Source organism: Phyllostomus discolor, chromosome 8 (assembly GCF_004126475.2).
Source record: "Phyllostomus discolor isolate MPI-MPIP mPhyDis1 chromosome 8, mPhyDis1.pri.v3, whole genome shotgun sequence".
In the NCBI taxonomy this organism is placed as follows: domain Eukaryota; kingdom Metazoa; phylum Chordata; class Mammalia; order Chiroptera; family Phyllostomidae; genus Phyllostomus; species Phyllostomus discolor.
This window is the reverse complement of record NC_040910.2, coordinates 5809462-5953640: the sequence shown is the minus strand read 5'-3', so window position 1 is coordinate 5953640 and position 144179 is coordinate 5809462. Positions and strand designations below refer to the sequence as shown.

General features: G+C 40.8%; 2 protein-coding genes and 1 long non-coding RNA gene across 16 annotated transcripts; 1 reads left to right on the top strand and 2 right to left on the bottom strand.

Annotated features, from left to right (window-relative positions):
• Positions 1–19713: 19713 nt before the first annotated feature.
• Positions 19714–37613, bottom strand: LOC118501914. The gene is made up of 4 exons (XR_004904567.1): positions 37464–37613; positions 32850–32956; positions 32083–32250; positions 19714–21548 (listed from the first exon to the last, which is right to left on the bottom strand). It is a non-coding gene; the product is annotated as an uncharacterized LOC118501914 (long non-coding RNA).
• A 449-nt stretch (positions 37614–38062) lies between these two features.
• Positions 38063–51778, top strand: PGRMC2 (progesterone receptor membrane component 2). The gene is made up of 3 exons (XM_028520783.2): positions 38063–38512; positions 48777–48932; positions 50120–51778. The coding sequence occupies exons 1-3, from the start codon at positions 38095–38097 to the stop codon at positions 50215–50217; spliced, it is 672 nt and encodes a 223-aa protein (XP_028376584.1). The 5' UTR covers positions 38063–38094; the 3' UTR covers positions 50218–51778.
• Positions 51779–72003: 20225 nt separating this feature from the next.
• On the bottom strand, positions 72004–141563 carry LARP1B (La ribonucleoprotein 1B). 14 transcript variants are annotated; one of them, XM_028519588.2, is made up of 20 exons: positions 140614–141561; positions 131799–131857; positions 131128–131187; positions 129335–129509; positions 126697–126837; positions 125774–125917; positions 125362–125527; positions 122648–122792; positions 119972–120146; positions 112026–112198; positions 108869–109234; positions 89966–90046; positions 88957–89080; positions 81333–81502; positions 80783–80889; positions 79361–79521; positions 78823–78967; positions 75689–75798; positions 75000–75127; positions 72004–73433 (listed from the first exon to the last, which is right to left on the bottom strand). In XM_028519588.2, the coding sequence occupies exons 1-20, from the start codon at positions 141152–141154 to the stop codon at positions 73197–73199; spliced, it is 3408 nt and encodes a 1135-aa protein (XP_028375389.2). In that variant the 5' UTR covers positions 141155–141561; the 3' UTR covers positions 72004–73196. The 14 variants fall into 14 exon arrangements, 11 of the variants coding, with proteins under 11 accessions (XP_028375389.2, XP_035887696.1, XP_035887695.1 ...); XM_036031803.1 differs by having other exon boundaries at positions 79361–79518; XM_036031802.1 differs by having other exon boundaries at positions 81333–81499.
• Between the last annotated feature and the right edge of the window lie 2616 nt (positions 141564–144179).

The window sequence follows — 144179 nt, the reverse complement described above, 5'->3', positions numbered from 1 at the left end:
CTTCAAGTCGCATATGAAGACTATGGGATGAGAATAGCTTTAGGCATCTTACAACAACTCTGGAAGCTAGAAGTTAAAGAAGTAATGGCTTCAAAATCAGAAGGAAATTATCTCCAATCTAGAATTTTACACCCAGCCAAACTATTAGTGCAAGATGAAGGTAAGATGAAAAGCATCTTCAGACATGCATGCAAGGTCTCAAGAAAATGACTTCTCACACACCCTTTTCCAGGAAGCACAAGATTGTGTCCCACTAAAATGGACAAGTACCAGGAGTATTTTTAGAAAAAGTAAGACATGAGGTCCTTTCTTAACAAAGAAGCCCACACAGAGGAGAGTAAAGTGAATCCCCAGACAGAAGAAAAAGGGTGATGCCAGGCTGACAGCTGTGTTAACTCTGCTGTTGTGGGCTGAGAGCAAATATAAATAACATGAATACAAATGGGTGTGGCTGTTGCCACGCAATTGGTTTATAAAAATAGGCAGCAGGCTGCATTTGGCACATGAGCCATAGTTTGCTGACCCCTGATAAAAGCACAGAGAAAACTCAACAAATTTACAAACATAGAAGTTATACATTCCAAGGAAAACAACAGGTTGTGTAGAGAAGTAAATGTTATTATGGCTCAGATAAATGAGAGTAACATTTACATAATCATAATAATGTAACTACTGGATACTGATGCTACTAAAATAACTATATATCAATGAAATAAGTATATTAGGAGAATGGAAGAAAGGGAAATATGCAAATATGTGATCGGTGCAGGGGAGAAGAGTGAAAGAAAGTTAAGTCCTCATATTTCATAATAGGAAACAACATCTAAAATGAAAAGTATCCAGAAGTAGCCAAGATGATGAACCCCTCAGTCCCAGCTGAGGCCAAACCTTGCAGAGCACATGAAACAAGAGAGTGGGAATGAAGTGATGAAACACCAGTGTGCCGAGCCATGGTGGCCCAAGAGATGTTAAAGTTGTTACTCAAGATCTCATTTAGCAATGCTCACATGGGGAACTCCAAGAAAGAAGAGACTGACACACAAAAAAAGCTCTAATACTGTTCTCTCATCCACACAGTGGGGCAGAGAGATCTGATTCCTAAAAAAGAGTTCATCTGCTAAGAAGGACACAGACGCTGAGACCAAGGCCACTCGAAAGAGAACCCTGGTGGTACACATCCGGTGCTGGTTCTGGTGGAATATTACAGAGAGAGGCAAAACATCCCATAAATACCAGCTCATAAAGGCTCAGTACTTGAGACCAGATTTAGGGCAAATGCACCCGATCAGACTGGATGATAAAGGACTCTGGGTTCAGGAGAGACTTTCCCAGGCCGCAAGGAGCAAGAGCAACAGGATCCTGACCCAGATCCTTCTCTCTGCCACACAAGTTGTGACTTCTTATCACCTTGTTCGTGGGGTCAGAACCCTTGGAGAGCCCCTACAATCATCTTTTGACAATCTAGGTTCAGTTGCTCCAAAAATTACTTTCGACACCCTCATAAACTCTCAAGGTGAGGAATCCTACTAGCTATTGTTATACTGAAATATATAATAAAATAGCATCTTAAAATATCAACCTTTGTGGCTCCTTTTTATATTCCATACTTACTTGGACCCTGTCCTAGTCCCTCTAAGGCACAGACATTGCCTCATAGAGAATTAGGACAGTTACAGCCAACACGAAGAAAAAAAAGGCACGGGGTTTATGTCATAATAATGGGTTGCAGAGAGAACAGGGAAAGGCAAATTGCCTTTTCTCCCTCCACTGGGTTAACTGAGGATCTCTTGGGCTGGGGCTGAGAGGAAAATGGTGGTGGGTGGCTTTTTTAGACAAAGCAGAGGAATGAACCTGGGGGAACTACGTGGTAACTAACACCAGGAAACAGCAGGGGAGCTGAGTCGGTGCTCACCAGCCGGGCAACACCAGGTCCATGAAGACGACATTGCTGGCCAAGGTAAGGGGCTGTGGGGTAAGAGTGCCGTTGACGAAAGCCCACATACAACCTCTGAAGCATCTAAGAGCTGGACGCCCGCTCATGCCCAAAGATTTCCCAAATCCCATGCGGACCGCTGCTAGAGGACATTCCAGGACAGTCGTAAGTCCATGATACCCAGAGCGCAGTGGGCCACAAAAGGAGGGCTGTTGGCAGCATGCGAATACAAATAGGACGAAGTAGTGAGGTCACAGACACTTGGACTGCGTAGGCTTTATTTGACTACGGCGTTACCCACACAGGCACTCTTTGAGGCACTCTTTAAGGAATTCAGTCTTAATGAGACTTATTTTCATCTATTTATTTTAAAAGTTCCTGCCACGTGTGTGAAAATATGCATTCCCCAAGTTTCCACTTCCCTATGTGAAATATATCAAGAGGTAAATGAGTCCCCTAAGAAACAAGCTGCGAATTTGGAAATCTTGGTTAGTCTCTGATGTGAATGAAGGGTTCATTAACAAGAGTTCCCAGTGGAGCTCCATAAATGCCCAGATTAAACAGTTACTAATCCCGACAGTGATCCAAGCATCTTAACACCACCAAAGGAAAAAAAAAAAAAAAGTGTAATACTTCCCTTTGGGTATTGGTACATCTAAATATTTATGGGCTGTTCTCATTTTTAAAAGTGTATTTTTTTTATGAAGTTACACCATTGCATTTTTAAGCAAAGGTTAAAAGTTTTACTCGGGCTTTGCATTTCTGTTCAATCTTTACCTATAATTTATAGCCAGCAATTACACTGTCAACTTAAAGCTATGATGTCCTTGTTAAACACCACCATCCAAATTTAACAAATATGTAGAAATATGAGGTCAACAATTCTATACGTATTTATTTAGGAATTTTACCAGAGCGGAAAAATGATGCAGTAACCTTTTCAAAACAGGACAGGCAAAGATCTGTCGATAAATCGACTGAATCAGGGATGTGAAAGCTCAGACTTTTTCTAACAGCAAGCAGGAGGTGCCACCTACCAAGACACCTGCTAACTCTTTGATGTTTATGATAGGTCTGTATGTCCATGCGGCATTAAGTAAGAAAGATGGTTCCTGCTGATGGACTAGAGTTGAAAGGGCCAACACTGCCACTGGGTCCTGGAGTATTGTCGCTCAGGGGGAAGTACAGTGGCAGTGTAAGCATGTGGGTTATAGACACCAACTGTAGGGCAGCCAGGCTGATTTGTGTCTAAGGCAGCTCCCAGTGAATGTATGGGTACCTTTTACACCCTTACCAAACTAGCTGTTTGAAACACAGCAGCTGAGCTGTCTGACTGACATAGGCTAAGTTATCAAATGTTAACAAATGAGGAAGAGTTGCTGCCATGATAGCAACCTACGGAGCAGTCGAAATGTCAGCAAAGGCTTAAAGCAGGTGCCGGGTGGACACTGGAACACAGGGTAAGTGCTCGGAAGGAAGCTGAATGGAAGCCATGATGAGGAAGAGATGATATTTTCTTCAGTGCCCTAAAGGCCTGGAAAGGAATTACAGACTCCAGGGCTGGAAAGGATCTCAGAGATCACCTAACCTGAGTTTCTTTTTTAACAAATGAAGACAGTGAGACCCATGAAAGTTGTTACATGCCCACTGTCACGTGAGTTTTCTTTGATTTCTGTTTAGAGTCTTCCCACTATACTATTCTGGATTCCTCTACTTAAGTTCCTCAAAGACAGGGACTTTAAACCATCCCCGAGTTCCATAATCCTCCCTAAGGAGGGACTTCATGGTGTGAATTCTGGCCCCTTAGGCGTCCTCCCTGCAAGTCAACCCTTTTCCTCCAGCGTCCACACACCACATAGAGCACATGCATACTAATGTAACATGTTTCTCTTCGTGACTTCATGGAGGAGGTAAGTTAGTAGCAAGGTCCACCCTCAGATCCAAAGGTCCACCACCCTCAGGTCCACCAAAGATGAAGGAGGAGTCATGGAAGCATCACTCTCTGGGGAGGCTCAAGTTCACTCCTGGAGGGAGATGAAGGGCTAATGCAATGCACACGCCACAAAACAAATCTGCCCAATGAGGTCTGCTGGTGGGCGGAAAAGCCCACACTGTATGGCTGGTAAATATTCGCACTGAGTCTCGGTGCACAAATATCAACACAGGAATTAACCTGAGAAAGCCATGCAGGTACCTTCATCTCCTTTTGGGTGACTTACATGCCCTTCATTCTTTCAGCAAATATTTACTAAGCACCTACTCTGTGCCAAGCACTGATTTAGACTCTGAGGACACAGAGGTGGAAAAGCCATTAGTCATTCACAGACGGAGTCATGGTCCTTCTGACCACTTCCTCCCCAGCCTCTCTATTATCCAGCCTCCTGTGTCCTTCCAGGCATCCCTCATCTCTTTCCCGCTTTATGTTTGCTTCCAGAGCCCGCACATTGGCCCAGGCCCTCATCATCTCAGGCCTAAACCAGTGTTTGAACTGCTCTCCAACCCTCTTTCAATCTAAAATGTACAGAGTATAGTTTCAAAACTCCTGGTTTTTTCCAATTAGTTCATTCTCAAAAGCTTCATATGGCTACACACAGCCTACCGCAAATCCCCAAATCCATGTCTCCAAGTTCTAGCTCCAACTCTCCTGTCCAAACTTAATCAGTAGGAATCCTATTCAGAAGCAATTTTAAACTGTATTAATGTTTTTGATCAACTTTTCTATAAGTTTACACAAAAAGAAAAAAAGATTTATGAGACAAGCAGTTCTTTCACTTAGGTGGGTTAAGTTCCTAGAAAGGTTATTTTAAATCAGCATAAAGGAAACAGACCTTAATTTTCTCATAGAAACAATGTTATAAGTATTTTCACTCTTGACTAGGAAGCTGATGCCCAATATTTTTACTGCAGGTCAAGACAGTAGGAACAATGTTGTAAACTAAAACAATGTCAACAGAATTTTCTTTAGAAACAGCAATACTTCTAACCAGGCACCTACTGAGCACCCTTTTGTAGAACCCACAATCACCATCTATTACCAACTATAAGTTAACCTCCCGGTACAGTGTAAAATATAAAGATTTCTTGTGTGTGTGCATGTGAGCAATCAAGGTAATGCAATCATAAGAAGGCATTTAATATGATATGCTATCAGAACTTACACAATTTTCTTTGCCTACTTGATAACTTCCGCTTTATTTTCACTGCAGTGAAGCAGAAGGCAAGAGGCACAGAATTGTCCTTCCCCAAGGACACAGAATTTAGGAGCATCCCCTTGGATCAATTCTGAGAGCATCTTTAAGACAGACCTAGAGCTACCTGTGACTTTTTCAGTGATGCTGATACAAAGATACCTAAATCATTGGTACCCCTGTTTCTCTCTCTCTCTCTAAAGAAAACTTTTGTTGTAGTAAGCTTAAAAGCTTCAGCATTTGAGATTGAATTACAGGTCTTTGTGTTTTTGAAAACTTTCTTGAGTGGTACTATCACTAGCACAACCATGTTAAAATAATTAAAAGTGAGCCTCTCAAACTCTCATATTTTAATCTCTCACCAATTCTTACTTCATAGTGTTAAAAAGAACCAAAGTATGGTAGGCAAAGGTGAGTCTAAGAACTCAGCACTAAGTTTTATTTGAACCAAGTGAAACAAGTCTCTCCACTTTGGTCACAGCTGGGCTATTGGCTTATAGTTATGGAAGGTGTTATGGCCAGCCTCCCACATGTAATCAGTCATTTAGGTGGACTTTTTTGTAGATAGATTATGTCCTCAGGTCAGTGGCTAATTTTTCCAACAAACATGAAATTGCTCAAAACAAAGTTTTTGCTACGGTGTATATCAAAAACCTTTAAAGTGTGTGTGCCTGTTCATCAGTAATAGACTCAGGAATTTTACTTGCGGTAATTTTTTTCCTAAGGAAATAAGCATCAAGTATGCAAAGATGTATCGATAAAAATGTTCTTCACAACATGGTTTATAACAATGGAAAGGGAAAGAATCTAAGTATTCATGAACGAGCAAAGAATCCATAAATAAGGATGTGTCCAGGCAATGCAATACTGTCTTATGACTAGGTTCCATCCAGAAAGCAGAGGCCAAGGGCTTACATGTAAATAGTTTATTCTGAGAGGTGACCCCAGGGAACAGTAGTGAAGGACAGGAGGAAAGGAACAGGAAGAAGGAAAACCCAGTACGAGAGTGTATTGTCAAACCAGAAACTAAGGGAAACCAGAGCGTGGTCGGACCGGGGGCCTCTGAGGAACCATGTAGCATGTGCCCCTCGGAATAGCCTACGTGACGGAATCAGGGAGCGTTTGTCCACTGGCTCTCACCACCAGTTGGTCAAGGGCTTTCCCAAGGGGACTAACATCCTCACATTTCCTCGTCTGCCCACGCTCAAGTCCTAAGTGGGTCCCCACGGGTGCCCCATATGGGGTGTGAGAAGCCCCAGGGCAGACACTGAACCGTAGATGGTGCAGCTACAGCAGGTACATGTAAGGTAACACCTGTGCGATGGCTGGAGTAAACTGGGGCTGGGAGGGTGTGAGGTGTGAGAGCTAGAGGTGACTACACCGTGTGCCACAAAAGCGATGATGTAGTTGTATTTACTGACATGGGAGATGCCTGCCATTGGTAAGGGCATAACGAAGTCACTATAGCAAGTTACAAAGTGCTATATATAGTACGATCCCATTCCTTTTAGTTAGTTAGCTTTAGTTTCTACTAACAGAGTCCCTGGAGGTAGCTTTTAGAGAGAAGAGGGTGGCCGAGTGGAAGAATCAATGGAGCAATGAAAGAAACAGGGGTCTCGGAGGAGCCATGGTGAAACACAGGCGGCCCTCCAGGAGCCGGGAAGCCACCGAACACAGAGACGACTGGGGTACTGAGCTCTCCCTTCAGCTCCCTCCCTCCCTCATGGCCTAGTTCCGATCTTCTCTCACTCTTGACTGGCTCCCTCGCCCCATCCTGTGTGTCTCTGAATCTCTGCTGCCTCGTACAGGACACGGTTCCTGCTTCTTCGCAGCCTTTATGTTCCACCACGACTGTGCAGGTTGTTTGCGGCCGAAGCCCACTCTGGTTGGCAGGTGAATATGCGGTATCATTTGGTAAATATGTTTAATGTCAATTGTGTATACGCACTCACACCTATACAAGTGCGCGCAAACACATAAGCACTATGCATTTGTGGAGAGGGGCCAAGGCGGGGAAGGAAACAAGAGACAAAATCCCTGGAAGGAGGGAGAACCCAGCCAGAGCCGGTGGAGGACGCCGTCACTGCACACACAAGTGTGCAGTTCATGTATACACTAGCGATGCACACTCACAGGGATCTCCTGCAGCCCAGCGCCAGAAATAGCTTTCTCGTCCTAGTCTATACGCAGAGCGTGGTTAGTAAAAGGAAGGGAGTGTTGCACGAAATGTGTGCTCTCCATCCCCAGCCAACGTGTGTTTCCCCCGACAAAGGCGAGAAACCAGCTCATTAATATATCTCTCCACGGTATATCAAAGCAGTCAGGTGCTCAGACCCTCAGGTTAGACACATGAGAGCTGGGAAACACAAAGCCTTCACAACAGTGTCATCTTTAAGAAATCTGAAGAACAACATTCATATTCATCTCTATGCCCTAGCACACAGTGAATATTAGAAAACATTCTGTCACAATGTCAAGTATTTTAAATTAAATATCACTTATAGCTGATATCTGATAACCATTTTGGGCCCCTATATTCATCATGAATTTTCTTGAAGGAACCACCTTCCCGCCAATGTCAAGCCATGTGGTTGGAATGGCTTGCTCCCACACTTCAGTCTAGTGTGAGCCATCACGGGACTAAGTTCGTCAGCAGATTCGATCCTCTAACCCCAAGTACTTGATTTGAGGACGGGCACATGGCCCGGGTCAGCCACTGAGAACCAGCCTGCGGCTCTTGTTCATGTGCCGGGGGTGAGAGGTCTCCTCCTCCCCCACAGACCTGCAGTCTTGGCAGCGTGAAGTCTCGGGAGGCTGCAGCCTTCTGTCTGCTGTGAGGGGAATGCTGTCTAAGGAGGGAGCCTGTGTGGGAAGAGAAAGAAGGGGGGGGGGGGGCCGGCCCTGGAGGTGGTCCTGAGCACCTGTGTCAGGCAACAGTTAAGTCCCTACCTGCCTTGCCAGTTTTAAAGGCAGTAAACCCCCCTTTTTATTAAATCTACTTGGACTGAGCTTTCTTCACTTTCAACCAAAGAAATTTAACTGATACACTGGTTGTAACATATAGATGCTGACTTGCTTCTATGATTTCTTCCAGGAATAAATATGGAACAGACCCAGTCAGAAATAAAAGTTACCAGTATTCTGTAAGGGGACCTTCTTACCTAGTTTTGAACACTCTTCACCCCTAAATCTTGAGTTTAATTAATTAAACTGGATCTTTACAATATTGCTGTTTATTTATAAAAAGACTGTACATATGATTCTTAATTTCAGAACAGACTGTTGAGAATGATAACCTACCTTATGGAATGAGAACTATAAACAAAAAAAAAATGAGAACTATAAAAAAATTAACTAAATTTGGCTACCACAACCGTCTCTATTTTTGTCCAGATGTCTCTTTTCCTTTCATCGTTCAAGCCAATCCTCTGCCTTTTTCAGAGTAGGTATAGGATAGCACGTTACTTTCGGGTAGCGGGGCCCTGGTTCATACCCACTGCAGTTATTTGCAGCTCTTTCTACATTGCCTCCAAATTCTTTTTAAAATTTCAAGTCCTTATTAATAACACTCCTAAAAAGGTCTCACCAGGCCTTCCTTGTACTTCAAACAATTTTTAGCTCCACGGTTCTTCCCAATTTAAAAACAAAATGAATTTCACAAACAGAATTGAAATGTCAAATTTTACTACCATCTGGATTTAAAGACTGCAAGAAAAACTAGGTTTGGGTTGTTTTATTTTTGTAGCCAAAGTGAATGTATTACAGTACGTTTGTTTTCGGACCATTTACCTCTCTATCCTGCATTTCACTCTGGGCGAATAAGGTGTGCAAGTGAAAAAAAGGAGACCATCCAGGAAATTCTAAGAGGGAGCCTATAAAACTCAGTAGTTGCATTTGATATAATGGAAGAAAAATCTTCCCACTCCTCTTCATCACCGTCACGAAGATAAACCAATCTGCTCACTGCACTGAATTTAGAGCCGTGAATGTGAGTTAACAACTTGGCTCTTCTCCTCTGGGGGCTTACAATCTGATCTATGTACAGACATAAAGCATGTACAGGCAACTTAACAAAGTCTTTACGGTCCATCCATTTAAAGCGCCGTGCAGCTCCAATGCCTGCAGGGGAGCAGAAAGAACGGCAGCCCGAGAGACATGAGGTGGGAGAGAGCTGACGGATTCGCAGTGAGGGAGGTGAGTTTAAGTTGCTCCTGCCATGGGCACCAAAGACATCACTTCACAGGAGAGCCCAGGGCGATGACACATGTCAAAGGCAGCTGAGTGATTCCTCACCCTGGAAAAGCCTCTACAGAGTGCACCGTGGGATTTTCTGGAGAGCCCCTGAAAAGCTGCTCAAGGACTAACCACCGAATTTTAGAGATATGGAAACCAAGACCTACTCTGCCTAAAGGCAAATGAGGGGTGAAAGAGAAGGTCTTCCATTTGAGAGGGACGGCCAGGTCCCAGTTAGAGGAAGAGGGAAGCAAATACTCAGAGAACAGCGTGAGACGCAGGAGGGTCTGCTGATGGCCGACCAGGGGTTCCAGAGAGTACAGTGTGGGGGGGGGGGGGGGCGGTTGAAATGACAGGGAAGCAAAGGAAGTGGAGTCAGACTAGGGAAGGCAGGAAGCTGTGCTGAGATGAGCAGCACATGATGATGATCTGGGAGGTTCCAACTTCTTATGCTGACTGAGGTTTACCTGGCATCTGGGTGTGCTGAGAGGAATCTTGGGAAGTTGGAGAAGTGACCAGTGTCATCCAGAGTATTTAGCTGGGAGGCCTGGGGTCATTCTTTGCTCCTGGACCTCCCCAGGAGTGTCTGGGCCTTGGCAGTGGGAGCAGGCTTCCTTAGAGAACAGCTCGCCAGTAAGCAGAGCAGTGGTGGCTGGGGGAGAAGCTGCTCACTGGGAGCACCTGGGTCTTTCCCTCCACTGCAGGGTGGTCACAGCCCGAGCACCTGGGACTGCTGGTGCTCCCAAAGGTGGGAGGCACAGACCAAAGGAACATAGTCTGTCTCAGGGCAGATGTTCCGTGCCAATAGGAATACGAGGCCAGGTGAGGAGTTGGAGCCACTAGACTCTCTTCTTCTGGGGAGATGAAGGAGAGTGCAATCGTTTTCTAGTCACCCGGAATTTTAGCCTTTAACCAACAAGTTTCCTTTGCTGCATTTTATTTTTCCCCCTTTATCCTGACGTGTGTCTCTTTGGACTCCAAAAATGGCCTTTTCTTCCTTGACCATCATTCTAATAAGTGATATAAGATATGTATAATTGACCTGCCTTCATGCAACATTTCCAAGAAACTCCAATGATATTTGAGACTTCAGATAACAACTGCTCCCTTACCATCCTTTCTTCTCACTCCCATCAAAAAAAAAAAAAAAACCAAAAACAGGAAGACAAAGACACAGGACAGATAGTTAAATGATAGATAGAAGATAGAAAGGCTAGAAAGACTTACAGACGGATGGGTAGATGGATGTTGATAATAGATAAACGAGGAAAAGGAAGGGGAGGGAGGAGAAAGGAAAGGAAGAGAAGAGAGCAGCAAGAGGTGAGACTAGAAGCAGGGAGGGGAGGGGAGAAAAGACAGGTGAAATCTAAGTAACCCTTTGATGGCTGAACAAATGTGTACGTATTCTTTGGACTAATCTAGCCTTACAATCTCATGAAAAGGATAATCTTATTTAGAAATCTAATCAGCAAGCCCTGGCTGGCATAGCTCAGTGGATTGAGCGTGGGCTGGGAACCAAAGTGTCCCAGGTTCGATTCCCAGTCAGGGTACATGCCTGGGTTGCAGGCCATAAACCCCAGCAACCACACATTGATGTTTCTCTCTCTCTCTCTCTTTCTCACTCCCTTCGCTCTCTAAAAATAAATAAATAAAATCTTTAAAAAAAAAAAAGAAATCTAATCAGCAAAATTAAAGCTACCTTCCTAATGACAGCTTCCAGACAAATGCAGATCTGAAGGAGGAGAGGCCTCAAGAAGGTTAGGAGGCCACTCAGGAATGGTCTTCCTAACCTCTGAATTAGAACTGATTTTACAGTCCCCAGGGTAAAAGAATCAGTTCGGAGGCAAAGCCAGAGCTCTAGTCCAAAAACTTGCTGTAAATAGAACCTGAGCCCTGCTCTGGCCAGGAACACTGGAAGCTTCAACCAGGGCTAATCTCTCCCTAACAATGAGGATCTAGCATTGTCTCTCACGGAGGGTCGGCTCCAGAAGGAAGTCAAGAGCAGAGTTTATAGGGCCTACAGAATCCTCATTCAAAATCCTCACAGTGAGTTTTCTCCCTCAGTGGTCCACGAGACTTTCCCTATTCTGCATTTAAACAAGCACTGTGGTTTGGTTCTTGGTTACAGGACCTACAGGGCATTCCAGAGACTCAGATGAGGAGGCAGGCATAGCCTAGACCATACGTACTCCACCTGTGATGTACATATGAACTCCCCAAGGAAGAGCTCCCAGCACCCAACCCTCAGAGTCAATGACTTCAAATCCCTTACCTCACTGCATCCTGGTGTCCAGTCTCTGAGGAAGATGTTGTTTTCATTCCCATTTTACAAGTGAAGAAACTGAAGCTGAAGCAGGTTAAGTAGCTTCACCAAGTCAGTCCTTGATACATGGTAAGGTTGGTCTTACATGCAAGGCATTCAGTGCCAGCTCTTGTGCTGTACCAACTCCATGAACACCACCCTGTCCACTTAAAGGAGTGTTCTGCAATTCAAAAAAAAAAAAGGACTAATTTTAAAAGTTGACTTCTCTGCACTTTTGAAAGATGGCATGGCAGTTCCCCAAGCAAGTAGGAACTTGTTTTTTTTTTTTAAATTCTATAGCATTTCAAAGAAAGTAAAATTATCCAAAAAAGTGTGAGAATTATTCCTCCAGGGCACATATCTGTTTATATTGCTATGACAACTTTTAAAACAATGTTGATGCATGGTGACATCTGTTTCATTTAAAAAGAGAGGAAGAAAGAGAACTCTCCTGACCTTTTCAGGTTCATCATTTGATCAGTCAATCCAAAGTAAGTATTGTAGGCATTACTGTACAACTGCTCCATTCTGTAATCCATAATATTTATATGGTATGACACCCTTGAGCTATATTTACTTAGGGTAGTTAGCTTTAGGACCACTTTACGACACACAGAGACCTGTAATCTAGCCAGTAGCCCAATTAGGGTTGTTCAGAACTGCGTGTCCCCTCCAGCCTCCTCTTAAATATTTGTTTCTGTTATCCCTCCCCCTCTCCTCCCACCTACCCCCGACATTTTCATTCTCGTCCAAATGGACTTTCACTATTGACCATCTTATTTCACTTAATCTACTTATTTAATATGACTTCTAGATCTCCCTCCTAATGTGAAAGAGCAGTTTTATACTTTCTTCACACATCTCTCAGACTGATTATCCTATATTCCAAAACTTTTATATAATAACCTGTTCTCATTGCAGGGAAAGACCATCTGATTTCCCCACTGTCTGCATCCCTCCACACGGCTGTTCGTAGACCTGAAGGATCCTCCCCAATTGCTTTAGAGCCAGACTACATGTCCTCCTCCACACCCAGTCCGTCCTCCACCAATGTCTTTGGATCTTCCTCTGCGCTTGGAATTCTCCATCACTTCTGGGAAGATCCACACCTATTGATAACCCTGACCCTGGCCTCCCTCCCCTTTAATCCCAGAAAACTCCATCTTTACTCCATCTCAGTCTCTTTGTAATACAGTTAAACTTCAGCTTTAAAAAAAAAAGTCTTATCTACTGCCCCATTTCTAAGATCTTAATCTGAAATTCAGTTCATCCTATAGGACCAGAATCTGCCATCTCCCCAACTTTCCCATTCTTTCATCCCACTGCCGTTGACCTTCATAACAGCCCACAATCCTATAACCTATCTCAGTTCAGCTTGATTTGCTTCCCAATCCAGCCTGCTCCAAGGGTCAGATAATTCACCACCTCCCTAGAATCTCCTGCACCTTGGTCTCCTACCCTTCCTACTTTGTTGACCACTGTCTCCCTTTCCTCATTTACCAAATTATTTCTGCCCAGTACCTCCATTGTTTCACCCACGTATCCTTAATTCCATGAAATCTGGCTTCTACACACATTGCTATGCTGATGCTATAATACTTTCTCTCCATATTTCTGTAATTCATCTAACCAACTCACAACCAAACTAAGACTTTGGCTCATTTTTCAGTTCCTTGCTTGTGCAGTATTTGACACTGTTGGCTGGATAAATGTTTCTTCCTTATAGTTCTAGCTCTCTCTCCTCTTCTGAGACATGATGCTATACTGATTTTCTTCTTTCCTTTCCCTGCATCATACCTGTCTTCTTCTGGGCCTTTCTCTTCCTCCCCTAACTCTTCAAAGCTTAGTATTTCCCAAGATTGTATCTTCATCTTATTTTCACCCTGTATATTTTTTTTTACCTATGGATCTAAACTATCTCTCATTTCCTCATGCAGTAAGACTTTAAGTTTGAAGACAGATCTGACCCAACTTGTGCCATTTACTAGGACAGGATTTGGCACATAGTAGGTCCTCCATAGGTGATGAGATAAATGAACATGAGCAAACCAATCAACTTCTCTAGGCTTCAGTTTCATAGTGCTGTTATGTGGACTGAATACTACTATAACATAAAAAGACACTTACATGTTATAGGGAGCAATAAATAACAAGGAGACAGTATAAAAAACAGTTACCTTATCCCCTATTTCCTGTGCAAATGCCCCCCAAACCAGTATCTGTAAGCTGCACTCACCCCACAACCCTAGACCCAAATGTGCACATCTCCTTTGACAGCCAGTTAGCCCCGACCTGAACAGTTTGCAATTGCCCCCATCTTCCATCCCAAACCAGTCCCTTTGCCTCTCTTGCCTATTTCTGTGATAACACTACCATTTTACCAGTCACTGTGGCGCCAAACCACAGAAATCACCTTTCACTTCTTTTTTAATCCCCTTCCTACATCCTACTACTTGGTCAGAGATGACTTCCGGAATGTCTGTCCATCAGCATTCCCTGCACTCCCACGGCCAAGCCTCCTGTGCCGATCAGCACCGGCTCTCGCCCAAAGCCCTGCAAGAGCTCCTTTAGAGGTCCGTACGCCATCAGCCTCTCCCCACTTCAGTTCTGCAAGGCTCATCTTCCTAAAATCATCCCTGATCATGACACATCCCTGTTCAGCAGCTGGTAATAGATCCCACGTGCTTGCTGAGTGGAGCAGACTCCCCAGCCTGGCCATTGGAGCCCTGCGCATATGACCAAACTTGCCACTACATGTTTCTTAGTGCACTTTTCCTCATGCCCACGTTTGCTTATGCACATCCGTTGGCCTGCAGAGCTTGCACCCCCAACCACAGCTGCTGGAATCTGACCGGCAGTTGAGGTCCTGCTCAGATATTTTGGAAAGTCTTCCCTGGTCCTCTGAGTTGCAGTTGATTGTTCTTTCTCTAGTACTTCACCAACAGTTGTATTTTTATGGCTCTTATTTTATTCTATTGTAATTAAAGCCTTCTCTACTATGTAATAGCGCTTCAAAAACAGGATCGTGTCTTAATTTTTATGTCCCCAAAAAACCTAATAACATTTTCTGCACATAAAAGATCATCTGTAAGTATCTGTTAAATTCATTGTGTATCTTGAAGAAATCTCACACTGGAATTTAGTGTTTTTGAGACTGCTCATTATAATCATTTGTCTATGTAGGCAAAATGTAGCTTTCAAAGCATCTTGGTGACACATCTCTTCGGAACTGACAGAAAGGCCTCAGGAGACAGATATTTATCATAGTTGTGAAATGTCTCCCCACCCCTCTTTGGCTTCCTCCTCAAATCATAGTGATGGCTGAGCTGATGGATGAAATGATCAACTTAGAAAAAAATGACTGTTGTAAACTTCTTTCCTGGTTAAAAAAAACACACACACACACAAGAAAATACTTCTCTCCCTGAAGAGCCTAGTATATGAGAGATTAAAATGTGTCAATTCAGAAAGAACAATGGCAGGAATAATTTGTCGAGGCTTCAAAATGCTTTGTAAAACCCACCATGGACTTTCAACCCATGGAGTTAGAATGTCCCAGGAGGTACATGGTACAAAAAAAAAGGACTTTGGACTTATTCCAGGTCAACCATACACAGTATATGAGACACTGTCAAAGTCACCCCTGCTTTTGGCCTCACTTTCTCTGTCTATAAAATAAGGAAGCGTTCAAAATGCAAAATGATGGGACACATCAAGAAATGCTGGAAGCAACTAAAAGAGCAATCAAAGGCCAAAGCTAGCACAATTTGAGCAATTAGATAAACAACAAAATATTGGATTATAACCCAGAGTATCAAATAAATATCCATGATTCCATACTGATGAAAATAAATGGTTAAATGTATACATGAGAAGACACCAATCTCCATTTCAGAAGAATTCCAAGTAATTTATGTAGATACTCTCCTCTCCAGTAGGTAGAACTTAACTTTCTACCATCCTACACCCTTTAGAGTAGGGTGGGCATAGTGACCAGCTTCCAAAGAGTAGAGTATGGAGGAGGAGAAAGAAGTAACTTCACAGTGGAAAAACTGGAATACCCTAATCAGGTGATCAAGGTTCGCATCAACATGATGAGTTATGTTGATAGCATGTAACCTTAATATGATGTAATGAAAATGGCACTATGCCTCTGTCTTCCTCCCCCACACCCGTGACCTCTGTCTAACCATGAGAAAAACATTGAGGAAGTCCAAATTGAGAGACATTCTGTAAAAAACCTGACTAGGACGTTGAACACAGTCAAAGTCACCAAGGACAAGCAAAGTCTGTAGAGCTGTCACACACCAGAGGCGGCTCGGGAGGAAGACACTGTGACTGAATGTAACATGCTGTCATAGGTAGGATCCCAGAACACAGAAAAGGACATTAGAGAAAAACTGGTGACATCTCAATAAAGTATTTAGTTTAATTAATAATAATGTACCAATGTTTATTTCTAACTTTTAACAACTGTACATAGTGATGCAGGATGTTGACAACAGGGGAAGCTGGGTAAAGAATATATGTGAGCTCTCTGTACTATCTTTGCAACTTTTCTGGAAATCTAAAACTATTATAAAATTGTAAAAATATCTTTAAAATAGACTAGTTCATGTTCTAAGGAAAGTCCCACTGTGAAGAATTACGTGGTTTCATCCTTTTCAAAAACAACACTTAAAAAATAATAGATTTTTAAAAATGTATTTTATATTTTCCGAACAGGCTAGTGACATCTGTCTGGACACCCCTTCCCAGTATAGCTGTGATTGAGTTGTACCGTAACATTTGATTGACCTACTTAGAGTTTTGGTTCTTCCCGCCGTTCATTAAACTTACAAACTAAATTAATGGTTGTTCTTACATGTCTTGGCAGAACAAATTAATACTATCTGAACAAATTAATGATTTTGGCTCCTAAGTCTCATGCTGTTGGCAGCTTATACTTTCAGTTTCTAAAGCCAGTACACAGGGGAACCTTTAGGTAGGAATCTGTTCTCCTCTCAATACACGTGGACTCATCCTATTGAGTGTTAGAAGAATGCCCCAGAGGAAGCACAGACCTCATTATACCTCCGTGGCAAAGCAAGGAGAAGCTGGCCCAGTGCCCTAGTGAGAGACTTCGATGGAAACGTGAAACACACATCCAAACTGTAAGGAAACATCCCATTCACTCAATACTGTTCTTAATACCTGAGCTAAGACTACAGAAATGATAGACACTGAAGGGTTTCCACTCTTACTTCATGGGCAAAACAGCAAAATGCTGTTAAACAGGAGGTGAAGAGATGTTAAACAGATGAAACTAAGTCCTTGAAATATGCAACTGGGTATTCAATTAGCACACTGGAAGCAGTGAGTAGTAAGTGTAAACACACATGTCATGAATAAACACTGATAACGTGCCTCCCATTGATTGCCTCTTCCGGGCCCAGCAGAGGATGCAGAAATGATTAAGATACAGTCTATATCCTCAAGGCACTTGCTGTCTGGTAAGCAGAATAAGGGAAGTACACCACAAGCTGCAAGCACAAAGAAGTTAACACGTGCCCCCAAGAAAATACAAAGTGCTACTGGAGGTTAAAGAGGAAGATGCTGAATCTAGTTAAGGATAGGGAAGAAGATAACATTTTGAGATAGGCTTCAATTGTGGTACCAACTAAACCGGTTCCAGTGGGGATATTGTACAGTCAAAGGGACAGCCTCGGCAAAAACACCTGTTTCCTGTTTATCGAGGATGTAAATAAGCCTTGGGAAATGTGGCTTTAAAAAGGAACACACACACACACCAAGCTGCATCAGGGAGAGAGTAAGTAAGGTCAGGAGCATGACCTTTACGTGCTCTTGACGCACCGCTCCTCAGACTGCTTATCATTTGGGAGGGGGCACAGGAACTGTACTGTGGAGACACCAGACAGTTCTTCAATCAGCGGTCAGCATTAACAAGATCAATGAGGAGCAGGTGGACATCATGTGGCTCCAGATGTTATCCCCTGAGAAGGACATGCGCTTTCTTTTGTAGTTTTCTAGCCAGGCATTTAGTCATGAGGAGATCTGAATCAAATCATGAGGAAACATCATACAGACCCAAACAGACGAATATGATATAAAATAACTGACCTGTGTTCTTCATATATGTCAATGTCATAAAAGACAAAGAAAAACAGACATCTTCCAGATTGATTAAAGAAAACCAAAGAGACCACATGAAACACAATATATGATCTTGGACAGGACCTTGACGTGGAGAAATGCTACAATAGGACAATATTGGGACAACGGACAGAACTGGCATATAGGCTAAATATGGATTGTTTATTTTTAAAAGTATTACATTCATGTAAAATTTCCTGAATTTAATAATTCCATGGTGTTACTTAAGAGACTATCCCTATTTTAGAAATAATGCACTGAAGAATTAGGAAGTAAATGGGCATGATATATGCCCCCTACTCTCAAATGACTCAGGAAAAAATACGTGTGTATGGAAAGAGAGAAAGCAAATGATAAAACAAATGTGGCAACATGTTGAAAATTGGTGGCAAGTAAAGGATAAATAAGGTCAGAGTGAGTTCTTAGAATCATTCTTGAAACTTTTCTATAGTTTAAAATTATTTCAAAATAAAAATATTTTTCAATAAAACCCTATAAAACATGAAAATTGAAATTATTTTTATGCATAAAATTTTATAACCCAGTTCTACTAAGGTATAAATATTTTTGCATAGCTGCAAATCACTTTTATGTAGTACTAGGAATTTTAGGATCTTCTTTTTCACTTAATATTGTCTTATTTAAGTATTTCCATGTGTCAGTTTGGTCATATAGCAATCATTTTTAGTAACCATATAGTTCTCTCCCACATAATCATTCTTCTATTATTGGACACTTCTGTTATTTCCAATTTTCACAATTACAGTATCAGTGCTATGAACATATCTATAAAAATTACTTTATTTCCTTTTGGGAATACTTCCTAGGGGTTTTAGGATAATTCTGTATATAACAAGATCTAGAAAGGGGACCATAATGTGTTAGATGTGGAAATTATATGCATTAAGATTCACTTGTACCAGAGAATATTCCCCATACTTGTAAATATGGAGTTGGTTTGAAAATTGTTCATCAGCACATGGGTACCACTGCTGGACGGCAGCTCTCAGAGAGACAGACACTCACACATACACACCATTCACCGAGCGCAAGCAGCAGACCGAGTGGGGAGAGAGAAGGGTGTGCAAGGAGCCGAACTGACAGACTATTGCTGTGTTGGTTCACCGCCCACTTAGCTGGCATGCTTTTCTAGTGAACACAGAGCACAGCAGACTGCAATTGTTCATGCTCAGGTGCACTGGTTTTAGTAAACATGTCTTACTCTTACAGAAGTTCCAAAATTTTAATATAGAAACTACTTGGTTGAAGGAAAAACAAGACATGGACTTTGATATAAATGTGCTGGGGAGCTTGGGCATCAAAGGACTGAAGAATACTTTTGTATGTAATGATAATTATGTAGGGCTAAAGACCAACTTGAGTGAATGATTATAAACAAGGAATACCGATTAGCAATTCCAGTAATTAGGAACTGGTTTGTAAAAGATAGGAAGAGTGTGGGACTTTGTGAAAACCCTATTTGTATCTTGAAAGAAGTATCCACTCCCTAAGGTATGTCTTAGCTGAGAACCGTAAAATGTGTGGATGCATATAAAATGTAAACACTTGAATCCTTACGTTAGTAAGGATCAGTAAGGCACACAAATGAACAAAAGCAACGAGTTCAAAAAGATGCCTAGAACAAGGAAATGTTCAGGGGTCATGGAAATGATCTGCATCTTGGGTTTGAAATCAGTTACAAGTGTACAGTCATTTGTTGAAACTCTCAAACTGTTCCCTTAAGATCTGTACGTTTTACTCCACATGAGGAGTAAACATGCATGTCTCAAAACATGCAGTAGAAAGTACCCAAAACTGGGCACCAGCAGACCTGCTCTGTCACAAACCAGCTCTGCGAGAAGTCACTCAGCCACACCAAGGGGACACCAAGGGGATCTGAACACCGAGGAGATCTTGTTAAATGACCTCTAGGTTCCCCACTACCTTTAAGATTCTAATGGAAGAAAAATTTTAAAGTAGCTGTGAATTTACGGAAATTAATAACTTGACTTAGGACTTTGGCAATTTTAGACTTGGACACAATTTCAACTGCATTAAGTAATTCGTGAACACATTATCATTATACATAGAAATTCAAGTGATACACATAAGGCAAAAGTTCTCTTTGGCTCCCTTCCCATAATCCTAGAGGAGACCTGTCCTGCCAGGTGGCAGACCACTCTTCTAGGCCCCTGTTTGGTGTTTGCTGGGGAGGCAGTATGGCCCTGTAACTAAGCGTGAAGACGGGGGAGTAACGCTGCCCGAGGTCCCCAGCCCAGTAGCACAGCTAGCCAGTGTAGAACCCTGGGGAAGTCACCCCAAACACCTTCAGTTCAGTTTCTCCATCTCAGGACAGCCACAAAAAGGGCAACCATTCATGAGGCTGCTGTGAGAACTAGAAACAAAATACATGTAAAACACTCAGAACAGAGACTAGCACCCAGAAAGCATCAGTTATTACTGATAAACTTTTCCCTATTCCATAATAACATATCTGTATTTGTTTCTTCCAATTCAGTTGAAGAATGAGTCATTTCAAACACTCTAACACAAAGGAGTCACTCAAAGCACTACACTAAATTAAAGGCCCTCAGGAAAACAAGTCTTTTGGAATGTTTAAATCATTGATCTTGAGCCAAAGGGGTTCTTCAGTATCATCTCATACACCTCGGAGATGAGGGAAATCAGGCCCATCACATTTCTGTTGCCAACACTTCAGATTTTTATTTAATGTGGGAAGTATAAATGTGTGGAGATGGGGTGGAAAATAAAATGCCAGACAGCCACGTCCAACCTTGTCTCTGTAGGTCTGTCCCATCACCAAGCAGTCACAATACCCAAGGACCCAAGGATGAGCAGGAAGCAGACCGTGTCACCACACAGCTTGATGAGTGACTAATTTGTATCTAGGCTTAGGGGCAAGGGTATGCGGTGCTTGCTCTGTTATTCTTTTGCATTTACGCTGTAAAAGATTTTTATTTCCTAATGCAGAATCCTCTAATGAAGGGGGGAAAAAAGCCCGCCTGGATGTGGATTTGCATATTATTTTGGTGATACAGACTAAACTTTCAACTGACACGAGGCACCATAAAGTGCCACATTTTCTCCCAATCAATTTTTCACCTTTACATGGTGATAAGAGCTCGTGCCAAAGGTTCTTGGGTCTGTCTACGTGAAAGGGCTGTAACCCACACCCACTTAGTCCACAAGTCAACAGCCTTGAAGAAAGACAATGTGAGGACCCCAACTGTGTGTGGGTTTGTGCAGCTCCCGGCTCTGCTGGGGTGGGCCCTCGCTGACAGGGGATGCATTTGCTGCCCTGGCAACCCACTCTGCAGAAAGTGCACTCAAGTAACACCCTGCAGGAGGCCAAGGAGATGAGGAGGGTGGGGAGAAAGGCCAGGACTTGCCCTTTAACCAGACCAAAGCATATTTCCCTGGCCTTCTTGGCTGAACACGTTTCTAAGATCAACAGCTAACCTCAGGTAGCAGAGTGAACTATGGCCCTGGGGGTGTGATTTAAAGGTCCCTCTGCCCCAAATTTCCCCTCACTGTGCTTTAAAAGTGCCTGGTATCCAGTATTACAGACTACTTCTTTAGCCTAACAAGCGCTGTCTTAAAATGTAAATGTCCTTGGGATAGTCTGTGAATGCAGTGAGTCTTCAAGCAGTCTGCCACTGCCGTGTGAGTTTATTTCATCCACTCCCTTCTTTCCGCCAGCTGGCTGAAGTCATCAAATCTAGAAGATAAGAGTCACTGGGTTATGATTTACTGCTGTTATTCTTTTTTATCTTTGACACAAGAGAACTACTTAAAAGGGAGGGCAAGATGACTTTGGAGCACGCGGCCCCGCTGTGGAAGGGGGGGCGGGGCAGAGGGGCAGAGAATGTGGCAGCAGGAGGACAGCCCCGAGGGGAGGGGAGGGGAGGGGAGGGATCCAGGAAGTGAGTGTTAACCCAAAATAAGGCCCATTATTTCCCAACTCTGGGACTGCTTACCTCAGGGAATACTACTCCGGATCTGGGAATTGACCGAGAGTTGCACAAACTCTGCTTGTCTTTCAAATTAAAAGCACTAGGATTAATCAGGGAGTGCTTTTGCAGTGTGTAAACCGAATTAAAAATAATCCAATAACCACATAAAAAATTAAGGAAAAATTCTAAACACACATTCGCATCCACACCTACACACCCTCTGATGGACACAGTTTCAGGGAGGACCAGAACTCCAAAGCTGCGAGTGACTCAGAGAAAAGAACCCCATCTCTGTATCTCTCCCTCTCTGCGGAGGCAGACTGAAGGCTGTGGTTGTCTTCTGTATGGCAGCTTGGGCTGGGGCTGGGGGGGCAGGGGGGGAGCTCTTCCCACCCAGGTCCGCTCCCCTGCCCTGTGCTACCTTCAGAGAGCCGCACTCGGAATGAGAGAAGCCCAGAGGACCGGCACAGCTGTGGGTCTCCGAGGATGGAGTCGCTGACCACCCCTCTTCAAAAGCGGCCCGCCAATGTGTGAGTCAGCAGCCATAAACTGGCTTCAGACAAACTACTGTTTGCCAAATCTGCGTAGATGGTAAACATGAGCAGGGTGTCTGTTGAAACCAAACCATCCCTCAGAATTCTAATTCAATAGGTCTGGAAAAAGTCCAGGAAATTATGTTTTTCATCAGCATTTCAGATAATTTCTGTAATCAGGCAAGTTTTACAAACACCAAGGTGAGAAATCTGCAGTTTCAGAAGGAAAACTAGGAAGAGGGAGAGTCCCGAGGCAGCTGCTGCTCTCCCCCGAGTCTGGGAAAGCGTGCTGCTGTCCCTTTCGGAGGATACGGTAGATGATTACCTCAGGCTGGGCCGCTGCCTATCTCGAGCCGGGAACTTTCCATGATGTCAACAGAACACAGTACGTGAAGATAAGGAAGGAATCGTTTAGCTCCTGTGTAAAGGCTTATTAATACCCATGAACTCACTACATGCAGTGAAAATCTGGTGCCATGCAGCTGTTCTCCCATGTGCTGGCGGTCAAGTCACAGCTCCCCCTGCCCGCCCCCGCCACACGCACACCAAAAAATCCCAACACTAGAATGGTCGGCCACGGTTCTGAGATGCTTGACTAAAGCTGCTTCAGGCAGCAGGTCAAAATGCGGGCCCCACCACGAGCTAGTACCAGGTGCAGTCGTCACAGGGAATACAGCTCCTCCTCACAGGATCTCCCCAAGGCAGAAGTGCCTTAGGAGCCCCACCCCGCAGCTTCCTAGGTCCTGAGCCGAGGCCCAGGAGAGAACATGGTAACATAAAAACAACCGTTATCTGGAACGGTAGAATTACAAGCCAAATTTTAAAATTTATTTTATTTATTTCCTTTTACTGATATTTTAATATGGACATGATAAATAAAGAAATTTACAATTCTTAATGCGTTATTTGTTATCCACCCATCACTATTTTGTGGAAAAGCAAATTAAAATATTCCTTAATGACAATTGAGTCAGTTTACTAATTACTTCTGTTAATGAAGATATTATACTCCATCAACATATTTCTTTGTCATAAACTTCATTTTCAGACAGAAATAAGAGGCACTGAGAGTCTTATCCCAGTATCAGAACAAGTACTTTAGACAGTATGAAAACAGAATTAAATGTTTATTAAAATAGCACTGAACATTCTGAAAAACATAAGTTATGCAACAGCAGTCTCCAAGGCAGAGAGAAGAGAGCGGCTGAAGTCCAGGTGAGGGTGAAGGAGAGAGGAGTGGACGGGACCCATGGCGCGGGAACGCACTGTGTACAGCGGCCAAGGGCTTTGCTGCCACCTTCACTGCCTGAGCCTGGGGTGCTCGGCCCCAGGCCCCTTCTCCGTGGACAGCAGGGCTCCTCTTCAGAAATTTACAGCCGGGACATCCCATCTGGGCCTCCTGATCCTTTCACACTTAGATTAAGGTAGAATGGGGACAAAGAGGACCCCAGGCTCTGAAAAGGAGAGTCTGGGGCCCGTGAATGAGGGGGAACCACTGGTATCTGAGTGGGGGGCTAGAGACCTGCCCTGTGACAGTGGGGAGAACCATGGCCAAGAGAGGTGAATGTCAGAGAGAGGGGCAGTGCGGACCCCAGGGAGAAACTAGGAAGACCTGCGGCCTTGCACTGCTCACAGACACGAGATGCCGCTGCCTGCGGGGCCTCCGTGAGGCCGCTCTCAGGCAGGCAGGCCTGCAGAGCTCACACACCCCGTCTGGCACCCTCCTGCGGGCTTTCCGGTTCTGGTTCCCGTCACAGCGGACTGGAGGGCCTCTGCTCCAGAGGATCTGTTGAAGGAGATGTGGCCGTGCAGGAGGAGGACAGGAGCTTGAGTGAAGGCCAAAGGGAAAACTGAACTCACCTCTCCCAGAGTTTACAAACATGATTTTGAAATTTATACTAAAATACAAGGTGGTTTATTGAGTCGTTCTTACTGGACTTTCCAAGAGAGGGCAAGAATCTTAGATGACAGCTTTTCTGATTAATATTTTCACTAAAAATAATTAAGTTGGAATCAATATGAAAATTCTCTTTGTATATTTTGGTTTGATGTTTGATGTTCTCTTTATTTGGAGAATAATGGTTAAGTTTTACCTTCATATTTAAAGAAGAAAAGAAGACAATAGAAGAAATCTATTTTCATTCTAGAGCTTACTCTTAATCAAGAGTCAGTCGGATTCTTCCAAACTCTCATCCAGAACATGTCCTTCAGTTTTAAAGGAGATGCTTGACAGCTACAGTAAGGTTGTTCCATGACATCATGACACCTTAGCTCAAATATCACCTCCCTGGTTGTATTTCCCTATAGTTGCCTCAGTACTGTAAGCAGCAATTTTAGGGATAGAGGCATTGTAGGAGAGACTAGGAAGGCTAGACAAGTGGTTAATATTTGAGGAGATAAGGAGAATCTATACAAAGTCCATGAACTTGAAGTCCATTCTATCTGAAGATGTAGACTGCTTTATTGTTGTTATATATCATAAAATAATAGCTCTCCTGTACTGAGTATTTATGTTGTTCTAAATCTGTGTAAGTGATGGGCTCATCCCATCCCTGTGAACTTCAGAGTATCTCACATTTAAGGAAACAAAGGCCTAGAGAAATTAGATCAAGGCCCAAGGCCACAGAGCTACTAAGCAGTGGAGCCAGGGTTTGGATGTCCCTGGCTCCCAAGCCTGTTTGCTCAGCTACCAACCCTTCCCCATCAGTGGGATAGACTACATGTTCCGGATTCAACCCTTCCAAGAGTCCTTCCTGGCCAGTGCCTCCAGCCTACGTCCTCCATTCTGAACTGCATCCTAGCCTTTGTGTTTTCAGAGCTCTTTATCAGTTGTCTCCCAAAAGGGGCTGCACATTCCTTGAAGACAAGTCCATGGCTCATTTACCTTTATAGTACCTACAAAGGAGACTGACAGAGTGAGAGCTTATGGGACATTGAAAGAAAAGACATCCAGGGAAGATGCCAGAATTAAATATTTATTATTATCATGTAGATTATATTGTTTTCATTTTATATAATTGACATTATTATAATTATTCTGTTATAATACAATATTGATAGTTGATATAGATGAGTCGATTCTATTTTCAACTAATTCTGCTAGAGCTTTTTGGCTATAGTCGGCAACTACAACATTTAAGATATCAACAGTGGCCAAATGAATGAAAGAAGGGGAAATATACATTATATATTAAGTAAAGTAGAAACAAAGGCTAGTTGCTGGTTAAGGATGAAGGCCACGCGGTAAATAGCCACGAATACTTTGAGAGCTCCCGTTTTCATAGTTTATGCTATTGTCACATGCTTTGCTCAGATCCTACTGAAGGGGAGGGTTTTTATCACCTCCTCTTCCAGATCCACCATTAAACCTGGCTTTCTCTTTTGAAAGTACTCTTAACTCGTAATTGCAGGGAGTTCCTCACTCAACACGACCTACAGGAAATGTGTGCTAGCAGAGACCTCACTAGGAGCCAGAACTTAGAAGCTCAGCTCCCAAGCAGAGGAGCATAATGATGAACCTTGGCCCTACAACTACTAGCTTTGATCTTAAACAAGTAACTTACCTTCTCTAACTCTCAGTTTCCTCATAAGTAAATGGAGATAAAACAGCTCTTAGTGCCTAAGGTTGTTAGGAAGATCTGGTGAGATAAGTAAGGTATGCAAAGCACTTTCCAGATTACCTGGCATAGAGTAAGTGCTCAGTAAACATCAGCTACATGTAGTTGTTTGAGCTAGGGGGCTGCTGAGTGACAGCAGCTGTGTGCCACACAACAGAACTGGCGTGTGGGCCAACTTCAGCACAGGTGCCAACCGTGGAGAACCTTGATCCTCAACCCAGCCCTGCAGTAACATGTCAGGGGAGCCGTATGGTGTAGACAGCCTGGATGCGTGCAACCTGGGAGAGCTGCTCAGCCTCATGCCTCCTCATGTGTGAAGTGGTGATAATAACAGTCCGTACACTACTGTGAGAATTGAGTGAGGCTGGGCAAATTAGATGTTTTTATTTCTGGCCACCTCAGCCTTCACTTGCTATGCAATACCTCTGTGCTGAAGCAAACAGGGAAGTGCCATTCTACATGGTCACTGAGGGAAGTTTAAAGATATCTTCCTACATTTTTTCAAATCATCTGAGAAATACTTTACACTGTATATTTGTTGAGGAAGTTGGAGACCAACATGTCAATAAGCCCATTTTACTTTTTAAACTATTATTAAAGTAAATAAAAAAAGGTCTTATGCAGTATGTGACAATTGGCAAGAATTTACAGTCCTCCTATAAAAGTCTGGTTCTCCTGCCCCTAGGTGTTCCAAAGCTTGGGGGTCAGGGGGCGGGCATAGTGGAGAATCTGCCTGTCTCAGAACTGTTTTGCCAAGTAAAAATGGCCAAAGAAGTGTTTACAACTCTCACCTGAATATCCCTACTGAAGAAAAATAGTGAAAATGGTTATAAGGACTTTAAATAAAACTTTCACTACTTGCAAAGGAAATGGTACAATCTACACACTAAACTGTGTTGTATAGTTTTAGGATTAAGTCATGTCAAGTGAGGAAGCGTCCAAGATCAAGCTGGAACACACACCTCCCACTGGTGATCTGCTGTCCCCAGTAAAACGCTGTCGTGAAAACCAATCTGGGGCAAAGTGAGGTCCTGGCTGCAGGCACCTTCCCCGCTCCCTCCCCCAAACACCCACAGCAGGGCTGTGCTGGGCCTGTCTGCACTGCAGGGCTTTGCTGGTCACAAGTCACTACCTCGCTGTCTCCTCTCTCTGTGTCTCTCTCCCTTCTGTGTCTCTGCCTCTGTCTGTGTCTCTTTCTCTGTCTCTCTCTGCACGACTGTTGGATTTTAAGCTAGATTCAGGAGGATTCTTGGGAATCCTAAATTCTAGTTCCTCTGAGAATGCATGTTGTCTACCACCCAAATTCACTATGTGTCAGAAAGGGTTTTCAGGAACTACTATAAAGGACACATGGACAAAACCAGGGGGGAGGGTGGAAGCAAGGGAGGGAGGTGAGTGTGGACAGAGTTGGGGGAGGGGTGGGGAGAAAATACGGACAACTGTAATTGAACAACAATAAAATCATTTAAATTAAATAAATAAAGGAAAGAAAAAAAAAAGAAAGGCACTGCTTTGGCAGCTTGTGAGCAGTCTGTGTGTAAGGTGAGTTGAGGGTGCTCAACCCAGTCCCACACAACTGAGGTCCAGGTCACAGGTCACCTGTACTGGTGACAGCTCAGGGCTCAGAGTGTCCCCATGAGGCTTGCGGTATGGCAAGACAAGCCAGGACAGGGAGACCCAGGACCCTGGGAACAGACAGAGCCCAGGAGCAGAGCTGGTGAGGGAGGAGGGTCTCAGAACAAGCGACTGGTTTGGTGGGTTCACAGGAGGCGAAAGGAAGAAGAGCCAGGAGGGGGCCAGCTGAGGCTTGGTCAGAGGACAGGGAAAGACCACCTAGCCAGTGAAGTAAGCCACATCATATCCTTTCAAGAATTTGTGGTGGTTTGGATAAACAAATACACAGACATACTAAAAATTAAAATTGTATGTGGGAGTTTAGAAATTATAAGATTGGGTATCTAGTCTCACATTTACCCTTACAAATTGTGTGACCTCAGGCAAATCCCTTCCGCCTCACGCAGCATACAGGCAGCTCTGAGCAGAGACAACGCCTGCCGTGCCTGTCGCACCGGACTGTAAGGACTTGAGGAAAGGACAGGTGTGAAAGCGGTTCATGGAGACTTGACTACCAACTCTAGAACTGTGACACAGGCTCCTTTCCTCCTTTGTGGCCCTCCGGGGGGAAGCTCTTCCACCCTGGAGAGAGGTGGGCAAGCACCCGGGCAGGAAAGGATCAGGATCTGTGCAGTTTTTACAATGGAAGCCCCTTCCTGCCATATTCCAGTCTGCTGCTGTGTCTCCCACACCCACAAACACACACTGAGAGTCATACCTGTGGTCCGACAGTATTTTCAATTATTCCATCATCCATAAGATATTTGATTATTGTAAGTTGAAACTGGAAGCCTGGAGAACACACGTCCCACAGATGTGCTCTTGGGCCTACAGTGTGGCCTATACAGGGTATTTCTCCCCCCAAAAGTTTATTTATTATATATATATATATATATATATATATATATATATATATACTCTCCACTTTTAATTTTTTAAAAGTCAGCAAATTTACATAAAAAATTTAGTTTTCTAGCTTCTCTTGAAAAGTCAAAAGACCTAGCAACACCAGATCCAAATCCTCCTGCAGCAATACTCCCTGCAGGGAGCATCGGAATCACAGGGAGAGACTGCCAAAACAAAGGCTGCAGAACCCCATACCCAAGGTTTCTGATTCAGTGGGTCTGGGATGGGCTGAAAATCTTCATCTCCAACAAGTTTTTAGGTGATTCTGGTGCTGCTGGTCCAGGGACCACACTTTGCTAGATCGCTGCATGGCTGCTCCTGTCAGATAGGGGTGCACACTCCATTTGCCACAAACTCCCCCACCTCTGCCTCCTACTGTCAGTGACACAGTATCTGTTGTCATTTATCACACTTACTTTGCTGTTTTCTTACACGTGCAAAGCCACTGAATGTGCCTGGTCTCCTAGATATTTGAGTTGGCAACCTCTGCTACTTGAGGGAAAGAGCTCTACCTTCCTTTTTCACTCCCTTTCCCTCTGCCCCACCTCTGTCTCCCAGGGCATACACACCCACCATCCCACACACTATCTTACACATAGCATCCAAATATTTTAGCTGACTTGAATTCCTGCATAAAATCCGATCCCTTCAGGGCCTGCGCTGGAAGGGCAGCAATGCTTTTAAGTTAGGAGCTGGTTTAATCCTCCTTCCCCTTGTCTATGAATCCAGATTAAGAGCAGGTCCCTGCTGCCTTAAAGGTCAACTGGGAAACAAAGAAGAGGCTGATCATTGCACAGGGTCAGGTATAAATTCTCCTGAAACCCACTTCTGCCTAGCTTCTGAGCCCCCAAATCCCCTAAAATTAGTTACCACCTAGGAATACTAATCAATGGACAATGAACAAACTGCCTTCACTAATTGGTCTTGTGACTATCTGTCTGAGGGCAGGGCACAGGCCTGGTTGGCAACTCCAGGTCCCTTCCAACTTTCTTTTCGATGAGCCCAGTAATGAAGACTTGGAACAAATTCTGTACATATTTTGAAACCACCCAAATGCAGGCCAGACTCTTCTCCCTAGTGTCCACCCCCACCCATGCATGCTCTATGTTGGATCCTTGGTCCTAAGCCATGGTTTGTGTAAAATGAACTAAAATTTAATTTCCACTGAGAGTTTAAGTGTTTCTCTCTTCAATAATGAAACATGGGCAGTTTATTCCAGAGACTCTGTAAAGGATTCTAGTCTTTAAAGCCAAAAAAGTTAATCCTTCTTTTATGGGCTGACAGCAAATGAAAAAAGGTTGTTTTGCCAAGAGGAGTACCAAGATAATTTGTGAAGGCCTGACATCATTGAAATATTCTTGAAAGGTGACCAAAAAGGAAGAAACTTCTAAATTAACTGTTAGAAGCCGACCTGCACTGTCAAAAAGTGGCCTCAGAGCTACACTTTCGCTTGCATTCTATGGAAAAGGGCCCTGAGGCTTAGAACAACCTCCTCAGAATTACACACCATCAAAGACAGTCAAACTCACTCTCAAGCCCACAAGCTCCCATTATCAATTTATCTTCACCATCCACAGTTCTTGTACCAAGAGCAAATCTCCCCTCTAAACTGCCTTGGAAAAGCTTAAGAACTCAGAGGCTGACGATGACCCAAAACTCAAAACATAAAATAGAAGAACCCATGGTGATTCTCCTTAAAACCAGAGCAAAGACAGGCAAACACACTTTCATAAGTGACAAGTGACACCCAGGCCAGGAAGGCTTTGCTTGAATGTAGGAACAAGTCCCAAGAAAGAAGAGTCCTGGGAAGGAGACTGGGAAGTGGCAGCAAAGGCAAAAGTGCCTTAGACAAAGTTACCAGTGCCCATCAGACACCCTCCAAGGACAGTAGTGGCTAGCTGACCAATCCTTAATGAAGAGAGTTGCCTGAAACCTGTTAATTTGAGGAAACCCAAACGCCATGAAGGAAAAAAAAAAAGCCAACAATTAAGCATTTGGCTCTGGTTGGGGTGGCTCAGTGGACTGAGTGCTGGCCTGCGAACCAAAAGGTTGCCAGTTTGATTTATGGTCAGGGCATATGCCTGGGTTGTGGGCCAGGCCCCCCAGTTGGCGGCAGGCCAGAGGCAACTGATTGATGTTTCTCTTCTTCTCTTTCTCCCTCCCTTTCTCTCTCTCTCTCAAAAAATTAATAAATAAAAATAAATAAATAAAATCTTTTTAAAAATTAAGCATTTCTATAAAGGATGCCTTACAGAAATCAGAAGGTGAATGAACATTTGAACATATCCAAAAACAGGGCTAACATTACTACTACAATAAACACCTCGCCTGTAAAATAAGCAAAGACAAAACCCAACAGAAAAAAATAAACAGGAGTGGAAATGATTAGACAAATCATGGAAAAGGAAATGCAAATATCTCTAAAATGTACAGAAAAGTTCTCAACCTCACCCGTACTCAGGAAACATGCAAATTAAATCAAAGTGTACTGTTTTTACTAACACAGTGCCAACTCCCCCGCCCCCAAATATCAGTATCACGAGGACTAGTGAGAGCATAGGGAAACAGATACTGTCCCACATTTCTTGATGTGGAAGATTGCCACATAACCCTTGGAACATAGCCTGGCCATGTATAATAAAATAAATATGGCCTCTGATCTCAAATCCCACTTTGGAGAATTACTGAAGCCTTTTAAGTAGTGGCAAAAAATAAAAAATAAAAAGCCTCCACATTCATCAATAGGAGAATGTCTGAATACATTTTGGACACCCAAATGAATATTATACAGTTATTTAAAAGGCCAAAAATCACCTTATTTTGGGAGATAGTAAAAGGCAGCAGCTAGCAGCATCAACTGGAGAGCCACATTGCCCAATTCAAACTGCTGCTCCGCAATCATTAGCAGTGCGGCCTTTGGCAAATCTATCACATCTCAGTCCCTCGTCCACCCAATGGCGCTAACAGTACCTACCTCATCTGGTACTAGTGCGGTAAACGAGATAGAGCATGTGCCTGGCATCTAGCAGGTACTAGAATGATATCCATGACATTGTTCGGGAGGAAGAAGGGGAGAACTGTACTCATGGCACAGCACAGATCTAGTTTAGTTAAGAGAATACATATTTTAAAGCACACTGTGTATGTATGTGTGTGGTGCTAGGAGGAAAGGAGAAATTTTTAACTTTTTCTTTGTGCATCTCTGTGTTGTTAGACTTGTTGCAAAGAACATGTACTACTTTCGTAGTTTGAAAGAACAATCCAATAACAATGTTTGGAAGTGGGGTGGGTGAGGGTGCTAGCAGGAGTCCGGAATAGAAAATATACTTTTGAAATTTATGTGGGGAAGTAGAATGGAAATACGAATTCAAAGAGAAAAAAGAATAAGGTAAAATTTCTTTAAAAGTTGATGATGGTGAGTATTCAATTTCTGTGGGATTTAATTTCACGAAACGCATGTTTAAGTGGCACAGCCCTTTTTACTGTAAAATACTCATATTTATATTATGCCAGAAATCTTTTGCAACTAAATTCAAGACAAAAAAAAATTGTGTTAATTTAGAAATTATTTGGGGAAGGTATATCAGCAAAAATGTATGAAGACTATTGCCTAAATTCTTTCAGCTTACCCTCTGAGATCAGCTTCGGATATGGTATCCCTCGTGGGTAAGAAGTCAGGAGTCAGTTAAGGTTGTCCTGCTCCCCTCTTCATAAGGCCATTTCTCGAACACTGATTTCACCTCTTTTGGGGGATCTCCAGGGGCCACTGGAAAAGCAGATTTTGCTCGCAGAATGCCCTGAATGAGTCAGAACAACACACCAATTAAATCAGCTCTAATGCTATTTGGAACCCAAGGCTATATGTAACACAACTTGTCCCACTGCTATGTCAAATTATGTCCCACTGCCTTATTCAATATAGTCAGAAGTTCTAAAAGAAGAGCAAATGATAACATAAAAATCAAGAGCTAAAAAGACGGCCTCAATTTGATCACGAACCCTCCCAACATGACTTTTTCAGGGAGAAATGAAAAGTTCGGAGATCAAATTATCTCGTTATAAATTACAGCCTGACATAATCAGCTCCAACACGTGTTAAAGTCCAAAATTATTAATGTCCAACATTGAACTCTCTTGTTCGTGTGACTTACAGTTCAAATAAGAGGTTTTGTCACTCCCTGGCAGTGAACTCAGCTCCTGAAACTGAAGCTCCCCTTGCCCAGGAAAATCCCTGTCTTTCAGGCTGATCCCAGGCCCCCCAGGCATGGGCAGGCAGGCCCCTGTGAAACTGGCGGCATGAAGCAGCAGAGCAGAAAGCACACTTTCTGTGGGTGGCCTGGCTCCCATGAGAACGGAGATAGGAAGGAAGAAAGTAGGTTGTGGGTGCCGAACTTACACATTAGGGAACTTGCTAGCAGTGCTGGAATAGAGGATCAGTGTCATGTTAGCGGCACCCGCTCCGTACTTCAAGAAACATCTGACGTGGGAAAGAAGTGTTTCCCCCTAGAACAGGATTACAAGAAACAGCCTCTAGTATTTGAGAAATATTGAGTTCAAACTTCTGAGCTAGATTTGTTGAAAGATTCATAAGTGAATCAGAGCTGGATGCTACCTACCAACCAACCACCAACATTTGTAACGTATCCATATCCGTGAAGGTGACATACTTTAGGGTTTTTGTTACAGCAGTGCTTTACACCTGCTACCAATTTTTGTACTACTGTAGATCAGGCTTCGTTTGCCACCAAACAACCCCAAATATCTCAACGACTTAGAACGGCATAGACATATTTCTCATTCGTGCTGCCATGTGTGTTAGCCGAGGGCTCTTTTCCACTTTGCCCCGACTCCAGGGGCATAGCTGATGGAAGGAGCCACCATTTCAGACATAGTTGGTATGATAAAGAGGGCCACAAATATTCTTTGTCACTCTTCTCCCTAGTTTTCATCAAGGGGTAGAGTTTACGTCCCCACCTCTGGAAGGGGAAAGGCTCAGCCATTCCAGCAACCCAGTTGAGCCTCCACATTACTCCAGCCCCAGACAATACCTAGCTGGAACCACATGAGAGACCCCAAGCAAAACTAGGCGACTGCCCATAAGCCCATTCAACCTATAAAACCATCAGGGATAAATAAATGGTTACTGTTTTAAGTTACTAAGATTTGGGGTGCTTTATTATATAGCAATAGATAACTAAAACGTTCCATCTTGTGTCAAAAGGAGACACTGAGAAATTGCACACGAGTTCTTAAAACTTTTGCTTGGGAGTGACCCAGATCACTTCTATTTCATTGGCCATGCTGAGTTCAGAGGAAGAGGGGAATGGAAGTCGACTATGTGTGTGGGAAAGCAAATGAAAATATTTGGTGACTAGCATTTATATTTCCCAGAGAGAGGGCATGGCTAGAGAGGTGTATCTTCCATAAAGATAAGTAAATCACTGAGTAGATGAAATCTCAAGGGAAAATGAGTAACAAGAGGAGAAAAGAACGTAGATGACAAGAGATGCTCATAGATGACCTCCTGACAAGGAAGGATGGATCTAAGGAGGAAAGGGAAGGTGGAAGAGTCAGGAGGCCAAAGAACTTATATGTATAACCCATGGACATGAACTGTGGGGCGGGGGTGAAAACTGGAGGGTCAGGGGGGCAGTGCAGGGGGGAGGGGAAGAAAGGGAGAAAAAAACTGGGACAATTATAACAGCATAATCAATAAAATATACTTTAAAAATAAAAAACATATACTTTCTTTAAAAAAATCTACAGAGGCAAAAGGAGCAATCAGGATCCAAAGAAGAGCATAAAAAGCTAAAATTGGTGGTACAGGCAAGGAATGCATAGAAATTCAAAGAGATCAGTGTGGGCTGGTGTAGTCACAGGCATGGGGCAGAGGTAGTATTAGAGAAGGAACTGGAAGGTAACAGAATTTGGCTTGTTGAAGAGAGAAGGGTGCCCTCAGCCAGGACACAGCGTGAGAAAATTCTTGGAATGGGGAATGAACTCAGCAGTTGAGGGGAACAGGACTAGGTATTGTAAAGGGAAACGTACCACTGCAGTAGAGGGTATGTCAGGAGTAACAGAAAACATGGATTAGCTTTGCTGCGGCAGGACAGGCCAGGGAAGCCGGTTGTGGATTTATGGAGGCCTTTGAGTGCCCACTGAGATTTCTGACTTCTTTCCTTTAAATAGGCAAGCATCACTGGAGACAGGTGTCTGAGTAAAGGAAATCGGCATATAGGACTAGTTCCTTCATGTGGGAACGAAGGAGGGAAAGACAGAGTAGGCCACCAGCCAGCCAGTTACTGCAGTAGTCAAAGGAATACCCTACTGCAAGAGATCAGATCAGGGACCTTAGAAGGAGAGTAAGTTGCTCAGAGGACAAAAAGAATAAAAAATAAAAAAGGAAGGGCTCTAAGTGTGGAGAAGCTGAGATATTTATTTAATCTCAGGGTGTAAAAGAAAACATCTTTTATTCCCATGGCAGACAGTATCAGTTACCTACCCAATGTTCTCCACCCTGCTTACTTCCTTGAAAACAGAAGTTCAGTACTGCTCAGTTACTCTCTTCCCTCAAAACTATCAGGGAAAAGAAACCTACACACTCATAATTCAGCTCCAAGGTAAATTTTGTTTGGTTTAAGCCTGCCAGTGGTTCTCAACCAGTATCAGCTCTATAGGGAGTGTGCATAGGGTGGAGCAGAAGAGGGTTTTTTGTTTGTTTGTTTGTTTTTGGTGTCACAATGCCTGGAGTGCACCACTGATATGTAGTGGAAAGGAACCAACAATGCTAAAGGTTGGGTAATGCACCCCAAAGTCCTCCATGAAAACTGCTAAAAGCTGCGTAAACACTAACTAGTCAGGGCAGTCCCATGCTGTCAGTTACTGTTTGATGGAATAGCTAGCTATTAACCCAGTTCTGGTCAGTAAGATACAAGGAGTGGCCTGCTACCGGGGGGGGGGGGGGGGGGGGGGGGGGACACCAAGAAAAACCAGAATTATCTTCTGGAGGGTGGACCCCTCGTAGTATTTCCTTGCTAGGTGAGTGTTCTAGGAACCCATCTCAATCAGTGGACCAGCTGTTGTTGCTGACAGGTTGTGCTCAGCTTCACTGAAGTTTTTAAAGATTTTTTTGAAGGTCATCATTTCATGATGGGTGACTCACAAACGCACCGGCCTATATCACCCCGAGTGTTCAGCAGTTTTTGACAAAACACAGCATGGCCTCCGTGCCCCACCCTCCCTATTGACCCGATCTCACCCTGACTTTTTTTTAGTTTCCCCAATGAAAAGAGTCCTCAAAGGGAAATGTTTTGCCAATGTGGAAGAGATGAAACAAACAAACAAAAGACAGATGCACCAAAAGGCATCAAAATCGACAAATTCGAAACTGTTTTGAGTGGTGGAAAGTCTCAATAGGTTTGTTGCAGTAATTGGAGAGTACGTTGAAGGTGACTGAGGTTTAAACATGTAAGAACACAATTTTTAATAAATAAATTCTGGGTTTTGCCCCCCCCACCCCCAATATAAGCCTCTGGGGTGGTTTCCGCTGGTTGATGTTGTCCCAACTGTATGACACCTTGAACTGCTACAGCCATCTCCTCCCCAAAACCAGTTCCTTCCCAATCTCCCTGTTTCCATCACTGGCACCACCATTTCTTGTTATCAAGTCCTAAGGCAGGCTTGACTTCTAACCCTTCACTTTAGGATGACCCCTCATTCAGATTTGCCTGGGAGAGCAATGTGCTCTTACTCCTGTTCTCCCACTGTAATTAATACTTACACTTTGAAAAGTATTACTGATTGGAGGAGATTATACGGTCACTTACGTATCTCCAACTAAAAGCAGTCCACTCTGCCACAAGAAAATACCTCTAAAGCAAGAAGCAGCGAGCTATGGCCTGTGGGCTGTTTTTGTATCTCCAAGGAGGGTAAAAATGTTTTTACATTTTTAAATGGTTGAAAAAAAATCAGTAGAATGCTACTGCTTGATACCCCAAATTATATCCACTTAAAATTTCTGGGTCCATCAACCAGGTTTCACTGGAACCCAGCCACGCTGACTCCTCCAGGGCTGCTTCCTCACTAGGAGACAGACCTGACTCGTCAGTACTTAGCACGACTCACGTTCGGCCCTGTATCAACAGCTCGCGGACCCCTGCTGCAACGCCATCACTGAGTTCTGATTTCCCTCACCTGTTGCACGAACACTACTACTGACTGGTTCCCATTCCTCCCCCCACGCCACTCAGAGCTCTGGTCCCGTCCTTCGCGCTTTCATTACCCTCAGTGGCTCCTGCAAAACCGCCCACGGACGGTGCACACCCATCCCTCCTACTCCAGCAGGCTGCAGCGCGTTCCCAGACGGCGCTCCTCCTCTCTACGCAAACGCCCACCGCGCGGTCTTCGTCCCTCTAACAGCCCTCGCCGGCGCCTTCCGTGCGCCCCCACTGCTTGCCCGGGTCTCCCCTCCACCCCGTCGGGGCGTCAGGTTAAGGAAAACTGTTATTGTTATTGCCTTGGTACACCTTCGTGCACCCACCACGCCGGAAGTGCACGGCAGGGAGTTGCGGGGGGCCGGGGCTGGTGTGCGGTGGGTGACTCCGCGACACCCAGAACGCACGCCTGGGCCGGAGCCACCCGGCAAACCAGTGCCTGAGCTGAGGGGCCCTTAATGAGGCTTCGGAGGGGACCTTTAGGCCGAAATCTTAAGGGCTTAACAGGACAAAACTCCAGCAGCACCACTTCACCCCACGCACGCTCCCGACACCTGAGAGAAAATTCTACAGCGGGCTGGACCCAAACCACCAGGGAGTGACTGCGCAGTGCCAGCGCTGACAGCGCGTGCCTTTCGGGGGTCCCAACCGCCCCGGCGCGGACTCCGTGCACTCTCCCCGCGTCAGGGAGACCGTCTGGTCGCCAGCACTTCTGGGCAGCAGCTTTGTGTGCGCGCCCACGTTCCTGGCTTCCGGACAGGCGCGACGGAGCCCGGGGGGAGAGAGCCAGCCCTCACCAGTTTGTGCGAGCAGATAAACTGTCGCGGCGGCCCACATGCCACCAGCCGGCGCCCTCAGAAAGGTGCCCAGCCACGCCCCACCTCCGCCCGCAGCTTCAGAACACGTGAAGCTCCTGGGCGGAGCGACGGCAACTAGGCGGGAGTTTGCGGACGCGTACCTAAAGGCTGGGAAGGGAAGCAATTCCGGCGCGCACGCGCACACCGAGGGGACTGGGCGAGCGTGCCTCCGAAAGGGGATACGGGAAAAAGCGGAGCGCGTGGCGCTCGGAGACCTGCGCACGCGCCGTGGTCTCGCCCCGCCCATGCGCGCGCGCGGCCGGCGCAGGATTTTTTTTTTTTTCTTCAGTCCCGCCCCGCACTTCTACAGAAGCGAGCCAGGGCACGAAATGAGAGCGGGGAAGTGTGGGGCGAGGTGGGCGGGGCGTCGCTCCAGAGCGCGGCCAGCAAAAAAGGGGAGCGGAGGGAGATCCTAGACAACGTTACCCCGTCAACACCCAATCCGGAGCCAGCATGACCCCGCCCCCTTCCCTCACGTTATTGGCTGGGAGGCCCCGAGATGGGAGGGGCTGGCCGTGGGGTTGGGGAGGGCAGGGGGCGGGGACGAGGAGGAAGGTGCTGGCGGGCCGTGATGGCGGCTGGTGATGGGGACGTGAAGCTAGGCACCCTGGGGAGTGGCAGTGAGAGCAGTAGCGACGGCAGCAGCGGGAGCCCGGGCAGCGCGGGAGCTACAGCAGAAGGGGGAGGCTGGGTGGCAGCGGCGTTGGCGCTTCTGACGGGAGGCGGGGAGATGTTGCTGAACGTGGCGCTGGTGGCGCTGGTGCTGCTGGGGGCCTACCGGCTGTGGGTGCGCTGGGGGCGACGGGGTCTGGGCGCTGGGGCAGGGTCGGGCGAGGAGAGCCCCGCCGCCGCTCTGCCGCGGATGAAGAAGCGCGACTTCAGTTTGGAGCAGCTGCGCCAATACGACGGGTCCCGCACCCCGCGCATCCTGCTCGCGGTCAATGGGAAAGTCTTCGACGTGACCAAAGGCAGCAAGTTCTACGGCCCTGGTAAGGAGGAGCTGGAAGGGGAGGGGAAGGTCACCCCCCTGCAGCTCGAGTGCTACTCCTTTTTGATGAAGAGGTCTCTGGGCCCCGGGTTAGTTGGCTCAGCCTTCTCGGAGTGTGGACCTCTGTGCCTTGGCTGCGGCACCCGGGACTGTCCGCCCCGCACACACCCCCAGCCGCGGGCACCTCCGACTTACCCCCTAAAGTCGGGGGCCGGGCCCAATGTCGCCTCAGGAAACAGGTCTCAGCTTTCATCTTCATCCCATCCCATTTCTCGCAAAAGGAATTTTTCAAAATCCTTTTGGTTGTCGTCAGTCAGTCTGGCCCCTCCAGCTTCTCGGAGCTGTCTCATTCCTGAGATGGGTGGGGGCAGGGGAGGTTTCTAAAGGAGGGACCTCAGGTTCTAGGCCCTGTATTTCAGTTTCCCTTTCTTTACTCTTTTTGCCACCGATCTCCCTTTTCCCACTACTACTCCCCGTAAGGCCACGTTTTAATACACGTAGTTCCAAGACCCAACCCTGTAGTCTGAAGTCTGGGCATATAAGCAACATCTCTGACTTTTTTTTTAAACCAGTTTTTGTATGGAGATGCTTTCCAAGATTAACAATGTATGTGGGATGGGGACAGACCAGAATGCAGATGTTGAGAAAGACTAGCAAGGGTATTCGCCCCGAGTTTTGGGGGTGGAGCTCATATACTCAGCAGGCATGTCAGCCTAGTCTGGTCTCTCTTTTTCTAGTAGGAAGGCAGGTATTCAAATACACGTGTATAGTGACTTACTGTGTTTTCACAGAAGAGAAGACACTTAAATAAATTCATACTCCCAGGCAGTTCTTCAAGTTAAACATATTTAGAGCTTTGCTTTCAGAGAACTGGGTGTGCAGGGTCGTTGGTGCAGAAGCCCCTTTTACTGTGTAGTTACAGCACACATTTCCGATCATGCTCATAAAGGTTCAGCTCAGACTCATGGGTCCTGTTGGTGTACCATAAAATCGAGCGATATTGTACATCCTGGTTGTGTAGTAATTAATTCTAAGCTTTAAAAAAGTGACTCCAATAAAAAATAAGTAATGAAATTAGAGACCTAGAGTGAGTTCTTCAGAAAGGGTACGTCCAAACCTTGGAGTCAAGGGTTGGCGGCCAGTCTTCAAGACAAGTTGGTTTCCTCTTTGATTCAGCCTGTTGGTGCAGGAGGTTCACTGACACTTGCACATATGTATACTTACGATTTTAGTGCTTGGTGGCTGGAAAATAGTTTACAAGTGCTCTGGTGTGTTGTTAATTAGAATAGAGATACAAAATTTGAGGTTTTATGTATTGAACAATTTCTTAATTACTTGTGTTTTTGTGTGTGCACTCGTGTGTCTACATTCAGCCTTGATCTTTGATGGCTTATAAAGTATTTTGCTTCTTGTTATATGAATGGGAAAAACAGATGGTTTGTGTCAGCTGAAATGGTTAATACGTTCTCGTTTACGTAAGAGCATGTGAGACAATAGGGCCAAAGTACAGTATTTAGTCGTACAGACCAAATTAAATATAGTAAAAATCTTTTAGTAAGGACTTATACAGTATGTTTGTACCTAAAAATTTTTCCCTGTTGATATTAAAATGTGTGTTCAGTGATTAGAAACTTAGATTTTTTAATATAGAGCTTACCCAACCAAAAGGTCTGCCTTTGTAGCCCCTGTCTAAACTGACAGTGAAGCAAACAAAGTTCTAGTGCAAAGAAGCGTATTTGTTCACATGTTATGCCTTGCCACTATCTGAAAATAGCCAATCATCATAGACACCGTTTGGCAGCTTCTAGTGGCAAATGTTCTGCCACAGAAATTAAAAATTAAGATAAGAGTCATAGGTGTAATGTAGATAGCCTTTGTGTGGCTTCAGCAGCGAGGGGACTCCTCAGATAACAATGGAGAAGTCAGTTTAAGTTAGCCTCCACTAATTCCCGGGTCCCGATGGACAGTCTAGAGCGACAGTCGGTTATTTTATTCTAGGTATTTATTGATCGGCAACCTAATAGAGCTGTTCAGAGTATTTTGTTATTGAAAGGAACTGTAAAGGTAGGTAGAGCACCTTATGGGCTTGGAATACGTAAAAGCTGTAGCACTTTGCAAAAGTCTTGAAGGCAAATTTCTGGCTGTGAAACAGATGTAGGTTCAGTTTTTGTTTTAATTTTTATTTTTATTCTCAAATCAATTAAGCAGTTCTGCAGCAGAATAGTTGAGAAGTAGTACTTATTTGAGAATCTTAGTAGCTTGAAAGAATGAGCTAAGGGCACCAAAACACCTGTGTAGTTTCTATGCTGAGCCAATACCTACTTCCAGTTTACAATAATGGTTTTAGAGTTAAAGACTGTTTTCTGAGGATGTTTTTTCTATGTTAAAGGTACTTTTTTGGATCATTTTTAAAGTTTGAGATCTTAAAAAAAAATTAAACACTGACAATTTAGTGAATAAGGACGTTGGCAAACGGTTGACATTAATTACATTTGTTAATATTAAATTTAGTAACAGTTCATGCACTTGGTCGGCACGTGAGGAAAGCTGTCATGTGAGAACCAGTAAATGTGGGAAGAGAAAGGACACCAGATTTGTTAAGCACGTACTGTTCGATACACCAGACCCATGAACTTGACATCTGCACAGTGCCTCAGTGAGGTTAGGAGGTATTCCTGTCCTCCCGATGGGGGGCGGGGGGTCTGAAGCTTTGGTAAATCGGCCTGGTTCGCACAGACATGCACTCAAATCCAGATGTATTTGACCACAAAGTCTATTTACACTACTTCAGGTAAACTGTGTTTTGGGACAAACTTGCAGAGAATCTGTCTTACTGTTGTTTTTTCATACCCTCTACTGGTTCCCATAGGAATTTAAAGCCTCCGAAGAAACACACTTTCATGGCTTAATGTTGTTCTGAACTGTATGGTAGCCACACGCCTTCTAAATTAATTAGATTAGAATATTGTGAATCGAGTTATTCGGTCATACTAGCCAATTTCAGGTGCTCAGTAGCCACATGGCTGCCATATTGAACAGCGCACACTCTCGGGTATTCCCATTTCTGAAGATGTTCTCACTTTACAAATGTGGAAATACACTCAGAGAGGTTTTGCCCAAAGTCACCTATTTAGTAAGTGGCGAAGCTGGAAATCAAACCCACTGTAACTGGCTTTATAAGCTGTCCCTTCACATTCTATCACAACATAATTTCACAGATTTCCAGGGTCCATAGATTCAGAAGATTCAAACAGATAATTTTAAATAATTTGATTTAATATTACTGCAATGGAACGGTACTACAGACTTTTTATTCTTTAGGATGGCAAAAGATCATACACAATTTACCTTCCTCATTGTTTATCCCATGTTTCTGAAATGTATATATATTACTTCCCCCTAATTCTATGTAGAGTCTTTTGATATATATCAAAGATGTATTTTCTTCAACTTTAAAATTTTTTTTTAATTGACTGATTTCAGTAAGAGAAACATTGATTTGCTGTTCTACTTATTTATACACACATTGGTTGATTCTTGTATGTGCCCTGACTAGGGATCAAACCCACACCTTGGCATACAGACAACACTCTAACCAAGTAAGCTGCCCGGCTAGGGCTCGACTTAACTTTTAAATTACACTGGAAAGAAAAATAAGTCACACATGAGAAGTACCTGATGAGACTTCTAATACTTGAGAGGTTGGCGAAAGGAATACATGTTCCTTTCAAGTGTTTTTCTTTTTCTTTTTTTGAACTTTATCTTCAATATGTTCACTTAGAGTTTGCAAAATTGCAGTCGAAGCAAGACTTGTACCACACAGACCAGGCCCAAGCTGACCTACTCCTTCGGGGGTGTCCCATCGGCACTCCCCAGCTCGCATCCCAGCTTCTTGCTTTGCAGCCATCTGGGTCTGTTTTTAAGGCTTAATACCCATTCACATCCATCGCCTACCAGTAAGATAAAAGGATCAGCTTTGTTTTCTGATGAATTTTAATAGTCTGCTCCAATGTATACTAGTTTTTTCTATAATACCTACTTGGTTGGCTCCTCTGAATGTAAAGTCATTCTATTGTTTTTAATCTTTGAGGGAATTATATTTGTGTTAAATACTGTCACAAATTATAACAGGATAGTTTAAAGCATGCATGGAGGCACAAGATGTTACTAAAGCTGGAGGAAAAGAGTAGATTTAGTAACATCTGGAGTTAGCCACTCACATGCTTTCAGCAGTGCTCTGTGTGTAAGATAGCACACTCCTTGCCACTCCCACACCCATGACAGACATCACTGTACTCTTAGGTCCTGCATCTCGCCTCAGGATTTTTAACATAGGATCTCAGATCCATTTGTAAATACTAAGAAGGAGTTGCCTGGATTGCATTACAGTGCTGCTTCCTGGTTTTCAGATTTGGCTTTGGCCATTGTTTGATTAGTATTACCTCTGTATTTCTTTTTCGTCATTTTACTTTCAGCTAATCTGTGTTATGTTTTATTTTTCCCTTATAAATAGCCAATAGCTAGATTTTTTTTCCCCATTGGATCTATTATCAACTCTATGTCTTCTAACACCTTGTCATTACTCGTTATTGAAATTTATTTCTACCATCTTATTTACTAATTTCTTTGTCATACGTTTCCTTGCCTTTTTCCCACTCCCCCCGCCCCCTTCTTGGATTGATGTTTTTAAATTCCTTTTACTTTTTCTCCCATACTGATTTGGATATATTCTATTTCTGTTCTTTTGGTGATTTCCTTAACTTTTTGCTAGAGACACTATTTCTTTCTTTTTTTTTACTTTATTTATTTTTAGAGAGAGTGGAAGGGAGAAAGAAAGGCAGAGAAACATCAGTCTGTGAGAGAAACACTGATGGGGATACATCACTTGGTTGCCTCTCACACACTCTCAACCAGGGACCTGGCCCACAACCCGGGTGTATACCCAATGGGGAATGGAACCGGTGACCTTTTGGTCCTCAGGCTGGTGCTCAATTTGGTTCGCTGTGCTGCACCAGCCAGGGCAACGTGGTGTTCTTTCTTCACTGCTGTTTCTTGCATCTTCTTCCATTGTTCAGGGATCAGTTTTCAGTTTAGAGAGGTACATCCTAGAGTATTTTTCATTGGTAGAAGAAAAATTCTGAATCTGTCTTCCCTCAGTCAGAAATAATAGTATAGGTTTAAGATATAAAATTGTAGGTGGTTATTGTACCTAAAATCTTCAGTGGTATTATGCTCCTGTCTTCTACTGTAAGTCCTCTTTCAGTTTGTTTTTCATTCTTTGGATTAGTATTTTTTTTCCCTTTGGTTGCACAGCAGGTCCTCAAATAACTGATTTGTTCAGCGTTGTTTTGTTATAGCATCAATGAGGAAAAATATGGATTCCCAGCTCGGGCCACTCTGCAGAGTTTGCACATTCGTGCCCACAAGGGTTTTCTCTGGGGACTTGCTTTCCTTCCACATCCCAGAGATGTGCACGTTAGGTGAACTGGGGTGCCTGCACTGTCCTGGCCTGAGAGAGCACAGGTGTTGAGTTGGCCCCGCGATGGACGGGCGTCCTGTCCAGAGTGGGTCCCTTCTCGCACGGAGCTGCCGGGATACGCTCTGACCAACCTCACCCCTCAACTGCAGTACACGGGTTGAAAAGAATTCTGCTTTTTATTCATCTTTCCTCAATTGTGTCTATGTAGCTCACATTTATTTCAAGCTTATTACAAGTCATTTGAGGCTTTATTTAGACGTTTGGTGAGTTTTTGTGACCAGAAATACGCCATAGGAACTTAACATCTTGCTTATTTATGTCAGTTAGCTTATGGTAAAATTGGTTTTGTCGTTCATCATTTAGCTTAACTGCAGTTTCCAAGGATCTATCAAGAACATGTAAGTGAGGACGGCTATAGTTGAGACTTTTTCCCTTTGCTTTTGGAGTTCTGCTCTTTTACTAGGATTTGTCCAGGCAGGGGTTTTATTTCTTTTTTTTTTTTTTTTTCTTAACCTGTTCCAGACTCTACTAAAATGTGAAGATGTGTGCCATTCATTTATTTTAGAAAATGTGAACCCCATTATTTCTTCAATTATTGCCTCTCCCATTCTCTGTCTCCTTTCTCTGGGGCTCAGATACACATTAGCTTTTCGTTCTGTCCATCATGTCCCTTCATCTTTCCTTACGTTCCAACTCCGAATTTCATAATCATTTTAAGTAATTCGTTATCGTATTCTTGGGATGCTGGTTCTCCTACCCATTAGATGTACTCACTCCTCCACGGTGGTTTGTTTCTTCGTGTCGTTTATAGTTTTCATTGCAAACTCACCCTCGGCAATTACTGTCTTCTTGTTTGCTGGGGTCTTTGCTGTGGTGTTGCATGAGCCTTGGCTTGTGGACGTCTAACTGTAGAGTGATCTGGGGTGTATTTCAAAACAGGGCCTAGTGGCAAACAAACAAAACACGATTTTTTTATTAGGTAATACATGTTTAAGATACAGAATACTTAAAACAATAGTGAAATATAAGTCTCCTTCCCACAACCTACCACAGTCCTCCACAGTCCCCTCCCTGCCGGCAAGGAACCAGTCTGAGTATTGTTCCAGAGCTTTCTCTGCAAGTGCAAGCATGTGGATGTGCACTTTTCTCCCCCACACTAATTGTAGCTACTATGCAAACCTTTAATGTCTTGAGACTCTTTCATTCTTGTGAATATATCCATAATATTCTATTGTGTGAATATGTAATAACTTAACAGCCTACTATTAATGAACATTTAAATTGTTTCTAGTTTGTTATTCCATGGCACTACTATAGATATTCTGGTAAATGTCATTTTACACATGTGAGTAAAATTATAATTATCTATAAAATAAATGCCAAGAAGTAGGATTACTAAGTTATAGGGTATGTACTCATACATCTTTAGTTTGGGTACTTTTTTCTAAATTCCCCTCCAAGAGAAGTTGGGTCAATTTACACTTCCATGAAAATGCCTGTTTTTCATACTCTTGACAAAACTGTGATGTTAAACTTCTTGGTCTTTGTCAGTTTGAGAGGTTTACATTTCTTTTTCTTAGGTTGGACATCTTCAAAAATCTGTCATTTATGTTTTCTTTCCTGCAAATAGCTGTTTGTTGATTCTTTGCCACAGTTTTTAAATCATGATATTGGTCTTTTCTTACAGATTTTTGGTGTTCCTTAAAAAAATAAATCAACCTTTGCTGCAAATGTTTTTATGAATTATTTGCCTTTTTAGTTTATGTTGTTTTATAAACCACACAAATATTTTTAGTTTTACATATTCAAATTTATCTTCATTTTATGGCTGTTGTGTTTTGTATCATACTTAAAAACTTTTGCACTGAACTTTACTTTTTTCTTTCTCCAACACTATTATTAAATTCCAATAGATAATAATTAAGTCTAAGCCATTTTTTTCACCCTAGAATTCTCATTCTACATGAGCTGTGTAAACTGTTATTACCGACATACTGGGATCGTGAACATAAAGTGTGTCACAGCAGGGAGCAGTGGAATGGGGAGGTGTTGCTGACTTCTCAGTGTGCTTCTGGTTGTGTTATGAACGCAGAGAAATGGACTTTAATTAGACCTCGAATCCTACTTCTCTGATCAGCCCATCCGATTCCAACTCTAGTTCTTAATCTTAGTGCTACGTTCTTTACGGTCTTACAGGGAAGAGTAAAACTTACCAAAAACACCTTTTCAGAAGTTAAATGCTTCTGGAAGGAAATTTCAAACTTGTGGAGAAGATAGCTTAATATTGTTTGGAGAGTGGGGAAATAAGTTAATCACCAAATCACTCTTTTCTGTTCAGGAGTTAGCAAAACATTTTATATATAGAATTAGGCTTAAATTAGTAAATGTTGATTCACATCCATTCTTACTGAGTTAGCCATCTAAAAAACATGTCTTACGAAGTTTTGTTTTTACATCCGCTCATTGTTGAGGCCTCCCTAGGGAAGCTGGCAGAGAATTTTACTAGAGAAGGTGCTGGTATATATTAATTTGCTCAAAGATGGAGGGGTTTCTGATCACTGTTTTTATAATGCTCATCTTTTCTTTTCTTTTTACGATTTAGATGTACTTTATGGTTTATACTCTGAAGCACCCTAAGTAGCCTGGATTGTAGGCCAGGGAGGTAAATACAAAAACAAAATGCTAAGAAAAGCTGTTGGTGTCTATAGCTTTTTTTTCTTCATTCTCTTCCATTTTGAATTATGGAATGATTAAATAAATTCAGTAACCAAATGATAATTGTGATGGTCACCTAATATTAAGTAGCCATATGGAAGATACATAAGAATGGGAAAAGCAGGATAAAAAATACAGTACTGTACTGGAAGCATCACCTTTTGTTTTCTTATTAATGTAGCAATACCTAATACTACTACTTTTAAAATTTATTGCTAATGCCACTTCTGGTTGCACGCACTGAACTTTTCAGACAGTGAAGTTCTTACATTTGGTGAACATTATGGTGCAGTGCTTTCTGTAATTCAAGTTAATGTTCATAAATGTTTAGAATTTTGTCTGTTTAAAATTTTGAATTCCACTTTCAAAGGTACAAATGCTGTCTGACCCATAACCTTTAGTTTCCTAAATGTTTCTAATATGAATATGGGTATAATCATCATTCTAACTTAAAAATCAAGGAATTTCCAGTTTTTTCTACTTGTTTACTTCGCTTTAGAAAATACTTTATTCAGTTAACTAGACAGTAGCTTTCTTACTGACCACTTGTTACTCAAATAAGCCAATAATTGTGGTTTAAAAATTTTCTCTGAATTATCTTTGTCATGTATGGACGACTTTCAGACTCAGGAAATATTTTTCCTTTTTAAAAATTATGTATCTATTTTAGAATTCTTAAAACATTTTAAACAGAAAAATTTTACATGTTCTGCAGGCTAAGATAAAGACAGAATTACCTCTTAAAGGGTTAAAAATCATTTTTTCAGTAGCCAGACCTCACCAGTTACATGAAGTAAAGACTCTCCCTCTACTCCCCAGAGACATCGCCACTGTTCAGTGTTTGGTCTGTGTTCTTCCTGGTGATTTTCATGCACATATAGAGTGTAACATGTACATACATGTATAGTCTTTAATTCAAAGTGAATCATCATATATATGTATATTTGTGTGTATGTGTATACATACTCTTGTGAATTGCTTTTTCCCGTTAATATAGACTTCTATGTCTGTGCATATAGTTACCTCATTCTCTTTGATAGCTGTATACTAATCCATTAAATTAACATACTATAATTTATTTAACCAATTTCTTGATATAAAAAATTAGGTTTCAGTTTTATTTATTAGTATTTGTTTTCAGCAACTGAAGTGTCTCTTTAACCTATATTTAGGTGGAGATTTTGGTTACCATAAGTGAATCTGTTTAAAGGGTCAAAATCTAGTTTCTCTTTGTTTGGAATTGCAGCTAATTCACCTGGAAGAAACTAAGTACGTTCCCACCTCATAGGAACATAGGTACGGGGCTAGGCCCCAAGGGGAGGGGCGGGTGAGACAGGCACTGCTCTCCAGGACGGGCTGTGGAGGGGCTCACCCTGTCGCTCGGGAACAGTTCCTTATCGCCAAGCTGCTTCCCCGAAGTGGTGACAAATGAACACCATTACATTCTTTAATGGCTTTTCTTCGTTTATATAGATAATTGTGAGTATACTGTGGTAATCAGGTGGCATTTATTTTGAAAATGGGTCATATGCCTGATCGAACCTTTATTCAGCAGAGGTTTGCCGGCCATCACCTGGCTGGGCACTGGAGCAGCAGTCGCGGGGACTACGAAGATGGTCCGGTGTCTGCCCCTGAGGAAGTGCGTGCCGCCTGCCCTGGGCGGGAGGAGAAGACGGTGTGGGCCCACGGCCCACCGAGTCTTTACACGGCGCCAACAGTGGCTGTCCTGCCAGTGAGGCATCATTTGGGAGCAAACTGACTTCCATACCTAACAGCCCAAATGTCCTCTTCTCCCTAATACCTCCCAGTCTTCATCTTTGACCACAAGTCTTGGGGCATCTGAAATAATTCAAATTCAGGGTTTAAATTTTCAGTGAAAACCTTTACTTTGGTCAAAAAGGCAGATTTCCAAAACATGTTTCCTCATTACCCAATCTGGTGTCTGCACATGTTTTGAAAGTAAGGCTGTGTAACATATATGAATCATTATGACATTTCTTTTATTTGGCTTTTGCCTTTGAGACAATCTAACATATCGTTAGGTAATCGAAATCATTTCTCCCCCCCCCAGCGGGTCCATACGGAATATTTGCTGGTAGGGACGCCTCCAGAGGACTGGCGACTTTCTGCCTAGATAAAGATGCACTGAAAGACGAGTACGATGATCTCTCGGATCTGAATGCTGTACAGATGGAAAGTGTCCGAGAATGGGAAATGCAGTTTAAAGGTACCTTGATTTTGTTGGGTTCTTTGGAGATGCTAAATTTATGGTCAAGGAAAGAGAGTGCTATTTCACATTCTTTATGAGCCCACGGATGCTGTATGTTTTCATTGCCATCATTATTTGATATAGCAATATGATTGTTACATGGGATTCATAAAATCCATATTTAAAAATTGACTTTGTTACAAACTGTAAGTCCAAGAAAAATGGTGACACCTTTACTGGTATAAGTTTTGTTTATTAAGGTGTAGTTTTTTTAAAAAATACAGGCTTATAACTGAACTGATTACTACTAATGTGATAGTATAGTTGTAACTTATTCTAAATGATTTTATTGATCTTACCTTTGAACTGTAAGGAAAAAATATTTCTCTTTATTATACCCTCGTGACATCAGTTACTACCACCTGTGTGACACTCGGGACCTGTGTGGCCTATGCATGCCTTCTGGCTTCTTGGCGGTTGTACTGGTCCTACAGTGAAACGCAGTCCTCCTGTCTTCTCTTGGTTTGTCAGGTTCAGTTAACCTAGGTTAAACTCCTGACCAAGAGATAACTGAAGGTGTATCAACTTGGAAAGAACAGTGTTCTACATTAAACACCTGGTGACATAAAAACAGACAATGTTAGAGATCTAAGAAGACAATTCGATAGAGGAAAGAATACCACATTTTACTTCATCCCTGTTCTATGTAAAGCTCAATATATTTATAGATTTTTAAATAACTTAAAAATGCCCTATGTGGCCAGTTTGTTTCTTTGGTGATAATACTTTTGGCTATTAAGATTTAAGGAACTATTCTGAGACTCCAACAGTATACAGCAGAGACCAGTTTTGGATTACATCTCCAGACCTAACCCCACCTGGGATAAGTACCTCTGAGAAGGGTCTTGGACATTTCATATAGTTTTTAAAAAGATGTCTAAGAGATTCCGATGGTGTGTCCTTGGTTAATAAGTGGCAGTATGGAACCGTCTCTTGCAAAGCACATTCCCAGGCTTTGTAAGTTCCCTAATCCTGTTTTCTTCTGTTCACGCTTTACACGAGTACACAGACCAGCAAAGGTGAGCAGGGGGAAACATTTAGCTCGCTCTGTATGATCCCAGGGGAGGCAGATGCCCCCCCTGCTGTATAATGGAATAGTGAAACAAATTTGATCACTACTGATTTTCCTTTGATGTGTCTTTCAGAAAAGTATGATTATGTAGGCAGACTGCTAAAACCAGGAGAAGAACCGTCAGAGTATACAGATGAAGAAGATACCAAGGATCACAATAAACAGGATTGAACTTTGTAAACAACCAAAGTCAGGGGCCTTCAGAACTGCAATTCTTACTCCTTTTCACAGAATGTCCAGCGTCTTTGGGTTTGGTTCACCTGCTGCAAAAAAGCACTCAACAGACTGTGTACAAGCTAAACAAGTCTAAGAAGATTTGAATACTAGACATCATTTATGCTGCCAAACTCATTTGTTGCAGTTGTTTGTAATGTCTGGTCAATGTGGGGCTTCATCATCCTGAAAAGGAGGAGACAGGGATTTTTTTTGTTTTAAAAGAGCAAGAAAGTTACGAGGTTACTTTTTCTTTTAGGAAAAAAGAAATCAAAGACAACCAGATGTATTTGTGTACAAATCTCAGAAACAGCAAGGGATTCCCGTTCCCTGTGCTGTGCTTCTGTTTCAGTATTGAGGGAAGGAAGAAATTGGGGCAGAAGAGGCAGGGTGCCCATCAATTTGAGTAGTTTAGGCTACTGAAACATTAAAATGTGAATCCCAAAACTTTTCGTGTTGGGTTTTATCAGGGAAAAGGGAAAAAACAAACTTTATTTCTAAGAAATCTTTGGATATTAGGAGACGGGACTTCAAGTGGATTTAAGTAACCCCAACAGTAACATCATTTGCAATAGTTTTCATCCCGTCCCCTCCACTAGATCAAATCAATATTAATTGTGCCTTATTTCACTTACATAGACTTGAATTGTTTTTAGGGAAAGCCCATATTTGAGTTCAGAAGTCACTACAAGCAGCATCGAGACCGAAGATGGAATATTCTGTTGACCGTGAAACCTTGATTGTCATTCTGTGTATATAGAATGTAAAAGGAACATTCAGTGTTACTGCCACATATGTCATTGTACACGAACTCAATTAGCATTGTAATGGCCAAACGCATTCCCCCATGCTTTTCTCTTTTCAAAAAAAACAAAAAACTGAAAACCAAATCAACAACTCTATCCCCCAACAGCTGCCTAATTTGAGGAGTCTGACCCTCACAGCTCACTAGTGTGGGTGCATGGAGCCGCAGTGCGAATGTTGCGTGGGTGTGTGTGAATGTGTGAGAGCGCCTCGGAAGGGACACTGCAGACACTGTACATACCAGTACCATTTTAATAAAGCATGTATGATAAACCAAACTGAGCCGAGTTGCACTTTCTATACAAACGGGAAGCCAGTGCATTATGATTTGGCAGTCAGGATTGTGCACTTGACTCCCGATAAGGAAGACCTTGGAAACGAAAAAGCAGGCACTGACTGGTTAACCAAGTTGTACACGTTGTACCACGTTCCCTGTAACTTTAGGAAGAAATTCCACTTTGTGGAACGCTCTAAGAGATCTGAGATTACTCAGGTAAGAATTGACATATAAAAAGGTGCATATTTTTACTTTATATTTTTGATGCCAACTGGTTATACAAGTAATAGCACTCCAGGTAGTAGTTACTGGACACAGAAGAGTAAAGGATATTATACCAATGGGTATTAAATTCTATCGTTGGGGGGAAAAAAACGTATATGTTGGTTACCCGATTTGATCATGACTATTTGGTTCTTAGTTGAGGACAAGTTATACCAAGAAAGACATTCTATTTGGTAAGTCATCAGTTAAGTCTCCTGCTTTATGAGATTACATGCAGAAGCCATCAAAGAAGGGACAACTTGTAACTGGAATAATAAGATATGTGCACTACAGCAGGTCCTCAAATAACATTTCATTTAATGTCATCTCATGATAAGAATGAGGAGATGCCGTAGGATCTTAACTCTTGTGGTAAAATAGGCTTCATTCTATGTTACTTAAAGTTGCAGAACCTAGCAACAATGTTAAGTGAGGATTTGTTGTACTGCATTCTATTATAGTCAGTCTCGGAATATTTTAAAGAAAGTGAACTTAAGCCAAATCTTAGCTGAAGACTGTAAACATGAGAGAGAGTAAATGCTCTGTGTGTTTTTATGTAAAGTGTTTTCTAAACACATTTGTTAAACATGTCCTCTGTATTAAATTAAGATATATATATTCATATATATATATATTCATATATATATATATATATTCATATATATATATATATGAATGAATCATTTGAGCCTAAAGTTCAGACATACACTCGTGGGTACAGAAACTCTAAATATTCCTACAGTAGAAATTATGTAGTATGTTAAGAAAAATGAGTCATTTTGTATTTTGGACTTGAAATAAACCGTGTTCTGTAGACAATTCCTCATTTTCAGTTGAGTGTTTCTCCTTCTCAGGCAGTATGCTGGGCAGGCGATGAGGCAGGGCGTGGTGCTGGGGTGGTGCAGCTGCTGGAGTTTTCCCCCTTAGCCACTATTCACTCCTGCCTGATTATCTGAATGACTGGGGGAGCTAAATATAAAACCTTGGTCCCCAGTCCAAACCTACCACCTGCTGAGGGAGAACTGAAAGAGAATGGATCTCAGACTTCATTTGCAAGAAGTGCCTTGGGTAATTCTTAGGATCAGGCATGTTTGAGAAACACCACATCAACCTTTTCAAATTATATTGTCCGTCTCTGTCATCTGCTTGAAAGAGAAATAGAAATGGAACTTATTCTTGGATAATTTTGGTTTGATTCCCTGTTATTTCATTTTGTACCATTCCTTAAACTTCCTGAGTTAAAAATCAGTTTCACATAGCAATCTAATGTGATTATTAAAAGTAAATTTGTATTCAGATATTTATATTTTGGTAGCATCTCTGAGTTGGCATATTTCCCAAATAAAATCTACACTGTTGTACTGTACTTGTAGATTTCTTTCTACAAGGAAATGTACCCATTCAGATACAGATCAAGTTTTTAAAACCTTGACAGGTGTTCAGGCTACTTATGTTTTCCTTACAATAATTCTACATGCCTTTTTTTACGAATCTGCATAATCTGATATGATACCTACTTGTATTCAAAACCTAGAAAGCTAAAATTCATTTATTGAGCTCATACTGGAGGAAACTGTTCTCTAGAAAATTTGACATTGAATCAGACTCCCCTTATCCAAGTATTCCATTTCCCTCTTGGTAACTGAACAGCACAAGGAATTGCCGGAGGTGCATGCCGTCGTTATGTTAACAATGTGTAATCTTACAGAGCGCAGTTACGGGTCAGAGTAAACTGGTAATACCACAACAAGGGATTCAGAAAATTTTTAAGTTGCTTTGAGCAGACTGGAAATAGGAGTTACAGAACATTGTAGTGATGGGTTTTTTTTCTCTAATGAATTACAAGCAAATACTCCAAGATAGCTTTTGAGTATATGTTTCATTAAGGGCAGCTACCAATTTGGTAGGAGACAATAACCACGGATTATGATGTATTTGTTGGGGCAAGAGAGTTCAAATAGACCGCCCAACCTCTCTTTACTATTTTTAGAGAAGACTGTCACCCCCTGGCAATGTCCGAAAAGCCTGTGTCTCCTCACCACGTGTCCGTGAGTCAGACATCAGGACGCTGGGCCAGATTTCAGCGTCGAGTGTGTTCTGCCGTCACTAGTGACAGAGAACGTTGGGCTGCCTGCGACCGCTCCGCTCGAGAGAGCACTTGAAGTGCTGTGAACACTGGTTTGATCTCCAGAGGTTTTCTTCTGTCTTGCTGTATCTGCATAGAACTATACCAAATCATCAAGTCTGATATAAGACTGGTAAACATTTGCATGATTTTAATGGCTACATAGTATTCTCAAATACCGTATTTTGCTGTGTACAGTGCATGCTTTTTTTGCCCAAAAATTTAGAGAGAGAGAGAAACATCAATGTGCGGTTGCTGGGGGTCATGGCCTGCAACCCAGGCATGTGCCCTCACTGGGAATCGAACCTGCGACACTTTGGTTCACAGCCTGCGCTCAATCCACTGAGCTACGCCAGCCAGGGCTACTTTTTTGCCCAAATTTTTAAAAGGAAAAAAGGATGTGCATTATACATGGGCAATACTAATTCTATATATGTTTTTAATTCTTTTATTTATGCTTACACATTAAAAGCATAACTCTAGAAAACAGTCACGATATCTGTATGCAAAATAATACCCTGGACTATGATAATCAGCTTTGTTTCTAAATATAAGCAAATAAAAAATTGAATTAAAAAATTAAAACCAAAGATTTTTCTCCTGAAAGCTTGGGCCAAAAACATGGGTGCATATTATACACGGAGCACATTATACACGGCAAAGTACGGTATCATTTTTAGTGAAAATGCAGGAAATTCCATATAGGGTATGGTACCAATTTGGTTTGAAGGAAATTGGGAGAAAGCAAAGTTTGGAAAATAACAATTTAAAAACTAAAATAACTATGTTTTTGCCTAGTTATAAAAGTAATATATGCTCAGTGTACACAAGGATTAAGTAAGAATCAAAAATGAAGAGAAGCAATGTTAACTTCCTACATCTCCATTCCCTTTCTATGTATACAGGGCCACAGTGTATTCTCCAAGGCTTGAGACTTGAGCTTTCCACCCAGTCACGCTGGACATCTCTACCTGGAACCTCAAAATGAACGCATGTTACCCCCAGATTTACTCCTGCTCTTGACACTCGGTCAGAGAGCTACAGGTAGGTCTTCCTACCTCCATGCTGTTGCCGTCAAATTCACAGTTCCTGTTGGCAATATCAAACATAACTTTGACCTACTTAAAAGCCTTGAGTGGCTCCTTACTTCCTGAAGACTCAATACAAGGTGTAGGTCCTCTTCTCACTTCCCACTGTGATTATCTGCTGCGTAAAACTTGCACTGTCCAGAATGTACCCCTAGCTCCATTCTGCAGTCTGGATGTAACTCTTCTCCACATCTTCCCAAGTTCACTGCCCTCTGAGAAATCTGCTCAGTTCCAGAGACCCAGGCTCCCGGTGATTCCGGGCCCCCATCCATCATGTAGCAGCTCCTGTTTGCAGTTTCACGGACTTTCCTGTGTTGTGTTGTAATCATCTGTTTCTCTCATAAGCCGGGACCAGAGCCCACTCATTATTGTAGCCCAGTGTTTTTCCTAAGCTAGGTACAGTGCTAGGTACCTAGTATTTGCACATTTTTTTTTTGTAAAATGAGGGATAGACTAACACTGATAGCTTCGAAACGGGGGCCCCAAGGAAACCCCAAGGACTGAGATGATAGCCGGGGAGCCACACAAGAGCAGCTTTTGTTTGTATTGGGTGTGCAAGTAAGAATTTGAAGGGTTTTAAAAATATAATTAACATTTATGTTGAATCATTACTGCTCAGGTAAAGAATTTCTCTGCAACCTAGAACTTCAGCCCACATTTTATGATGTGAAAGGACTCAAGTGTTTCTTAAATTAAACCATTTCAAGGGATTAACAGGGTTTGTGCTACCAGAAAAAACAGTGCTGGAAAGCCACTGGGCTACGTGATTCCCAGTACCCTGTCAGTTTGTGAGTACAACTCAAGGGTAGAACTGTGCCATCCCCTATGTACGTAGCCACACCATACGACTGCCAAGTGTAGAACTGTCTTCCTGACACACCTGGGTGACGTGCGGCCCTGACCCGTGTGCCTGTCTCGTTGAAATTGTTTTGCAGCACCTGGTGTCAGGAAAGGAACAAGGGAGTAAAGGAGAGGAAGGACCCCCAACTTTTTTTCTCATCAATGCCACTGAAATCCCACGCAGGGTGGCGCCCTCCCACTGTGTCCCCCACCCTCCACCCCCCACCACCCTCTTCCAGTCTGTTCCTGTGGTAACTTAGAAAAAGAGAAGCTGAAGTGAGAAGCAAGTTTAAGTTGGATCTTGCCAAACTGCAATGTAATCAAAGCACAGTGGGAAAAGTCCGACAGCTGCACCTGCCTGGGAAGAAATGCCTTACTTGGGGGGCGAGGAGCAGGGGGAAAGACCTTTGCCATCACAACCGTGCTACTGAGTTGGCCAAAAAGTTTGCTACGTCTTTTTCCGTATACTGGCTCTAGTAGTGCTTAGTTGTCTTTAACTTCATTCAAAACAATTTTATTAGACTGCATTGTGACAGCTGCCATATCAGCATGCATTTAAAAAAAAACATCACCCAGCTGGCGTAGCTCAGTGGATTGAGCTCGGGCTGAGAACCAAAGCATCACAGGTTTGATTCCCAGTCAGGGCACATGCCTGGGTTGCAGGCCACGGCCCCCAGCAACCACACATTGATGCTTCTCTCTTTCTTCCTCTCTTCCCTCTCTAAAATTAAATAAATAAATAAATCTTTTAAAAAGTGTCATCATTCACTAAAGTAGAGAAATGTGACATATTTAGTACAAATTCAAATAGAGATTGCTACAAAAAGTGCTTTAAAAATAAATTTTAAAAACATCAAAATTAGTGATTTTTTTTGTGCAAGCCATTTTGGAATTGAAGATGGAGGAAGATACACAACATTTTCAGCATATTATACTTTATTATGTCACAAGAGGTAAAAATTACTGACGTGCAAAAAAGATTTGTGAAGTGTATGGAGAAGGTGCTGTGACTGATCAAACGGGTCAGAAGTGGTTTGCAAACTTTCTTGGTACTACTGACATTTTGGCCAAATAACTCTTTGCTGTGGGGCTGTCTTATGTATTGAAAGATGTTTAGCAGCACCCTGGCATCTACCCACTAGAACCCAATAGCAGGAGGTAGCCAACATACTAAAAATACCCAAATCAATAAAGTTATGGGTGAAAATGAAAAATGTGTCTTTTATTTTACGGAGAAAACCATATGGACTTTTTGGCCAACCCAATAAAAGAGAAAAGCAAGACATGAGGAATTAATCGCCTTTCTTATGGGAGAAATATAGGCGCAAACATTTTAATTCTTCCTGTGTCTGAACTGCAGAAGGCTGAGCAGAAGACCGAAGACTGAGGTTTCCCCAAAAGAAGCGATTCCACCTCGAGACGGCAGCGTGGAGCCGCTGCCTGTTTCCGGCCCGCCGGCTGGCCCTGTCCATTCGGGCCCGGACTGCCACACCAGCTTTTACCTGGATTTCCAGATGGCCAGTCTTATAAATTCCAGATTTGTCCGTGCCTACAACTGTGCGAGCAATTCTGGAAATATCCCCACACTGTCTATCCTTCCCAAGAGTTAGATCTAGCTTCAGAAATTTGCATCTATCTATATCCCTATCCATGTTTATGTTCAAAGATTTAGGGCTACCTAATCTGTGGGTCTGTGTCTCTGGAGAACCCTCATATACTGCTATTTCCCAGCTGTTAGTACATGTGTGATATTAGTTGTACTCCATTTTTATAATTAAATAAAAAACTCTTGTCTTCATTCAGTACTTAATACTTGATCTGATATAGCCACCTGGGCTTCAGTGTCTGAACTCTGACATTTCAGCCAGGAAAGGTAATACTTTTACCAGTACGCCTCCCACTGTCCCAGATAAAATCTGAGATATCTTTTCATCTACTCTCTGAAATAACATTTCATCAGCGGTCATGAGACTGCCCAGGAGGGGAGACGGACCCAGCCCTCCTGCTTGCAAGGATTCCAAACCCAATGTACAATTAGTAGTTTTATTCAAAATCACTTCAGTTGAACCCACCACTGGCTTTTAAAATACTGTTTAGATTGTAAAGTTAACAGGAACAGCATAAAATCACTCTCTTTGGGTGAAAGACAACCCTCAAATATTGTAGCTCATGTATGAACTGACCCTGCCCAGCAACAGCCGTGATTTTCAGTTTAGGGTGCATCTTCCTGACCTTTTTAGGTATTGACTTTCATATAGCTGTACGTATGGAAATAGTGCGGTGTTAAGTTCCGGAATCTGTACACAAACTTCTAAATCCTAGCTCTGTGACTTCAGGCAAGAGACTCAACTTGTCAGTGCCCCAGTGCTCAAATTTGTAAGAGATAATAGTACCCAACTCATTGGGTTGTTTTCAGCATCAAATGGGTTCATTTCTGCAAAGCACTTAAAACAGTGCCTGGTACATAGCAAATAACTATAAAGTATTAGCTCTTATCATTTCCCCTCCCCTTTTTTAAAAAAACAAATGGCATGCTACTGTGTTATTTTGCAAACTTCTTTAACTCATTCATGTACTTTGGAATCATTTCCAGAATATTACAAATAAAATCTACCTTTTACAAACTGTTTCATTTTCCATACAATGATTTCAAGCAGCTCCTTAGCACTTACAATAGCTACATCTACCCAAGTAATTCCTCGTTTCCTATATGATTCATTGAACTAAAGTATGGCGTGGGGGGGGGGGCAGTGCTTGATGAATAAAAAGCAGAGAAATATCTGTCCAGATGTCTTCACCTGCCTCATGCTCTTGAATGAACTGAAGCTGAGCTTGTGTTTAAAGACAGAGGGAGAGGAATAACTGGCCTGGATGAAGGTGATGTTTACACGGCAGATCTGCTTCCTTTTGAAGTTCCCTTTGCAGTGCACCTTGTCCTTTGGACCCAGAAAGGATTAGGGCTGCTGCCCAGAGCACGAGGTAAAAGGACATCTGCAGGCGGAAGGCGGGTGCACGAGGAGGGTGCTGCTCTGCCCGGCCTCACCCTCAGGCTGCTCCCGAAGCGGGCGCACAGCACAGCACTCGACAGGGAGGGCCTGGCCAGCAGCAGGCGGTCGTCAAACGCTTTGTGATCGAATGCATGGATTAACTGTGCTTCCCACAGTAGGGCAAAACGTAGTCCACTCAAAAAAGGTGGGGGAAGGGTTTCTATGTTATCAACATCTGTTTATGTCTCCATTCCCTCCCTTAGATCTTCCCCCTGTTGCATGAGCTCTTAGGAGTAGAAATGGAATCTGTGTATCTAGCCCTAGCCACTATCTGCTTGTAAATATGAAGGAATGAAGAATGTAGCTAAATGAGGTCTGTCTTAAAGCAACACTTCCTCCTCAGGTTAGCTCCAGAAATAAGCAACCAAGGATGCTCTGAAGGCACATGGCCTCCAGCTGCCTCCGGGGCCACACCACCTTTAGGAGGTTTGGTGAGATCTCGTCAGCTTGCAGAACTTTGAGGGACTGGAGACCAAGGCAGATGTGCTTGGGGCAGTGGGGCATCCTGCCATCCACCGAGCTGGGAAGTACTCACCCAGATGGTCTCTGAGCTGATGCAATGGTGTTCCAGAGGTCACAGGAGAAAAGTTGATGGCAACTGTCTCTGAAAGAGCCAGGGCCTTGTTTCTGTTTATGTGGGAAAGGTTTTCACAACAATCCACCTTCCCAAGAAGTGTACGCACAGCTTGCCTGGTCAGGCCCCCGTGGGAGACAGAGGCCGAGCTGCGGTCGGGCGGGGAACACGTTTGCACTCTGAAGGAATGAGAACATCACCGTCAGCGCACTCACCAGGGTGCTCAGAAAATGCCAAACACACGGTGCCTTACAAGCAAGTATGAGAGAAACCCCAGGTCCTGGGGGGAGTTTTCAGATGGATCCCACGACTAAACGGATGGTGCGTTTCTTCCTCCCTGTGTAGCTAGTAAAGGACAAGGGTGGAGCGAATGTTCCAGCGGGCCCCGCAGGGAGACTGAACTTTTCATTTTTACAGACGGCACTATAAACGTCAGCGAAGTCAGGCCGAAAATGGAAACAGTGTGCTCACTATCAGATGGCTGCTTCCTCTGCCGATGACACCTTGCAGTGCTCACGACAGTTCACCTCTGTTGGCACAAAGGAAGTCAGCAGCATACCACGGGACCCAACGCCGTCCCATCCTCCAGATCCGAGTTCCCAGAGAATCCCAGGGGAGACAGGGCTGACCTGTTAGGGCAAAGCGAGGCATCTCCAAGACAGCAAAGGGGACAAGAGCGTTTTTTGAAATGAATTCTTTCCCTGCCTTCACTCCGAAGAGCATAGACTTATACTTCTCTGGTGAGATCACACAAACTACGTGTATTAATAACTCCGAAGTCTTAGGCATTGATCCTTCAGAGGTTACAAGCTCCTCGACCTTGCCCCATTTCATTCCGCACGAAGCATTTAAAAGGAGGGCATTCACAAGGCTCCTCTACACCGGCTTCCTTTCTGCACATTAGTGCACGGTCAGCAGGACCTCCCTCGCAGTTAAGTTCAGCAGATGCCTTCCGCTGAAACGCATCATGTACCCTGCACTTCACGTAAAGAAGGGATCATTTCAAAGATGTCTTCCCCACTTAGGACTTAGGTCAGTTGTGGCCCTGGGAAATCATGCTCTTTATATGCCTCATCGTACAAAGCAGGGCCTAAGTGTAGGGGGCTCTAAAACGAGTTTCTTACCTGGGTATCCACCAGGATGTCCAAGCAGCCACTGACTTGCTGGAAAGAGTCAGGCAGACCTCCTCTGCAGAAGCTCTTCGTTTGTAGCAGCCCTCGCAAGGACGTGAAAACCTTGCTCAACACCGTCTCTCTGCGGCCACATGGAGCAGGTGCATACTCAGACCACGCACTCAGGAATACAGCATACAGAAATGCTTCCCTTTCCTCGTAACCCAGCTCGATCTCCACTTTGAACCTGCAGTTCCCTTGACAAGGGATGTAAAATGGCCCCCGATTCTTGTAGCTCTAGCTCCTCACATCGAGAGGCGAACTCTGTTTCCCCATCTCTCGAATCTGCTGGCCCTGGGGCTTGCTTTGGCCAACGCGGTATCCTAGAGGTGCCATGTGACTGCCGATCCAGGCATCAACAGGCCTTGGAGCCTTTGTTCTTGTCCCCTTGGAAACCTCCCTCTGTCGCGTGAGGCAGACTGGGACAAAAGGCTTGTGGAGAGACAGGCCTGGCCATCCTGTCTGAGGCACATAAGTGAGGCCATCGTGGATGGTCCAGCCCAGGCAGCCCCAGCTAAGCCCTGCCCAGTGCTCACCCACAGAAACCGTAAACAAACGAAGGGTGGTCGTGGCATCCGGTCGGGTAGTGAAGGGATGTAAGGAAACCCCGTCAGGGTGTCATATTGGAACTAGCACTTTGTATGGAGGCCAGAACCAGGATTCCAGTTCCAACTCGGCCCGGAAAAGCAGTGATCCTTCACATGGACCCCGCCCCCCCGGGACTCAGTTCACTAGTTTGCACTGATCTGTGAAATGAAGCCTAGACCCCTGCCCTGCAGACCTCAGCGAGTGGCAATGCATGTGGCAGTCCAGCCAATGCCTGGTGTACAGGGAAGCAGTTACTGCCCGCATGACTGCTGCCATCCACTCGCCAGAGCTGTGAAACTGACCGGTCAGCTCCTGGAAAGCTGTTAGGTTGGGTTTTCTGGACATAAAAGTTCCGATACCCCCAGGGTGATCAGCAAGGGTTTGTCTCGTTTCAGTGGACAGCTCTTTAACCCACCACGTTTCACGTCGACGACCACGAGGAAGCTGTGCTCAGCCACAGACTCGGCTGCAGTCCGTGTACTCACTCATACAGGCGAGCGGGGGGACCCCAGGGGAGACGGAACTCCCGGGCATCTGGGAAAGCGCTCATTCTATCCGCTGAACAGGAAAGGAAACACACACTATTGCTTATTCACTCACAAGAGTGCCTTCGGCGGGTGAAATAGCAAGGGCCACTCAGAACAGGGGCCTTTTAAAAAACACAAAACAAACAAAAACAGCAAAGCCCTCCCCCTGAGCTGCCGGTGCACTCGGAAGCAGCTGCCAGGACCCCGGCAACAGCAAGTCGTCTGGGCCCTGACCAGACTCACACACGGTCCGCAGAAGGTAGGAAGAACTCGCCTCATCTCTGCATGTTAACTAAGGAGGACAGATGGCCCTGTGATTATCCAACCATATGTAGGTCAAGACTGAATGAATTAATAAGCAGCTTAATTCTCAGCCGCCTCCAGGAGCTCACGGAGCACCTGTGAGCAAACAGTTGCCGCAGGATCCCGGGAAACGCGGGACGGCAGCGGGGAGAGAGAGTACATCTTCCCCGTGGCACACGGGGTTCCGCGGCCTGGGAAGGAACAGGCCGGTCTCTGGCGCACACCATCTTTCTGTGCTGGGTTTGAGGTGTCCGAACGAGCCAAAGGGTGTCTTGGTTTTCCCCACGTAAACTGTACACCTGTAACCCACAGGGTCTCTCAGCCTCTGATTCTCCTGCACTCGCTCTCACGCAAGCTAAGCTTTTCCTTCATGATCGTGTTAGGGCTGGTAAGCCAAGACAGTAGAGCCTCCAGCCGTAAGGAAAAATGTAACAAGACAGGTAACACATGCTGGAGACCAAAGGAGGGGCTGGAGAACAAGTTCTGAAAGGCCCGAGGAGCAAGGGCTGCCGGAGGCAGAGCTTGCTCAGGGCCTGCAAAGGCAAACAGCAAGCACTGGGCAGGCGCCCAGGAAAACCATGAGTGAACGGCAGCAAGCTGCGCGAGGCATGCCAAGGGACGGTGATCGAGCCAGTATGACCGGGTGACGACAGGGAATTGGGAGAGCCCAGCAGAGAGCCCTGGGGGCTGCAGTGCTAGGTCCCTCCGGGAGAGACCAGTCTTTCCTCTTCCCAGCATGCCTGCTGAGTCCACAAACAGAAACTAAAACAAGCGCACCCCGTGCTGGGAAAGTGGTTTCCTCCCTCCTCTCTGCTCTCCACTCTTCCCCTGCTGTGCGAGTGACCCACTAGTGAGACCCGCCCCGCGGGACACCTGAGCTACCCTCCCCAGCCCCTCCCCCCCTTCCTCTACCCAGGCCCAACTCCCCGTAGACCTGAGCACTTTTCCCTCTTCATCGCTACTTCCTCTTCTCAGGGGCGAGCCATTTGTCACGGAGGAGAGGCCTGCATTTGTCCAGCTGTCTGTGGATGGGCAAGGTCAGTGTCCTGAGCAAAGGGCTGAGTGTTAAACCCAGCAGTCAGATCCCGCGTTACTGGGAGTAATACAGATTTTGCCCTCTTCCAACTCCTGAGTATATGGGAGTTGGTCTGCAGCACTGAAGGGCAGGAAAGGAGCATAATTTCTTATTTCCTGCTTAAAATCCAAACATTGAGCTGTTCTATGGTTTGTGTTTACAGCAAAAACAAAGGGGTGTTAAGATCAGTTAACAGCCCTGGCCAAGTGTGGCTCAGCTGACTGGAGCCTCATCCTGTAGACCAAAAGATCGTGGGTTCAATTCCTGGTTAGGGCACATACACAGGTTGTGGGTTTGATCCCCGGTGGAGATACATACAAGGCGGCAGCCAATCGGTGTTCTCTCTCTCTCCCTTCCCCCCCCTTCCCCCCCCCAAAGCAATGAAAACAGTATCTTTGGGTGAGAATTTAAAAAAAAAAGATACATCCTGATTTGTCAGCCTTGTAAAGCTTGGGAACTTTTTAAAAACACTTTTAAAAAATATACACAAAGCACAAAATCTCAAAAGGAATAGGGCGAAAAGTCTTCCACCCATCTAACCCTCCATTTACCCAGTGCTCCCCTGGGCAACATGATCCCTTTCTCATTTATCCTTCTATAATTTCTCTGTATATAAGCAGATAATATGTACTTTTAAATCAAAACATAGAATTCTAGACACAATACTGTATGCCTTGCTTTTTTCATTTATCATGTCTTGGAAATTATTCTTTCAAGAATATCCCATTATCCCACATCAACCATTAAGTTGCCATATTTCACAGAATCCCATTTTACGGCCATACTAGAACCATCTGTCAGGGACATTCAAGCTGTTTCCAATCTTAGTCTATCAAAAATGCTTTCACGGCAATACTAGTATGTACATCTTTGCACACATGTACAAAGACTATATTTATTTGTAGGGTAAATTCCTAGAAGTGACACTTCTAGGTTGGATAGTAAGCACACTTAAAATTTTGAAAGCTATTTCTAAATTTTCAGTCATAGAACTTCTGTACCAGTTTAAACTCCCAAGAACCACGGCTAACATTTTTCAAAATGCTGTTCTCGGACTTTCTCGGATCCCTTCCTAAATGCAACGACTTGCGTGTAAATCTGAATTTTAAGGTAGCTAATGAAGTAATGGAAAGTCAGGTGACACCAGGTCCCGTTTTAACCGCATCTGCCCCGTTCACCAGGCATGTGTTTTGCAATTCCACGGCCATCTCCGGCTTCCTTCTGTGCCAGGCACGGCCACGGCCATTCATCTGGTGACTCAGTAGGTGCACACGGTACTCAGAGGTATCATGTTAGGCAGGAAACTGCCATACGTAATGTCTTGAATTCTCTGAAGAGGTTTAAACGAATTACAAAGGAGACAAACGCTGGTGGCAGCTGACCTAGTTCACTCCCTGGCATCACTCTGGAGCTACTTAAAATAGAAGTCATGCGGAGCACAAGGAGGGAGGTTCATAAGGTGCATGCTATTTACGGTCCGTACAACATAATTACACCAACTTAAAAGCAATCTTTGGAGTAACTTTAAAATCTGAAAGCTATTTTAAGTGCATGGTTGACTAGAATATCAATGTAAGTTCAAGTATTCCTCTGCGTCCTCCTTATTTTTCCTTCAACACGGCCTTCCACCCTCCCTGGCGTTCTCCCAGGCAAGGCCCCTCCCCATGCCAGGGTGCCACGTGACAGAGCCCCTTCCTTTGGTCCACGCCTCGTGTTCTAACATCGTTCCTTCTCCTCAAATAAAGTTCATTCCTCTCCATACCTAACTTTTCAGGACGAATCCATTTTCACCCGATGGGCTGATTTTTTCCCTTTCTAGAAGTCCTTAAGTTTTTAATAGTAAAAATGGAGTTATGCCAGATAGCAATTTACATGCATTTTAAATACGGTAGTAGATTTAGGACCCACGGATTAACCTAAGTTGCCCAGTTCGGGCGAGTTAGCTAGACCCGGAATTGGGACGCAGAGCCACTTAACTCCGAAGTCTGCACTCTCCTCCCTCCCACTGGTCTTCAGATATTTTTGCTTGAGACCCCATAAACTGACTTCCATAAACTACGTATGCCTCGTGTTTTAAGCTGACATTTAAAAATTTTCACTCTATTAGTTGCGAGTCATAATTTCCAGTGTATTATAAACACTGACACTTATAAAATTATAAATATTAACGTCACTTTTAAAGTGCATCCAGTAAAACTCAAATATAACACTTAAATCCATGTTTTAAAATGTCTGAGCAAGCTTTTCCTTTACATTTAGAAAACGTACACGTTCCCCTTTTCTCCTTGAACTCCTATTTCCATTCCATTTTGTTCAGGTTTTTATCCTAATACATTTTAATGTTTGAAAGTCTTACTGAACACCAAATATTTATCTCCAACAAAAATATGTAATTTAAATTTTTACTTACTGTCCTCTAACCATAAGTAGTTGTAATTGATTTTTTTCTTCTGGATTGAGTTATTAATACATAATTGATCGAGAACATATATATATGTATATATACACTTTAGATAATTATTAAATGCAAGCACTAAATTTTTTTAAGGTAATACTAGCTACTGTAACAGATAAACACCAAGTTCTTGATGGCTCAAAACAATGAAAGGCTACTTCTTGGTGACCACAGAGTCCCAGAAGGGCCTTGGTGGTGACCTGGGGCACAGGTCCCCCCACACGTCAAGGGTGGCTTTGCTGCCTTCCACACATGGCTCCCACAGAGCCAGAAACCGAAGAGTGAGCAGGGAGCCGGCCCGTGGGCGGGTCTGGGAGCAGTGCCCCACACTTCCGCCCAGTCCTCCTGACACATCGGCACTGCAGGGGAGGGGCAGGCAGGCTGTCCCGCAGTGGGTGCAGGGGGCAGGAGACACGGGCCGGATAAACAGCTAGAGAGTCTCCACTGCCAGTGTATCGGAAACGCCTGTCTTGAAAAGAATTGCAATCCAACTTTGTAAAGAAATCCAGTGAAAGAATGTTTTAGTTTGTTAACAACGTCTGTCTGGCAGCTATTTAAAAAATAAGACTCATAAATAGGAAATAGAAAATTGAAAACATTTTATCAGATGATATGGGACTCAGTTATTGTAATATATGTTTTATCTGAATTAAGAAAAACATGTTCTAACTTTCTCATTGAAAAACACACTAAACACCAATCAAGAATACCCAATGGCTTACTGTTAACAGAAACACTTACAAAGAAGGGAAATTCATCAAGTCTTAAAGTTTATGAGAACTCAATGAATCACTAAATAAGGCCTCACCTTCGTGTGGCTTTCACTTCTAGAGTAATAGTATTTGGGGTGGGAAAGGGCAATGCCCTTCTTTTACGAAGTGGGGAAAAAGACTTTTAGGAACTTGAGCATATTATAAGGCAAGTCGATTTCAGGAGAAATTACTTAGGAAGTTGATTACCTGGAAGTCAATTCCTTTAAAATGACCTACGCCTATGGAAAGTCCTCTAAAAGTATTTGTGAGCTCCTGGCATGCCTCCCCAATTTGAGGACCACTGAATGACATCATGAGGCCTCGACTACTAAAGAGTCTCCAAAAATGTGCTTTTGATAAACTTGTGAGATGCTCTGTTGCCTCTCTCGGTTCTTGGACTACATACTCTGTTTTACGCGGAAGGGAGCGTGTGGCAGCAAGGAGGTCACTGGAGGGCACGGACCTGGGAGAGGCCGCCAGCCATGGAAAGGCAGATTCTCGTAGCCTGCTTAGGGGCTGGACGCTCACGCTGTGGCAGAAGTGATAGGCGGTGGTGATGCTGGGAAAAAAACATGGTGAGCAAAGCTGTTCACTGAGCACACAAAGGGAAGAAAGTAGGAGGGAGACACTCGAGTCGTTCAGGTCCCTGACTGCCTCACAGGAATCCCTGCCTGGCAGTGGGTCGGTCGGCAGAAACAGCAGCACCTATGCACCTGGCTGTCTCTCACCTGCAGGTCAGTGAGCCACCACACGGGCACGTAAGTGCTCACAACTTTATCCTAGGACAACTGAACGATTGTAAGGTTTCTAACTTGTCTTTGCTAATTAGAGTGTCGTGATTTCACATGAAGGGTTACATCCCTGAAGGTGACTTGTCCAGTGCTTAGTCCTACTAACAGCTAGTGTTTACCGCGCCAGTGCTAGCTCACAGCACACCGGACAGCGTGCTAAATGCTTTACACATCGTCTTTAGGACACTGGGAGGTGAGTGTGTTTTGTAGGGCAAGGACTACAACTTAGCGAAGGGAGCCAAAATTCAGTTCATGCTTCTAACGAACAAGTTAAGTGTGGGGTCATATATCCTAGTAGGAATCTGACACAAGGTAAGGATCATCTCCCCAAAGAACCCATAAACAAACACAGTTCTGCACACTAAATGTTGGGGTCTCGCAGGCCCCGCCTTCTCAAAGCCCTTCTGAGCCCGTCTGTTGGCTCATGTCAGTCAGCCTTACCTTAGGTCACTGTCAAGGGCATTCGGCTGGAAACCAGAAGTCTAACACTAAACACCCAGTACTGTGACTATGTTCACACTGTACTGAAGGGCTAGTGTCTCTTAAAGCACCCTGAGATTCAATTTTGTGGTCTTGGAATATTATCTGAAAAAAAAAAATCAAAACAAAAAACAGCACATACATTCTGCCTTTTTTTTTTTTACTGAAGCAAATGTGTATAGTATATTGGTAGAAACAATTCTGTTAACCAAATCATGTCTTCACTGTCCTAGTTAAAAACAGACTCAGTGTAAAGAGGATAAAACCAGAGGTTTTTCCTGTTGATTAACCATGTGGCCAATTTCCTTCACCCTTTTCATAAAGACTAGAATATCATTACTTCTGAATAGTACTGTAATATCTTCACTGACACCAACTCTAAAATAATACAAAATTTCTAAGCACATTCTGAATAAAGTGCTCAGTTTAGTTTTTATTTCACCTTACCTGGTTGTGGGAAACCATTTATAAGAGCAACGTCTGGAATTAAGTTGCTCACGTTTCAGGCAGAACTGTTCGCTGACTTGCTGTGTGATTCCGCTACACAGCTTAAGTTAGCCAGCCATTTAAACGCATCTTACAATTTTCCTGTGTTTCTATTCCGAGAGTTCATCACAAACAATGCTAATGAAGCGCTTCAAACTCTTAAGTGAAAGGACAAAAAAAGCAGTAGTATTTTTATCTTTAATCATACACAAATCTTAAAGTTGTTACTTTATTCCGTATTTCCTAATAACTAAGCACAATTTGGTATTGCCCTAACAAGGCAGTCAGTAAGTACTTTTTAGGAATGCAAGAGTAATTGATATAATTCTATTTCACCACAAGATGGAGTTCGAGTCCTCCAAAACACACGCGCACCTTTCGGTAAGGACTACAGACCGGACTTACTCCAGTCTGCCATCTAGTGGCAATATAATTAGGCGTTACTCTATTGACAGTCTTCCTATGCAAGAAGAAAATAGAGATAAGCAATTCACAACAGCTAAGGAATTAGTTGAAAGGTAACATTAGGCACAGAAAAGAAAGTGGTAATATTTAGTATAATGGCAAGAAGCATGAGATAGTGTCAGAGGGGAATATCAAGCTGGCAAAAAAAAAAAAAATGATAAACATCTCTTCTCCCGAAGAGACCTTCGGAAGACAGACGCCACGGCCAAGCTGGGGAGGCCTCACGCCGTCACTCGACCACCTCCGTGCCTGGCAGCTCCGGCCGAGCGCTGCCCACACTGTGGCTTGAGGTTTGCATTCGGAATTTAAGGGGCATCCTTTTTTAAAAAAACTTTTTACCAAAAAAACCACACGTTTATACCATGTCAAACATACACAAACAAAATTAGAAAGCAGAGGGTTCATATTTCTGATAAGCAAAAAATAATACAGTTTACAATAAACATCACTCAGTAGTATCCAGATGAAAATGACAATAACAACATTAAAACAGTACCTTCTGCTGCTCAGTCCGTCAAAGAGGAAGGTTTATAACAAGCAGTGTTGGTGAGGATGGAGGAAAACAGATGCTGGTGCAAGAATAAACTGTGCAGCCGCCTTCCAGTACCTGTATTTAGAATTTCAACTTCTAGGAATGTATGCTCAGCAGGAACTCCCAAGTTTATACAAAAAGAATTCTCTGTAGGAATATTATTAACTGCTGAGTGTAAGAGCCCAGACTTGGTCACGAGCTAAAGGTCAACGATGGGCGATAACTGAATGAAACGTGTGCGTGCATATGCTGGAATACCATGTATATTGTAAGAGTTGCGGTAGAGAGAGATGGCCTCAGAACGGCTCACCCTGTGACGTGAAAAAGCAGGTGATTATGTTGTATGTATAGCATGATACCAATTTTGTTCTTTTCTGTTTTAAAAATGTTCTTTTTTTTCTGTTTTAAAAAGGTTATTTTCTTCATTGGGCTTTTGTAAATTCCCCCGTGTATATGCATTAACTTCATAATCAAAACAATACAATATTTACTTCTCAACAATGGCCAAGAGGGAAGCATAAGTAGATAAGCTTCGTTTCCTTGCACAACCAAAAGCAGCATAACAAGCAATTTAAAAACATAAAACAACCAGAACTGCCAGAAAATCAAACTGTACGGAAGGCTGACAACCAAGAAGTGAAAGAAACATTCATCCAGATTGGTAGGAGGGGGGGAGAGGCGCATTCAGGTGGAGAGGACATACGGTGAGGCGGCAGCTAGAGGACAGGGAGGGTAAGGTGGGGGGTGGCAGTCCCCCATTTGCGTGCAGATACACCAGGAAGAACAACCCAGGGTTCCAGTGTGGGGAAATAAACCTCTGGCTGTGAAAACCAATGCGGGTTGTGATGGCAGGAGAAACCCAGTGTCCCAGGAGAGTCCATTGGAGGGGCCCACAGGGTCTTAGAACATACACAAGCCCACCTACCTGGAAATCAGCGCCAGAAGGGCCTAAGTCACGTTTCGGTAGCTGGGGAAGTGACCAAAAGTGGGGCAAGAGTCAAGCAAGTGGCATTGTTCCCTCTGACCCGTCCCCCACATACAGCGCCACAACACTGGGAAGTGGGTTGCCCGCCCTGGCAAATACCTAAGGCTCCACCCCTTACTATGTAACAGCTGCACCAAGACAAAAATAATATGGTCCGAATGAAAGACAAGATCAAAACTCCAGAAAAAGAACTAAGCAATAAGGAGACAGCCGAGCTATCAGATGCAGAGTTCAAAATACTGGTAATCAGGATGCTCACAGAAATGGTTAAGTATGGCCCCAAAATAAAGAAGTGAAAGCTATGAAAAGTGAAATAAAGCAAAATACACAGGGAACCAACAGGGAAGGAAGGAAACCAGGACTCAAATCAATAATTTGGAGAAGGAAGAAATAAACATTCAACCAGAACAGAATGAAGAAACAAGAATTCAAAAAAAGGAGGAGAGGGTGAGGAACCTCTGGGACAACTTTATGTGCTCCAACATCCAAATCATTGGGGTGCCAGAAGGAAAAGAAGAGTGAGAAATTGAAAGCTTAATTTGAATAAATGAAGGAAAACTTCCCCAGTCTGGAAAAGAAATAGACTTCCAGGAAGTCCAGGAAGGCCAGAGAGCTCCAAATAAAAGTTGGACCCAAAGAGGAACACACCAAGACATACCATAATTAAATTGCCCAAGATTAAAGATAAAGAGAGAATCTTAAAATCAGCAAGAGGAGACAGTTATCTACAAAGGAGTTCCCGTAAGACACTATCAGCTGATTTCTCAAAAAAAACCTTATAGGCAAGAAGAGGCTGGAAAGAAGTATTCAAAGTCATGAAAGGCAAGGAGCTACACCCAAGATTACTCTATCCAGCAAAGCTGTCATTTAGAATGGAAGGGCGGAAAAAGTGCTTCCCAGATAAGGTCAAGTTAAAGGAGTTGACCATCACCAAGCCCTTATTATATAAAAAGTTAAAGGAACTTAGATCTAAGAAAAAGAAGATCAAAACTATGAACAGTAAAATGACAAACTCACAACTATCAACAGCTAAACCTACAACAAAAACAAAATGAAACTAAACTAGTACAGGAACAGAATCACAGAAATGAAGATCACATGGAAGGTTATCAGCAGGGAGGGGTAGAAATGGGGGGAAAGGAACAGGGAATGAGAAGCATAATCGGTAAGTACAAAATAGATATGGGGAGGTTAAGAATAGCATAGAAAATGGAGAAGCCAAACGTATATGTACGACCAGGGACCCAAACTAAAGGGGGAGGAATGCTGGAGGGAAGGGGGGTACAGGGTGGAGGGTGATAAAAGGGCAAAAAAAAGGGGGGACAACTATAATAGCATAATCAATAAAACATATTTAAATAATATGATAAAATCACTAATTTATTACATATCACAAAACTCTTGATTACTGCATTTTCATATAAAATATACAATTTTCCAATTAAATTTGCACTTGCAATTTTAGGTGAGTACAAAGTCTTAGGTTAAATACAGGTTTCAAAAATATGTGTTCAATACAAAAGAGGATATTGAGAAAAAAATTTAAGAGCATTTCAAGAAATGACTTAAAGGTGAAAAGCATGGTTTGGAAATTTTTCAGTGAAAAGTACATATACACCTAAGAAAACATCTACAAATTTATTATTTTAGCCCTGGCTGGTGTGGCTCAGTGACTGAATGCCGGCCTGCGAACCAAAGGGTTGCTGGTTCAATTCCCAGTCAGGGCACACTCCTGGGCTGTGGGCCAGGTCCCCAGTAGGGGTTGTGCAAGAGGCACCCACACACTGATGTTTCTCTACCTCTCTTTCTCCCTCTCTTCCTCTCTCTCTAAAAATAAATAAATAAAAATCTTCAAAAAATTTTATTACTCTAAATCGTAAGTTGTTTTGCATTTTCATTATCCAAGATCTCTTTCCAAGTAAAATTTATTTTCTAAATATTCAAATGTAACTGTTTCTTAAAACTAAAACATCAAAATGACCCTGCTAATTTAAGTATTATCACTTATGCATGGGAAATAACCTAGTAAAAATCTTTTTTCAAATAGCCCACTTATCCAAACAACATTGTATATATTTCAATGTTGCCATTCTATAAGAACAAGACACCAGAAAGAAAAGAATTAATTTAGTTTATTAAACCAGCTTCTACTGCCAATACAAGAAAATATATGTGCTAAATAAAAATGGATAAGTTTATAACTAAAACTTTATTCACAAAATATAACGGTCTTCTAAAAGCAACATTTGAATATTACGGCTTTTCAACCAAATTCTAAACAAAAATAATTAAAAATCAATTCAAATAGTTTAGAATAAGTGCTTTTTTAATTCCCACAAAAACTGAAACTATCATTTACATCAGTTGCAATAGCAATAAGAATTAGAAGTCAATTTGCTATGACTCTTGAAAACACAAGCATAAAACAAAACTAAAGAAAACGGAAAAACTGAGTACACCTCTTAAAAAGAGATCTGTTTGTGACATACCCACCTGCACACATACAAACAGTAGATACATTCGAAACAGTGCAAGATTTAATGAATTTAGGACAGTATTTCAACAAATTCCAGTCCAGTTTTCACTACTTTTCAAGTACTTTTGCAGGTTTATATAGTCACAAAAAGTAAATCACTCCTAATATGTAACCAGCCAATTCACAACACTCCACACTGACACAACAGTAACTGTGGAAATCATGAGGTATAACTAGCAGGGGAAAAAGAAAAATCTAGCATCCAAAGTGCATATGCTTTAATGTAACTGCAATATATTTCTCCTTCTGTTAAAAAAAACCAGTTTCCTTTAAACTATACATCTAAAAGCAAATGTATCATTTCGTATTCTTTTCCTGAATTAAAAAAATATATACGTAATCTTCCTTTGTTTTTGGTAAGTTCAAATATGAATTGATAGTGGGGTAATTGGAGTCTTTAAAAAAAACTCTACAGAAGAGATGAATACAACATACTATATCTTCTTTAAGAAGTATGAGCTGAAACGTTAGGCATTCCTTGTGTTGTTTTTGAATATATTTAGGGAATGCTGTTCTTGTAAACAATGGTTTTGAAAAATAAATACTGAGACCAAATATATTATTAGAGGATCTCTATAAAAGGTCACCAAAACTATTGCTGTTTGGGAAATCGGGAGAATGTTTTTAGAATTTATCTTGCTATGAAAAAAAATGCTACCACTTTTCTTCCTTTTTCTTTTTTCTGATTATCACAACTAAACATCAGAAGATTTTCCCAAATAAATACTGATGTAAATGTTGATTTCGAGGGCAAACAACTCTCATAAGCATCTACTTCTCAGACACTTCACCATTTGTGGAAACTGAGGCAGCACTTGAATCGTCACTGGACTCCTGTGCCGTATTCTTTCTGGGAGAATTTACTGGAACCTGAGGCTGACTGATAGATGCAGGCTTAGCAGCATGTGGTGACTTTGTGGAGGGATTAGACGGAAGTCTGTGATGATTACTCTCTGAACCAGAAGTAGATGAATGTCTTTTTCTTCCAAATTCCTCACTAATAGGGGGCTGCAAATTATGAAAGACATGAAAGACAACATGGCAACGATTACACGGCTTTTCCTCAAAAAATCTAAGGCTAGACTTTCCAACAAAGAGGAAACAGTAGGCACTTCGGTAGCTTTTATTAGTATAATACAACTTAATGGCAATTTAAGGTACTAAACTTAAATGTCTCCCCGACTAAATCAGCTTGCTAGTATTTTTCACTCTTTCACTCAACACGTTTATTAAGCTTCTGTTTTAGGGCTCGAACTACATAGTAGGGCATAAGCCCAAGGCTGGGTTCCTTGCCTCCAAGGAAACGTTTCAGAGAGGCTATTTTCTGTCTTGAACAACTTCTGCCAACCGCCAAGCATTTACAACCCTAGAACCTTCCTCAGCCCTAACCTCCTATGCTAGCCTTGCTTAAACAGTAATGTTTAACAAACAGACAAATGAAAGCAGCAGGAGGAAAAAGAGATTATCAAGTCAAATAACCTTTAGCAAGTCTGAAGTTTTATCTTGGATTTCTAGAGTAGAGAGACTGGAGAGCATTGCTGATGGTACTGAATGCAAACACTTTCGATCACGAGTGCCTATAAAACTCCCACCCCCCAGGCTGCCGGCGCAGAGGAGGCAGGCAGCGGAAAGGCACCCTGCCTTCACAAACAGTCGGCCTTTTGCGCCCTCCAGTTACAGAGATTTGAGAGCTAGACTGATATGCCACCGAACATTTTTATTTGAAGACAAATTAAAGTCATAATCTCCTTTGCCAAGAGTCCATTGTATTTAGAAGTGGGGGCCTGAACTCTTAGCTTCCATTCAGAAAGGGCAAAAGTCACCATTACAGTGTGACAGACCAGGGACATCTTTGTGACAGATGTGGCCAGACCAGTCTAGAAACATGTTTCTTAATCCCATTAGCTCCATCCCCAGGCCATCTAATGTCTTTAAGACACAAAACTTAAAGACAAGTCACAGTATCAAGTAGACAAGAACTCAGCCTTCCTTCCTCCCACCTCCCTTTTCTGCTTCTTGATTCTTCTCCATTTTTCCTTCTTTTTCTCTACTTCGTCCTTTGCCTCCTTAGGCTTATAGCATTCTTCTTATAATGCTTTCCTTTTCCTTTTGAAATCACATTGTTTAAAGCCTACTCTGCTGTCTCTACGTATACACATAACATTCTGGCCTACTTTTAGTATGCACGGAACCCTGAATTCATGGTATATTGGCATGCGTTACGAAAACTGTAAGATAAAAGGTGAAAATTTTTCAAGCTGCTAGTGAGAAATTAGCAGCACATCCATATAAAAGTTACTAAATCTATAATATGTTTAACTATAGGGGCATTTCAAAATTGAAGTGAACTAACAATTATACTGTGGTTATATAAGATGTTAACAATTAGGAATTCTGGGTAAAAGAGTACATGGGAATACTCTGTACTGCTTTAAAGTTTGATTTCAAAACTAGGATGTTAAAATTTCAAAATAAAAAGTTAAAAAATGAAAATAGTAAAAGTTAGGAAAGTCACTGATAGCTCGAAATATAAGGGTAATGAAAAGAATACAGAGAAAAGGACTTAAAACTTACATCAACGCGGAAGTCTTCTAACCTCTTAAAGCTACAGAGGTATTCCTGAAGTTTTGGGTCAACTGATTGTGTCTTAGATTGAGAATATTTTAGATAAGCCCAAAACTTTTCTAATCCATACAGCTGACCTAATAACAAAGAAGAACACAAGTGATAAGTTATACAAATTTTTTTTTAAAATGATTCATATTGAACATAATCCTATCAGCAATAAACCATTTTATCTTCCAATATATGCATTATCTAGATCTTGAGAATAACACATTTTAATGAATAAAGGCAGCGAACATTTACTGAGCTTTTGCTATGTAACAGGTATTATTTAAGTGGTGTATTGTACATATAGTAAAGCATTTCTGTATATACTACTGACGAGTAAACTGAAACTAACAAGGTTGCTTTGCAGCCAGATCACAAAGCTACTAAGCCGTGGAACTGGGATTCGGACCTCGGCCAGGGCCTGGCCATTGCCCATGATGCCATCCCACCATTCCAAGCACACCTGATGTTACCCAGAATGGTCACTGGGAGGGCCACTGCGTGTGGGGCCCCACCTTCATCAAGGCCACAGCAACGGCCTGAAGGCCTTCAGTGGTCGGTCAGCCCTGAGGGGACAGCTGTCAGTTCCCTGTGTACTGCCGGCTCCGGTTCACAACTAACAACTACAATAAGCTACTGTTTTGTTTTACCAGATTCGTAGTCTTTTTTGGTTTCTTCTTGGAAATCCTTAAAAATTTCTTGTCTGAATTTTTTTTCCAGTCCATAACTATAAAACCTGAACAGACATTCTAATCCATACCTGTGAAAAAGACATAAAAAGGTTCACAATAAAATTTTTGCTATGACGACGCTAACGTCTCCTATTGGGCAGCGCTGATGCAAGCAAACACAGCAAACACAGTAGCCTGTGAGGGCGCGCACTGTAATCCCGGACTCCGTCAAGAACCTAAAAGCGTGGGGGGTATAATTCGCCATGGCCACAACACACTAATGGGCTAGGACTCAAAACCAGGTCTCACTACAAAGCCTTCTGGCACTGAACCACTGTGCTACACTTCCTAAGAAACAGCTAAATCCAGTCTAGCCATTAACACTGAGGACACAGACCCAATATTACAAAACAGTGTTAACAATGTGTTAGAAACGTACAGAGAAACAGAGAAGAGGAACTCCCAATCTAGACTTGGGTAGTAATGGGATCAGAAAAGTATTAGAAAGTCCTGAAGAACATACACATCATTTGCTTAAATAGCAAAATAGGCTGAACTAATCATAATAATACTGGGCTTTCAAACTTTTCTAAGTTCAACAGCGAGAAAATTATTTTAAGTTGTGACCAAGTCAATACAATACTCATACATATTATATGTGTACATAAAAGCATGTAAGTTTTCAAACTATTCTTAAATTTGTATGCACGCATATGAATTGTAATTTAACCTTAGTATGTTCCATACTGTCTTACTATATTTTCCACCATATTTTCAAAACAAGCCAGAAGCACTAAACTGATTTCACAGACCACAGTGTGAATGCAAACACTGAGATCAGAAATGGTAAATTTTGCCTTATGCGTCAACTCTGGTAAACTAGCAAAGAGTAGCTATTAAAGTTGTGATAAGAAAGACTATAAATTTGAATTCAAGAACAGTATTTAAACTGGTGGGACTGATTAGAGATGCCAGCAATAAACAGAGGAGAGGGAAACAGAGGTGCACATGCCACGTATCTGTCATTCCTTCTCAAGATAAAGATTCTAGATGAAAATTAGGTGGGCTTTATATTTTTACAAGCCAGTGTAGTTTTTTTCAGAAAAATGTACTTGCAGATTTTTTTCCTCTTCAAGATCACAATATCTGACTAACAACAACATATTCTTATTTGAGATTTACAAGAGGAATCTATTTTTAGAACTGGGAAAAGGGTAAATTTAGAAAACACTGAGAGGAAAATCATCTTTTTGCTTCCTTCCGTCGCTTCTCCTTTCTCCCTTTACCCAGGAGTAAACAGTGTGCATGAGTCCACTTCATGTTCCTTCTCACCGTGACCTGGTTCTCACTCACTCCTAGAGGCACTCTCAGAATTCTGCCTGAACACTTCTCAAAAAAGTGAGGTCTAAGCAGAACAAAGAGAACAGCTTAGCAGAGCAGAGGGAGGAAGAGAACCAGCAGAGACAAGGGTGTGTCCAGACGTCTGGATGCTGGAGAGCTTGGTTCACTCGGAGAACATGTGGTTCAGTGCTGCGGCTGCCCAGAGGGCTAACAGTAGGAAAAAATGAGATTCGGCAGGTAATGGAGGACATACGGGAGGACTTCCTTTTTCTTGGCTCAAGCACGTGTTAATGTGGGGATGTATATGAAAACACTGAGTTGGCCAAAAAGTCTGTTAAGTTTTTTCTGTAAAACAAAAGACACAGTTTTCATTTCCATCAATAACTTTATTGATTTAGATATTTTGAGTGTATCAGCTATCTCCTGCTATTGGCTTCTAGTGGGTTAGAGGTCAGGGGTGCTGCTAAACATCTCCCAATGCATAAGACAGACCCACGGCAAAGAGTTACTTGGTCAAAATGCCAACAGTTCCAAGAAACTTCACAAACCACTTTTGACATGTTTGATCAGTCACAGCACCTTCTCCATAAATAGCATAAATTTTTTTTTTGCATTTCAGTTGTTTTCACCTTTCTTGAAATAATACACCGAAAATGTTGCGTATCTTCTTCCATCTTCAATATTAAAATGGCTGCACAAAAATTCACCAATTTTGCCAAGTTTTTCTTTCAATGCACACTGATATGACAGTTGACACAACACAATCTAACGCAATTGTTCTGAATGAAGTTAAAGACAACTGAGCACTACTACAGCCATCGTATGGAAAAAAATGTAGCAGACTTTTTGGCCAACCCCATACACAGGAAGTCTGTGATATGGGGGCAAGAGAAAGAAAACTCTCTCCTTCAAATTTCATTTGGCCTTTATGTAAGCCCCTAATATGGTCCCAAATGATCCCACCTCCTGGTATTCACACGCTTGTACACTGCCCCCCTACAATGTACTCCAGCGTGGGTCCATCCATCACACAATGTGGCAGAATGAGGGTATATCACTTTAAAGTATAGACTATAGGAGATACTGAGGCTTCGCTCTTGGAAGCTCTCCCTCATTTGTAGCTCACCACCTCTGAGTGGAGCCAGTCACCAGCTGCCTTACACAGCGGCCTGTGTGGTGGGGACTGAAGACTCCTGCTCACAGCCCTGTGCATGAGCCATGTGCATGAGACTGAAAAGGATCCTCCGGCCTGAGTTGTCTTTAGGCGCCGCAGCCCCATCCAGCGCCTTGACTGCACATTCATGAGAGGACTGAGCAAGAATGACCCAGCTGGGTGTTCCTGGAGGCTGGACCCGTAGAGTAATAAGTGTGTGTTGTTTTAAGCTACTGAGTTGGGGGGTAATTTGGTTATGCAACAAAATTAGTACAGCGCCCCATCCCTCCTCCAATTATGTCGTACTTCTTTCACAGTTCAAAACTGGGCTACTTTTCATTAGTTTTTATTTTTATTTATTTTTTTTAAAGATTTTATTTATTTATTTTTAGACAGAGGGGAAGGAAGGGAGAAAGATGGAGAGAAACATCAATGTGTGGTTGCCTCTCACATGGCCCCCTCCTGGGGATCTGGCCCACAACCCAGGCATGTACCCTGACTGGGAATTGAACCTGTGACCCTTTGCTTCACAGCCCACGCTCTATTCACTGAGCTACACCAGCCAGGGCTTAGTTTTATTTTTTAAAAACTCCCCAAGTGTGAACAAAAAATATTTGACCTGTAATTTTCTTTTGCATCTTCCCAAGCAAGTTGTTTGAATTCCTCGTACATTTTTTTATTGAAGTGGTCTCTGAGGAAAAAAGACCAGAAACGAAAGAGAGTATTCATCTCTTGGGACTGGCCAACTCCCAAGCGCTTCCTCTCTGGAAAAGGTTAAAATAAAACATTTTTAAATTAAAGATACTTAAACTCAAAACAGCAGACATTTTACGTAACTTAAAATAAACAAAGATGAAGCATATTAATCCTCAAAATGTATTTGGGTTTCTTCTAAACAAAGGACAAATATTAACCCATTCTCTGACTCACTGCTCAAATTTAAGCATTTGTCAATAGTAACAAGCATATAGTAAACTTTATTCTTAATGTGTCTAAGCTACATGATACATAAGAATATATATTAACGCATTTAAATACCTAAGTAATAAGTGTAACAAATAAAAGAATATGTTAACCTGGTATTAAATGTCACAATTTGAATTTTTTAGAATTATACTGTAATTTAAAACACAGCTCTATAAAGGCAGGCATCTTACCACTCAGGCACCTTCGACGATACTTGTGGTACACTTGCTGGGTAAAGCCATTTTCCTTCAGGAGCTCATGGGAAGGGTGCTGGAACTTGGGGAATGAATGAGGGGTACATCCGTAACCTCCTACCAGCTGTGCTCCTTCTGAAGGCGAAGCATTTGAACTGCTGTTTGAGGAGGAGGAAAAAGCCTTCAAACTCAAGAATCAACAACCAAGTATTTAAACCAATCTGCACTATTTATTCATTAGTGAAAATATAAGCCATAGAAAAGTCATTATTAGTCTGCAAAACTCTCCTAAACTAATGTAATGGCATACACATCTACACAGGAATTACTATTTATGTTCATATTAATAAACCATTCCACCAAATACAGGACTTTTCACATACCAGGAGTTCAAAAAAATTTTGTCGAAGGATAAATAGAAGTTTAACCTGCCTATAGTACACTTAATCTCCAAAATGCAGAAAAAAAACCTTTTTCCTGTGTGGTTAATTAACATTTTACCTGTAAATTTCCAAGGCTAATATTACTTTTCTAACCAAGCAAAACCAGTTGAAATTTAGGAGGCTCTTGGAAAAGGACAAACATGCTTTGAAATGGCTCTAAAAGGATTAGAAACCATGTAAACCAAACAAACCAGGGAAAGATGAAAGCTTTAGAAGAAGTTCTATACGCAACACCGTTTGTTCACACAACAGTACGTAAGGGCCTTCGCATGGGGAAGGTAGTTTCGTTAGCCTGGTCATTGACTGAGCACCACCTATGCCAGGCACTGAGGTTCTGCCATCCGTGAATTTACTGTCTGAAGAAGACAAATACAAAAACTTATGTAATGCCCGTAAAAAACATTGAGCACAGTGCCTGGGGCACTAGTGGTTGCCATTAAATAATTTCACTACAATGACAGAACCATTACTGACACACACCACAAACAGCCAGAAAAAAAGACCTTTTACAAGGAGGGGCAGTGAGAGATAAGAGAAAGGAGAGTTCCTGCTGCACAACAGAGGGCAATGTGGGGTACAGACAGTACCCCAAACTGCTGAGAAATGTGGGGTACGGACAGGCTCAGGAGCCCCACTCCTGTGAGGGAGTCAGTTAGAGATTAGGGGAAAAACTGCAGATGACACAGGTATCAGCAGAGTTCCTTTGATGGGCTTATCAGCACACTGGACAAGGCAGAGCTGAGGAAAGAATCAGTAAACTGGAATATAGGTCAATCAAATTTATCAGAAAAAGACTAGAAAAAACATCAGATCATCCAAAAGCATTTACTTTTCCTTCTTTGGTTTCTTTTTAGTATTTTCATTGTTCTATTATTTGCTAACAAATTCATGTTTAACTGTTTATAAATATCTAATTACTAACTATTTTCATCAAACTCACAATCAAGAACAAAGCAATGTCTGGCAAGTGTAGTACCTGACAGAGGATGCTCTGGGTCCGTGATCTCTGGAATCCATCACCCAACCGACATGACACTCCAGGGGGGGATTTGTACTATGTCTTGTTTTTCTCTTTCTTGGACTCTAAAGAAAAGTCAAACATTGCAATTACTTCCAGGGGTGCGAACTTCACAAGTAAATTAAAACCCTCTGACTGCAAACCAACTCCAACATTTTCCTACTGTGGATGACACATTATGAAATCATATGAAGTCACAAAACTCAAACATATCACATACAAGTTACAAACAAGGCCCTTGACTAGGTTTCAACCCAAGGATTAAAGGAAATACAACTTAGTATAATTCTTCACTACACCTTCTGATGATCTTCAATTATACTATCCAACTGTAAAGAAGTTATTCCTTAATCTGAGAAAACATCACTACGGTAAACATATCCTTTTTTTAACAAATTTTCACAATCTAAAATATATGTCTTTGAATATGACAGAAACTAGAAAGCCTCATTTTGTAATGTTAAAGGATACAAAGTGCAGACCCTCTATTCCTGCTTGTTTTGTGTACCTTTACATCAACGGCTTTTGGTTCTTTAACAACAGGATAAAATCGTGGTGTTTTGTTTGGGTCTTGTAACCGGGGTGTCCGAGGTGCTCTGGGTGTCCTCGTGGGGTGCGCTCCAGGGGGCTCTGGAACTGCTGTTGGCGGCGAGCAGGCCGCTGCTGCTGCAGATACTTCTGAAACAACAAAGAGCTTCTGAGCTACTTAATCAGTCAAATCTGAAAAAGTAAAACATTATTAAAAAGTATTTCGATTCTAGGACAAAGTATTTTACTTTGAGAAAAAGAATATTCTTAAAGTCTCTACTCTCAAAGGATTTCGTCATTAGAAACATTTTAAATATATTAAAAATAAACAGACACACTTGTCTACACACTACCTAGCTTTTCTAAATTTTAATTTTGCTGTCTCTGACATTTTTTATTAAGAGAAAAATAGCCTGGAGCCCACTGCCTAACCTTCCCTAACCACATTTTACTTTTCCTCCTCATAGATAAGACATATTGAAATGTCTTAAATTGGACATTTTTATCTATTATTATACATGTAATGTAATAACATTATTCTGCATAATTAACTTTATATGAGACATCATTTTGAAAGCGTTTCAGTCAATATTTGTTAGTGACTTAAATATTTAAGTTCTAATTGAATAGCTTTGGTTTATTCATATTACTGTAGAATATTATGCTATTATACAAATATATTAAAATATATCTACTCTCCTGAAGATCCACATTTATGTTCTTTCCAAATTTTTTTTATAACAAAGAATTCTACTATAAAGATTGTTGAACATGTCTCCTGGCACAAGTGTGAGCATTTCTCTAGTGTTTATGTCCAAAGTGGAAATGCTGAGACAAATGTGAAAAGCATCTTCTGACTTACTGAATGCTGACTACAAGCTGCTTTCTATAGAGGCTTTACCAATTTATAATCCCACCAGCGGCATGCAAAAGTCCCAGCAATTTCTCTTGGTCAAGACTGGGTTTTTGCCCTGGCTGGCGTAGCTCAGTGGATTGAGCCCGAGCCTGGAACCAAAGTGTCGCAGGTTCGATTCCCAGTCAGGGTGCATGCCTGGGTTGCAGGCCATGATCCCCAGCAACCACACATTGATGTTTCTCTCTCTCTCTCTTTCTCCCTCCCTTCCCTCTCTAAAAACAAATAAATCTTTAAAAAAAAAAACAAACTGAATCACACTTAAAAAAAAAAGACTGGGTTTTTGTTCAGACTTCTAAGTACTCTTCCATCATGTGAGATTTAAATATTTGTAGTGAAGCATATTTTCATATGTATAGTCATCACTCAGATTTCCCCTTTCATGAGCTTGCCATTCACATCCTTTGACTATTTTTCTATTGGGTTGATTCACTAATTAGTTTGTGGAAATCCTACAGTAAGATACTAAGTAAGCAGGCACATGACTCAAGTAGGAGTGGCAACAATGTAGGCTCCCTTTCTGTATGACTTTTCTTCAGACTTGACAACTTGTTTAGATGAACACAATAGCCTTTTGTCCATTCATTCAACAAATACCGAGTGCCCACTATATGCTAAGCACTATTCCAGACACAAGTTTGTAAGCTCAGAAGTGAACTTACCCCTCTATTACCTCCTCTCCCTCTGTTGTCACCTGCCCTCCTAATCCATTTTCCTGTTACCAGAATGACCATTCTGAGAAGCAAATTAGGTCATTCTGAATTTCTGCCTAAACTCTCTCAAGTGTTTTTCTCTTTTGCCTCTTGTCAAAGTCTTGCCTCTTTATCACAAAGTATAAGACTTTCCCGATGTTGCTACTTCTGCATTTTATCCATTTATTGTTTATTAAATAGAAACTTATTTTCTACATATCACCCCATTAAACGCTAAGGCCCAGTCCAGAGCCTCCCTGAGAGCAAGGGCTGCAGTCTTAGGTTAGTACAGCAGTGCCTACAAAACCACCCGGGGAAAGTGTGTCCCCACCAAGGGACTGATCAGCTTCACTGAACCGTGTTAATGCTGTTTTACCTTGTCCCCCCGCAAAAAAGATAAAAACATGCTCCTGTACTGAAATGTATGTAAAATCCAGTGCTTCTGTTAAAGCTCTAGGAGCAATAACAACCTAGAAACAATACGGTTACTAGCAACCTGACTGTAGTCTCTAAATTCCATTGCCCACTGACTTGGTCTCTAAAGGAAGTAAGGTGTGGAACACAAAGTGTAATACAGGCCTAGGAAATCTTGAGCCAGACAGCAGTGGCGTTACTAAAGAAAATACTAGCTTAGGTCATGAGGATACAACAGAAAATGTTAGGGGACGCCCCCACCCAGTAAAATGAAGTGATCTGACCACTAAAAATCATGACTGAAATGAACTAAACACATCAAGTAAATAAGCTCCATAAGTTCATAAGGGTACTTTAAACCTTAATCCTATTTGTAGGTTGCTGAGGCACTAACTCATTATTCTAAAAACTGATAAACAGAATAAAAAGAAATAAATTACTACTCTTTCTTTCCTGTAAAAATTGAGCATCAGGGTAACCACAAAAAATTGATAAAAGAATATTCTGCAAAGAATTAAAGGTAAGAAATACAGAAGGAATGATACAAAAAGACTATTTTAAGTCCACAATTAATATCACTGATAGGTTCTTCAACTTTAATTGAAACAACATAATGAAACCATTTTTAGCACAAGCTAATGGATATGAACAAGAGTTAAGTTTCTATGGTATCTCACCAACATTATGACAAATTCATGTTGCATGAAATGACATTATTCAAGGACCTGCTTGCAACTTGAATGAAACAGAAGATCTGGGGAATATTCACAGTGACTGCCCACGATCATTTGGTAAAATGTTGAAGGGAAATTCAACACCAACAAAGCCACGATCCATGAAAGAAATAATTGATAAGCTGGACTTCATTAAAATTAAAAATGTCTGCTCTGCAAGCAGCACTGCTAAGAGAATGAGAAGACAAGGCACAGATTGAGAGAAAATATTCGCAGGAGACACAGCTGATAAAGCACTGTTATCCAAAATAAACAAAGAATTCTTTAAACTCAAAAATAAAACAAACCCCTCAAATTTAAAAATGGATCAAAGATCTGAACAGAAGATATAAAAATGGCAAATAAGCGATAAAAAGATGCTCCACATCGTATGTCGTCAGGGAAATGTAAATTAACACGCGATACCACAACACACCTATTAGAATGGCCAAAATCCAGAACACTGATGACACCAAATGCCAGAGAGGATGTGGAGCAATAGGAATGAACTTTCATTCTTCGATGATGGGAATGCAAAACAGTACAGCCAGCATGGAAGACAGTCTGGCGATTTCCTACAAAAGTAAAAATACTCTCACTACACAATCTAGCAACTGCCCTCCTTCCTAGTTACCCAAAGGAGCTGAAAACTTACTTCCACACAAAACCTTGCACATGGACGTTTACAGCAGCCCTAGTCATGACTGCCCAAGCCTGGAGGCAACCTTCAGTAGGTCATAAATACATTGTGGTGTATCTAGACAATGGGACATTATGCAGTGCAACAAAGAAATGAGTTATCAAGCCACGAAAAACCATGGAAGAACCTTAAATGCATATAACTAAGTGTAGGCATCCAATCTGACAAGGCTGAGTACTGTGTGGTTTCAGCTATTCGCCATTCTGGAAATGGAAACTACGGACAGTAAAAAGATCTGTGACTGCCAGTGATTTGGGGTGGGGGGAGGGTGAACAGACAAAACGGGGTTTTTAGGGCAGTGAAACTATTCTGTATGATAATATCACGGTAGATACATGACTCTCGAGGGATGCAGAACTCCAAGAGTGAAACCAATGTAAACTACTGGCTTACGGTGACTTTTAGAGCAGTGAGAATACTATGTACGACACTGTAATAATGGGTACACGTCAATGTAAATTTGTTCAAAGCCACAGAATGTGCAATACCAAGAGAAAACACTAATGCAGACTGTGGACTTGGGGCAATTTTGACGAGTCCATGCAGGGTCACTGACTGTGACTCTCATGTGGGAGGCTGCTAGGGGGAAACAACACCCATCCCCCGATGGGTGATGGCCAAGCAAGTTGGGGGCAGAGAGTACGTGGGAAAACTCTGTGCCTGCATTTTAATTTTGCTGTGAGCCTAAAACTGATCTCAAAAAGAAAAGTCTTAAAAAAAAAGTTGAAGGGAAACTCTATGATGAATGAATCAGGCTGATAACATCTGAACCTAATGATCAATCAAAACACCAGCAAAAGGAGCCTAGAAGGCATATGATGCAGTAGGAAGTAAACATCACATCCTAAGAAATAGTCTGGCCACCAGGAAAAGAAAAATCCTGAGTGTACTAAAGCCTCTATGTCTAAATACTAGTTCGTAAGAAACAGAGGAATAAAAACAAACATTAAATGATATGAGGATACAATCAAGTAAATCATAAGCAATTCTATACAAATTAACCTGTTTCTTTGACAAATCATGGGCACAGAAAAACAAAAGAAGAGAAAAACAGAAAAACAAAAGAAGAGAAATGAGTGTAGACTAAGAGAGACTTAATGGTCTTATCAATCAAATGCGATGTGTGTACCTTGTCTGGTCCACATTCAAACAACCAATTTGGAGAAAATCTATTTCGTGTGATCATGGACAACCAAACATAAACTGGGTAGTAATGTTAAGAAATTAATGCTATTTTATGTGAAATAATGGTATCATGAAAATTTATATATAATAATTTGCAACATACATTGAATATTTGTAGAAGGAATGATGTGTTTGAGAGTCAATATGAAATACCAGAAGCAGATGGGGGACAAGGTACAGATGAGAAACGAATATCCAACTATTAACACTTGTTGAAATTAGGTGGGATAAGTACACAGGGGCTACATAGCTCTCCCTATTTTCATTTATATCTCAACATTTTCCTATTAAAAAGTGAGATTCCAGTTTTACATTTATTTTACATCAGGCTTAACTCAGTAAGAATTTACCCATCTATAAAGTACTTTTGTTATCTCAAAAGAAGTATTTTACAGCATATCATAAACAAATTTATAATACATTGACATATTATCAAAAAGTAGTTAAGAGAATAACAAGTATAAAATATTTACAGTAGATTGAGAAAGAAGAACATATTAAAGTTGTTTCTTCAACCGGGTACAAGCCTCACATGACACATGAATATCATCTAGATATGATAACTTCTTTTAAATCAAAATCATGGGATATCTCTTGTATATGAATGTTCAAAACAACATTTTTCATGATAGCCAAAACTGGATAAAACCCAAATATTCATCAACTGAATAAACAAACTGTGTCATGTCCATGTTACAGAATATTACTTAGAATAAAAAGGAGCAAAGTACTGACATAAGCCACAACACGGATTAACCTCCAAAATATATTTACTGAAAGAAGCCAGATACATTATTCCATTTATATAAAACTTCTGGGAAGTACTAAAACATACAGACAGAACACAGACCACTGGTCACTTCAAAGGAAGTGCAGTGTTGAGGCTGACTGAAAATGTTCGTCCTGTAAAGCAAATGGGCACTAGTTCAATTTCGGGTCAGGGCACATGCCTGGGTTGCAGGTTCAGTCCCAGGTCAGGGCACCTATAATAGGCAACAAATCAATGCTTCTCTCCCTCTCTTTCTCCCTCCCTTCCCCTCTATCTAAAAATAAATAAAATCTTTAAAAACGTATCAGGAATATATCCAAATATAAAGAAATTATAAACACTTCCAAATAACTGATGGGTAAAAGAAAAAATACAAAATAAGTTAGAAAATATTTGGAACTGAATGAAAATGAAAATATACCAAAATCTGTGAGACACACCTAAAACAGTGCTTCAAATTTGTAGCATTAATTGCTTGTAATAGAAAACAAGGTTCTCAAGTCAATTATCTATGCTTCTATTTTAAGAAACTAGAAAATGGGTAGCAAAATAAACCCAAACCAAGCAGAAAGAAGTATTAAAGATTAGAGCTGAAAGTAACACAGCTGGGAAAAATACAGATCAATGAAAAGAAAATCTTCCTTTAAAAATATATATTAAATGCAAAAATCTGACCCTCAATATGATCAAGCCTTTGTATCAAAATAATACTTACAGAAAATTCAGGACCAGAAAACAGGCTGAATGAACCCAGGACGATGCAATCAGTAAAATCCACAATGTGAAAAATTCTACAGGATAAACAATCCTGTTTCTTCAACAATTGCAAGGAAAAATAATAGTATAAACCTCCAGACTAAAAAAGCCCTATCAACCTATTGCCATGTTTGGAACTTAAATGGATATTAATTTTTTTAAACACATAATGAATGAGGAAATTTGAAAACTAATTATTTGATATTGAGAAATTATTGTGTTACTGCCCTGGCTGCTATGGCTCAGTGGATTGAGTGCTGGCCTGTGAACCAAAGAATCACCAGTTCGATTCCTAGTCAGGGCACATGCCTGGGTTGCGGGTCAAGTCCCCAGTTGGGGGCACAGGACAGGCAACCACACATTGATGTTTTTCTCCCTCTCTTTCTCCCTCCCATACAAAAATAATTAGGGATAAAAAATATGAATAATATGATTGGGAGTTTGCTTCAAAAGAATAAAGTTCAAGGTAAAGAGAAATGAGGGGCATTGAGATGAAGCAAAATTGACTACAGTATAATAAAGTAGCTAACGGTTAGGTAATAAGTATATGGGGCTTTTCATATATAATTTGCTCTATTTTTATATAAGTTCAAAGTTTTCCAAATTAATTTTCTTTAACCTGACTTCAGAAAAGACTGTAGCAAAATCACACTTGCCTGAAAAGGGCAGATGAACTTTGTGATTATTTCAAATGTATTTACGTGTTCATACAAAGCTAATATGTTAAAACAAAAGAATAAGCCAGAGGTATATTTTTAAAAATCAGCAAGTCGCTGAAAAATTCTCTTTATTTTGAGAAGAGAAACATTCCCCGCAGTCTCAAAATCAAGAGACACACATACAGAACCAACTGACTCTGCCTACTTTTAAGTAAGCATTTGGGTTTGGGCTGGTGTTGTAACACGTGGCTCCTATGTCACCTTTGTGAATACCTGCCCATTCACCAAGAGTAAGGTGGGAGCCCTGGACGGTGTGGCTTGGAGCATCGTCCAAGATGGCTGGAGCATCTTCCAAGATGATTGGAGCATTGTCCCATACACCAAAAGGTGAAGGGCCCAATCCCCAGTCAGGGCACATGCCTAGGTTGTGGGTTTGACCCCCAGTCGGGGCGCGTACGGGAGGCAACCAATCGATGTTTCTCACATCAGTGTCTCTCTCCCTTTCCATTCCTCTCTCTCCCTAAAATCAATAAACATATCCTTCTTCATAAAGAAAAGAAGAGTAAGGTGGGATTTAAACTGTGTCCATTTACTACAAGGCTGTCTTACCAACTTTACAATCTATATTTTTACAACTTTATGTTTTCAAGTTCACCCAAAGAGAAATAAAAATTTGAATCTAAAATTCTAGCCTTTTACCAGACACCTACATGTTTTCAATAAATAAAGGAGCAAACTTTAAAACAATTGAGAACTGCTTTGATAGTATTCAGACACTTACACAAAAGCATTTATTTACGTACCTTGCCTGGACTGCGAAGTTGCTACAGGAACTTCTTGGTTTGGCTCAAAAGGAAGTTCAGGTGTTAGGTTTTCAAACTGCTCTTTACTAATGAGATTTAGCTTCTTAAAGTTCTCAACTTCTTGCTGAAGTAGAATGGAGGAATCTAATTACTAAACTGGCTGACAGTGTAACCAACAGACAATAATTGATACCAACCTCAAAAAATGAGTTTTTAAAACAGGGATTAAATGCAACAGAGTAAAAAGATGTTCTAATAAAGAATCTAGCATTTCACTTAATCACAGTATTCAGAGTCTAAAGAGGCATAGAGAATCCTGAAATATTATATTTAAAATACATTTTAAGAGCATACATTCTAAGCATTAATTATTTGCTGAGCATTTACACACTAGACCACTAGGTTATTATAAAGGTTACTAAGTAATCCAATACATGTTCCCTACCCATAAAGAATTTACAAGTTAGAAAGAAGGAAACGCAGTACACATAAAAGCTAATACTAGGCAGTACATGAAAAGTAGTAACATTCGGTATAAGAATTGAGATCAGGGAAGTATCACAGAAGAGATGGGACCAAGGCAGCTCTTGAAGAGTGAGAATTTAGAGAAAAAAGAATCGTAAATTAGGCAATGTGAGCAAAGATGAGAAGCTTGGAGTAAGCAATCATTTATTAGAAAGTAATCCAATGAAAGAAATTTGTGAAGAACCAGCTGCAAAAAGGCCTGATAAGTTGGAGAAAGCTACTAGATGTTTAACACCAGGTGAAGAAGTTTTCGCTTTATTTTCTACCTGTTTATTTTCAGGGAAACATGTAATAAAAGGTAAATCTAGACGGCCCTGAAGGTTCAGTTCCAAACCCTTTTTATGAGGTTAGCAGCAAAGAGGCCCAATAGGTCTGAGCTGCCAGCTCCCCGCAAGAATCCCTGCCCCTGGGGCCCTTGAGGCCTCCCCTTTCTATTGTTCCGTGGCCCCTCAGCTGTCCTCTGCCCTGGCCTCCATATACGTACAGCATCGGGGAGGTGGAGGCCATTCTCTACTGGAAGGCCACACGGCCATGCTGTGTGAAGACCACCCACGTCTGGCCTAAGCTGTGGAATAAAAAAAAGAGGGACTGCTTGCACTCTGCCATTGCTTGTATCCTCCCCCCAACCCAGCTCCCACCCCAAAACCCTATGTCCCATCTACACCACTCAGTGCTAATGGATCTCTAATCCTTTGCAGAGCAACATCCAGAGGGTTTAAGCAAGTTAAAAAAAAATAGCAGAAGTAGTTTTCAGATGAACCAAATTAAATAGCATCATTACAAAACAGTTGTAGTACTTTGCTCTTAAGAGTTAACCGAATGATCTTTTCTTTCTATCTCTGAACATGAATTGTTACTTGAGCTGTCACACCATTTACTAGATCCTAATCACCTTTAGACCAGAAGCTATCTTCTTTTCATGAAAATGCCTTCAATGATTACTTCAGTTCTTACCCATTTACCGAAACTGCTTTCCCAAAAGTCTCCAATAAGCTCTTCAAGCTAATTCAGAATCATTACTCCTCACTGTTCCTTAATCTAGCTACAGAGCTTGCTATTAGCAACTCTCACTTCAATAAACACATTTTACATTTATCATATGCCAGAGACAAATAACATAGTTTTTACCCTGATGGAAACACAGTAGGTTTCTGTTTGTTTTCAACATTTAAAACTAATTCATTAAGACATAACATACATATATCCGTATACACGCACACACTAGAGAAGTGTATAAACCATAAGTATACGTCTCAGTGAGTAGTAGTTGGAAGTGAACAGACCTGTGTAACCACCATTCAGGTGAAGACATCACTAGCACCTGGAAGTACACTTCATGTGCCTTCCCAGCACTCCCCTCCCGCTCTCCCTCAAGATAAGCAATGTGTTGACTTCAACACTGTGGATTCATTTTGCCTATTTGTCAAATTTATGAAAATGGAATCATGCTGCATGGCTTCTTTTATGTAAAACTATCTTTATGAGATTCACTCACAGGGGTGTCACAGCTTGCTAGCCACATGCGGCCCAGGATGGCTATAAATACAGCCCAACACAAAATCATAAATTTACTTAAAACATTGTGAGATTTTTGTTTGTTTGTTTGTTTTTGTTAGTGTTTGTGCGTTTAATGTGTGGCCCAAGACAACTCTTCTTCCAGTGTGGTCCAAAGATGACAAAAGTTCATAGCTCTACAGAATAGTTAAGAAACTTGGCTCAACTAGACATTAAGTACACCCAACATCTGCAGAATGCACATTTACCCCTACACCATACACAAAAAAATAAATTCGAAGGTTACTGTAGTTCTAAATGTGAAAGTCAAAATAAATTTCTAGAAGATACTACCTCCAAGATATTTAAGTAGGGAAGGCTTGCTAAACAAGAAAAACAGAATAAAGGAAATGATTGATAAAAATGTATTACATTAAACAGTTTTTTTCACCAGAAGACACAATATGAGATTGAAAAGGTGAGTTACACGGTGGATGCTCTTACAAATCAGTAAGAGAAAGAAACTCTATAAAAATGAGCGACAGAATTGAATAATCACCTCACAAGAGAAGCTATCCAAACAAAATATATTAAGGGGTTCAGTATTATTAGTTATCAGAGAGATGCAAATTACAACCACAATGAGATAACACATCTACCAGAGTGGCTACATATTTAAAATTCTGGATTTTCTGAGATAATTACAGGTTCACAGGAAGCTGGAAAAGCAGTACAGAGAGGGCCAGTGCACCTTCCACTCAGTTCCCTCCGAAGGCTGTATCTTACCTAACTACAGCACAAAATTAAAACAGTTAAACTGACATCACAAATGCATCTATCTATATAGTTCTATGTTACTTTATCACACATGTAGTTATACCTTTATCAGGATATGATTAAGTACATCTGTACTGCGCTATAAAAACTACAGAGATTACAGTGTAATAGCTAATTGTAATACTAACTTTGAAGGAGATAGTTTTAGAAACTAATTTGTTTTTTATTTGACTTATTAAATAGCTTTAATATTGAATTCTTGGTCACTGTTCAACCCACTTTCTTTGAAACACAAGATTTTCATCAGCCACTGTCCTTAGAAATAATCACAAGGCCCTAGTATTTATTTGATTGCTAACTCACAGGTCCAGAGGCTACTTTCTGCTCTCACCGCTCTTTTCTCCATTTTCCCCTTTCAAAAATCAAGCCAACTGGCTACCTTCCTCAGCTGGACTATGTATTTCCTGTTTTGATTTTGTACATTGCCAAATACTTCCTGAAAACCAAGACAATGTTCTGGCATGCATCAAAGGGTAGAAATTTTAATAGAAGTTATCAAGGGGGAAATTTTTTCAATAATTGTCCTAGCGGTGGTGAAAAGGAAGAAAACCTCTGCCACAGAAACTAAGCCAAAAAAAAAAAAAAAAAAAAAAAAAGAGAGAGAGAGAGAGAATCCTAGGAAAAAGGCAAGAAAGGAGGACTCAGTTGTTTAGGGTTAGCACATACCTTACACCAAATAAAAAAAGAGGTTCCTAGTCCCAGCTCAACAGACAGGGGAAACATAAAGGACCTTGGACCTGCAAACTCCATGACAGCAGGGACTTTTTATTTTCCTCAACACTGTACACAAGCGCCTAACGCTGCTCGGCACTTCACAGGCACCCAAATATCTGTAAAGTAAATGAATGGATCGAATGAACACGACAGAAACTGAAGTCAAGAAGAATGTCTTCCAATGGAAGTTATTTTTGTGTCATTTTTTTTTGGTTGGGAGTATTTAGAAAAATAGTGGGTTCTAGATTCAATGTTTTGCTATATATAATAAATATCCATTACTCAGGGTCTAGTTCAAGCCCAACTCCTCTTTATAATGTCTCTCTTGATTATGCCAACTTGCAACTCTCAAAATTCTTCAGCCAGCTACTTTAAAGTACTATATTTTGCCGTGTATAATGTGTAATTTTTTGCTCAGATTTTTGAGGGAAAATAAGGAGTACATTATACATGGATAGTCCTAATTCCACATCTATATAAATGTTTTTAGTTCCTTTTAAGAAGATTTTATTTTAAGAGAGAGGGGAAGGGAGGGAGAAAGAGGAACAGAAACATTGATGTGCAAGAAATACATCGAATGGTTGCCTCTCACATGCCCCCAACCCAGGCATGTGTGCCCTAAGAATCGAACCAGCAAACTTTTGGTTCACAGACTGGCACTCAATTCACTGAGCCACACCGGCCAGGGCTTTAATTTTTTTATTTTTGCTTTTGCATTAGAAGTGTAACTCTAGAAAGCAACAATTATACCTGTATGCAAAATAATACCCTGGAATACGATAATCAGTTTTGTTCCTAAATATAAATAAAAAATCAAATTAAAAAATTAAAATGAAAGATTTTTCCTGAAAATTTGGACCAAAAACATGGATGCACATTATACATGGCAAAACACGGTAATTGTTTTATTGTAAAATATATAAAACATGTCTACAGTACACAAATTAATACAGTGCACACTACTTGTCACCTTCATCTAGATTAACAGAATGCTGCAAATGCCTTAGAAGCTCCTTGTTTGCACCTGTCTGGTGACATTCTCCTCCTTCTCTCCAGAGCTATCATTATACTGACTTCAGTGAATATTATTTTCTGTTACTCATAGAATGAGAAAGTCTCACTATATTAAAACTTCGTGAATGGTGCAATGGGAACTCACATGCCATTGTTAGTGGTAAATTAAATTGTGTATCTATATACATATACATGTAGAAATGGAACTGATGTTTCCTAGGATGCATAAATGGTCAAATTCAATAAATAATATTAACCTGTTTTAAAAGATGATTGTATCCATTAAGCAGTGGAATCTGGAGCACAGCACTGTGGACTCCTTGGCTGAAGGCTGAGCCACATACTTGGGGGGACAAGACCCCCTGAGACATACCCAAAAGTGTCTGCTATGGGGCTGAGCTGAAGAAACACACTAGAAGTCCAACAGGTTTGCAAGATGGAACACACAGACCCAGAATACAATAGAAGCCCCTTGTTAACCAATCAGTGATACCCAGATAGGATTTGAAAATTAGACCATGCTATAGAATAAGGCCCTCCAGTAAGACACACTCCAGATTCCCTAGCAGAGCCTAACACGAAGCCTGACAAGATGTTGAGAGGGACAGAGTCTTTTAGTTTCCGAAAGTCTTTACAACGCTATGAGGTAGAGAGGACAAGAATGATCCCCATCTGAAATTCAGAGAAGTTACTTTTTTGGTCCAGAATTGCACTTCATGGAGATTGTACATGGACTGACTTGTGGTCAGGAATAGGCCCCAGCTTTGCCCAAAGGGTTCTCCATTTGGTGTTCTTCTCTGGTGGGGTGAGGGGAAATTTTGGGTACTCTCCTCTTGCCAAGTCAGTTGGATGCCACTGTCTCTGTCCGCCAGGTGATGATGTAGCACCTCCTGGTGAATCTGTACCTCATTTTCAGCTCCGTACCAAAGACTTCACACAAGTTCCTCTCACCATCTGCATCTACTACAGACAAGGGCCTGCCTGCATTTGTAAGGGGGATGCAGCAGGAGGCAGCGGCAAGGTCAGCAAAGTCAGAGTGGATGACAGTCCTCAGGTCTTCCTAGGCTCAAGGGCTCCACAAACTCCAAAACACTGTCCAGGTCAAGGCAAAAGAGAGGGAGCCCACCTTCAGTGTAGCCTCTCAATAACGTGCCTGCAGACAGTCTGGATCATCCAGTTGTGCTACACATGCTACACAGAACCTGGAGATGTTCTCTCATATAATACACATCCAGTCAATCCAAGATCTGACACTGAAACCACAGGCGGTAATTTCATGTAATGCTCCAAGAAGTACTGGACAAAAGCTGCATACTGAGCAAGAACAGATGCTATGAGCCTGAAGATGAGATGAACTGCCTGGCCAATGTAATTCAGAAGAACCCAACTTGAAGCATTTTTTTCCTGAAATGCTGCGGGCAAAAGCCTGAGGACATTTGGGTTTCCACATAAGCAACTTGGACAGAGAATATAACAACTAAGAAACTGGTTGTAATGGTCTCTCCCCCTTGTTCTGCAGATTCATACTAAAATTTCTACTTATAGAGAGGCATCAGGAGAGAGAGAGAGAGAGAGAGTGAGCAATTCCTGAGCCTCACAAGCCCAGAGGCAAGCCAGCAATATGAGTGACAATCTGAGTGGCCCAGCATCTCTGGGATGGAAAAGTCTTATCCGTATATCCTGTTAATAAAGCCTTCAACACTGTACAGGTTCACAACATCCCCCCAAGGAGACCACTGGCCAGAATGACAAATAACTGGATGCACAATAAACAAAGACAGGCTAGGCCTACCTTGACTTTAGCCCAAGGAGCAACAACCCTGCAGCTCCTAGAAGTGAGTAAGTCAGCTTCAACACGCTGCGCCTTGTCCCACACATCCCCACCCGTGCTCCACTGTTTAAATAGTATTGTTATGACATGTGCCATACAGGAGAATGTATTAAACAAACATGGGTAACAACGATTGGAAACACAACACTGTTAACATATCAGAACCCCTGTGTCCTACTCCCTCCCCACAAAAACAACCCTAAATCTGACTTGTGATAATTATCCCTGGTTTTTCTTTGTATTACTTTCTATATATGCATACAGTCCTGAAAAACACAGTTTGATTTGACCTGTTAAGCTTTATGGAATCATACTCTGTATGTAACCTTATTTAACTTCTTGTGCTCTGCATTCTTTCCTGGATTCATCAATGAAGATGTGTATAGCTGTCGTTCATTTTCACTAGTATATGGCATCCCATTGTTTACTATACCACAGCATATCTAGCCAATTGCTGAAGGGCATTTTGGTTACTTCCAATTTGTGAATTAATGAACAATTCTGTTATACTGTTACATATATTTTTTAAATTTTTTATTATTTCTTAATTTTTTTTTATTGTTCAATGTTGTATTTCTGATGAACACGTTTAAGTTCCTCTAGGACAGTGCTGTCAAATATACACATAATGAGAAGCACAATTTCAAGTTTTCCAGTAGCTACACTAAAAAATTTTCAAAAGATGAAATGTTAATATTTCATTTAACCAAATACATTATTTCCACATGCAATAATTATAAAAATCATTGAGGTATTTTATATACTTTATATTCTTTTATTTTTTATGAAGTCTTATAAAATCCATAGCGCACAATTAGAGCACATCTCATTTTAGACTAGGCACATTTTGAGGATGCAATAACCCCATGTGGTTAATAGCTGTCATATTTGAACAATGCAACTCAACAGCATGTTCCTGAGCAGAGATGGCGAGCACAGGGTATGGTTTTACATGTTTTATCCCCACACAGGTTAATAAAGTTATTGTTCCAAATACTCTCAAACACTTCCATCTGACGTTTTAACCTTGCTAATGTAGATTTTATAAAATATTTCATTAAAACTTTTAATTTGCACCTTCTTGATTAATGCTAAACACCTTTTCATGGTTTCAATAATTTGGGTTTCTGCTTTTGTAGAATGCTTGTTCATATCATATAACAAGTTTTTCTTTTTTTAGTGAATCTTTTATTAATTTGTACTTCTTTATATACATATTATGGTTACAACACCTATCAAATCATTAACAGAAACCATCTTTTCATCACTTTGTAGACTATGTATCCACTTTTTTATTGATGTTTAATGAAAAATACTTTGTGGTGCATTTTTAATCTTTCCCTTTAAAACTGTGCTGTTTATGTCCACTTACAAAAACCTTCCCAACTCTAAGATCATGAAGATATTTAACTGTTATCCCTTGACACTATAAGGCAGAGGCCTATAATTTTGTCTTTTCCCTATGCAACTTTTGCAGCACCACGTATTCAATATTAAAAATTAGATCTCTTTGATCGGGCAATTCCACCTGTTATTTACCAAGCCTGCAATATATACCATATTTTTGGATTATAAGACGCACTTTTAACCACATTTTTTTGCTTCAAAGGTGTTTCTCCTATTTTCCTCCTCTAAAACCTAGGTGTGTCTTATGGTGCGCACCCCAGACACACCCAGGTTTTAGAGGAGGAAAATAGGGGAAAAAATTTTGAAGCAAAAAATGTGGTTAAAAAGAAAATGTGCATCTTATAGTCCAAAAATACAGTACATACAACTGTTTCTGGATTTCCTGTACCATTTCTATGATCTATCGTATACCTTTCATCTGCTAAAAAAGTTGTTGTGCCTTTAGGAATGTGATGAGTATCTTGTCCCATACATTTCTGTATAAATTTTAGAAATCAGCTTATCAAATTCTTAAAACATATCTGTTGAAATGCTTATTGGAATTTGAGTTTTGAATCAATTTGGGGAAAATTACCCTCTTTCACCACATGTTTTTATATTTCTCTCCCTATTTATGTCTTCACTAACACTTTTCAAATATTATAATACTCTCCTTAAAGTCTGCTATATCCTTTTAAAGACCTACCCTATGGTAGACGGAAGTGCCTCTCAAATATGTCCAGATCCCAATTCCTGGAACTGTGATTACATACATGGCATAAAAAGACTTTGCAGATTTAAATATCTCTAATAAGTGACCTTAAGATAGGGATATTACTGTAGATGATGCAGAGAACTTTCTCCAACCACAGGCATGAGAGATGCAGAAGAAATGTCAGAGATGCAACGCGGGGCTCTTCCACCCACTGTTGCTGATTTAAAGACTGCAATTTGACCAAGAATGCAGGTGGCCTAAAGGAGCTGAGAGGCTCCAGACAATCATAAAGAAAATGAGGCCTCTCTGCCCATAGCCATAAAAAACTGAATTCTGCAAACCACATGAATGAACTTGGAAGTGATTCTCACATAAAACCTACAGTAATAGCCAAGACATGAACACCCGGATGTCAGTCCTGTAAATCTAGAGAAAAGAAACCAGCTGACCTTACCTGGACTACGTATCTACAAAAATTAATACTAAATCTGTGTTGTTTTAAGCTACCAAATCTGTGTTAATTTCTTATGGCAGCTATAGAAAATACATAATTTTTACTACTGTTTTATTAGAAAATAAGATCTTAAAAGTTACTATTTCCATCTAACTTCTGCTAAGCAGAAATTTCCTGAATTTAAAATAACTACCTGGAAATTTATTAAGCACTTACTAATTTAATCAGTCACCTATAAAATACTTTTGAGTTTTCTATTTATGTAAGCTTTTACTTCTTTCTTTCAAGCTGTATCTTTTTGTTTGCATTACTGGTCTAACAAAGGTATTCAACATATTTGATAGATTTGACAGTGATTACAAGATTAGCTTCAACATTTTACTATTCCGAATGTCCTGTTTGTTCTGTATGGGATTTGGCAGAAACACTTTGTGAGGCCAACCATATTTGCTTTTATTCCTATGTTGCTAAAATCTCATGTATGCATGTTGACTTTATCAAATGAATTTTTTGCATTTATTAAAGTGATCATAATCTTCCTTCAATCTGTTCATAATTGTATGGACTGATTTTTTAAAATCTTTATGGGCACTTTATTTGGATGGTCGGCAATCTGAGAAGATGGAGGGTTTGTACCCTAACAGACTGTCTTTCTATTGACTGATTTTTCTAATGTACAACTTGCATTATTGAAATAAAAATGTGGTTACCTATTTTTAAACAATGCAGTGCTGATCCGATTGCTAATTATGTTTCACAATATTTATACGTAGGATTACTTGTAATACTTGATTCTCATTTACCGGTATATTCTCAAGGACTGCACACTGGAGTTCTCCTATCAGTATGAAGGTTATATTCTCCTCGTGAAATTAGTAAAGTAGTCTCTATTCCCCCCCCCAATTCAATAACTATTTTAGTCCTTACTATTAGCTCTATTCACTGGAAATATTTGTGCATGGCTAGATTTATTCCAACTTTTAGAACTTGCTAATAGAGCCAAGTTATCTTCAGGCTTAAAGATTTTAAAAACTTGTTTAGAGCAACTGTTTTCCATTCAGTTTTTTAAGTTCTGTATGTCTAGAAAATTTCCTATGTAAATGTTCAAATTATCACTCTAAAATACCTTCTAAAATTTTATGGACAGTAATTGCATCCTATCTTCAGTGCAGCAGTAATATGCATATTTTCCTATTTTTTCCTCCTAAATTTTAGTATTTTCAATGAATTAAGTGTTGGTATGATTAATCCTCCATTGCATTGAGTCTAATTAAATTCTGCTTTTTATTATTTCCTTTGACTTCTTGGGCAGTTTCCATAGCTCCTTGAAAGCTGTAACAGATTCTATTCTTGTTCACAGCCTGCATCCGTTAGGTTATGGGATTATGTATACCCACCCACTGTAATTACCTTTCATGCCTTTTGAGAATATACTACCTCCCCAGCACACAGGCATAATCATATGATTTGCTTTCAGCCAATGGAATGTGATCAGATGTACATCAAGAACAACCCAGCAGCACCTCTGAATACAATTCTGCACGTTAGCTCAGCCCCTTGTTCATCTCCTCTGCTGAGTGACTGAATGAACAAGTGCTGTATAGGGGCTGGTCTTTCAGTATGAAACCCTAAAATGAGAAGACAGAACAGAAACACACACACACACACACACACACACACACACACACACAGTGTTACAACAGCTTTTGAGATATCAGGAAAACTTTTTATAGAGCAAAGGTAAATAACTGGGGACTGACTTATTTCAAGAGTTTTTTTCCAATACATTTTTACACTTAAGATTGTATCTTTGGGTGTACCTCTTAAATTCAGTTATCATTCCACTTAGATTTTCTTATCTTCACTATGATTTCTTCATTGGTGAGTTATTTAAAATATATCTTTGTTTTAAAACATACAGCTTTATTATTTTGCTTTTCAATTTAAACACTAACTTAATACTACGCATGTGTTTTATGTAGTAGCCTTGCTTTGAAATTTGCTTTATAAACTACATCCAAGTACTATAGATATGCTCAAAAAGAACATGTATTCTGTAGTTGTTAGAGTTGATGCTAAAAACAATTTTAATATTTTACTGTTTACTTAGACGCTAAGTTAAATCACTCACCATGACTGGATTTTTCCCATCAATTTTGCGTCATACGTTTGAGTATCTGATATAAAGTACATTAAATTTTAAGTTACACTTTTCTGACAGAATTCTTCACTTGTAATCATTACAAAAGGACACTCTAGTTCTATAATGCCTTTTCTCTTTTTGTCTACTTTGTAAGTCTGCTATAAATATACATGCAATGGCCTCTTTTTGGTTACTGTATTTGTTAAGTAGCTCGGTTATCTTTTACAATTTATACTTTCAACTGGGTAAAACTACATAATGTAAAATCCACCCTTTTAACCAACTTTAAGTATATACTTCTGTAATGATAAAGTGCATTCACTGTTGGGCGACAGATATCCCCAATTCTTCCATTCAGCAAAACCCTATACCTATTACACGACACTCATTTTCCCCTCCCACCACCAACTACAGGACTCTGTTTCTATGAATTTGACTACTTTAGTACTTCATTTAAGTATAATCATACTGTATGTCCTTGTGACTTGCTTGTCCTCAAAGATCATCGATATGGCATATGACAGATTTCTTTCCTTTTTAAGGCTGAATAAACACCTTGGTTATTCATCTGATGACAAACATTTGTTTTCAATTTTTAGCTGTTGTGGATGCTGCTATGAACATGGGCTTGCAAATCTCTCTTCAACTTTCTGAGGAACTAGCATATTGTTTCCCCTAGCAGCTAGCCATTTTATGCTCCCAACAATGATTAAGGGCACCACTTTCTCTACATCCTCTCCAACACTTGTTTTTGAGGTTTTATCTTGAAAGCAGTCATTCTAAAGAGTATGAGGTAACATCTCATTGTGACTCTGACTTACATTACTCTAACGAGTAGTGATGTTAACCATATTTTCATGTGCTTATTGGCCATCTGTATATCACCTTTGGAGAAATGTCTATTTGAGTCCTTTGCCCAGTTTTTTAAGCAGTATTTTTGTGGAGCTGATGGATTTCTTGACACACTCAAGTATACTGACCCCTTATCAGATGATATGCAAATACCTTCTCCTATGCTACAGGCTGCCCTTTCTGTTAATACATGTGAGTTCCAATTTGTCCATTTTTGTTTTATTACATGTGCATTTGGTGTCATACCCTAGAAATCATTGCCAAATCAAGTCTTCAATCTATTCCCTTTATGTCTACCTTTACACTAGGACCAATGTTTTAATTACTTTTTTAAAAGTATACTTTATTGATTATGCTATTACAGTTTTCCCAATCTTCCCCCTTTATCCCCCTTCCATCCTGCAACCCGCAACCCTCCAGCATTCCCCTCCCATAGTTCATGGGTTGTACATATAAGTTCTTTGACTTCTGTGTTTCCTATCCCATTCCTAACCTCTCCCCATCTATTTTATGCCTACCAATTATGCTTATTCCCTGTACCCCCCCCAATTCTCCCCCTCCCCCTCCTCACTGAAAACTCTCCATGTGATGATGTCCATTTCTCTGATTCTGTTCCTGTTGTAGTTGTTTGCTTAGTTATTTGTTTTTGATCTTTTTTTTTGGTTCAATTGTTGACAGTTGTGTTTGTCATTTTACTGTTCATTGTTTTGATCTTCTTTTTCTTAGATAAGTCCCTTTAACATTTCACATAATAAGGGCTTGGTGATGGTCAACTCCTTTAACCTGACCTTATCTGGGAAGCACTTTTTCTGCCCTTCCATTCTAAATGACAGCTTTGGTGGAGAGAGTAATCTTGGGTGTAGCTCCTTGCCTTTCATGTTTTTGAATACTTCTTTCCAGCCTCTTCTTGCCTACAATGTTTGTGTGTGTGTGTGTGTGTGTGTTTTGAGAAATCAGCTGATATAGTCTTATGGGAACTCCTTTGTAGGTAACTGTCTCCTTTTCTCTTGTTGCTTTTACGATTCTCTCATTACCTTTAATCTTGGTAACTTAATGATGATGTACCTTGGTGTGTTCCTCTTTAGGTCCAACTTCTTTGGGACTTTCTGGAAAAGGTCTATTTCCTTTGCCAAATTGGGGGAGCTTTCCTTCATTATTTGTTCAAATAAAATTTCAATTTCTTCGTTTTGTTCTTCTTTTGGCACCCCTATAATTCAGATGTTGGAACATTTAAAATTGTCCCGGGGTTCCTAAGCCTCTCTTCATTTTTTTTTCACTTCTTGTTTCTTCACTCTGTTCCAGTTGGATGTTTATTTCTTCCTTTTGCTCCAGATAGTTGATTTGAGTCCTGGTTTCCTTCTTGTCACTGTTGGTTCCCTGAATTTTTTGCTTTATTTGACTTTAGGTAGCCTTCATTTGTTCTTTCATTTTTCGACCAAGCTCAATCAGTTATGTTGATCACCAGTGTTTTGAATTCCACATCAGAGAGGTCGGCCGTCTCCTCATCACTTAGCTCTTTCTCAGGCGTTTTGCTCTGTTCTTCCATTTGGGCCACATTTCTTTGTCTCAGCGCACCTGTTAAGTTGTAAGGGGGCAGGGCCTTAGGTATTCTCCAGGGAAAGGCACCCATCTTTGCTGCATTGCGACACTATCTGTGGGGGAGGAGCCAGAGAGGAAACTGCAGCTCGTTTGCTGGGCTCCAGCCCCACTTTCCAACAAACTCTCATGCAAGACTGGGAGTTTTTCCCACCGTGGCAACCCCTGCCATAGTCCACGGTCAGCTGAGTCTCAGTTTCCTGTTCGGCCAGGCCCGCCCGCACGGTGTCCAGCCTTGCCCTGGGTTCTCTCCATCTGCCTGTCTCCCCCCTACCAGTCTGGTTGGTCTGGTTGACTGTTTCTTTAATTCTTTGGTTGTCAGAGTTCCTTGCAGTTTGATTTTCTGGCACTTCTGGTTGTTTATTGATTTTAGGTTGGTCGTTATCCTCCTTTTGGTTGTTCAAGGAAGTGAACGGTTTCTACCTACACCTCCATCTTGGCCAGAACTCCTAATTACTGTTTTGTAATCTGTTTTAAAATCAGAAGTATGAGATTTCCAACTTTATTCTTCGTTGTAAAGATTGTTTTTGACTCCCAGGGTCCCATGAGATTCCATATGAATTTCAGTTATTTATTTTCCTGTTTCTGCAAAGATGATCAAGATTTTGATAAAGGTTCCACTGAATCTGTGGATCACATCAGGTAGTACTGACTTCCAATCCATGTACATGGAGTATCTTCCCTTTTACTTGTTTTTCTAAAAACAGCTTCATCGAGATATAATTCACATATGGTACAATTTACCACAGTGCACAATTCTATTGTTTTTAGAATACAGTTCTGTGACCACCATCACAATCAATACTACATTTTCATTACTCCAAAAAGAAACTCAGTACCCGTTAGCAGTAGCAACTAACTCCTCCTCAGGGTTACCCGAGACCCAGCCTCCCTTCCCAGGCAGCCCACCAACCCAATTACTATCTCTTCTAGTCATTTCATATGAACAAAATCATACAATACATGGCACTCTGTGACTGGTTTCTTTTATTTAATGTAATGTTTTTCACCTTGTAGCATGTATCAGTAAATTAATTTCTTTCTAGTGTCACATACTTCACTGTATGGTTGGGAATGTGTGAATGTGGGAGGTCAATTGTATGCAGTGTCCTATGCCATTTTATAAAAGGGACCTGCACATCATGCATTTTGTATCTGCAGGGGTTCCCAGAACCAATCCCCTGCAGATACTGCAGGACTGGAGTTAAGGTTTACATGGACTTTCAACTACATAGGGTCAACACCCCTAATCCCCAGAGTCAACTGTGTACTCATCACAGTTATGAAATGGTAGCTCATGAGGTAATTTTCATTTTAATTGGTCTGTCTTCTTCTTGAGTTATAAGATTTCTTTCTACATTATAAATGCAAGTCCTTTATTAAATACATGATTTGTAAATATATTATCCTAACCTTTTTTTAAATAGATGATTTTAAAGTAGTTTTAGCTTCACAGCAAAATTATGCAAAAAGCTACATATATACACTTGATACCCTCCCACATATACGGCCTACCCACTACCAACACTCTTCACCAAGTGTTACTTTTCTTACAATCAGTGAATCCACACTGGCATATCACCAAAAGTGCATGATTTACACAGGTTTCTCTCAGTGTTGTATATTCCATGGGTTCTGATACATATAAAATGACACATATCTACCATTATATATCATACCATACTATATGCAGAATAGTTTCACTGCCCTGAAATTCCGGTTTCGCCTATTCGTGTTTCCCTCCCCTCAACTCCTGGCAATCACCAATCTCTTCACTGTTTCCATAGTTTTCCATTTCCAGGATGTTGAAAAATTGAAATCATGCAATACATATTAATAGCAGTATTTTTCAGAGTAGAATCTTTCACTTAGTTGTACACATTTAAGGTTCCTCCCTATCCTTTCTAGCTTGATAGCTCATTTCTCCTTAGCACTGCATAATATTCCATTGTCTGGATACATCACAGTTTACTTATCCATTCACCTGCTGAAGGACAACTTGGTTGCTTCCAAGTTTGGGCAATTATGAATATAAAGCTTATACAAACATCCATGTGCAGGTTTTAATGTGGACATGACTTTTTAGTTCCTTTGGGGAACTATCAAGGTGGGTGACTGTTAGATCATATAATAAAGAATATACTTAGTCTGGCAGGAAACTGCTAAACTGTCTTCCAAGGTGACTCTACCATTTTGCATTCTCACCACAAATGAATGAAAGTTCCTGTTGCTCCACATCCTCACCAGCATTGGATGTTGTCATTATTCTAGATTTTGGCCATTCTGTGTATAGTAGTATTGTATTTTAATTTGCATTTCCCTGATGACATATGATATATAACATTTTCTCATGTGTATAATTACCATCTGCATATGTGTCTGTTCAGGTCTTTGGCCCATTTTTAATCAAGCTGTTTTGATATTGTAGAGTTCGTTGTAGATATTTACAAAAATATGCAATATTCTTTCCACATTTTGCATACTAGTCTAACCAGATGTATCTTTCTGCCATTCATTATGAAGCTTTTCTTCTCATTCCTGACAATGTCCTTCACAGAACAGTTTTTGGTTTAATGAAATCCAACTTACCAATTTGGATTGTGCTTTTGGTGTCATATCTATAATGTCATCACCCAACCCAAACTCATCTAGATCTTCTCCAAGATTATCTTCTAGGAATTTTATGGTTCTGCGCTTTACATTTAGGTTTGTGAACCATTTTGGGTTAATATTTGTAAAAAAAAAATAATAAGGTCTGACAGAGATTCATTTTTCCCACATAGATATCCAGCTGTTTTATCACCTTGTTGAAAAGACTATTTGCCTTTGCTCCTTAGCCAAAGATCAGTTTACTAAATTTTTGGAGATCTATTTCTAGGGTATTTTGTTCCACTGACCTATTTGTCTATTCTTTCAACATCGCAATCCCTTGATCACCATAGTTTCACAGTAACTCCTAAAGTCAGATAGTATTGGTCTTCGGGATGCTCTTCTTCAATATTGAACTGGCTATTCTGGGTCTTGTGCATCTCCACATAAATTTTAGAATCAGATGGTCAATATTCACAAAATTAATTCCTGAAATCTTGGTTGGGACTGCACTGAATCTATAGATCCAGTTGTAGGGAACTGACAATATTGGTACTTCCTAAATGAAATAGTTCTTACTTACTTAGTTCTCCTTTGATTTCTTTCAACAGTTAGAATATTCCTCATGTGAATTTTGTATGTATTTTCTTGGATTTATACCTCAGTATTTCATTTCTCGGAGTGGTAACGTAAATTGTTTTTATTTCCCTTTCACTGTCTTTGTGATGCACAAAATTCACAAGTTTTGATTATATTCAACTTATGTATTTTTTTATTTTGTTGCTTTTGCTATGTTGCCATGAGAAACAACCACTGTCAAATGTTTTCTTGCAAAGAGTTCTATTGCTTTTGCTTTTATATTTAGGTGTTAACTAATGTTATTGTTGACACTATTACAGATATCTCCCATTTCCCTCCCTCTACCCAGCCCTACCCATCCCCCAGCCTTCGCACTATTGTCTATGTCCATGGACTATGCAGAGGTGTTAACTTATTTTGAGTTAATTTTTGTACATGGTAAATTAGGGTGGCACCTAACTTATACTTCAGCATGTGGATACGTACTTGTCCCAAGACTACTTTTTCCGTATTGAGTGGTTTAGACATGTTTACCGAAAGCCAGCTGACCACAGACACATGGGTTTATCCTAGACTTTCAATTCTCTCCCATTGATCTGCATGTCTATCCTTATACTAGTACAATTTAAGGACTGTGTATAAATGCTTCAACTTTGTTCTTTTTCAAGATAGTCTGGCTATTGTTAAGTCCTTTCTTGAATCTCCAAATGAATTTCTGATCAGCCTATCAATTTCTGCAAAGACACCAGTTAGAATATTGATAGGTTACATTGAACCCATAGATTAATGTTGGTTAGTTACTACTTTATAGTATGTATTTTTCCAATCTTTTCAACTTTTCTGCTTCATTTTTAAAAAAAATGTGGCATACGTAAATAACATAATTTGGCTGTATTTAATACACATTGACAATATTTATTAATTCTTTTACTTAAATATTTGAGTTTAAATCTACCACATTATTTTTGGGCTGAAGGCCCTCTGTTCCTTTTTTCTTGTCTTATTCCATTTTCACTTTCTTCTAATTTTAAAATCATTCCCTCTAATTTTAGTTTTTATATGGGTATCCTTCAAACAGCAACATACAAACTTTAAAACCAATCTTCTTTCCAGACTAAAGAGTACCCTTAAATACTACTCACTTATTGTTATTTATAACTGTTAATGTTACAGTAAATCGCCAAGACTTAATTGTTGTTTAACGCAGTTAACATTTATTATATTTAACATTCATATATTTAACACTTGCTTTGCTTTTCTGTCCGTTCTGTATCTTTGGTGCCTAGAATCACTTTAATACTGCCTTTGGAATTTCTGCTGGTTGCAGTTCCTCGTACTTCACCCTCTAACTTGAAAGCTATTTTTTCAAAGCATACAATTATAGGTTGATAGTTATTTTTCCTTGGTGTAGTAACACTACCCACTGTTGCATTCAACTGTTGCTGGAGGGAAGTCAGCAGTTAGCTAGATGCCCACTCCTTTTATTTTATTTTTTTTATTTTTAGAGAGAGAGGAAGGGAGGGAGAATGAGGGAGAGAAACATCAATGTGTGGTTGTCTCTCATGGCCCCTACTGGAGACCTGGCCTGCAACCCAGGAATGTGCCCTGACTGGGAATCAAACTGGTGATCCTTTAGTTTGCAGGCCAGCACTCAACCCACTGAGCCACACCAGACAGGACTGCCCACTCTTTTGTATCCAGCTGTTCTGATACCTCCCCTCAAGTTCAGAAAAGGTCCTAGATACTACTTCTTAAAATATTGACTCTGCCCCATTTTCTTCCTCCTTTCCTTCTAAAATTCCGATTAAGTGTTCATCTTAGGCTACATTTATCACTCAATATCTCTCATTTCATGCTTGCTTTTTACCTTTTTTCCAACAACAAAAAGCTTTAAATAAAACCCACTATGTTAAATTATACAGTGTGATTTGAAATATAACAAAGACTATCTATACTATCATTCCATACCCTCTTTCGTATATTCTACCTCTGCTACTCTGTGCTTGATTTCTGAAGTTTCTTGTAAATTGTCTTGTAAGCTGTTCACTTTTCTTATAAAAATTATTTGAGTAAACTCTTTCAGGTCTAGAATAAAGGTGAATGTCTGCACAAAGGAACTATGTTGGGAACCGCCCTGACTGGTATCAGAAGCTGTAACCCCCGCCAAGGCTAAGGCTGAGGGAACGACCTTGGACCGTAAACCAGCAAGGACACAAAAGCTTATCTCTCTGGAAGGAATGCTGCTTCTGCTACTTCATCCATAACTGGCCCCCAATGCCTGGTTGGTTAGCCAATGACGGGTAAGATTCCCCAAGGGGGGAATGACCTAAGGCAGGCAGGATCACATGGGACGCCCCCAAGGAAGGACTTTGGGGCTACAGCAAAAGGGGGTGATGGACCCTTGCCCCTTGGCTTTGACATAGCCTGAATCCTCATTGTCTGTGAGAAAATCTCCTAATCTCTTGGCTACCTTACTTCCCTTGCTCCACCTAAGCCTGAAACAATGACAGGGTGGTGCCGCCCTGTGCTGGAAAGGGTGGGTTCCCCAGGTGATCAGGCCTAAGAAAGAATATGTAAAATCCTGTGAAACCTGCTTTGTTTAGAATGCTCTCAGTTGAATGAGAAGGGTCCAAGAAGGAAGTTAGTTTGTTCCTCAAAGTTTTACAGCTCTTTGACCCTGACTCACAATAGGCCCTCAGGGTTCCTTGTTATCTATTGTTTGATCCTTACTTCCTGGCAATGAGTAATGAGCTTTACCTGAATTCTTATGCAAATGAACCCAATAAAAAGCCTGCTCGGGCAGGCCATCGGAGCCCTCTCCCTTAGGGGTGCTCTCCCCTAGGGAGGGTGGCCATGACGCTCCCCACTAGAGACAGTGTCCATTCCGTTCCTACTTTCCCACAGGACCTGGTTGTCTCTGTGTATGTTTTTCTCGTGTTTCAGCGAGCCATCCACAGCGTTCCGAGGTCACTGCCGGTCGGTGGTCGCGTCAGAACTACATTTGCTTCTGATAGGATTCTGGGAAATCCACAGGCCAGAATCATCCCATTAAATTTACAACTAGTGGTTATTTTCATAAAATAAAAGACCCCAAAAATTTTTTTTAAAGTTTTGGAAAATATAAGCAATAACATACAATCAAGCCATGGTATCAGCAGAAAGATGCTGGCCAGAAACAATTACCTTTATGGCTGTGTGTGTGTTTTCATTTTCGTCCATCCACAGATCCTGTTCATAATAATATAAGCCATCATTGATAACTTTAGCAAGTTCAGATGTCATTTTTGCCCAAGACATGTGGTTGCCTGTGCGATCTCCTCCAGGATGTTTTCTCAAATAAGGTGGTGTCTGAGTTACAATCAAAATCTTGTTTAAATCCTGGTCATCAATTTCATAATCTGAATCATTATCAGACCAATCAATAAATGTGTTTCTTCGTCCTTCTATTTTTTCCATCTCATCATCAAATAAAAAATCAAGTTCTTCTTGTTCTTGTTCTTCTGGGGGGAGTTGTTGATTTGACGTCTCTTCAGGTAGAGATGCTGATTCCTAAAGTAAAAAATTGGTATTTATACAAACATTTTTTGGGAACTGTCCTGCCTGCTGGTTTCAAAAGCTGTAACACCGCACCCCCCACCCCCCCATGGCTAAGGCTGAGTAAAAGACCTTGGGACCATAAGCCACTAAGGAGACAAAGCTTATCTTCCTGGCAGGGGTGCCACCTCTGCCCCCTTTTACTTCACCCTGCTTGGTCCCGGGCGGATGACTGGTTAGCCAATGATGGGTAAGATTCCTCAAGAAAGGGATGACCTAAGACAGGCATGGCTGGGAAAGGGCCATCTGGGGAGGACTTGGGAGACTATAGAAGTCTCCTAATCTCTTGGCTGACTTACTTCCCCTGCCTGACGTAAGCCTGAAAAAATGCCAGAGGGTGGTGTGGCCCCAGGCAGGAACAGGAGGTTCCCCCAGGCCATCAGGCCTCAGAAAGAATGCATAAAAGCCTGTGAAACCTGCTTCGCTAAGAATGCCCTCCATTTTCTGACGAGGGTTCAAGCATAAAATACGTTTGTTTTACAAAATTTTATGGCCCTTTAGCTATCTGACCCTGTCTCAGGATAGGCCCTCATGGTTCTTCAAATGTTATCTACTGTTTGATCATTACTGCCTGACAACGACTGATGAGCTTTACCTGTATTCCTGTGCAAACTGAACCCAATACAAGCTTAATGAGAAACAGGCTCATGGCCCTTTTCCTCCCCACACAGATCATGTCTTGGTAGACTGATTCTCATCCCCCGCCCCCGACAAAAACTTTTCTGTCACTTTTAAGATAAATGTCACATAACAATATTGCAAGTAATACAAAGCTTGTGTGCTCAGACTAGTTTAGCAGTCAAATTGCAGAAGAAAATCAGCTAGTGTTCTTCTGAACCAGTAAACGTGAAGTACCATACTCTGCCGTGTATAATGCCCTCCTGTGTATAATGCATATCCACGTTTTGTGAGCACTGTATGTGGAATTATTTATGCCCATGGTACGTAATCATTACACCCATGCATAATGCACATCCTTATTTTTCCCTCAAAATTTTTGGGCGAAAAATGCACATTATACACAGCAAAAGACGGTAACTGATAAGTGCTTAAGAAAAAAAAGTTGAGCAAAGAATTACATTAAAGACTCCATCAGAGTTAGAATGGTCCTAATGTTATCAATTTAAAGATGAAGCATTATTTTTAAAAGAAATGTTTAACTGTGAAGATTCTGAATATGGAGGAAAAATGTAGCTCTTAGAATAAGTGAAATATGGTACAAATTTTTGTCACTGAGTACAGGATACTATTTTCCTTCCCTAGTTACCCAAGTTTGCATGACAAATATAGAAATTTATCAGACCTTTAGAAAATTTTGTTTGGAATAGCTTTGTTAGGGTTTTGAAATTCCCTCAAGGAAAAATTAATATTTATGTATGCTACACTTAACTACCACTGCAAATTAAAAAGTTATCTTTGATCAAGATTTCTCAAACTTAGCACTACTGACACGCTGGACTTGATAACTATGTGTGTTAATAGGATGTGTAGAAGCTTCCCTAGCCTCCATTCATAAGATGCAGCAGCACTCTCCTAGTCCGAGCCTGGGGACCACCAAAAATATTTCCAGACAGTTACCAAATGCACCCAGGTGAGGCAAAATACCAACGTCTCCCAGCCTGTCAGAGGAGAACCACTCCTAAGTCCTGCGTGCCTCCCTTCTCCATGTTTTGATCTTAGGGAAAAAGAGCCCTGTTCACAGTGATCTTCAATATGACACAGTCTTCATCTTTTCCACATCTATTCCCCATTATCTTCAGTAAGCTTTTCCTCACACAAGTTATTTTCAATATCTGAAATATTTGAGTGGCACTATTTACAGGCTTATTTCCAGTAAACTTTTTAAGATAAATGTCCATTTGTATACAGTTATAAGAATAGTGATCTCATGTATTCATTACCCGGGTTCACCCAATCTTGCAAATTACTAGGATAGCCAACCTGCGGCCCACAGGCCACATGTGGCTCAGGATGGCTATGAATGCGAACCAACAGAAAACTGTAAACTTACTTAAACATTATGAGGTTTTTTTGTGATTACGTATCACAATGTACTTAATGTGTGGCCTAAGACAACTCTTCTTCCAGTGTGGTCCAGAGACATAAAAAGGTTGGACACCCCTGCTGGTACAGTACAGTATCACAAACAGGATGCACATTGATATAACCCATCAATCTTACTCAGATTCCCCTAGTTTTACTTGTACTCATTTGTGTTTGTGGTTTTTATCACCTTTGAGAGTTCGTGTATCCAACCACCAAAAATACAGCAGTTCTACCATAAGGATGTCACCTATTGTTTCCTAACCAGAACCACCTCACTTTCTCATGTGCCACCAAGAAATTAATTCTTTCGCTATCCTATTGTACATCACCAAAACATATAAAACCTGACGTTTACCCTTTATAAATAGTTACTTGTATAAGAACTTTACAAATAATTTACAAAGTTATGAATAACATAATGACATTAAAAATTCAAAATTTAGATGGTCAACTTTTAAGAAACTAAATTATTGAAATTTAAATTAGTCACATGTAGAAAGGTCAAATCTCATCCAGAAAAGTTATTTAAAAGTTTACACCATATTACTAATTTTTAGCTACTGAGTAAACCATAAGTTTTTAATGAAAGCCAATAGTTCCAATTTTAACAATTTCTAAAAGCTATTCCTAATTTTTTATATGTAGTGGACAAACACTCCACTAGAATTTATCACACTTCACTTGGTTTATGACAACTTACCTTCAATTTGACTGGGGATGGACGATGCCTTTTTTTTAATTCTATCCAAGGTTCTGAGTCCAAGTCAGGCAAACTGGTAGACAAAACTCTAGATATTGCTTGAAGATTACTTGTTTCAGTATTTTTCTTTGGGTTCAGTGGACTTCCAATTCTTGGAGAATTGGGAGCAGACTCTAAAATTTTAAGTTAGTTCTATAGTTAAAATAATAGTTTTATTACTTATAAAACATTTCATTTTTTCCTTGGGCTTGATTTTTTTTCACAAAACATAAATCAATTTCAATTACAACTTTCCCAATGATTTTCAAACCTGAAGACCTTGTAAGATGTATTCACATGAAACCAATGAAAAATAATTGCATCCTAGCTGGCATAGCTCAGTGGATTGAGCGTGGGCTGCGAACCAAAGCATCGCAGGTTTGATTCCCAGTCAGGGCACATGCCTGAGTTGCAGGCCACGGCCCCCAGCAACTGCGCATTGATGTTTCTCTCTCTCTCTCTTTCTCCCTCCTTTCCCTCTCTAAAAATAAATAAAATCTTTAAAAAAATTTTTAAAAGAAAAAGAAAAATAATTGCAATGTCATCAACCTTTACAAAGACCATAGTCATTAAAATTCAAGAATATCAATGAAAGTTGCTAATTATGGCAATACATCTATTTGGGAGTCAATTCTCAAAATTTATGAAATACAATGAAATTACAGAATTTTCAGTGCTTTTAAGCCAGTTAGACTACATGCCTATTTTATTCCCAGGAAAAATCAGTCTTTCATTGTGTTTGCTAGGATTTATACTAAAGCAGCCATTACTCTTCCTTTTCACATTTCCTTTGCTTAACAAGGTTTACCTGAATGCAGAGTGCCCACTTAGCTCATACTAAGAGTAAAATGTCATAGCATTAAAGTGCACTGCCTTGGTAGTAATGTTTAAAACATCTTAAAACTCTGTTGGAATTAAAAACGCCTTTTTCCACACTATCTTTGTTTTTTTTAAATATATTTTATTGATTATCCTATTTACAGTTGTCCCATTTTCCCCCTTCACTCCTCTCCACCCTGCCCACCCTCCCACCCACATTCCCCCTTTAGTTCATGTCCATGTGTCATAAGTTCTTTAGCTTCTACATTTCCCATACTATTCTTACCCTCCCCCTATTTTCTATCTACCATCTATGCTACTTATTCTCTGTACCTTTCACCCCTTCTCCTCCTCCCACTCCCGTTGCTAACCTTCCATGTGATCTCCACTTCTGTGGTTCTGTTCCCATTCTAGCTGTTTGCTTAGTTTGCTTTTTAGGTGTGATTGTTAATAATAACTCTGAGTTTCATGTGTTTTTTTTGCTGCACATGCTTTTTATCTTCTTTTTCTTAGATAAATCCCTTTAACATTTCATAAAATAAGGGATTGGTGATCTTGGCCTTATCTGAGAAGTGCTTTATCTGCCCTTCCATTCTAAGTGAAAGCTTTACCAGATAGAGCAATCTTGGATGTAGGTTGTTGCCTTTCATGACTTGGAATACCTCTTTCCAGCCCTTTCTTGCCTACAAGGTCTCTTTTGAGAAATCAGCTGACATTCTGATGGGAACTCCTTTGTAGGTGACTGTCCCCTTGTCTCTTGCTGCTTCTAGAATTCTCTCCTTCATTTTTACCTTGGGTAATGTAATTATGATGTGCCTTGGCGTGTTTCTCCTTGGGTCCAACTTCTTTGGGACTCTGAGCTTCCTGGACTTCCTGGAAGTCTATTTCCTTTGCCAGATTGGGGAAGTTCTTTATTATTTGGTCAAATAAGTTTTCCACTTGTTGCTTTTCCTCTTCCCCTTCTGGTACCCTTATAATTCGGGTGTTAGAACGTTTAAAGATGTCCCGGAGGTTCCTAAGCCTCTCGTCATTTCTTTGAATTCTTGTTTCTCCATCCTCTTCTGTTTGGTTGTTTCTTTCTTCCTTCTAGTCCATTCCATTGATTTGAAACCTAGTCTTCTTTCCATCACTATTGGTTCCCTGTGCATTTTTCTTCATTTCACTTATTGTAGCCTTCATTTTTTTCATCTAATTTGCGACCACATTCAACCAATTCTATGAGCATCCTTATCACCAGTGCTTTGAACTGTGCATCTGATAGGTTGGCTATCTGTCGGTCGCTTAAAAGTACTGGATGCAGGGCTTTCAATTCTGTTTGAGCCATTACCCCCCAAGCCTTGGTCTGGTCACGCCTGTTACGTATGAGGGGCGGAGCCTTAGGTGTTCTCCAGGGTGGGGCAAACCCAGTCGCTGGGTTGTGATGTTATATGTGGGGGCAGGGACTGAGAGGGAACAATGGAGCCTGCTCCACTCTCTCTAGGACTTCAGTCCCCTCTGCCACTTCCCACAAGCAGATTGGGCCCTCCTGGTGCTGGTTTCTGGGCTGGTGGGCTTGTGTACGTTCTAGGACCCTGTGGGTCTTCCCAGGGAGCTCTCCTCTGAGGCTGGGAGATTCTCCCAGCACCTCAACCCCCACAGGTGTTTTCAATTGGTGCTTTTAGTCTTTATTTCCTGGCGCTGGGTCCCTGGGTTGTGCGGTCTGCGTTGCTGCCTGTTTTCGCCTAGTTTCTCTAAGCGCGAATGTGTGACTGCAGACAGCCTTGAGCCCCTCAGTGGGTCTGCTCGTTGCCTCCCGCGCCCAGGGTCTGCCACCGGGTTGTCAGCCTCCCCTGCGTATCTGGGGTCTGCCAACTGCTGCCTGCCCCCTGCATGCCCTCGTCTGCCAGCTACTGCTTTTTCCTGCCAGGACCCCTCAACCTCTCGCTGTAGGCCTCCGACTCCGCCCCTCTTACCGGTCTGGATGAATGGTTGTCAGACTTCCATACAGTTCATTTCTCTCTGTTCTGGTTGTTTTTTTGTTTCTAAATTTTTGTTGTCCTTAGTTTTGGTTGTGTGAGGAGGCACAGTGTGTCTACCTACACCTCCATCTTGGCTGGAAGTCCTATCTTTGTCTTTAATCAAAGTAATTATACACTCGTAAGTAAAATCCAAACTGATTCCTTTATAAATTTCTTTTTCAAAAGTCAAAGAATTTTACATTATAATGCAATACAGACTTGCTTTGGGCAGTGTTTTAAAAACAAATTTACACTGTAGAATTCAAAACATTTACCCAATCCAATTCCTTAGAAATTTTACAAAGTTGAGTATATTACATAAAGAAAACTGATGTAAATGAACAATTTTCATTTTATTTGAAATGCAAAAGGCACTTCATGAACCTGGGTTTGAAGAGAATATTCCAGTATTTTTTCATTTACTACATGCTAGAATCAGATAAATTTATCTTCTCCATGGACACATAATTAGATCCAGGATTCAATCACTAGATTACTATTACTTGAAAAAGAATATATTGTTGCCCTCACTAGAATTGCTCAGCAGGTTGGGCATCATAGCATAGACCTAAGAGGGTCACTTGCACCAGTTTGATTCCCGATCAGGACACAAGTCTGAATTTGGGCTATGTCTCCAGCCGGGGAAGTGCTGACGGCGGGTGAGAGGCAACTGATCGATGTTTCTCTTGCATCTCTTTCTCGCTCCCTTCCCCTTCTCTAAAAATGGATAAACAAAATCTTAAATATAAAAATAAAAATATAAAAAATCTTAAATAAAAATATACTGTTTCATAATAAAAAAGGCTTTAAACTGCACTGTCCAGTGGTAGCCACACAAAGCTTCTGAGCACTTGCAATGTGACTAGTCCTCAGGATAAGTATAAACCACACACCAGATTTCAGACATGGTACAAAAAGGTAAAATAGAACCATAATTTTTATATAAATGTTATAGTAATATTTAGGTGCATTAAATTAAAATGTTTAAAATATTAAAATTCCTTTTTGTAGCTTTTAAGGCTATTAAAATTATTAGGATTACATACGTGGCAAACATTAGATTTCTTTTTTCTTTTTAAATTTTATTTTAATCATTGTTCAAGTACAGTTTTCTCCCCCCTACTCCCGTTCCAGCTAAACATTAGATTTCTGCTGAACATTGCTACTCTACATTTTCCTTAATTAATGGTACAGGTATCATCATTCGATCCACTAAATTAGTATGAATAAAATACTAATTTTGGGTCAGTGTTATTAAAGTTATAGAGGGGCCCTGGCCAGGTAGCTCAGCTGCTCGGAGCATTGTCCCAATACACCAAGGTCCCAACATGCCAATCCCCCAGTCAGGGCACCTGCGAGAATCAACCAAAGAATGCATAAATGAATGGAACAACAAATTCACATTTCTCTCTCTCCCCTCCACTAAAATCAATAAAAAATTTAATAAAAATTAATCATCGAGAACTCTATTTTTAATACTGTAAGTCATCTATGTGCATGCAGTGAGTAAAGCTGAACAGTAGACTTGGTCCCTGGCTGGTGTGGATCAGTGGATTGAGTGCCTGACTGCAAAGCAAAGGGTCACCAGTTCAATTTCCAGTCAGGGCACATGCCTGGGTTGTAGGCCAGGTCCCTAGAAGGGGGTGTGCAAGAAGCAACCAAACATTGATGTTTCTCTCCCTCTATTTCTCTCCCTTTCCCTCTCCTAAATAATAAAATCTTTAAAAAAAATAAAAAAATAAAATTAGACTTGGAACCACCACCCTTCAGTGAGAAATAACTAAATTACCACTATGCATAGTGCATGTATAAATAATTAGAACAGCACCTGGCATGTGCTAGGGAAATCAATTGTCACTATTTTTAAACAGAGAAATGTAACCTTTAAACAACTACTTAAGTTTATTACATAATCATCTCTAAATGCTTTTTAAGCTTGCATATTTCTTCCATGAAGTAAAGTGTTTCACTATATTCACAGGATGTGTGCTTATGAATTCTTTGGTATTAAAATACCAAAGAATTTGCGTAAGACAAGAAAATTAAGTTTTTAAAGGGCTTCACCTTATAATTAAGCTATACATTTGCTATGTGTGATTGTTTTCATTTACCATGAAAAGATTTTAAACTATGAATTTTAAGGGTACTAGCAAAGCCCTAATCTTCCAAGACCAAAATGAATATGAATGTGACTTTCATTACTTGACGTTAAACTTATAAACAAAAAAATGAGACAGTATGATAGTTATAACTTTCCTGCAAACTGAAAGGTCACCAGTTTGATTCCTGGTTGGGTCACATGTCTGGGGTGAGGGTCAGGTCCCCAGTTGGGGGTGTGTGAAAGGAAACCTGTCAATGTTTCTCCTGCACATTGATGTTTCTCTCCCTCCTTCTTTCTCTCCCTTCTCCTCTAAAAATAAATAAAATTTTCACACATACACACAAAAAAACCAAAACACCAAAGTAGGGCAAAAGTAGGTTGACAGTTGTATGTGAAAGTTTATTCTTGTATCATTGTTTTTATTATTTCCCATATGAACTATAAACATACTTTTGCCCCATCCTACACATGATATTTACCTGGCATGACTTTTTATCCACCCAGAATCACAGCTCTTTATATATAGATTCCTTTAAAAGGATTCTGTTTTATGTGCAGTACATTCAAAAATACTTCCACAGACCAACATTCCAAAGAAAATACCACAGCTTAATTAATAATTATTAGGGATCCCCTTATACATTTTTAAAAGTCAAATACAAGCAAATAAATGAAAAAAAAAAAAAAAAGCCCAAGACGTCAGATACCTGGCTTCTCAATTTTGAATGAAATCATTTTACTATTGATAAAAAACCTAAATTTCAAAACACCTTACCATTCCCATAATCAACCTTTTCTGGTGCATTATGGTCCTCTGTTCATCACAAAGGTCAATCCATGTTAGACAATTCAAGCTCCATAGAGGGAAAAATAGAAATTTTAATTTTTTTGATGAAAAGGACCAAAAATTTTCAATATTTTACCCCACAAATCTCTCAGAAAGTATTTATCAAGGATTATGTTTCTGAAACCTAGGGTCTTCTAACTGGGTAAAAAGGATATAGATAAAAGTTTCACTATTTTTCTGTATTCATGGGTACAAATAAACACAATCCACATTTCCCATCCCTTACTTCCATTTCAAATAACTTCTCTAATGAAGTTAGGAAATTAAGGCTTTCTGATCAGAGGGGAATTATTAAGGTCAGCTATTTTAGGATTCACAGGAAAGACTTAATTTACATAATTATTCCTATGATGTAATGTGTTAGCATAACTCAAAAATTATTCCATCTTTCTATAATGCCTCATCATCATCTTGTTTCTGATGTATAATCTAAAAGAACCTAAAATTTTTAACATTTTAAAATATACAATGACTTTTTTTAGGCAATGTGTATGTGCATGTAAATGAGTAAATATTAAAAAAACACAAAAATGTTAAGACATTGTGGTTTTATTCCTGTAATTTTATTAATAATGCATAAATGGCTAATGGACAGGCATCAGCAACTTGTCTGACTTATCTTAGCTACTGTGTGGAAGAACTGTTTTCTATTTTATCTAATTTAACTAATGCCTGTTCATAAGCAGGTTAAAAATGTGATCTTGGACCCCACATTTACACAATAAATTAATCTAACTTACACAGACATCATATCTTTATTTAAAAACCTAAAAAATGTCACTAACTACTCTTCAAATTTTAAAACACTTGCCCAAACTGCTTTCTAGGTTTAGAGGCAGAGGGCTGACAACCAAAGAAAACAATAAATAAAAATATCTGAGACTGTCCATCAGTGCTTTATTGATGGCATGCATCTCGTAACAGTGTATCAAAAATAAATTTTTAAGAGTGAAAAAATACTTCTGTTCATTTCTTAAATTCCTTATCTTAGTGTCCATATTAATAAATCTTAAAGTCCATGTGAAATACTATGACAACATCTAAGTTATACAACATACACTATACTGAAGGGCAAATTAAATAACAAAGGACCTAACAATCTGGGAAATGCCATTCAAACCTCTCTATTTCTGCTTTATTGATCTGGACACAAGTACATAAGTCTAAGAGGAAAAGACAGAATCTTGTATTATTTCCAGAATGAAAATGAACTTTCCCACCGTGAATAAAAGTAGCACATGCAGCCCAGGCTAATTACACATAAATGGGCAGCTCCTATAAAAACAACAGCAGTCCTCTGGTCTGTCTCTCATCATCATCATCATCATCATCACAAAGGTGTTTATCTCCACTGTAGTGTTGGCTCAATTGCCTCCACAAGGAGTTAGGAGCAGACATTCTTGCACAGAAGTAACTCTGGTCGGTTTCATTTCTGCAGCACGATTTGTTCCAATATTTATAATGATATTTCAGTGAGTCACCTATTCCTCTGCATATTCCGATCAAATGACATCCAAGAGCATCAGCAGATCATCACCCTGACTGAAAAAAGTTTAAGCACACATATTTTTTTTTCCCAAGAGGGAATGTCTTTTAAATGGCCCAGGAAAAAAAATCTTAACTTTAAATAAAGCAGTGTTTGGAAATTCTAAATACCACCAATTCCTTAATCAGTAATTATAATAACTTTGCAAGAAAATCGCAATTCTGCATTTCTTATAGGTAGGACATCCCATCCTTTCAAGACAAGATTAAAGCACATAGGTAAGAAAATTAAATAAAGTCTTCCCTAGTCATGGGTATAAGATGTTTAGACTATTCCAACCCTACTATCCCAAGCTTACAGGGGGAAACCTGGCACAATATATCTATAATCATATAGTACAATTAATGACAAGACAGAAACTCCGCACATAACAACGTTCACGAATAATTTAAGACTAGAGCAGAGCTTCACTCATTACTCTTAAATCCCTATTTAATTTATAGCTCTGCATGGGAGACTATCTGGATAGAATTTAGAGCATCCAAAGTCATTAGTTATCATTAATTTTCCTAAGATCCTAAGCACACTTTATAATGACAGGTAAAATGCAACAAAACCCCACTGCTATGCAGTTTGGTGTAGAAGAAAAGCTGTTACCTGGATGTGAGTAAAAGGCTTGGCCTGGCACAAACTCTGGGCAGTCAATCAGCTGAGAGAAGTCTGTTTGTGGCACCCGACGCGGAGGAGGGCCCGGAATTGGCCATTTTTCTGGTTCTATCTTTTTCCTCATTTTCTCGTCCACGATTTCCACTTCTGTGCTATCTTTCAGTGCCTATAAATAGGAATTATGAGATATTAAAGAAATTTCATTAAAAATTTTATTTACACATCCTGTACTCCCAATAACCTAAAAACTCTAAAAATTACTATTTCATAGATGAGGACACTAAAGCTCAAATAACGTACAGCAGTTCCCTCATCTGTCCCTTACCTGCAGCTTTACTTTTTGCAGTTTTAGTTACCTGTAGTCAACTGCAGTCCAAAAATATTAAATGAAAAATTCCAGAAATAAGCAATTCATAAGTTTAAACTGCACACAACACTGTTCTGAGTAGCACGATGAAATAGCACACTGGGCGTGAACCGTTCCTTTGTCCAGCATGTGCAACCTGACTTTTAGTCACTTAGTAGCCATCCGCATTGTCAGACCCAGCTGTTCACAGTAAGACAGTGCTCACTGCAAGTCGCCCTTATTTTCCTTATCTGTATGCCCTTAATAATAGTATAGCATACTACTTACTTCTCAAGTTACATTTTCCATAATTGGACATTACTTTAAGATTAGTATTATTTCTCACTGAATCAACAGCTTATATGCCAAAAATGCTACATAAAATAGTAACAAAAGTTCTTTTAAATATTCCTTCTCTACTGCTGTAAATTTTGAAGATTTTAGATCTAAAAATTGCACTTGAGGACTTAATTGAGTAAGAACAGATCAAAAACAAAAAGAAAAAACAACAGACCAAAAAAGTGTACAATACAATTACAACCAGATTCCTACAGAAGTAATGAGTGAGGGAAATTGGTAACAACCTCACTGAAAATGACAGCTGAACTGGATCTTTGCTATAGCACAATGGAATCAGTTAACAAACTCATTCTACAATAAACATGACCATATTTTGCTACAAAACTAAACATAATTTTCTTCAAGTTACAGTGTACAGGAAGTTTATTTAAATACCATCTATGCCTGAAGCAAGTTTTTTTTGTAAAATAACTCTAATCACATATTGACAAATAACAAATCACTAGTTTATAGTGTTCTGAAAACCTGGACTTTTCTATAGGTAATTTTTAAAGCATGGAGCACATGTGTTCAAAAAAGTTTGCTAAAGAAGTCTGTTTAAAAAGTGAAAAGATGCGTCAAAGACTGGGGAAAATTATTTGTAAAATACACATAGAGGATCTGTAGCCAGAATAAAGAACTCTTGCAATTCTATTATTAAAACAAAAACAAAAACAAACAAAAACAAAACACTCCAGCTCTGGCCCTTTTGCCTCAGTGGATTGGATGCCGGCCTTGGAACCAAAGGGTTGCCACTCTGATTCCTGGCCAGGTCCCCAGTAGGGGGCCCGTGAGAGGCAACCACTCATTTATGTTTTTCTCCCTCTCTTTGTCCCTCCCTTCCCCTCCAAAAATAAATAAAATCTTAAAAAAAAAAAAAACTCCAATAAAAATAGGCAAAAGATCTGAACAGATGTTCCAATAAAAAAGGTATACCAGTGGTAAATAAACACATGAAAAGATGCTCAACTTCATTAGCCATTAGGGAAATGCAAATTAAAACCACAATGAGAAAGCACTACAGATCTATTACTCAAAAAAACCTGACAATACCTAATGCTGGTGAGGTCATGGAGCAAATGAAATTCTCATGCAAAGTAGGAGTGCAAGATGGTCAAACCCACTTAGGACAATAGGTTGGCAATTTCTTATAGTACAGATCACTTACCATACGTTCAAGCAATCACAATCATCACTATTTATCCACTAGAAATGAAAACATATGTCCAAATACCTTTATGCTTTGCTCATAATCTCCAAAAAGTGGAAACAAATCTAAATAGCTAAAAACAAGTGAATGGATAAACTGTGGTACTGTGGAATAAGTCAACAAGAAAGAAAACAATTACTGATACATGCAACAGCATGAATCCATCTCAAAAGCAGTTAAGTGAAAGAAATAAAAGGCTACAAAATATAATTTATTTATATGATATTCTTTATATGAAAAGGCAGAAGTAGAGGGACAAAAATCAGGTCAGCAGTGCCCAGGCACTATGTGTAAGGAAAGGGACTGGCTACACAGGTGCACACACAAGGGTGTAAATCTGTCAAAGCTCACAGAACTGTACAGCAAAAAGGCCAGGTTTGATTGTATGTAACAGAAAACCAAAAATGTTCAATGCATTTCTAGAACAGGACAGACAAGAGATTTAATAAGAGCACTAAGAACATAAAAGACTTTTAAATTAATTTGCCTTTGTTTCACAAAAAAAAATCTCAAGAATTTAATAAAGGGGAATACACATTATTGTATAGCAAAGTGAAGAAGACTGAAGAACAAAGAGCAGCCAAGAATGTTCAAGTTTTAAAGGATCAGGTTAAAAATAGGTGGAGACATCATTACCAATTCTTTCAGGGATTTCCAAAGTTAGTAATTTATTTGAGCTTTATAAAATGGAAGAAAGCCATAAATACAGTCTAAGCCTTAAGCAACTATGGACTGTTTCCACCTTTTAAAAAATGTCAATAGAATTTCTTACCTCTAAAATGAGACTGAGGTTTGTAGTGAGGGCCTGAACACGGTGGAAACCAGCAATCAGGGAAATGGGCAAGAAGCCCTGTTCATCCATCTTCCTCCTGAGAAAGAAGTCCCGCTCCAAGTTTTCTATGCTGAAGTAGTATTCACTGAAAAGGGAAGTACGGCAGTACATATAAATTCCATCCATGTAATCAATAGGAAATAAAGATATCTATTGCTTTTAACATCAGCTGTTAAAAAACTAACAGATCAATGGTTGCCAGAGGGGCTGTGTTTGAGGGACTGGGTGAAAGAGGTGAAGCGACTGAGAAGTACAGATTGGTAGTTACAAAACTGGTAGACACGGGGATATGAAGTACAGCATAGGATACACAGTCAATAATGCCATAATAAATGTATGATGCCAGGTGGGTAGTGGAAATAATAGAGGAAACACTTTGTAAAGATATGACTATCTAACCATTATAACATTGTGGTTGACCCTTTAGCAACCAAAAGGTCGATAGTTTGATTCCCAGTCAGGGTATATGCCTGGGTTGTGGGCCAGATCCTCAGTGGGGGCCAGGTGAGAGGCAACCACACATTGATGTTTCTCTCCCTCTCTTTCCCTCTCTTTCCCTCTCTTTCTCTTTCCCTTCCTCTCTCTCTAAAAATAAAATCTTAAAAAAAAAAGAATGATCAGCAAATAGCTAAACAGACTATGACATCATGAAGTACATGGGGGAAAAACACAAAAAAAGCTTAGACACCTTAAACTTTTCTAGGAAAGTGTAGAAATGTAAATGGAAATACTGTAATCAGTAACTACAAGTTGCAAGATACGAATATGAAGAATACATTAAGTAATGGCATTTGAGAAACATGTTCAAAGTATAGCCTCCACACAGAAAAATTAGAATAGGATTCTAAGGAGACAGAACAAGATGATAAATGGGGAGAAATGTAAAATACAAAAGAATCCACGACATCAATAATGATATGGCCTACAGCTTAATTTTATCCTGTTCCCAAATTACAGAGAAAGTTGCAAAGATGTGTGGCAAATTAGGAGAAAGCATACTACCTCATATGTTTGGGTGTAAGGCTGGGTGATTAAAGATCCCCTGAAGTATTATTTAGGTCAAATTCTAACTTTGAAGAAATTATCACCTATAAATGAAAATTGGCTTTGACCTACTTTTTACTGGGAGGAAAATATCTTATTTTAGAAATGTAAATATCCAAGTTGTTTCTTTATACTCTGATATCTATCCAACTATCACAGTGCAAAGTTCCCTTAGGTCAATGAAATATCACTGACCTTTCATTAACATTAGTAAACTATTCACTCTTATCTAATACTTAAGAAAAAGTCTAAGTCTTGAGAGACTGGACATTCTGATTTTTGTTCTACTTCAACAGCCCTTTCCACAATGCCTGGCATGTGGTGGGCACTAATATATATGCTCACATCTATTACCTACAGCATATATATGTTAAATCTTCTTATAAACATACTCATATTTAAACCTGTGCTAAGGACTGTCCCAGCTAGAAATAAGCAAAAACAAAAAATATTTTTAGTTAAAATTATTTTAAAAACTCACCTATAATCAGCTAAGCCTCTTAATTCAAAATTCATATAGCATAAGTTTCAACAAGTACCAGTTTTTCAGTAACTGCTCAGAGAGAAAAATCTAAACCCTAATCAATATGCCTGCTATGTATGAGAAACCTCAAAGACACAAAATCAAAGTCATGATTCTTTGAATCGAGATGTCCCTTACTCAAAGAATGGCAACAGTAAAGAGCCACTCTAAATCTGGTGCTCTACCATCTGCTAAAACAGTAACAACAAAAAGGGGTCACGCCCAGTGCCGTGTCTGACATTTTGTTCACGGCCTCGGGAACCTTACATGTCCTTCCGTAAGAAGCGGATCCTACAGTGCACGATCAGAAATTGTGTCAACAGTGAAGTAGCTTTGCTCCCCCTCACTTGGGTGAGCACATGCGAGGCTGATTATCCTGAAATGGAGTTGCATGCCCACTACCAGGGTCTTAGAAGGAACCTGGCAGCCAAGAGTTACAAAAAGACAGGAATAGTAGTTTGAAGTTGTTAGCCACAGGTTAGGCACTTTCTGCCAATAAAAAAGCCCTTTCCCTCAGTATTTGCATCAACAGTGACAAAAGAACAAAATAAACAAACTGCTTCATATTGTAAGCCAATGAAATCCACCATGAAAGCATCTCAGGGAGATGTTTGGTTGATGATGATGAAGACATTATTTTCTAGTGATAGAGTAGGGTCCATTTTCTTTCTTAAATAAAAACAGATGTTTTAAAAATGTTTATGTGCTTTACAAAATAGCCTTTTACCTTCACCTTATAAGGATACAAAAACTAAAATTTCAGCAAATTGGTTATGCAAATCATTTTTTCACCATTATATAAACACTATAAATATGCAAAATATGCTATACTATAAAATATAAACGCTTTATATTATAAATATACTTAAAACAATAAAATATATTTTATATTTAAAAATATAAAAACATGGTATTTATTTTACCAACATTGCCTGGAAAAACTACAAAATGCCATAAAAACCCTCCCATTTTATTTATGAATAAACAGCTTAGAAAATGTGTTCGAACATATTCACTATCAGTGATACTCAAGTTTGACATTGCAACAGGTATTATCATCCCCTCTGCTCATGTCTGATAAACTTACATTTGGCGCTTAATATATTCTTTAAGCAATGCTTCTTCCACAGGATATACCTGTACGCCTGTTCCATCATCATAGAAATACATCATACTGGTATTAAGCTCTGTTTGAAATAGTTGATCATTCCTTTCACCATGTTCTTGATAACCGTATGAATAATCAAAGTTCACTTGATGTAAAGAAAAAAAAAAAAAAGGTGGTCACAAATTTTTCAAAAAACAGAAAAAAGTTACTATAAAGAAAAACCCAAAGTAGAGTATCTCAAGGGGTAACAAATATAAAACCATCTATTTATTATCTAATTTATTATCAGATAAACCAATTAGTTATATATGAGATAGTGGGAAAGACTAACAGAGGCCTTGCACATTCTTTCAAAGTTCATCTAGTTTAAATTTAGAAAATCACGCCATACACCGAGGATGTCCTCTGCCTCGTCCTCTCCCCCGTCCCCGGCCTCGTCCTCGGCCTCTAGAGGACCCGCGGGTGTTGCCACCCTCGCTTCTCACACTGGAAACTTCATCTTGATCATCTCTCTTTTCTCTATCACGCCTCCAACCTTTAAAAAATAAGCAGTTTTATACATTACACTTTGCAGTATGTATGACTTCATTATCTTTATGAAAGCATAGTTACCCACCCCTCCCCACTTTGTACCTAGTTGTTAGTAAACACACAATCTTCAGATAGATACAAACTTAAGAGGTCCCACAGAAATCTGTCAAAATGTCTCCAGCATAAAAAAGAGCCCATAAAAGTACTGACACATAAAAAAGATACTCTAAGAAGTAAAAATAACATACCAAAAAGATTCAATGTCATACAAAAGACAAAAGCAAGTGAACTATTCCAGACTAATGGAGCCTAAAGATGAAAGACAACTAAAAGCATGTGCGATACAGATTAGGTCCTAGAAAAGAGGGGGGATGCCCTGGCTGGTGTGGCTCAGTGGACTGAGTGCTGGTCTCTGAACCAAAGTGTTGCAGGTGTGATTCCCAGTCAGGACACATGCCTGGGTTATGGGCCAGGTCCCCAGTAGCGGATGTGCAAGAGGCAATCACACACTGATGTTTCTCTCCCTCTCCCTCTCTCTAAAAATAAATAAAATCTTTTTTAAAAAGGGAGGAAGAAATCATAAAGGACTTTTTTTTTTAAATCTGCCTGTGGATAGTCAGACTGTACTACCATTCTTGCAATATATATTCTGAAGGTATTTAGGGTTAAAGAGGAACAATACCAACAACTTACTTTCAAATAGTTTATCCTATACATGGCTATTAAAGTAATAAGCAATAAGACAAAGTTCTTTAGTCATTTTTCTCTTAGAATGTAACTTACTTCGTGTATCACTTCTCCTATTGTTATGTGATGATTTATTTGTTTCAGGTTGACATCTTGAGCTGTTCCGAGATCCTGGTCTTTCTTGACTATCTGGTCTTACATCGTCTAAGTGGAGCGGTACCCACTTGTGCTTATTAGCTTGAAGAAAATAAAATCAAATCGTTTAGTGACAATGCACAATTCTGAATAAAGCTTCCGAGATTTGAAAGGACTCTAAATTTTAATTAAATGAAAGACTTAATTTGTCCTTAAAAGGATTACCTGCAGAGTACCAATATAATTTCCTTCTTACACAGCTCCTTAAAAATCTATTCTGTGCAAATAATATTTCTAAAAATCAAGTGAAAAACCAGTAATGAATTATCACTGGAATTCTTTTGCTTTTAAGTGAAATGCTCGCTCTTCTTAATTCTGATGAATAAGGTATTCAAAATAGTATGTGTACACACTACACCTGTCTAAAGCTTGATTCTTAGGCTTCAGAATGGGGTGAGCCTGATAAGAGATAATAATATACACAATGGACAGCTTGGCTAGTGATTCAAAATACTTTTAGCTTCAAATCACTGTCTAAAATATTGATTTATCCAGCATTACTACCAATGAAAGAGGTTTCTGAAAATTAAGTTTAAGTGTAAAATGTGTCTAACTCCATTTGATAATTCTTTTTAAAGCTACTACACACATTTTCCTAACTTCTTAAGAGACACAAGCAATTTAATTTTTCTTGTTGACTAAAGATAGTGTAATTGTTATAGTGCTATCCTCAAGACTACCTATTTACAGATTCCACGGTTAAGGTTTCAAAATGTTCAGTATTCTTTTTCAACTAAAGAAAAAGACTCTTGAGCAAGGGAAACACTGCCAAGGTAATAATTAAGGGGAAGGGAACCGTATGAGCGTACAACTACAGTACAAATTCTTTGGCACAAGCCAGTCTTTAATTTGAAGACAAAAATGTGTGCTCTGAGGAGAGTCAATTCATGACTCGAGTATATGAATTACTCTAACTATAAATACCTGGACTTTAGTGTTGGCTGACAGTTTTAATTAAAGCAATTAAAAAAGAAGACAAATCTTAGAGCAGGAGGAAAGGTCTGTCATCTGTATGAATTCCAGACAGCCAAAAAGACTACTTATATGTCTAATAAGCATAAAAAAGGTTTAAGAACTAGGGAAATTCTTTTCTAATAACCATATGGTTATCCTGTTGGCACCGCTTTTGAGCAATTAGCCTTGGCTCATTGTACCAAGTGAGCCTAATGCTTACCCTGCAGCTAAGGATAATCATTAAAATAAAAATCAAGTAAGTGATCAAGACATGACAGATTGCTACTTCCACTATTAAAGACGTTGGCCACAACTATCACTTCATGAAATGTCCCCTGTCATGCCACATAACCTCCATGACTTAAACTGCTACAGTATCTTCCCATGTAACTCAAAACGCTAATTCCAAGTTTGACCCCTGCATAATGTGGACTGTGCCAGCTCCCCAATAGCATCTCCTGACACTCTCCCCAATATTCAGTGTGCTGCAGCTACTGTCCTTCTGACAGTTTAAAGAATTTTTCTGCCAAAAGACCCCTCCAGGCACTTTTACCTAGGCTCAGAACACTGATGAGTATATGGTTTTACAAAGCAGTTAAATCATAACGTGTCCCCAGACACACGGAAAGCTCCAAAGAGAATATGTATAAAGATAGGAAGTAGTACCAATGCAGATTGAAAAAACAATAGTCATCACACAATATTCCAATCATATATTTACACTCATTTCTGTAAGTGGAACTTCCTTCTATTCTTACAGGAAAGCCTGACAGTTCAGAAATGAATCTTACAAAAGCAAATCAGTTACCACTGCAGATGGTATCATGAAGAAATCCAAAAATATTCATTGATGACTACAAGGAATCAACTGATTAAATACAATTCTTCATTACTACAACTTCTTACAGAAAATAAAACTAAAATGGACATGTAAACTAATCTCTTTTTCATCAACTACCTGACAGCCTCATCCTCACTGACATTTTTACCAGCACTAATTTACAATAGCCTTGACATAGAAACAGTCCACTAACAGATAGATAACAAAAATGTGTCATGTAAAAAAAGTGTCATATATAAAAAATGGAATACTATTCAGCCACGAGAAAGAAAATCCAGTCATCTGCAACAACAGAGATATACCTTGAGGGTATTATGCTATGAAATAAGTGAGACAGAGAAAAACAAATACTGTATGACCTCAGCTATGTGTGGAACCTAGAAATGCCATACTCAAAGAAACTGAAGAGAGGAGGGGGGTGAGAGAAGTGAGTGAAAAGGGTGAAAAGATACAAACTTACAATTATAAGATAAGTAAGTTCTGCAGGTGCAATGTACAGGAGCATGGCAACACTAGTTGACAACAGTATAATATATATTTGAAAGTTGCTGAGAATAGATCTTAAAAGTTCTTATCTCAAGAAAAAAATTCTGACTCTGAGGTGATGGATGTTAACTAAACAGTGTAGTAATCACTTTGCAATATATACATGCATCAAATCACTTGTGTTCTATACCTTAGACTAACACAACCGTATCTCAATAAAATGGGAAGGAAGGAAGAAGAACTTATTGATGAACTAACCTTTCTTTCGTTGATTACTTGACTGAGCTTCATCCTCACTGACATTTTCACCAGGACCGTCTAATTTTGTTTCCCGGCTTTCTTTGCTCTCACTGTTACTTCTCTTTTCAAACTTGTCTTCTCTTTCTTTTTTATTTTGTAGCTTTTTATTTCCTTGGTTGATGACACTCTGACACTGTGAAAAAGTATTAATGAATAAAATAAGTTTCAAGAACATTTTCACTAACATATCCAAAAATCTGTGATAATATACCTCACCTAAATATGGCAGGACAAATGCCAACTTTCAAAAAGTAAGAGGTACTTTTCAAAAGACACTGGTAAGAGAAAAGTCAAGCCACAGACTGGGAGAAAATACTTCCTAAGTATTTGATAAAGAACTTGTATCCAAAATATACAGGATTGGGCAAAAGTAGGTTTACAGTTGTTCATATGGAAAAGAATATATTAATAAATAATACAAGAATAAACTCGTGTTTTGCATACTCACAACTCTAAACCTTTTACTCCACCCTATGTAATGAACTCTCAAAATGCAGTAATAAGAAAGCTCAATTTTTGAAAAACTGAGCTACAGGTGAACAGATACTTCATTAAAAAGATACACTAATGGCAAATGTATATGAAAAGGTCCTTGACATCTTTAGTCAGAAAAATGCAAACTGAAACTACAAGGGGCTACCACCACACACCAACTAGAACAACTAAAATTAAGACTAACCAAAGAATATTAGTGAGTATGTGGAAAAAACAGAATTCTCATATACTGATGAAAAGTTTAGTTGTTTCTTGAAAAGCTAAACAAATGCTTCTATACAATTTAGGCATTCTGCTCACAGGTATTTACCCAAGAAAAAGTGAATGCATATACCTATGCAGAATTGTTACACAAATGTGTATATAAAAGCTTCATGTCTAACAGCCAAAAATAAGTAGAATCAACACAAATGTCCACCAATAAGTGAATGAATAAATACCATTACATCCATACACTACCACTACTCAACAATAAGGAATGAACTACAGGTACATGTAATACAAATAAATCTCAAAGTAAGCTGAATGAAAGCCAAAGAAGAAAAAAAAAAGAGCATGCTGTGTAACTCCACTTATAAAAAATTGTAGAAAATGCCTGGGATGATGAGATGTGTGATAGGGAGAATCACAAAGGTGCGTGACGAAATTTTGGGGGTAATGGTTAAGTTTTCTTATCTTGATTGTGGTGATGGTTTCACAGGTTTATTTAAGTCAAAACTTATCAAATTGTACACTTTATATATTTGCATTTTATTAAGTCATTTATATACCAAATCAAGCTGTTTAAACTAATATATATTATCCACAACCACACACCATTACTACACAAATTACAAATAGCAAACTATACTGTCAAATGAGAACATGTATAATTACATATGTTGCCCCTCTAAAAATCCACCTGATAAAATATCTCAGAACCATCTTTTACAGCATCTTTCATAGCTAAAATTAAATTAAAATTCCACTCATTAAACACTTCTTAATATAATACATATGCATATATGTACATATAGTTAGCACTTAAATGCATATTGAAACATTATTCATAAATCAGAACACATAGCATAAATTATGAAACAAAATGAGCTTTAATTTGACATACTAAAAGATAAACTATGACAAGGGTAGCAGCTGAGTTTTCAGCACCTTCTTATTAATGTAATCTCTAAATTTGAAGCACTGAATAAATGCTGCATGTTGAAATGAGAACATTCTTTTCCCTCTATATAAAGAAAGCCTAAAACAATACTCACTCCAGTGTTCACTAATTCACTTGGTGTAGGCCAATTCGCCATATCGCTGAAATCACTAGCCTAAAAATAATAAATAAATGTTATGACTGCGAATCAGATACTTTAAAATAGAAAAAATATTTTCTAAAAGTAAAAGCAATTTTAACAATCAACTACAGTCCTGGCTGGTATGGCTCAGTGGGTTGAGCGCCAGCCTGTGAACCAAAAGGTCACTGGTTCAATTCCCAGTCAGGGCACATGCCTGGATTGCAGCCCAGGTCCCCTACTGGGGACCTGTAAAAGGCAAGTAATCAATGTTTCTCGTGCACATTGATGTTTCTCTCCCTCTCTTTCTCCCTCCCTTACCCTCTCTCTAAAAAAATAAATAAAATCCTTAAAAAAAAAAAAACACCTACATTCAATTATATGCAGGGATTTGCCAAATTAATCCAAAAGCTCTTCCAAACAATGGAAAACTGAAACAAGTATGTCTTGGTCTTATGCTCTAATTTCTAGCACTATTGATGACACCAACTAAACTGATATAAACAGGATAACAGGTCATATAGGGATTTGTGTAAGGGCTACAATTCCCTAGAGAATACAATTCAAAGAAAAATATGCGATAATCCAAGAACATAGTGATTTTCAAAATATATAGTAGTTAAGAACTACTTCATATAAAGACATACCTTGTTGGACTTCTTTGCCTTGAGTTTTCCTGCTTTTATAATTTTAGGGGAACTGAGCTCTAAAAAAAATACACAGAATTGTTTTTACAACCACTTCATTCAATATATTTAACAAAGTAACCCTCCTGTATCTCAGCCACAGACATGCCATCCAGACTGAGGAAACCCAGAAATTTCGGGGCCACGTGAGCTATGGCCACAGACACATCACTTTGTAATCCTGCAAGCAAGCACAGAAGTACCCAGGACCCAAGGTAATGCTGGTAGCTTGCACTGTCACAGGTTCAACTTCAACCAGTATCACCCAGGTTACTTTAGGAAAGCTGTTATGAGGCCCTACCCCTTAAAGAGGAACCAGAGCTTCTGCCCAAGTGTCAACATCGATAAACTGTGGACCCTGGTCAGTGAGCAGACACAGGTAAATGTTGCCAAAAACAAGACTGGAGCCGGTCCCATCACTGATGTGGTGCAATTGAGTCACTACAAAGTTCTAGGGAAGGCAAAGCTCCCAAAGCAGCCGGTCCTTGTTGAAGGCCAAATTCTTTAGCAGAAGAGCTGAGGAGAAGATTGGGGGGGGGGGGGGGGCACTGTGTCCTGGTAGCTTGAAGCCACATGGAGGAAGTTCATTAAATGCTCAGAAGTGCTTGTGGAAAAAAAAAAGACTATTATAATACCAATTTCATTAAGTCAGTAGAGAATTTTATCACAAAAAATTCTTTTTTCCCCCCTAAAAAATCAATACATGTTCATTAAGGAACATCCAGAAAAGAAGTCAAAAGACTTCAAACTGTTTTTGAAAGCACATGTTTGGCAACTGTAAGTTTAGCTGTAGAAAATAGGTCTCCGTAAAAGTTTGTATAAGACTATCATGGAATCACCACTTGTCCTTATCCTGAATAAGAACGAACACAGTGGTTGACAATTACATATATTAAATAAATAAATACATACATACATACTGTCTCCAAAATAAGTTTTATACGTTTAGTCTTTAAGTCTTTTAGTTTGGTTCATTGTCTAGCAAGATAACCAGATGGCAATATCATCTAGCTAAACATGACCCAAAGTAAACATTAAGTAGAATAAACTTGGGATCTGCATCTACAATGTACACGTGAATCCCAAAAATCACAGCAATGACCAATTCATAGAATGCAACAATATTTGAGTTAAAATTCAGAAGCTAATTTAAGTAAGATACAGATGGCCTTGGCTGGTGTGCCTCAGTGAATTGAGCACTGGCCTATGAACCAAAAGGTCACTGGTTAGATTCCAGATCAGGGCACATGCCTGGGTTGCAGGCCAGGTCCCTAGCTGGGGGTGTGCAAAAGGCAACCAGTCAATGTTTCTCTCTCCCTCCCTCCCTTCTCTCCCTTTAAAAATAAATAAATAAGATCTCTTAAGAGTTTTTTTAAGGTTTACTTTATTCTCATTCCAGAAGAGAGGGGAAGGGGGTAGAGGAGGAGAGAAAGAGAAACATCTATCTATTGGTTGCCTCCTGCAGACACCCCAACTGGGGGGGGGGGGTCAAACCTGCAACCTGGGTATATGGCCTGACCAGGAATCAAACCAGCGACCTTCTGGTTTATAGGACAATGCTCTAATCAACTGAGCCACAGTGGCTAGGGCAAGAAATAAGATCTTTAAATAAGATACAGACTGTCCAGAATCATAATGTTTTGACTTAAGATTTTTTCTTTTTCATGGTGAAAAAAGCAGTTAAGTATTCAGTACTACTGTACTTCTAATTTTGAATTCTGATGTTTTCCCAGGTTAGCAATATGCTGTACAATATTCTTATGATGCCGGGCAGTGAAATGCAGCTCTCAGTCAGCCATGCAATCACAAGTGTAAATCACAACCAATACTCTACAGTGTGGTATTAAATGTATCTTTGACAATGATATTCTCAATTTACAACTGGTGCCAAATGGTTAACCCCACTGTAAAGTGAAGTCCATTTACACTTATCAAAAAAGGAAATAAAGGACAAAGGCTGAAAGGTGTCACCAGGGATGGGCATACAGGGATCTCGAATACTGTAGTAATCATAAATTCTGTAGTTCTAAAGTAGAAGAGTACACAGGTATTTGTTTTATTCATCTTTATACTTTAGGTATACATGTTATGTGTGTGTATGTGTAGGCATGTGTAATGGGTATAAGACTAAAATATTTCATTAAGAAAAACTAGATACAGTAAGAAAAAATATGGGCAAATAGGACAAAAAAGGGGGGTAGGAAAAAACCCAACTAAATAAATAACATTTTCCATTATCTAGAATTTCACTGAAATATGTTCTGTAAATACCACGTATATTTTATGAAATTAAAATAGTATAGAACATTTGAGGAACTTTTCCCACAGCAAAATGAAAAATATTGCTAAGTTAAGTAAATAAAGGGCCTGGTGATTATAAAATACCTCCTTATACAAGCTACTTGACATACTGAAAAGTAATAAGGGATAGGCCACACAAGCAAGTTTTATATGGCTTTATTACAAATAAATCAGACATAAATAATCACAAAGTGACTTGTTTGGGAGCTAGCTGTCTACAAAAAACAAGTGCTGTGGTCTGCTCCTTCATGCAGTCCCCTTCATAGGAGCAGGATCCCCAACAGAGATCGAAGGGGGAACTGCACTTGTGCAATGCCAACTATGTCAACACATTTGTCTAATTCCAAGTTCAACATCAGGAAGTCCTCTGTGTGCTTCTGACTTGGACTGCCTCATCAACCCAGTCTTTTAGAGTTAAAAAGAGGTTAACGAGCTTAAAAAAATCTCAGTAAAAGATGAAAAGGTGATTCATAAAAGAAACACAAATAGTCACACATAAAATGGTAATCAAGTGCACTAATAATGCAAACTAAAACAGAAGATTTTTCACCTACCATATGGACAAAAAAGAGAATGCCCAGTGTTGGCCAGCCTATAAAGAAATGAACATTTACCACCACCATCACCACCCCACCAAAGGGGGGAAAAATATGTAACAGAAATTAACATCTCACGCTCTTGGCAAGAGTGTGTAGTAGTATAATCTTTCAAGGATAATATGTCGTTTAAAATGTCATTTAAAGCCCTGGCTGGCGTAGCTCAGTGGATTGAGCGCGGGCTGGGAACCAAAGTGTCCCAGGTTCGATTCCCAGCCAGGGTACATTCCTGGGTTGCAGGCCATAACCCCCAGCAACCGCACATTGATGTTTTTCTCTCTCTCTCTATCTCCCTCCCTTCCCTCTCTAAAAATAAATAAATAAAATCTTTAAAAAAATGTCATTTAAAATATACCTTTTAATAAAGCAATTCCATTTCTGGGAAATTATCTGGGAATCAAGACACTGTACAAAGATGTCTGTTTAAGATATTTACTATAGCTTTGCTGATAGCTGTATTTAAATAAGTAATTCCCACATCCATTAATATGGAAAAGTTACATTATGGTAGGTCTATAGAAAAATAATGTAAAACTTTTTAAAAAAGATAAACCTGTATGTACTGTGACTGAGATGGAAAGAAATCCACCAAGTTTTTAATTTTATATACACATAGAGAACAGGCAAAAAAAAGCCTAAGAAATGTCTTTTTTTTTCATTTTCCCATGTTTTAACAAAAAATGGAAGATAATGCCCTGTATGTTATTACAGAAAACCTAAAATTGGAAAACTAAGCCAACCTATAAGATTAATTTTTTAAAGATTTTATTTATTTGTATTTAGAGAGAGGGAAGAGGGGGAGAAAAAGAGGGAGGGAAAAATCAATGTATGAGAAATACATCAATCGGTTGCCTCTTGCACGCCCCCAACTGGGGACCTAGCCTGCAACCCAGGCATGTGCCCTGACTGGGAATCAAACCAGCAACCTTTCGATTTGGAGGCTGGCACTCAATCGACTGAGTCACATCTGTCAGGGCATAAAATTAAATTTAAAAGTTTTAATTAAAAAGATATATATCTCACCCTGGCCAGGTGGTTCAGTTGGTTGAGCATCACCCCATATACCAAAAAGTTGTGGGTTCAACCCCTGGTTGGGGCGTGTACGGGAAGCAACACCTGTGTTCCTCTTTCTTTCCTGGTCTCTCATTCTCTACCCTCTTCCTCTCTCCAAAAATCAATAAACACATCCTCAGGTGACGATTTAAAAATATGTACCTTTTCAACAGATGAAACCTAAGAAACAAATTTAAGGTATTAGTGGCTCCAAGTATGTATGTATGTATGTATGTATATAAACAAATTAAGTGTGTGATCTTCGTATCTCCATTTTTCAAACATCATTAGTGAGTCAGTTATTATACCAGTATAACTCTCTTGATTAATATTCTAGTATCCTTTTGATAAGGAAAAACATTTTGCTACATTGCTTTAAAAAAGTGAAAAACAAACCAACAACAACAACAACAACAAAAAAAACCCAAGCCTTAACCCTCACTCTGTGAGTGGGAGTATCCATGTATCCATTTGCACAGTCACTTTAAAGAGTAACTTGCCAATTAATACCCTATGACCTAATAATAATTCTATTTACCTAGCCTAGAAAGTCAGACATAGAAGAGGTATGTGTAAAAGACGTCTGAAACAACCGAGTGCTGTTGATCAATACATAAGGGGCTAAATTAACTATGTCAGTTATATTTATAAACCACTTCTCAGCAGTTTTTTAAAAGGGGTTTAGATCAAAAAGGACCAATGTCATCACAAGAAAAACTCAATTATGTACGTATGGGGCCAGACAACTAGGCTTAGTGTGGCTATCATTTTGCAATATGTACAAATATTAAATCATTGTGTTGTACATCTAAAACTAATGTTGTATGTCAGTTATATCTCAATAATGAATAATTTAAAAAAAACCCACTAATGATAAGGAAAAAAAAGGACCAAAAACACACTAAATGAAAAAAGGATGATGTTATGTTCTAAGCACATACACAAAACACTATATTTGGAAATAATAGCACAGGTTTAAAAGGACATTTGGTAAACATGATTATCTTTTTTTTTTTAATCCTTACCAAAGGATATGTTTACTGATGTTAGAGAGGAAGGGAGAAAAACACTGATGTGAGACAAAAACGTCATCTGGTTGTCTCCCATACACACCCCAACCAGAGATTGAACCCACAACCTGAAGTATGTGCCCTGACCAGGAATGGAACCCTCAGCCTTTCGGTGCGTGGGATGAGGCTCCAACCAACTGAGCCACCTGCCTGAGTCGATCATCTCATTTTTGAAGGGGGCATCAACAGTTCTGTTTTTACAAGGAGAATATATTTCCGCATCATTTATATAACTAACTTAAAATGTAACTAGGGTAATAACAGCTGGGGAGCAGATGTGGGGATAACAAAGTTGAGGGGGTCAGAGAAAACTATAGGTAAATGATTAATAAATCCCACACTGTGATTCTAATAAAAGTCCCCAAAATAAGGCTAGGACAGATTGAGAAACAATTCTTTTTAGTTTCCTGACTGAATTCAAAACTGCAGTGACACTTATTTTAGGTATCTTGGGTGGGCCAGACTTAGGTCGAAAAGAGAGACTTATCTGGACTATGTAGAAACAGGCAAGAACCATCCCAAAAGGAGAAGAAAGTGTCTCACAAGACCGAAAAAGCAATAATGCCTCACCTGCAATTACCTGCAATTCCTAACATAGATATTTCTTGATTAACAATCCTGAAATACCCCTACATTTCCTATAATGTTTCTATCTCTGGTAATAAATACCATCCACATTTTCTAGCAAAATGTTGTGGATGGAATCCTTGTACCTCATTGAGAGAGTGACAATAAATCCAGGTTTGGCCAGAACAGACATGGTTTAAGTCTGTTACGCCAGCATAATTAATATCCTTCTCTTTCCCTCTCAAGAATATCCTGTTTTGTGGGATAAATTATTCAGGCCTACTAACAGATTATTGTACTAATTTACACTCCCCACTTTTCAGCTACTCTGGACACTGCAGGTCTTCTGCTCCTATTTCATCACTTTTTTTTCTTTTTCTTTTTTTTTTATTCTTTTTCTTTTTAAAAAAAGATTTTATTTATTTATTTTTAGAGAGAGGGGGAAGGGAAGGAGAAAGAGAGGGAGAGACACAGCAATTGTGGTTGCCTCAGACATCCCCCACCTGGGACTTGGCCTGTAACCCAGGCACGTGCCCTGACTGGGAATCCAACGGGCGACCCTTTGGTTCACAGACCCCGGCTCATCATTCTTGAGGTTGCAAATTTACTTAGGAAAAAAGGGAGGCAAAGACACTCAGTTATACGGATGGTACCCAGGTATTAAGAACCGGAAGAGGTACATGTACTTGATTTACAGGGCCCAGCAATTTTGCTAAAAGTACAGCTAGTTAGTTAGAAACAATGTCTGGACTAGAACCTTAAGTCTTACAGAACAGTGCATTTCTACACCAGTCTCTTGTCTAAGCTCCCCAAGTACTGAACTGCAAATGAAGGCTGTGGTAGAAAAGTACAGTCAGGACTGGAAAGACTGAGTTACTATGGTACTTCAAGTCTGAAAATTAACATTTATGCGGGAACGGAATGGATTCCAAGAACAGAATGAGCTGCCTACACAGAGACATGAGCAAAATTGAAATTACCATGAATCAGACCATACATCAAACATCAGTTTGCTCTTAATCTCCAACAAAGATTAAGATACTCAATGAAAGCACCTGCAGGTTAATTATATTCAACTGTTAGGCCCTGACCAAGTAGCTCAGCTGATTAGCGCATCATCCAGACACACCAAGGTTCTGGGTTCAATTCCCCCATCAGGGCACATGCAATCAACCAACGGTTGAATGAGTAAGTGGAACAAATTGATCTCTCTCTCTCTAAAATCAATAAATAAAAAATAAAACAAAGTAAACTGTTACGTATTTTTCACAAGGCCATTTTCGATTTAAAACTCCTGAGTCTTACCTTAATGGTTTAAAAACCTGTCAAATTGATTTTACACTGAACAAAGACTTTAAGAACTATTTGAAGTTGTGAAAGGCAAGAACCTACATCCAAGATGATTCTATCCAGCACAGCTTTCATTTAGAATGGAAGGGCAGATGAAGTGCTTCCCAGATAAGGTAAAATTAAAGGAGTTCATTATCACCAAACCCTTATTATATGAAATGTTTAAGGGACTTATCTAAGAAATTGAAAAAAGACCAAAAACTACGAACAGGAAAGTGACAACAAACCCACAACGATTAACAACTGAACCTAAAACAACAACAACAACAAAAATAAATACTAAGCAAACAACTAGAACAGGAACAGAATCAGAGAAATGGACATCACGTGGAGGGTTTTCAATGGGGAGGGAGAGGGGAAGGATGGCGGGAGAATGTATAGGGTATAGGAAACGTAACTGGTAGGCATAAAATAGGTGGGGAGAGGTTAAGAACAATATAGGAAACAGAAATTAAAGGAAATATACGTACACCCCATGAACATGAACTAAGGGGAGGAATGCTGGAGGGTTAAGGGGTGCAGGGCAGAAGGGAAAAAAAGGGGGAAAACTGTAATAGCATAGTCAATAAAATACTTTTAAAAAGACTGGGTTTTTTGGTAGTTCACTAAAAATGTGTTGTAAGTCTAGAAAGTGGGGAGTTGAGACGGCCATTAAGATTCACTAGGGCTTTCTCTCTTAGCTAAAATTTTATGGAGATTTTGCTTTTAGACTTTTGTTTTCTTCAGTTAATAATAGTAGTAAACAAATCTTTGCAGCTAGAAGAGAATGATGGCAATATTAAACTCAAAACAAGTGTTTAAGTAGTTTTTTTCTGCAAGTGTCAAAACTTATGAATAATGAGTACTATTACTGTGCAAAAGCTAAAGAAATCAATTAACAATTCACTCCGCTGGAATTCCTCTGAAGACATGTTACACGCCTGCAATAATACGCATGTCTACAATAATTACCTTACATTTACACCATATGTTTTATCTCAACTGATCTTCACAGACCTACAAACATGCCCAGCTTTTCCCTATCCCCACCGTTAATCTTTCGTTTAAAAGAAAAAGTGAAAATTTGAAAGTAAACAGCTGTAATTTCTATATTAAAAGTTCTATTAACTCACTGTAATTTAACTTAGAAAGCAAAACTAGGAGATACTGCTTCTCGTCTTGGTTGCATTTACTATTTCCATTTAAACTTTCTAAAGAAAAAAAAAATGCAGGTGCTACAACCAAAATAAAGTACCCAGAGTCACTGATCAGCATTCGAAGGCAGTGACCTAATCTGATCTCCCCTAAAGGGAGATCTGTTAGAACACTACCGTTTACCTACTTCAATTATTTCCCACCACAATCACAGTTCAAGGCGTTTTAGTAGCAACTACGGTCTGCAGCCTCATGTTAAATCTGACTACTTAGCGTTTGGAAAACACTGGCATTTCCACTTTACCCATTATTTCACAATAAAAATAAAACACAACCGCGCTCCCACATAGAAACAAATCCCCTTGTTCCCCTTCTTTTGAAAAAACGTCCTCAAAAACTTTTCTATAGGCGGAGGTGCATGCAAGAGCTACCTAAACTTAGCTCTCCCGAGTCCCCGCACGCGCGCGGGGCATGACCACCGAGGCCGCGCCCGCCGGGCGGGGAAGCCGAGGTCCCACCTCCGCGGCCCGCTCGCGTCCAGATGTCCATTTATGTAAATAGGCAGAGTGAATGACACCTTGGAACAAACACCTCTGACAGCGACGGAGGCCTGCCCCTCCCCCGCTCGCGCCGGCCGGGGTCTCCCCGCGAGCCGCCCCCCGCACCCACGCCCTGCGCCCAGCCCACCACCGAGGAGCCACGGACCTGCTTCCGGGGATTCCGGTGGAGGCGGCGGCGGCGGCTCCGACCCGGCCGGGGACAGGTGCTGCGGCGGCTTTTTGGTCCAGGGGTTCTCCTTCGGGGGCAGCGGCGGCTGCGGCTTTTCTTCAGAGCCGCCCGCCGCCGCCGCCGCCTCCTCCTCCTCCCGGGCGTCTTCGGCCGGCGGGTCCCGCGGCGGCGGCGGCGGCGGGGGCAGCAGCAGCAGCGGGGACAGCGGCTCCCTCCCGAAGGGGCCTCCGGACCCGCACGCCCTGTGCGCCAGGTGCAGCGCCAGCGGCCTCACGGGCACGGCCGCCTGGGGCACGCTGTGTCCCAGCACCGGCGCCGGCGAAGGCTCGCCCCGCGCCCCCAGGCTGGTGGCGGTCGCGGCCCTCTCCTCCCTCGCCGCCGGCTTGTCCTCCCTCTCGGGCGTGGGCACCGGCTCGGCTTCCCGGCTCGCCCGGGGCGACGGCGACTCCTTCTCGGCGGCCGCCGCGGGCGGCTCCTCCGGAGAGGGAGCGGCGGGCACCGGGGCGCGAGCAAACATCGTCCCCTTACCCCAGCCGCCCCAGCCGCGGGGTGCTCGGGGCCAGGGAACCCGCGGCCAGGGAGCCGGGCTGCCCGTCTCTCCGCCGGGACACCCGCTGGCTCCGGCCCGGGGCGCAGAGCCCGAGAGCCCCGCCGCCGTCGCCGCCGCCACCGCCGCCCGCGTCGGCCGAGGCCGTGCAGCGCCCGGCGTGCCGCCCCTCCCCGCGTCGAACGGAGCGCTAACCGCCCGTCGGCTCGGCCCGCCTCGGCGACGCACGCCCCGAGCCAGCCAACCCGCGCCGGGCGCCGCGCAGCCGGGAGCCGCGAGCCGTCAGCCGGCGCAGGCAGCGACGGAGACGCGGCGGGCGAGCGGGCTCGGAGGACCTCAGGCGGAGTGCGGCCGGCGCGCGCCCCGCAGCCAGTAACTGCTCGCGGGCCGTGAGGAGGCGGGCCGAGGGGGCGGCGGGGGCGGGGCCTCCGGCCGCTGCGTGACGTGGCTACTCACCGGCGACGCCTTTAACCCGGCCGCCTCCCGCGGAGGCTGGCGGAGGAGCCGGCTCACGCCGCAGGGCCCGCCCCAGCGGCAGCCCGAGGGGAAGGGAGGGAGAACGGAGCAATTCCGGGCTCGCGGGCTCCCGCAGCCTGGGCTGCGGGCACTTGGGCGGGGCGCGCACCGAGCTTCTGTGACTGGGGCGTACTCCGATGGCTGCGCGGGCGGGCGAAGGAGGGGCGGGGCGGGCTACGCACGTGGCGCCCAGGCGACGCTCTGCCCGGGTGCCGGAGGCGGGGTGGCCCCGCGGGCAGGCGGGGGCACCGGGGTCGCACGCCGTGGACCGCTCCCGAGTGGGTTCGGGGCCACCCGGACGGGTCGCAGTGTCCCCTGCGTCTCTCCTCTCGCCGAGCCGGTCAAAAAAAAATAAAAAAGTCCCCCGTAGCGTTTTGGGGCGGTGCGGTCTGCAGTAAGCTTGAGCCTGTCCGAAGTGAAAAAGGTGTCATCTCCAGGAAACCTTCGCCCAGGCACTTGGTTTAGTGCGCTTCCCTGCCCCTGGTCACGAAATGAAGTATTTTTCCAGGGCTCTTGAGTAAAACAAAAAGTATTTCTTCTTTTTTTAATGAAGTTGTAGGGAGAACACTGCTTTACAAACTAACAATGTTCCAAATATTTTTTTTTCCAGGGATAGATTTATGTTAAACAGGCACAAATACGTTTTGAGTTTTAAAATCCGATTAGAGCTTTGTAATTGGCACTCAGTTTCAAGAAGGGATGACATTGGTTTCACGTGTGAGTATTTACTGATTAATGACCTTTATGTTCCGGGTGCATGGTTGCTGAAAATTTGTTCAGCTTTAGGGCTGTCAAACTAACTGGTACAGGACATCTCCCCCTGAGTCTCACTTCAGTGCCGTTAAAGTGGAGATAATTTAATTTCCTAAAGCTAATAAACTATGCAAACATGACAACAGTATAAACCAGGGGCGTCCAGACTTTTGGCATCTCTGGGCCACACGTTAAATACACAAACACTAACGAAAACTGATGAGCCAAAAAAAAAAAAAAAAAAGTCCACGCATAATTTTCATGCTGCCGCCACCACAGATAACCAAAAAAAGTCCTTACATAATAACCCTAATCATGCAGCAGCCCTTTTGATTATCTTTTAATCTTTTAAAATCACTGAGCAGGCCCCAAGTTGGTGACCACTAATATAGAAAAATGTACATATCTAAGTAATAAAACCCAGTATGAAACTTAGTAATAAAACTAAGTAATGTTTTAACTTGACAATTTTGTGTTGGGCTGCATGTAGCCTGGGTGGACACCCGTGGAGACAATGAGGCCTTCCTTTTTTTCCATATGCCCACTTTACCTGACCTAAGCACCCTCCTGAATCCATGTCCAAGTAAGCAGAGGTTTTTACTTCCACCCCAAGGGGTGCCATCTTTACTAGCCCCTTCCTTGGTGAAGCTTTGTGTGTTTTTAACGACCAACCAGCTGCTCCTCGTTGTAACCAGCCTTTGGGAGTCCTGCCCGGTTAATGCCTGCCCCTGTGACAAAAGCCTGCCAACAAATCCACGCTGTACAGACTCAGACGACACACTCTAGTTCCCCTACAGCTGCTTAACGACGGGGATGAGTTCTGAGAAGCAATTTCATCACTGTGGGAACATCGTGCAGTACACTTACACACCTAGGCTGTGTGCATGGGATAGCCTGTTGCTGAGAGTACACGCCAGTGGTAAAAAGTACAGTGTAGTAAATACGCAAACCAGTAGCACAGTCATGGATTACCAGTGCCGTGTATTGTAAATAATTGTAGGTGTCATACTTTATGGGGCTGGCAGTGTGCAGTAGCTCTGTTTGCACCAGCATCACCACAAACGCGAGTCTTGTGTTCCGCGATGTCACGATGATGGCTGCGAGGTCCCTGGGCGATAGGAATTTTTCAGCTCCATTATAATTTTATGGCACCACCTTTGTGCCTGTGGTCAGTCACAGACAAAAACATTGTTATGCAGCACATGACTGTACATGTGGATTAAAAGCTAATTCAGTCGAGAAAAAGGTGATGTGGAACGGTTTTGCAAAGTTACATTTACAGGGGCTACTTCACCATGGTTGCTGGTGCTTAAAAATGAAATGAAACCAAGTAAATACGAAGACCTGATTAGCTTTATTAAGCACTTCACGAACCAGGCAGCATCCCATCTGGCAACTAGAAGGGCACTCTGATGAGCTTGTGTGAAGTGAAAGGCTTTTATAGGAAGAAGGGTGTGGCAAGGAATTGATTATCAAAAGAAATAAGCCAGGACGTCCTTTTGGGAGGCTTTTTATCATGCAGATTACTTCTTCCTTCTATGTTATTGACAAGAGAATTCCAGAGAGGTTCATGAGATTATGTTTCTGGGAAGTTTGAAAGTGCAAGTAGATAAGACATTTAATCTAGATTTTGGTATCATAGGATTTTGTCACAACTGACACCATCTTGGGCCTGTGGCTTTCTCTTTAATAGTGGTTTGTACATTGCTTTTTCTTTTTATTGAAG

Excerpts from the sequence above, each read along its gene's own strand:
- PGRMC2 (XM_028520783.2), top strand. The coding sequence starts at position 38,095 with ATGGCGGCTGGTGATGGGGACGTGAAGCTAGGCACCCTGGGGAGTGGC. Across the intron at positions 38,513-48,776 it reads CAGCAAGTTCTACGGCCCTG|CGGGTCCATACGGAATATTT; the intron begins GTAAGGAGGAGC and ends TCCCCCCCCCAG. Across the intron at positions 48,933-50,119 it reads ATGGGAAATGCAGTTTAAAG|AAAAGTATGATTATGTAGGC; the intron begins GTACCTTGATTT and ends TGTGTCTTTCAG.
- LARP1B (XM_028519588.2), bottom strand. The coding sequence starts at position 141,154 with ATGTTTGCTCGCGCCCCGGTGCCCGCCGCTCCCTCTCCGGAGGAGCCG. Across the intron at positions 125,918-126,696 it reads TAGGAGAAGTGATACACGAA|GTTGGAGGCGTGATAGAGAA; the intron begins GTAAGTTACATT and ends TATTTTTTAAAG. Across the intron at positions 122,793-125,361 it reads GAATATATTAAGCGCCAAAT|TGAATACTACTTCAGCATAG; the intron begins GTAAGTTTATCA and ends TTCCCTTTTCAG.